The sequence below is a fragment of the Rhamphochromis longiceps genome, linkage group LG23, assembly GCF_057381845.1.
Source record: "Rhamphochromis longiceps isolate RC_006_pf linkage group LG23, R_longiceps_female_GT1.1, whole genome shotgun sequence".
NCBI lineage: Eukaryota > Metazoa > Chordata > Actinopteri > Cichliformes > Cichlidae > Rhamphochromis > Rhamphochromis longiceps.
This window is the reverse complement of record NC_140578.1, coordinates 5819029-5921648: the sequence shown is the minus strand read 5'-3', so window position 1 is coordinate 5921648 and position 102620 is coordinate 5819029. Positions and strand designations below refer to the sequence as shown.

The window sequence follows — 102620 nt, the reverse complement described above, 5'->3', positions numbered from 1 at the left end:
TTTTAAGACCAGCCCTCCCCGTGGCAACAAATGTGTTTTATTAGAAGGTGCTTAAAGTAGACAGTGTGCTCTATTTCTCCCCAGAAAGAAATACCAGGTGCGTTTACACAGAGGCTCTGTTATCTGGTGTGTTGTGATTCATTTATCCGATTATTCTCGTGTTTGATGATACCGCTGCACACCACTGGCAGAAAATATCATATTAATATTTAGTGAAAAAAAAGGGGGGGTCCCCTGCTGAACACAAACATTTGCAGAGTTAATCTGCTCCCTTTTTTAGCTCCATGTTTTTAAAATGGGGAGCAATGCCGCGCAAAAACTGTACAACAAGCCCGCGGGCGACAGAATGAACACACGACACTCAGTTTGAGCAATCTTCAAGTTTTTAATCTGTTTTCAAAGACCGCAATTTTATATCGTCCTTCCTTTAATAAGTAGAAAACTTTTATTTTTTTTAAGAATTAGTTGAAAGGCACAAATTTTACAATATATACATTTGGATCTAAATTATAAATATATAGAAAACAAAAGCACAACCCAGAATAAAAGTGCTGAACACAGTTTTGTTTTTACAGGAAAAATAGGCTTTGTTTAAAAATACATACAATCAGTAGCATGTTTTTTTTGTTTCATTTTGTGTTTTGTTAGCAATAAATTATTTGAAGGTGATAACATTTATATATATGCAACTGGTGGGAGAAACAAGAAAGATGGTTAAAGTATACACAGAGCAATCCACTGAAGAACAGAAATACATCAAGCGTGCGACGCTCAATCAAAACCAACAGGAGAACAGTAACTTGATTATGCCATTCTTAGTGCAAAATGATAAAAATGATTACAGGCCTAACTAAACGAATGAAGAATTTTCTTTCCTAAAAACTGCTGTCCATATCCCTCAAATGCATAAAGCTTTATTTCCGTGACTATAAAAACAAAATCAAAGGCAAAACGTTTGCAGACTGGTGTCTGGGAATGTGCCTGACGAATATTATTAAAAGTGAAACGAAGGATAGCTGCAGTATTATTCTGCACACAGAAAAAAAACAACGAATCAGTCATCCTAAACCCTAAACACAGAAGCAGGGAGGGGCGAAGGCTTGGACAGATTAATTGCACGTTTTAATATAACCCAGGTGTGAGTCGACGGGAGAACGGGTCAGCGTTAACATGGTTCGAAGAAAAAAACAAAACTGTCCACAGAAAAATAATGTTTCTTAAAAGAAACAGCCTTTGATCTTTGCCCTAAGAAGGCATAAATATTTAGAACCACTGACATTTTCACAAGGACAAACAACAAACCCATCACATTAAGTCTAAAACATAAATACAGCAAGAGTCACAGCACAGAGTTAAGAAAAAATAGCACAAATACTCATTAGTTTCATCATCCTTAAAAGGGGAACTGATATATTTCTGCTAACGCCCTGACGTTACGCCTCCTGTAGGTTTCTTCCTGAGATTGATAAATGTCTGATATCTTAGAGCCAGTAACTTTAGGGGTGCCTGTGGAATACTTTGGTATCTCTCTGCAAACTGAAGGCCTGACAAGAGAAAAAAAAGCTCTACGAGTGGGAGAAACAATTGCGTTTGAGAAAAGCAAAAGTAAAACGAGCAGAAATAAATCCAGACGCTGTACAGCAGTAGAACAGTGCAATGTTATTTGGTGGCAGGTAATAATAGAATTTGTTTTATAGCAATCTTGAAAATGAGTAACTTCCCTGACCAAACATGTCCTTAACTATTACAATAAGCAAGATAATGTATCTAAAATCTAAATATCCCTTAAATATAAATAACTTTTTTTTTTTAATAACAATGAATTTAAAATGTATTTAACTAAAATATTTCAAAGCATAATAGAAATAAAGACGATTCACACCATGCAAAGGTAACCAAAAAGCTTTGCCTGTTGAGCGTAAACAGTACTGAAGCGTTTGTTTCATAACGAACATATAACATGGTTTTTATTGCTTTTTGATCGCTTTAACTCCTCTGCGCATTTTGTCACAAACCAACTACAGTGCATCACACAAACATGGCCAGACCTCACAGGTTTTTAAATATGTACTATCATACACATGTACACGCATCTTTCAAAAGCTTTCTAGAGCCTCAAATGGAAACTGGATGTTTTATTTTTTAGTATAGGTTGAATTCATGTGAAAAACAGTGCTCAAGAGGAAACAATAAATTACTCTGATACTAGCAAAGAGACGGGGGCGCTTTCTTTTCAGAACAATAGAAATTCTTTGTGATCCTTTAGAATTAGAGACCGTGAACAGGTTCGGGTATCAGTGTTGGTCAAAAAATGACACATCCACACAGAAAGATAAAAAAAAAAAAATACACAAGATTTTCCTGAGGATTTCCAAAACAAAAATGGGCGTCAAGTGAAATTAAAAGGGGAGAAAGGGGTGTAGATAAACGTTTGTGGACAGCTACACAGACAATCACACAAGCACATGCAGGCTCAAAGGAGGCGCCTTCCTGAAACCCAACACCAGCATAGTGTAACACAAACGACGACTGCCTGACTCACCATGGGCCCCAAAAGTTTCATACAAATACACCGTATTAAATTAAAATCGAAACCAACGCTCAAGAGTACAAATCTATACATTAGGCTACATGGATTTTAAAGACTGCATTTAAAGACTTTTTCCAAAGGCACTGTTTGCAACAGCAGGCTGCTCATCCTCTCCCTTTTTTCCTCACACTAGTGTTCATACAAGCAGGGAGACAAACAGGAGGGAGTGCGTAGAAGGGAAAGGAAAAAAAAAAAAAGGAAATCTGAGGCATTTCATGGCTAATCAGCTAAACGATTTCATGCGTCTTCCAGTTCGACTACCTCGTGTTTCACTCAAACCAAAGCCTTGCATACAGCCGTGAATGTAGTAACAGTAAAGCAAAGTTTAAAGATGCGGTTTTAACTAGTGAAAGGCATTTAGAGCTTCCAGCAACTCACCAATCATACCTCGAGAAAAATCAGCAGCAGGAGGTTTATTAGAGATTTCCGCACCTCAACAGCTCGTATGTTCGATAAAATAAAGTTATCCCGTCCTCTTTTTCCCCCTCCTCCCCCCCACCCATCTCCTTTTATTTTTAAACAGCTGCCTTTTACCGTGGAGGACACACTTTGGTGCAGAAATCGAATATTGATCGAGCCCGTCGTTACCTCAACAGCCTAAAGCAAGTGAACGCTACACATGGATAAAGAGAAGGGTGAGCCCAACGCAGGACAGGCAGTGACTTGACTATAGGCCCTGAGGGGAGAGGGAGTAGGTCCAAGGTTGCGATCAAAGACAGCAGCAAACAAGACACCATCTGCTCTAAGAGACATAACAAAAACAAAACAACAAGAAAAAAACTAAAGATAAAGTCCAGATGAGCCCGATGAGCTCTCACTCTTGCGGCCTGTACTGAATGACAGATTTGCGGTCCGGTCCGGCCTGTAGCATGCTGTTCAAAGCCTCGCGGACGTCAAGAGCGCCGGAGCTGCAGTTGCCGTTGGGTAAGGGACCAGAGTCTGATGAAGCGAGGAGATAGGCTGGGGGGAAGTGAGAGGAAGAGCTGGAAAACAAAGAGTTGGGCGACGGGTTGGAGAAGAGAGAACCCATGTTGTTTGACACAGAAGACGTGGAGGACGTGGAGGAAGAGCAGGAGGAGGTAGAAGACGAAGGGCTGGCTTTCTGTGTGGCTATCTGAGGGGAAAGGGATATGTCAAAATAATCTAATAAGTCATGGTGGTTATTGGCCAGCAAGTTGTGGTTCTGCTGCTGCTGTTGCTGCTGCGAGGCCTGAAGAGGCTGCTGCAGCATGAGAGGCAGCTGTACTTGCGCAGCATGCTGGACGTTTGGTGCAGTCTGAGAGATGAGAGACTCTAGATTAAAATCCTCTGCAAACGCTGTAGAGTTGCTTGTCAGAGTGTCCAGATTGAGTCCGCCCTCTGTGGTGTCTGGAGAGGGAGATGGAGAGCTCATGGTAAGGTCTAAGATATCGTCGAAAGGACTTTTGGAAGACAAACTGGAAGGCTGCTTGGTCTGATGGAGTGAAGGAGGCAGGTTCTTCGTTTGTTGAAAAGTGTTCATGTAGGCGGGTGAGTAAAACGGTGAGAGATTGAGGCTAACTGAGCTGTTCAGAGAGCTCTGGTTGGTGTTGGAGAAGGAACTCGGATTGTTGGACCAGCTGTTATGGGTCCTTTGCTGGGTTTGGCTAGAATTTATCGGTAAGGCCAAGAGGGCTGAACTGAGGTGTGGTAAGGTGGGCTGGACTTGGGGGTGCATTCTGTGTTGGAGTGGGAATCTTGGGTCAAAAGGCTGAGTGAGGGACTGAGTATGCATGGTTTTGTGGTTGGTTAGATTTTCCACGAGCTGTCTGTGCCCCTGCAGGTACTCAAGCTTGCGCTTGCGCTCATTCTCAGCAGCCTGCTCTTTCTCTTTTCGCCTCTTCTTCACCTCGTCATCCATCTGCAGCAGCTCGTCCCGTACGCGAGGAACGCAGTTCTCTGGGATCTTGATACCTGAGAGAGATGACACAGTTATCAGTAAGATAAATCCTCAATCTTTTATCAGCTTTACAATAACAACTAGAGCAGGGCAATATGACCAAAAATATTTATCACGATATACATTTGAAAATTTGCGATAATGATATAACTGACAATATAACTGACTCTAGACAAAATACTTTGCATCTCCACAACTTTATTAGTGCAAAAAAAAAAAAAAACTATGTATTTTCACTTAAACAAGCAGCTGTTTTTATGTGCATTAAAGTTATATAAAAATTTTACAGTGCAAATTCCTCGCTGACAGTTTAACCAAAAGGCATTTCCAGTGGAAATTGGCCGACATATCCTCAGCATAACCATGTATAATATCCACAAAACTTAAAAAGAGGTTATACACACACAATACAGTAATATTATGTTGAAGCACAGTACGTATCACTCCACGAGGCTCCTGCCTATGATAGCCGTAATGCTCCAACAATCCATCAAGCGGTGCGGGTTCATAGCTTAGAAAAGTCGTACTAAAACATTTGACAGCGTTTCGAGCGCCGTGTAAACATAAAATCGTTTCGAGGTCAGGAAACACAACCAGAATTCATACATAAGACACACGGGATTATAAGGGGCTCTGTCGATTTTCAGAAAAATCAAAGGATTGATTTTAAGTGTGCCGTATTTTCCAAAAAACACGGTAATAACGACGGCCCGCTAGCATGCGCTACCAAAAATAGTGCTTTGTTGTGTATCTGACGGACGTAAGCTAAACCAGTTCCACACCACTGAAGTTGCAGCATTTTTACAAAACAATTCTGGTTCATCCGTTTCATTCAACGACCCGCTTTCGTCCCTCATTCTCCGTCGCCGCCATGCTTTTTCTGCCATGTGCGTATGAAAACAAAGGCACTGTGCATGTGCGTTTTACCCATAATCTATCGCGATATTTCATTTTCTTATCGTTGCCCAACATTATACCGTATTACCGTGAACGGTATGATATGGCCCAGCCCTAATAACAACAGGACATTAATTAATCTGTATTAATTCATGAGAATGATTGTCCATCTCTATGCATCAGTCCTGTGATTGACTGACGACTCTTATGCCCACTGTCACCTGGATGGTTGAGAAGTCAGATGGCTGGATATCACAGCACATGCATCACTAAGTATAGTAAATAAGACAGCATAAAGGTAATGTGTACTTTAATGTGCATTCATTGCTTCCACACTACTAAGCAGAAAGGCTGCAGCAGAGAGAGAACTACTGCATCTGCTAGTAGGCTGAGCTTGCCACGGTTGCAGAGCAGACTGCAGTCCAAGTCCATATGTGACATGACACAGGCAGCTGATTATAACGTCATGCTATTCATTTTCTTCAAATGAATGGCCAAATAAGAAAAATCAGACAGGAACAACTTAGAAACTAAAGATATATGTGCGGTGTAGAGAGACAATAATCACGAGTGTGTTTTCATGGATCTTGAGGTGAATTGCGACACGTCCTGTGTGGGTCAGCGTTAACGTAATGCGCACAGGAGCTCAGCGGAAACGAATAAGGAAAATATGGAACTTTTTCATTTCCTCAATTTTAGATAATGATGTGTCAGCACTTGGACAGCAGCACCACATCTTACCATCAAAACAACATCGGGGTCAATAAAATTCACATTTTAAATTCTGAGCTAGATGTTTAGGGATTAAAAGAACAGTGAAGAAGCTGTCCTCAAACTGCACTTCACTTCAGGCAGTCAGAGATACTAACCGACTTGTTTGTTATGCTGCTTTGTTTTAAGGCGGACAATCTGCAGGATGCTGCTGTTGGTGATGTCAGACACCACATCAGAGACGCGCTTCCACACTCGTAACAGAGCTCCACACAGCATGTGATACTGACGGAGGCGCATGCCCTGCAGACACTCCTGGCCTTCCTCAATTTTCTTACACTTCCCATTCCTGCAGAGAGAGCAAAGAAGAAATGGTGAAAACACATCATAAATCACTCTTTTAGTGTGACTGTATGGCAAGCTAAGGTACAAGATGTGAGATTTGGAGGTAATTTCTTCGTGGCTAGCTCTTGGGAATGGCATTTGATTTAAAAACCATTGACTGAATCCTAATAATTACCAGCCTGATAGGATTCATTAATCCTAAGGGACATTGTGGATTCCTGCTTACCAGTTAGCGTGACTGCATTTCTTGAAGGAGAAGGTGAACTGGTTCTCCCAGCAGTCCCTGGCTTCCTCAGGGGTCACCTAAAAAAAAGGAAGAAATGCAAAAGCCTAAAAGTCAGCCAGGTAGTCACTCATTACATATTTTTACCAATGCAGAAGTGAGATTTTCAAGTTCAAACCAAAGCACAAACTACACCCTTTTCTCATTTAAAACAATAATTGTGTCAAAGGGGAAAAACAAGTTATTTTCAATGGGCTTATGGTGAAAGGTCAATGATTAGCAGTTTTAAAGCAGGGAAGGGAAACAGCTATAGCCTTAATAAACAACAGAACTGTAAAGAAAATAAGAGCTCACTCTTTAAATTTACTATTAATATATAACATTAAAGGTTTTAAGTCTGTAAAATGTTGCCACACTTTGTCTTTGGAGAGCATTAAGCCTTATCTGGTCAGCACACCTAAATGTCCACAAGGTGGCAGCAGAGACCGAATATATATAAATATACACCCGGAGCAATGACAGAGGAACACTTGGTCCAGAAAATGTCCGACTTTGTGTTTTCCCAATGTTCCCCATTTTCAGAAATGAAAAAAGATGCATTTTAATGCCAAATTGAGGGGGAAAAAAATCAAAAGACTCAAATGTAACACAAAACCAATACAAAGACAGAACTAATAGACTGTGAAACTCTTACCTTTCTGTACTTTTGGTGCAGTTTTTCCAGACTCTCAGGGTGAGTCTGCTTGCCGATGTTGGGCTTATAGACCACAAAGTTCTTCCCTCTTCCTTGCTCAGCTAGCAGCACACATGGATAGTTACCTCGAAGCTGTGAACAGAGGCCACAGAGAGTGTTGTTTTTTTTTTTGCACTGTCAAAGAGACAAAGTTAGTTAAACTGTTTATCATAACGTGAACTCACCTTCATAGACAGGTAGAATCCCTCATCATGGCCGCTGAGGTTCAGTGATTTCTTGTAGGCCTCATCCCAGGGCATGCCCCTGTCCACACTGATCTGTAGGAGGAAAAAGATCAGAGTCTAAAGCATGTGCTGTGAAAGAGAGGGAGTCAAACTGCCCCACACCTACACACTGCTGGTATGACTTCAGAAACTATTAATATCTATAAATACATGAATACAACCACTTTAATGTATGTATGAAATACGCCCTTTATACTGGGTAAACTGGTTTTCTTGTGCAGGAGTCCTGAGTGGCTGCCAACTTTGAAACATCAACTGTAGGTTAGCCTGCAGCCAAAAGCTAAAAGCAGAGGATACCAGTAATTATCCTGTGCCACCTGCTAGTATCTACATAGGCTCCATAGCTCCAGGGCCAAACCTGCGTGATCACAGTCTTACCGCTGGCACTATGACATCAATCCAAGCTCTTAACTACAGAGGTAGTTGCTTGAGTTACCTGGGGGACTGCACGTTATGAGGAACTTATTTAATTGTACCCGTTCAAGTATTGTCAAAAAATCTAAATGAACTGACTCTCAGTGATATTTATAATGTACTCTGTGTTTGCAATTTAATAATATTATTTGAAAAATTGTAAGGTCTGGTGCTCTAACTTTGATATTAATACATACAATAAATTATCATTAAATTGCAAGAGCATCAAAAAGATAAGTAGCATAGCATAGCATTGCCATTGTGGGCAACACTACCTAACATAGGCCTAATATATATTACATAGCTAGGCCTTCTCCTGTGTAGTCATAGTTTACATGTTTTATATAGTTTGCTGTTACTTTGCAGATGCTGCAGGCACATCACTGTTTTGAATATGTTACTGATAATGCCATATCAAACAACACTTCTGCCTGGCCGTTCACAAATAAGCCACTGTACTGCTGTGGTTATCTGCAGGAAGTAAATACTTTTCTAATCCTGCTGTATGCAACTTCACTGTCATCGACACATTTAACATTGCATATGCTCTACTCCAAAGAAATGTATACTTGTAGACCTGAAATCAAGTTATGCAAGCCTACCTTATACAGAACAACCTGGCCATCCTGAGGATTTCCAGCCGTCAAGAAAGTTTCCTGTGTCTCCTCATAAATCTCATCGTTACCTGGGGCAAGGTCTGTCAGCGACAGAGTAGAAGAAAGTGATGAACATTTGCAGCTGCTGAATGAATTCATTGACATCCTTCTATTTTAGAATTACACTTGATCTCCATACCTAGGATTCCCATGTCATATTTGCCCTCCTTTTTATCCTTCTCTATGAGATAGTCAAAGTTGTCAGTGAAGTATTGGAAGAGATGGTTCTGTTTGTGGACCTCCAGACCCAGGATGCGATTTAGGAACTTTGTAATGCTGCAGTCTGAGAAAAACAAACAAGCAATTGACTTCAAATTTTGTTTATTCATCTCAAATACCAAATACAGAGAAAGAAATCTGTCCGTATACTCTACCTTTCTCATTGTTGTTTCCAATGCGGGGCTCCTTACATAAAATCCCAACATCAACCATTCCAGCTTTCATGTCTGGAAGTGAAAAACAAAAAACAGAACCGTTTTTCTACAGCTGCACTAAACTTTCATTTGCTGATGATATTCTCTGCTTACACTGAACCAAAATATGAACATACCTCTGAAGAACATGGAATCACCCCCTGGGTAGCCTTTGGGAGGGGGCACCTTGTTATCTATGAAGCCAACAATTGCTTTGGTAATTTTATCCAGAGCCTTGGTACCGTACTGCAAAAAAGAAGTAAGGTGAAATTAGTAAAGACAGATGATCTCATAAGGCTTTTTAAGCACTGCAGATTAAGTGTTTACATAAAATATGCTATAAAATGCTAAAAGCAAGACAAACTCCATACACCTCAAATTAAGAGCACAAAACATTTTAGATACAAAGGTTGGGTACAATTTTAAAAGCTTCTTAGGTTTGCATACCTTGTTCTCAAAGTTGTATCTGCTCAGGTCTCTGGTTTCTGTGGCTCTTCTGTCTCCATGGGTTAATGCACCCTGCACAGTGGATTACAAACAGTATTACTATCAAATCAATATACTATTATTACTATTACTAAAATATTACATTTACATCATCAGCAGTCACGCTAACAGAACCAGAGTCGGTGCTGCTGGTGTGAAACTGTCAGAGGAAGTTATGAAATCTGTCTTCACTGTTTAGTGCAATTCTACTGTGCAGAAATAATATTGGAAAATAATGCCTTGCAATTTCAATTTACTCTGGATTTGTAGTGTTTTAAGCCAGAAATGTCTGATTTCAAAGCTCAGCTGCTGTAGTAACTTGAAAAATTTGAAAACCCCCCCAAAAACAACAACTATAAAAATACCCAGTTGTTGCTTATCTGACATATCCATCAATTCAGTTAATATATAGTTAAAAGGTGATTCTACAATGCACCAGTGATGGGTGTGGAGCATATAACACGGAGGAAAAAAACCCAAACAAACCCCAAAAACACTGAAATAAGGACACACGCACACACACACTAGTGTAAATGCATGAGGATGCAGAGCCCGCTCTTGGCCCAAACGTGTCAAAGGAAACCCACGAGGTTCAGGTGTGAAAACAAACGTTTTCTATGTGCAATGTGCTGACATGATATTGTGGTTCAGTTAATCTTCAAACAACATTTTGCAAAGAGACCGAGTGTGCAGTGAGTCCAACGTGTGATGGAAGTAGGCAACAAAGTTAACAGAAAATTTAGACAAAGTCAACAGTGGATCAGTCTTAAAGCCAGCTGCTAGCTCTGCTCACACAGGCAAAAACCTTAAGATACCAAAACAAATGAATGTTTTAGCCAAATATGATTTGACTGCTGATCTGGAGTCAGACTGTTGCAAAGGTGTTCAGCTGTTCAGTTCGACTGAAATGTGTGCACTGGAGCTGTATCAAGTTCAAGCAGGCAGGCAGGCAGGCAGACCACGTGCCATATTCTTGATACAGATTTACCACACATAGCTGGCAAATGCAGGAATGACTTCCTGTAACCACCATCCCCTACACCCTCTCTGCCCTTTTCCCAAAAGAACTGTCATGCTGTGTCACTATGGAAATAAATGGCTGCTAGTGCAGAAATGCATCGATAATTACGGAAAATAGCTACACTTATAAATTATCCAGACAACCTCTTTTTGCTTTTTCTGCTTGTTCAGTTTTCCGTTACTGAGCTGGAGAAGGGAAAGACCCAGAATCTCTTGAGGTTTGTGGAGAAAAGTTGATATAACATCAAGGGAACCAACAATAAAGAAGACTATGGAGCGCTTTAAGACTAGGGAGTATCCCACACAACAGGAAGGACAGAGGGTGAGGGCAGGTTTAAGAAATGAACGGCGGAGTCACGAACAGCCCGGAGCACTCCGATCGATAAACACATAACTCAGATCGTCTCTGTTTACACTGAAACAGTTCTTCTCACACTCCATAAGACAACAACATATAAACAGCTATTTCCCCCTGAGAGACACTTCAAGATAATTGTGCAAAATAACAACAGCAAATGCAACACCAACCCACACACAACTGAAAGACTGTTCATATTTACCAGACTCTCTAGTCTCTTAGCCACAATGGAGGCAAAACGTCTCTCCCCAGCCAACTCTGAGATGAGAAAGATGTACTCAGGGGCTGTCACCTGATTGGATCGATGAGTCCGACCTGGAACGATGAGAATAAAATAGCAATAAGACATTTTTTGTACATGCAAAACATTTAAAGATATTAAGACTACTGTCTGACTGTTAAATCCTTCAATCTCAAATCTTTAACTTTACAGATAAGCGTTGTACTGCTAATGAACATCCTGTAAAACCTTTATACAGATAAATAAAACAAGCAAGATATGTTGCTATGTGTAGGAGAAATCAGGTATTGTACATTTTTGTGATGACGTTTGGTTTACAACAGCTCATTTTTATGTTACAGGCTGTGCCAATCTCAACTAACTATGAAACACCCATAAATGTAAATAAAATAACACACACACAAGTTATATGTTAGTACAGTACACTAGTGAGGTGCGATTAGAAACAATAAATTAGAAACTGAAAAGTATGAAGAGGACATTATTGGTGAGATGATAAGATCTCCAGTCATATGACTGAAATCTGATCTTGACACTCAGATCCTCCCACCTAAAAATGAAAACAAAAACTCTTTACACAAGATTGTTCTAAGGAAGTCCCTTCAACTTCCATAGAACCTCTTATGAGTAAATAAGCATGTCTGTGTTTGTACAGTATGTGTGTGTATATGTAAGTGTCAGACTAAGCTTCTCGGTATGAGAAACTTAGTCCGCCTGAAGAATCACTGAGGTGGTTTAAGCAGAAAATTGATGACCTTATTTAGTTTAGTGCTCTGCTTTGGCATTTACGTATATAAAAAAATCAAATACTGATCGGGTTTGTGGTGTTAATTACAAATAGATTCGCAGCTGTAACACCTTTAAAGGTCAAATGTTCAGCCCACACAAGTAGAGTAACTGAAAGAAACCACAGCTTCTATCTACCAACAAACCTTCAGCGAGACATTTGTCTCAATTTGAATATCGCAATATGAAAATAACACATAAAACACTTCTTCACATTTCTTCTCTTTCTTCTAAAGCTCTTTCAACCTTTCACCTCAATGCTGCTGCTTGTCACAGGGGTAAATTTAAAAGGAAGTAAGGAATAGAAAGCTGATGTAACTACGATGAAGAGGAAAATAAGTCCAGTGTGCCTTATAGCCTTTTAACTGGTTACATCACTCATCAACAGAAAAAAAAAAGACTTATGTCATTGACAAAGTTAACCACTGATGAAAAACTTTATTCAAGCCATTATGTGAAGTCTGACACAAACTTAACCAGACAGACTATATTGACAGGTCAAAAATTCAGTCTAAAAAAGGTTCCCGACATCCTTATGTAAGTTAATAACACAAAAAATGCCCTTTTCTTTTATTTCTAATCATGTACTCCTCTTTAACTTTTAAAGCCTCTTTGTTAGATTACATTTCCTGACTTACCGAACTGCTGAATAGCCCTGTCTGCGCTCCAAGGCAGCTCCAGGGTCATGTGAACCCTGCGTCTCTGGTTTTTCACTCTCTTGTCTGCCTGCAGGGAAATCCCAGAGCTCGCTGCTTCTGAGATGATGGCCACCAACTACAGGAAACAGGTTTTTGTTTATTGGTGGAGAAAGGTCTTATTGAACAATGTTTTTAAAGCATTTCACTGTTTGGTGAAATCTGATCTGAAGCCCTTCGAGTCATGAAAACAGTGATTCATTTTTTTGTACTGTAAAATATCTAACCTTCTCTCCACTCATGAAGCGATCTTTCTCCTTGAGATTAATGTGGTCAATCGTAAGCCCTTGCTCAGCTCGTGACTCATAACGCACGGTGCCGTCAGGCCGCCGCACCACACGACCCTTACGACCAGTCATCTGGAGAGAAAAGGGGTTAATATACATCAGCTGCACATGTCAAGGTGACAGGTGATGCTGCTGGTTAGCTTGTAGTTGAGGGTCATACCTCAGAGACTTTATCTGGTCCACCAAACTTGTCAATGAGCTCATCCAATGTGTTGAGAGGTAGTTCTTTTCCCAGTTCTGCTATTTTGTTGAGGAGGTCCTGCTTCATTTCCTCTATTCTGGCTGTAAATACAAATCAGAGGAAGATATTAACAATATATCCCTTGCTGGTTGAGTTATAAAAAATAGCAGGGTATGTGAGGCTACAGTGGCAGCTATCAAGTAGATGTGCATCTGTTTGAATGACAAGCACCTTCCAGTGTATCACTGTTACTGACAACACAAGCTGAAGGACAAAAAAAAGAAATGGTGCCTACCTGTCTGGTAGCTAGTCTGGTTCACAAAGATGACATCGTCATTATCTAGCAGGGAGTCTGGTGAAGAGTTGGAGTCTGTGTCTATGCCATCGGAGTCACTACTGCTGTCATCGGTGATGTTGATCACAACGTTGTTCTCTATACTGTGCTTGGGTACTTTGGGCTGGCGACCTCTGGGTTTCCCTGATTGTTCGTTAAACCGCATGAGATTGGAGTTAGCAAAAGCGACACAAAAGAGGCCAATAATAGACATAGGATTAAAAAATATGTCTTTAACTGAGAATAAATAGTACCAGCTGCTAGGCTAAATACACCAAATACACTTATAAATCACAACATGAGCAATTTTACTGCTACACAAACTATAGAAATGTCCACTGAACACTTGGTACATGAAATAATTGTAAAAGACAGCAATAGGGGTGAACATCCTACAGTGTTGTATTAAATCTTCATATTCACTTACGTTTTCTCTTGTTACTTGGAGCTTTTTCCCTGCTTTGCTTCTCTGAAGGGAAATGCTTTGTTACAAGAGACTGGAATACTCCCCTGGAGCAAAGAAGAGCAGAATAACAGACTTTAAAACTGACAGCAAAGCAACCACAACACATTAGGGCTGTTGCGGCAATTAGACATTACAAGTATTCCTGATCTGACCTAATTATGAGTGCCAGGTATTGATAGGCAGATGAAAACGTGAACTAATACACTCAGACTTTAAGGCATGTCTGCTGTGACAGACCTAAGGTCAACCAAGTTCAAGTCCTTATAACTTCCTTTTCTTCTTTTTCACAAATGAGTCATTGGTCAATTAGCAGCTAATAAAAGGTTGTCTGCTTTGACTGGTGAAGAATGTCACATGACCTGTATGACTATATGTAGTCATGACAAAGTCCTTCTTGAAACTTTCTTGTTATTTGACAGCTTGGTGTATCAAGAAAACGAAACAGAAGACACCTGTGACTATAGTTTTCAGCAAGCAGAAAATCACTCTTTCAAATAGTGTCAAAGTTATCACCTATGGCTCGGCATTCAGTTTTAAAAGAGCTGCAACTCAGATACAGGCAGTCTTTTTTTTTTTCATATGTAGCCATCACCACAGAAACACAGAAGCGAACAGACGAAATACTCTCTTACTCGGCTGCGGAAACAAATCTATCCAGATGCCCGTCATTTTCATCCAAGACTTCTCTGGTGCGCGATTCTCCAGTAGACTGGAGTCCAATAACGATGCACTGCAGTGGAGAACACACAAACGCACATCAATGACCCAGCCGTGTTACCTAAAGTAAACTTCTACTAGGACTCACTTCTGCTAATCACGATGGAAAATATTACAAAAATCCATGTGGAATTCCTGAACAACTAAAGCAAAATCAAACCAGCTTGTTCACAGAGAACTGAAACCCCCCACACAACTGACTAAACTATGTTTCAAATTAGCACTCTTACATATACAATCTATGCACTCAAAGTTCAACAGTGTGCTATGCTCACCTTTCCGGCCTCCAGCTCTTTCTGGGCCAGCTCCACCAAGGAGCGGACCTTGGCAGCGATACAGAGATATTTGAAGAATCGCTGGTGAGACGACCAGAACTGCCCCCAAAGAGACTTCCTGCTGACCATGCCCAGCTCATCAGCTGCCTGCATGAACGTTTTCAACGCCTCGGCCCACTAGAAACAGATTCCAGACGCGAATTCTCAGTTTAAATTTTTGTCAGTTTTCTCAAATAAGATAAGAACATATAAATACAGCAGACGCTGTCACTGAATTTCCTCACCAGTTTGGCAGCTTTATTATAGACCTCTTTGAAGTCACCGTCCAGCCCGATCTCTTCAATGCGGAAAGACACCCCAGAGAAGCTCAGCTGTCTGGCAATGTACATCCCACTCACTTTCATGTCCATGGCCACAATCTCCATGGCCCCGACACCTCTGTACACAAATAAATAATTCAACATAACTTAATCATTGGTAAACAGCCGTTCCCACAATCTGACTGTAAGGAATGTTCCAGTAATTTGAAGATACAGATCCACATGATTGAAAAACATAAAAACTTCAGAGTGAAATTCATCCCACAAACCTCTTCTCAATGGAATGCAGGAAGTCATCAAAGGTTCGGAAGGGTGTGCCCTCACCCCAAATTCCTAGTCGGCTCATATAAATCATGTTCTTTGGCTCAGAGGCACCTGGAACAGACATGACAGAAATCGATGATTTAAAGTCTACTATTGTATTTTTTCTCCTGCCCGAGAATGTTTATTTGTGTGTTAGCTTACCTGTGGCACTGGCATACACCACCCTGGCATGCGGCAGCTTGCTTTGCAGGTCAAGAACTGCTTTACCCATCTTTGTAGATGTGGCATTCTTGGCTTTGTGGCATTCATCAAAAATAATCTATATTGATGCAAAGTCAAGGACAAAAAATACCAAAAACCACTGCTGAATGTGTGGTTGTTAAAATTAAGTCAGAAAATCATGTGGAACAACATATCGAAGGACAGCTTATGTTAGATTGACAAAGAATATGGCATTAAAATTAAAGGATACAACTCCATCAAATTCTGGTTTGCACCAATCCAGGATCTGTTTGATCCTCGTCCGAAGCTGCCCTCCTGCTTGGCTTTCTCCAATCAGTGCAGAGTAAGTTGCAAACAAGACTCCTTCTGAGGTAGCTGTGTCACCGTACTTTATCTGTTAGAACAGAACAAATATTAAACAAGTCACAATAGTGCTTTGCTCTACTTCACCGATTGCGCTCATGCACACATAACAACTGTTCTAATTTTCTCAGTTTGACCCACAAATTCCACCTGAACTCACCTTGTTTAAAGCATGCACAGGAATAGTCGGTGCATCTATGTCTTTGAGATCTCTCTCTGCATCAAATTTCAGGTCATTGGATATGCTGAACCTGAGGGAAAAGACAGGGGAAATTAGCCGACTTTGACATACAGTAAATCTACTGTGCATAAACAGGATATATCATGCAGGTGGACAAAAATCCCAATCAGAAAATCGATCTATTTTTTAATCATAGCCCGCATTAGTCATGTCCTTTTTTCCCCTCAGAAGTGTTTTTCTTGACTCTAACCTTTTGAGGCCTCATGGAACAGGTGACAGGTGACTTAACATTCTCTAGTTTCATACAAATCCTACTTTGCATTGCTTTTCTAGAAGCTCACATTTACTGATAAAAGGAGATGTTTGGTCTTAATATTGGTAGAAACTGAATGTAGGAATCCAAATGAAAGTAATTTCTGTCTCCAGTTTAACCTTCTGCACTCCCTTATATAGTTTTGAAATTACACCGAGCTCACATTATAAATATTTTCCGTAGGCCGATTTCAAATGCCCTATGACTTTACCAAAACTGTTCATGTGATTTTGTAATGAAGAAGTCAAGAAAAGGTCACCAAATAACTCACGTAGTCTTTCCGTTTTCTGAAAATTGCTAAGAGTGCTTTAATTAAAACGGCAGACTATGCAGACAGGCCTCTTACTGGCCCATCTGTTGTAGCATGTTTATCACTCTTACCATAGTGCTTTTTTTCTTCCCTTAAGGTAGTTCTCCAGGATGATTCCTGCCACAGTGCGTCCCTTTCCGACCCCTGCCCCATCTCCGATCAGAAAGCCGGCCCTCTGCTTGTTCTGGAGGATCACCTCATGTTGCTGAGGGTGCATAAGGAACGAATGATGATCAATATGCCTCCAGAGTCATGCCATTAAAAGTGCTTCATGTATTGTGTGCTGGTATGTGTACCTGGCAGGCGTATATGATAGCCTCTAGCTGCAGAGCAGACAGCAGACCATTTTTAATAGTTGACTCGGGGATGGACAGAGTGTATGTGATGTCAGGAGGAGGGACACTGGATAGAGTGTTTGTTTCCACCACTATGTCAGGATGAGAAATTCCTATAGTGGCTGAAGAGAAGAGGAAAAAAACATGTTAACCATAAACTGAGTGTCATGTTGTATTAGGGGGAAAAAGGCAGACAAATTAATGGGTGAACTGATGTTGAAGTTCATTCAAGTGGCCTACATTTGGAAGGTTTGTACTCAGCGTATGTGTCTACATGTCCCAGTTCCTCTGCTTCTTCTTCCTCGGCCTCCTCTTCCTCTTCTGTTGCTGCCTGGGTTGTCTGAGGCTGGAAGCACCACAGAGACTTCAGTAATGTAATCACAACAGCAAGCGTTGCATTTGGGAATAATATTTTGTTGTTTCAGCTTAGGTGAAGACAAGTTAGGAGAGAGAAAACTGCTGAAATTTAGAAGTAGGTGAGCAGTTAGTATGACGATAATGCACACTGGAAAAGTTCCTTAAGAAGGAATATTAACCAGAAAATTAGCAAAATAACAAGTGAATAAAATGCATGAAGCCAATTAAAGGAGATTGAATTGAGAGATTTGAAAAATGTAGTCAAGCAGACAAAAGACAGAGAGAGTGGAAACGGAGAGGACCTCTTTTTGACAGTCAGCTGAATATTACAATGCCTCTTTTCCTGTCAAAGTAATCTCTGTTTTTTATGTAATGTACATTTGTGGCATGTACAATATGCCGCCATGCTTTTGTCACCTGTGGTAATACAGATGGTAGACAGGAGCATTACAATTTACCTTATGAAGTTTTGCTAAATTCAACGGGACCCCCAGATGAGAGCCATGTTAAGTTTTCAGTGTAAAACATCTAAAAGATGCACTCAAAAAAATGAATTGCCCTCCTAAACATGAAGCAGTAATTTTGAATAAAATGCAACTGAAATATGTAAAAATCTAATGTTTATTTATTCAAATAATGAATCAGTAAGGGAAATATGCTGGGTATTAACTAAACATATACGAATCAATTAAATTTAATTGGACCAGATTCCATTAAATTTAGTGTTTTACATTGAACTAATATAACACAATGGAATTACATGGAAATCAAATTACTTCAAGACAGGATTTTGGGCATATTTTTTGAGTGAACTGCTGCAGCTGCTGCAAATAAGACCTAAAACATAATCTATATTTTATATATGATTCCCATATATGATTACTGATGAGTAAGCTCAAGGAGTTTAACTTTAACATCAGACTGGAGAGGTTAACGTGACTACCTGGAATCCTCCTAAAGGTGGGGTGCTGATAATAGCAGATATATCCTCCAAACTTGCCAAGCCTTGAAACCTGCTGGTGCCATTCTGCTGTCAAAAAAACATAAAATAAAGAAATACAAACTCAAATAAAACACTGTGCCTAAGAAGGATTAAAGCAAAGAAAGTCGAGAGTAATCTGCCTGTGCATTTGTGTCTATATGCATGTGCACGAGAGCGATGGGGCACTCTCCTAAAGCTGCACTAAACAAAATGCATTTTATTTGACTGGCAGTGAAAAGCCAGCAATGACAACAACAACAATGAAAGGAAGATAAAGGCATGGGAAATATAGTCTGGGAAATATAATGAACGAAATGAGGGCAGAATGAAAAGGAAAAAAATAAAAAGGCTTTCAGAAAGCAGGGAAAATAAATGTACTCTGATCATATCAAAAAGATATCCACGGACCCATCTAATTCAAAGAGAGCTTAACAGGAATGAAACTGCAGGCTAGAGGAACAACTATTGAAAACAAAGTTGCTTTCCTCGGGACACTGATTTAGAGAGCATGAAAGTGCATGCATACTCCTAATTTGTCTACAACAGAGAAAACAGTTAAAAAATGTAATGACCAAAGAGAAATGTTTAACAACAACAAATTTTATCTAATGGATACAAACATAATTCCTGAATGAAAAGACGAGACACTGGTCATTGCAAACAGCAACAGCGTAAACCGTAAAATCAACTGGGAAAACCATTGTTCAACCTCGGCACCAAATGACTCTCCTGCTATATGTAATAAGAATTCAATATGAATAAAATAACTGTGTCATTTCCACCAGTGCTCAGAGGTTTAACGGCTTAAATATGTGAGATTAAATACCATCACATCGGTGCGTAGTTGAAGGTTTCACTGTACAATGAATTAAACGCAAAAAACTACACATTAACAAACGTACTGGTAGCTAGGTAGGTGGTAAAATGGTGTGCTAACAGCACAGAAAGATGATAATAATATTAGATAAGAAAGACAGTAGATATGCACCAAAAGATATGCTGCACAGTTACTATATGAGAGCTGTGTCTGCTGCTTAGAAGTTTTTAATTCACAGCTTATACTTCATAAGAATGGACTTGTGCACAGCCACAACATGAAAATCCCAACTTAGAGTGGAACACTAAATCAACATTATATTATGCTCCAAGTACTTTACACTACAAGCCACATTCACCCATTAAAACAGCGCTTTATCTATCTCACATCCACAGCCCCAGCTAATTTAGACTCACCAATTAACCTCACATGGATGTCTTTGGAATGTGGGAGGAAACTGGAGGTGACAGTGCTAACCACTTCACCGCCAGGCTGCAGACGCAGTCGTAAGGCAGGAAAGCACTAGTGTTTACGGGATACAATGGACAATATAACCCTTAGCTACTGTTTGTTATTCGATGCCAACTTCCCCCAGTGAAGACATACGTATGCTGAGGCAAACAAGTCTGTTGCATATCATATCTGTAAGAGGTAAAGGTGTGGTAACCAGTTTTTCTGGTAATGACATGTGAGCGAGTGCTTGTTACTGACCTCTAACTGGCTCTGTGCTGGTGTGGTGGTACTAGTGCTGACGTCCCAGATTGTGGGCACTGTGTCCAGGTTCTCTGCATTGATGAAGGACTGGGTATCAGCATACTCCGACAGTGAGTCAGTCGGAGAGGAGAACAGAGAGTTTGTGGAGATGTCATCAAGGCAGGGCAGGTCCTGCAGGCAAAGAAAAAACGGGACGAGGTGTTAAAGGTAAACTCTAAAACGGGACAAAATTTAGGGCAGAGAGTTCAGTAGATCTCTAAATAAAGAAACAATATTTATACCCACATCCAGACACGGTCCCTCACCATCAAGCTTTATGCAACATAAAGGGGGCGCAACAAAAGCTTTTTTTAAAAATGTAACAGACACGGCACCAATACCAAACAGCAAAAGAAAAAAGGTGTGGCCCAAACAAAATATAATTACACACAGATGTGAGAATGAGCACGTGAAGTAGAACGTGAGGGGAAGGCACAATAAGGCTGCTTGTGTGTATGTTTGTCATTTCAGCTATGGCTGCCTTCCAGTCGCGCCTCTATTCATATCGTTTCCAAACCATTAGCATGCCATGTTCCTTAACTAGCCCCTCACAGGCACCCCTAGGCCCCCTGAGACTTATAAACATGTATTTGGAGAGATAGGAATTGAATGACAACAAGAAACTCAACAGAGGAGAAATCTCTTTGTGACGTCCATAAATGAGTCGGTGTATAAATACACTCTGGGCAATGTATGGAGATTCCCACAACACACTGTTCCCCATACACCCACTAGGGGACCACGAGGCAACTGTGAATACTTCCCCAAAGAGACTAACGTGCTTATTTGGAAATTTGGGAAAATTTCAACATTTCTCCAAATGTTGATACCCCCCACCACCAATATTGTTATATGGCCACAGGTGATCTCTGTTAAAACACAATAAGCTCTAAGGACTGAAGATGGCTTTGTGGGAAGAACAATACTATGCTTACAGAACAAAAGTAAGAAAAAAAAGTCCATAATCATGCAGAATCATTAGCTGAGCTGCTGACTCAGTCCTAACAATCCGGTAGGACTGATTAATACTGAGAAGCTGCAGGAACTTCTGTCATGGCTGTCTGTTAGCCATTACTCACAGTTCAACAGAAAATGTTTCACAAGCATGAGAGGACTAGACGTAGAGCTCAAAGTGTTAACATGACAACATCACGTAGGAATGGTGAACAGGAAGGACTATAAACAGCAAACAGAGAAAAAGTGGCTCTGCCCCACATTTGCTTACATACATATTTGTGTATTTTGTCTTTGTGACATTAGAGAAACAAAGCAACTTATTAACCTATTATGTGGATGTTTGTGGATTGTAAAGTGCACTAAGCTTATCAGTGTTTACTGCTCACTTTATGCTCTTCAGCTCCCTCCCTGTTCCTTTCTCTTTCCTTTTCTCCTCATGTTTGTGTATGTGTGCGCTTCCTGAGGGCAAGATCAGGCATGAGCTCTGCAATCAGACTCTCCAAAGTTCTTCTAGCCTACGGACAGCTGACTGGAACAACTGGCTTTTGTATGGAGAAAGAGTTGTAGATAAGAGTGGGTGTCCTATACTACCACTCCCAAACACGCAACTTGGTCACTTTATATCACTTTTATATCACGTATCCGTTTACTAGTTTGTTTCTCTATTCTATCAACTATGTGACTTTCTACCTCATGCTATTCCATGTCCTAATTCCCTTCCCTGCTCCCTCCATTCTGTGCAATTCTGACTTGGGATAAATGAATAAACAACAAGGCTTGGAAAAAGGACACAGTGTCACCAGAGGCATCGTTCCACTGAGGCATAATTGCGGAAACACACGCATAAGCGCAGACACACGTATAAAAATTATTAAGTATTGCCTGTCTTTCTTACAACACACTTAACCACAAATTTGATAAAATGTTACAAGATGAGTTTAGATACAAATACAGACCTGATGAACAAACAACACAAAAGAAAACCCCCTAAATATAATCTAATCTGAGTTACACCTACAAGCTGTCATATTAGCTTTCCTCATAAAGCCGGTTAGGGTTATGAAACTCTCAAAACCTTAACGATTCTTATTTTGCACATCACCATGAATTCAATCAAGCTTGAAAAGAAAACAAGGGCTAATTTAATTTATTCTACAAAAATGGCTAATTTGTATGCCAGCTGTTTATTGCTTAGCGCCACATTATGATGAGACTTCTCGGTTTTCTGCATCTTGTAAAACCATGTAACATTATGTGCTTTGCTGTTGCAGTGTTGTTATATTAAGACAACCAAAATGATACAGAGGAATCACAGAAAACTGCGGCAGTCTGGTGGGTGCTAACCCAGACATGTCCAACCTCAGAACCATGCTAATCGAGTTGTTAAGCAGAGCGTAACAGAGGCAGCAGTGTTTGTCCCCCGGCAGGCCTATACCCAGGGCTACTCCATCTACTGCTCCTAACACTGGGCCCTGCCAAGCAGAGATAAGGCTTGAATTCCAACTGCTCTGATGGTAATCTGGCTCCTTCCACAGCTCACAGCCTTACAATCATATAACTGCTAATCCTGCCTCACACTTTCTCCTTTGCACTCTTTGTATCTGTTGCGCAATAAAACAAATATCTGTGTGTGTGTTTTTTTGTGGCCAAATTACACATTTTATCTTATTTTCATGGAATAGGTGGGAAAAAAACTGTGTTTGTACAACAGCGAAACATGTGAAAGTCCATGCACATGCTTTTTCACATCATCTGTCCACCATCCTGTTTTTTGCTTTTCACATGTTCCTCTTTCACTTCAGCTTCTTCTCTGCTGTGAATTGTGAAGCCAGTATTATATCCTCTCTTTACAGTAAAGTTGAAACCCTCAACACATGCAGTCATCCATTTGACCAAATGCCTGCAACAATGACTCCCAATTACCTTACTGCAAGAAGCTTTGTATGGAAGCTACCGGCACATATGAACACGAACACTGAACATCATGTATCCACAGCAGTAAATTGTACTTGAGTATCTGGATAATAACAGTTATCTGTCTGTTGATGATTAATGTAGGCACATGGCAGTGAAAAACAACCTCAAAGAGCCTTTCCAGCACACGAGATGCCTGCAGAGCAGTAGAAGTTGGTGTTTGTGGTTGAAGATGGTGGTTATCAGCTCTAAGAATCAGAACTGGAAAAATACACTTCTAAACATAACCGCCCACCAGCAGCTTAGCTTCTTTATTTCCCTAATCTGCTAAAGTTGATGCATTTATTGCATGACGAGTAACCTTAAACAGTTTCACACAATCTCCAGCCCTTACAAAAAAATCCCAGTGAGTCCATAATCGTAAGATGTGAAAACAAAATTTAGGCTAGAATAAATATTAGCCAACATATTACGGTAAGGAGAAGTATTTATCTGTCCTTCACACACACACACACACACACACACACACACACACACACACACACACACACACACACACACACACACACACACTGCAGTTGCCATGACAGAAGGAAGGAACAGCCGTTTCTAATATAATGACCACACTGTCAATAATTAGCCCTGATGATAAACTCATGCAGTGTCATACAGAGGACTCTAGCAGCCCTGTCTTTTACTTAGCTTTATAAGCACATCAGTTTACAAATATTTCTCTTCCTTTTAAATGAAAACGCCCTTTTGGAATACTAAGGATTATCAGACACAAACCCTTCTCAAACACATCATTAAAATAATATTTTAAAGGATGCTGCCAGTATTTCCAGTCATGACATCGTAAACCGTTTTTACACAAGGTGTCTATTTTTATTTGTTTATTTTCCTTTTTAGTTTTGAATGGTCAGTTCCTCTGTTTTGTTGTTGTTTTCATTACTAAGTCTAATGTTATCCAAGGACAGCCACATACCTCCCGTGACACACAGGGTGTTGTCAGCTGTCTCTTTTCACTGGTGTTTTCTTTGGCATGCGGGAAGTGCTGACAACAGTTGATATCCCGACAATAGTGCAATAAAAAGGAAAAATATTATTACCGATTTCAAGCTAGTAAAAGCAGTAATTTATTGAAAAAATTAATCATCTGCATTTAGTAATGTAATACTACCACAGCTTTACCCCGCTACCAAAACACAACCTTAACGTAAGAGCTACTGTATACTGTCCCAGGCCACGTCCTGCTAAACTCAATAACCTCTCAATACAAGGCCACGCTGAAGCCTCAGCCAGGCCAGGCCCAGGGCTTTCCCCTCCTACACACTGCCAGCTTGGCTAAATTTTCCAAGGCCAGGAAACAAGTCACCCTGGCCTCCCACTTACCCTACACACCCACACATGTACACAAACACACATGCACACCTCAAATAACCTCACGAACACAACCTACATTTCTGTCATCTCCTGCTTATTCACTATCCCAAGCTCTAAATGTCCATCCCCCTTGTTTCTCATCCCCGGCAACTTTGTCTCTCTGCCCCTTTGGGCATCTCTTCAATGTTTAGTTTTGTTTTCCAGCAAAAACTCAGCTGCAAGAAGATTGTCTGTGTAATCCAACACATGACTGATTGATATGGATGTAGCTCAAGCTCAACTGTCTCTGGATTAAGCACAGCCCCTTTTCAGCCCTGTCTTAATATCCTACAGAATGCTTTAAGATCATGAAAATACTGGTGTACCAATATTAGTAACAGTAGTAGTGGGAGGGTTAGACGTGTGAGAGTCACACCACACTCTGGAGACTGATAGTTGTAAAAGCTAATAAAATGCCAAGTTCTTGGTAATGTCAGTAGTGTAAAATGACTGTGTAAGCCAGCATGACCCTGTCAACAAGCCAAGTAGGTGTACTGAAATCTTATCTGTCAGATTGTGTGGTCTGTTTATGTGGATGCAGTGATGGGATAGAGTTTTCATATAATCCACAGCACCCCTATGATCAGCTGACTGGAACAACCCGAGACTGATCTCACTGGGGTCAGCTGTTGACCTTATCCATGCAGTCAACAGAACCTGACTGATGATGTTTGTGTGCCTTCTTAAGATGTGGGTCTGGGGCCAGTAACTGAAAAGCCACTACTGGTGTCTCTCATTCTCTGTGGATTATGTTATGCCAAACTGTCTGCATGTCAGACGGCCCTGACATATCTACCGGACTGTGACTTTAATAGCACGGCTGTAAGCTTTTCCTTTTCCTTGACCCCATACAGCTTAAGGCTGGTGCTGACCTTAAAAAAAAATCAAGTTCTTTGATTAACTTGCTGTTGAAAAAGGGCTTCTTTGATTTTTAGCATTAAATGAATTTGTGGACAGAAGGTTCTGTCTTTTGACATGCAGACATAAATCAGCTTAACCAGAAACAGAGCTTTGATCAAGGAGCCAATTTGTCAAAAAGCCACTTTATTTCTGTACACATGGAAAGTTTTACATCTGTTCTGGTCTATAAGACCCTTTAGTCACACAACCTCCCAACCAAAGAAAATATATTCAAACACTTTTAAATGTCAGCCACTGTCAACAAAATGCATTCAAGTTCAGCAGCTTCGCAGCTCACAAAGAGCTCTCCTCAGGATCCTCCCTAAGTGGAAGTCGACCTTTGACCACATTTCATTAATCAGTGCTAATAAAGAAAACCTAACCCAGTGGACTTTCTCTGACAGAACTTAGTACATTTTCTATTTTAGGGTGAAAAGTCTGATTAGTAATCAGCTATTTCTGTTCTATATTCCTTTTTAAAGGTTAAAGGTCAGAGCGATTGTTTCCTTGTTTAGCCAGCAGACAGTCTGGTCTAATCTGCACCAGACTAACCTATGCTAATCAAAGGGGTCTATTCAGTCCAAATACCTCCTGACAGGCAGGCCTTCATGTTGTGCAAAGTCTGACTCAAGAAAGCCAGCTTGTTACTTACAACCCTAGTGTTTTCATGTGTTCTGGAAAATAAAAGGATGCCGTGTCTAGTGTCCCCAGCTGGACGGTTCTTCTGCCTGTAGGGGAGCCTAAGGTTCACACGGAGCTGGGTACTAGAAACTAAAAGGGGTAAATTTTAGCAAAACCAGTTGATCTAAAAAACTAATTATTTTCCTAGCAATAAAATCAAGTAAAGGCAAAGTAGTTAAAGATAAGAATGAGAAGACAGGAAGTCATCTACAGAGGGTGAGCTGACACAAAGCAAATTGTAGTCAAAGAAAAAAAAAATAGGGAAAAGGGGGTGGGGTCAATAGTATTTACAGAGGCTACTCTTCTCAGTACATTTTCTAAACATCTTTCTACAATTCTTCTGTAGATTAAAGCCATCTAAGAGTCCACTAACTCTTTGTCTAAGACGGACTCTATAATGTTGAGATCAGGGATCTATGGGGGGCACAATATGCTGCAGGGACTCCTTATTATTCAGGTCACTGAAGACAGATCGTCATGATCGCGGCTACATGCTTGGGCTTGCTGTCATGCTGCAGCACGAATATGAGACCAGCGAGCTACATTGTTGATTGTAAGGGTTCATAGATAAGAAATGAAACGTTTGTACAACACTATGCAACTCAAAGCAAGACAAGATTCTGAACATGTTTGTGAGACAAAAAAAACAAAAACCGGTGAAAAAACGCACATTAAAGTGACTCACTCAGAATCACACTGTGTGTCTGTTTTTGTGTTCTATGTGGGCCTGCGTGCTCAGAGCTGAGAAAAGTGGATGTAAGGGGAGTGTTGACGCAAGATGACAGAAATTTCAACACAGCATACCACGAAGCACTTGCAACAGAGGTAAATCCTCTGATTTGAAACAGTCGCATTCAAAATAGAGAGGATTTAAAATTGTTTTAAAACTTGTTATAGGGGAATAATCTATACTAGATGCATATGGTAAGTTACTGCTTTAAAAGGTAAAATATTATTGGTATTATAAAGTATAGCCTAAGCTAATATTCAAAGCATAGTCTAGGAAAAGTTTTTCTCTTAAGAAGAAAGGAAGTCTGCAGATGTATGAAATCAAAAATGTACTTCAAATAACCTTCCTCTCATCTTGTACATGACACACACCCACACTTTGACACCTTTTGTCAGTTGAGTACCTTGTGCACAATGAGCCTGTAAGGTACGGACTTTGATTTTGTTCCCGATCAAGGAACACCTGCAACACTTTTTCTCCTGGCTATCCAACGAAATCAGAACTTTCTATAAAACAATATGTCCAATATGTCACTTTCACACTTAACACATCTGGTAAGGGACACAGAAACCCTTAGCAATTTTCATCCTACATGAAGCCAAAACAATTAAAAACTTATGGTGCTGTTGAAATGCCTGTATTTATTTAAAAGAAACTGACCCAGCACTTCTATATCAACCGTATTCTAACAATATTCCAGAGCATGTAAAAAGAGTATCTCAGCCATCGCCTAACCATCTCTGATTTACTTACTGTTAGTTCAGACAATAACAGCCAACAGACAAGATCAAGGGTAGACAGGTCCACAATGCCAAGAAACCGAATCCTTTCTATGATATAACAGTGCTGCTATAATACAATAACCTGATAATAAATCCTAAACTAGCCTCGTAATAAGCATGCCCCAGTGGGGCATTTTACAAAAAGTTAAAAGAGTTTCCAAATATGTTTGAAACAAGTTTCTCACATTAAGTTTAATAACATAGTATTTTATTCAAGTTTGTACCAGAGGACTTTTAATTATGCCTTGCTCTAACAGGCAAACGGTCCGGGAAATACAAAAGCTCTTGAATGGAACGAATGATCACAAAACAGTTATACATGTTCATTAGTCTATTCTATTTAATTGTGTTTCATAAAAAAAATACTATTACCGGTAACTTCATTTTGGCGACACAGTTTTAGGACTCTAAAAAATAATGTGCTGAGTTTTCTCATTTTAGTATTACTACGCTGACAGTCATGTTGTTCTAACGGCTGTCTTCCTTTCCGTATGCTGTCGTAGTTTTTCAATCTTGTATCCTGTGTCGTAGTAGAAACATTACTAGCCAGAAATAATTAGCTTGAATGTCCCCTGGTTAAGTTGTCTGTTCACCTAGCACCACTCTAAAATACTGCGATTACAACTGGCAGTGAAATGTGATATTTTTTTGATATAATGCTGCTTTCAATCAAACCCATTTATGCACTGCTACATACAAAAAGACAGCATGCATGTGAAGCGAGGCACCAACCTGCAGCCTAAGAAAACTGCACATCTTGCAACCAACCTTTGTCTTCTTTTATCAGTGACCCAGTACCCCCCTCCCCACACACACACACACACACACACACACACACACACACACACACACACACACACACACACACACACACACACACACACACACACACACACACACACACCCCGAAGCACTCACTTAATCTCACCATCATTGTTTATTCACTTCCCGTCAAGTACACGCCTGGGGTCACACTTGAGGTTGAACGTAATACCAGGAAACTGACAACATGTGCCCACCGAGAGGCTTCCCTGCACCTTAAATGACAGGTTCACAGTCTTGCAATGTAACAGTAATTAGTACCTTAAATAAGAAACAAGCTCTAGAACAAGAGGTTCTAGGTTTGGATAAACTTTTACTACAGATTTCTCCATGCGTTCAAGTTTGAATTTGATCAAACAGGTGGCCACACTTTAGTATGCTAAACTCTGACTCTCTAAATGGTCACTGTGTATTGGAGGGAAGGCCACAGCAAATAATGTGCAGATGTGCAGCTGACTTTTGTGTTAGAAAGATGATTAAATACTGTGTGCCTAAGATTTTTTCATGCACTGATAATATCCATGCATGATGTTTTTTTCTCTTTTTTAATATGATTAAAATGTGTAAATTCCTTGGAACTCATGACTGGACCCTTTTTCAATTTTTGCTGAAAGAAGAAATGCTGACATGGGATTAGCCAACTGACTTAATCAGAAATTCACTGGTAATGGGCTCAGCAAGCCTTTCCCCAAATCAAGTCATTAAATTTGCCACATTTTCACTGACACCGTGCAGTCTAATGAATCATAATTCAAAAAATAATGATGGTCTATTTACAATCCAGAACAACAATGGCCAAATTAAATAGTCATCGATAAAACCGGCAAGACTGCCATTTAGCCTGACAAGATATCAGGTTCTAGCACTTAGTGGTAGACAGCGTGGAGTGTGACACATAATAATTTGTCAGAGTTTGTGGCCGTGTGCAGCAGATGATTGGCTGGCAGACTGGTCTGTCGGCAAAAAATATTCATAAACTGATCTAAAAACTAACAGACCATCTTTCATAATCATTTACTCTAAGACAGTTAAATAGGGAAGCAAAAAGCTTAAAGATATAATGAACAAAGATGAGGTAACCTTCTTTCTTTCAATAGAATTAATCATATTCGTGCTCTACACCAATTTCAGTCTTGGTGTAGGGCATAATCAGAGACATATCTCAATCTTGTTCAGGAAACAAGCATTTGTAAGCGCTACTACAAACTAATTTAAGAAGTTTTTAAAATACATCTTAATATAGTACGAATTTGTCAGCTGTCAGAAGTGTCTCAATACAGTTACTTTACAAACAGATCAAATCCAAAGAAGGCCAAGCCCATATAAAAAACCCTATACTACAATAAAAGAAACAACATAGGCCTGTCTCCTTCAGCGCTGTTTTTAGAGGAAGCGTTTATAAAATTAATTCAAGGAAGTTGAAATTAAAAATACAACGATGGCTGGGTAATGAACTGTTATCAAGTTCCATGACAGGGACAATAAAAACTCTTCACAATAACAGCCTACAGTTAGTCACGAGGCTTTTCTATTCATAGTATTCAAGGGCTGATCGTGACATTAGAAAATAAAAACGGCGAGTGCTTAAATCAACACTCTTCATTCAACTTAAAATATATGACAACAAGATGCAAACAGTACCTTTGGTAGCGGTTTTCCCAGCTGAGCATAAAATTTAGTCCAGAACTGCATGAGAGACATGGATCCAACAGCTGCAGTTTGGGGGAGTAAAATATACACACACATACGCTCCTGCTTCACCTTGAATCCCTGAACTGGACAGTCTCTTCCATGTGTTGATCAAAGTGTTGGTAATCACTTTACAGCTGGTGCGCTCCCACCCAGCACAGGACTCTCACTAGCCCCTTCACAGTTCCTCTATGGTTCAGAGCACACATCTGCCTCTACCACAGATCTGCTGTGGGCAATGAGCTCACACCTACAACCTCTCACAAACAGAGATACAAGCAACTCTAAAACATACTTCCTGCTTCACCAGGACTGTCAGGTATTTGCATAAGGGGTTTAGTCATAGTGATTGTGGACTAGTTCCTCTGAGCTCAAAAAGGTGGTTGGAGAGCGAGTGAGAACAGAGGAGGAGGGGAGGGGAGAGGTGGGGAGAAGAGGGAGGGAGGAGGGGAGGAGCTTTCAGGAAATGATGCTTTTGTTGGTAAGTGACTAGAGTTACTGGCAGTAGGGCCCATTTTACTGTACATGGTGTAACTCAACCGCATTTGTAGTGTAAACAGTATTGCGCTCTGGACCTGGCCTCTCCTCACACCCTGCTGCTTACTGCTATGTTTAATGGGACTCGGCCACTATTTAATCATTATTATATTTAGAGGCCAAATCCCTGCCTGGCTTGCTGTCTTACTTCATACTCTTTTTTTGTGACTCTTTATCTAGAAAGATTCATTTTTAGGCCAGTCACTATTCTTTTAATAAATGCTGATTAATATAAGGTAAATATTAATACACACAAAAGCTAACAAAGGCAGATGCAACAAGTTGTCAAATAAGCTTTCTGGGAAGGGTGTGTCAGGTATGACAGGACACCTTTTTTCAGATATAACAGCACAGAATAGGATATAGTTTTCGATCAAGAGAGCTTCTTCTACAACCATTAAAGAGATTTTATGAAAAAAAGAAAAAACAGCCGAGATTGTTAAAAGTGCGTGTTTTCAATCTCACAGGGTCTTTCAAAGATTAGCCTATCTGCACACCTATTCATAAAAAGTTATTACTGCTTACTGGAACTATGGGTGTGATTGTAAAATGCAAACAACAAAAAAAAACAACAATATTCTGGGAATCTGACTGCTTATCAAAGGCAGCAACGTGCCAGTTTTTCTAAAACAAGAGCAATGTTAACTGTCCAACTGTCCATCATAAAGGAAAACATTGTGGTATTTAAAAAGAGAAATAATGTGATTTATGTGAAACACGGGGGGCCTATTTGTACACCCAGCTTCCAGGAATACATGATATCAAGCATGGAGAGGTACTGTAATGTCCATCTTCACTGAATTGAAGGGGAGTCAGGCTCTCAGAGACAGAGTGGCGCCTGTCCATGGTGTCATCATTGTATGACTGGGAATCCTCTGAATAATTTGTGTATGTATGTGAGTCTGGGTGTGTGCGTGTGTTTCGTTTCACATGGAAGGCCACTGGGGAGAAATTAATCATTGATGTACTTCTTTCGAACTCCTAAACACACCTTGCTGCTTCACAACCAAAAGAAGTACCACTTTATTTGAAAGGGAAGTACACCATCATAAACGTGGAATCTTTTCAAACGTTTATCACTGCTGTCATCAAGTGTCACTCAGTTAAAAATGTCATTTTTATGACAACTTGACATTAACTAATAGTTTGGGTTATATAACTACAGTTTCCAAATTGTACTCTTGCAGTCGGGATCAAGTACATAGTCATGAAACAGTTATATTACTGTTGTGGCAATATCAAGCCAATATCAAAGCCTTCTATGTATCACAGCTTAATGATGTAATGTTAACCCATAAAGCTAAACAGTTTACATACCCTATAAACATATCATGCTCATAAAAGGTTTACAAGAAGCTATGTCTTCTTGGTGAATGTGAAGTGCATCAACTTCGCATTTAAATGACTTATATGAACAAGTGCCGTTTAATAACATAATCCAAAAATATGTCGATAGTCACCTGTAAGTCTTATGCTGACCCTTTCAAATACACAAATGAATGCATTCCTGACTTTACATACAAAACATCAGGATATAGTCTTATTGTCATATGCGCACAGCTGCTTTCAGTGATCTACAAAAGCTAAGTGGCAATGTGAAGCTACGTGAAATGGGGCTAACTGAGACCACAAACAAGCAAAGCTGGTTTGATTTCCAAATCTGATTTTGATTCTAGCCCTCAATGACTTTGAATCATTTGAATCCTTTGTCACATTTGATGACCCTTATCAAACAGGACCAACAATTGTATTTTTCCATTCACTGTGATGATATCATCTCTAACTTGCAAGGTAGACACGGGTGCAAGTCAAAACCTGACTATTGCAATAATTATTTTTTGTTAAGAAATACTCAGTTCCTAAACAAATGAGAGTAGAAGTTAAACTATCCGAACCTAATATTAAGGCACACAGTCCTCACGGAAAACAGTGCACCTATTAACAACCCTTTAAATTAACACCTTTGACCTCCTCCTTCGGAAACTAGGCCAGTCAAATGACTGTGCTGGAGTGTCTTATAAGGAAGTAACCGAGAAATACCAACTGATTTATATCATGACAGGTTTGCCACAGAAAAAAAGAAAGTCAAGACAAACCAGATCGTCCTCTTACCGCACACCATATTCCAACCCCCCCCCCCCCCTCCAAGAAAAACAACAAAAACACCCTGAGAACTTTCAAATTCACCAAATTCACCAAATATTTTAAAACAAATGAAAATAATTCTATTAGCTGGGTATTTCTGTATGCATTGCAAACACTTTTTAATTTACAAAATGAGAGTCTTAAATGCAACAGAGAGGTTTAAACTACACCTGTGTGCAAAAATATGAGCTTAGTTATGATCTAGTTCATGGTCTGCAGAGTTGCACAGGTTAAAAAAAAGCATGCCTTTCAGGAACCAAGGGGCCTTAACATTTTTTCAGCTGGGTCTTAGACTAAACAGGATCTTTCTCTTTGCTTTTCTCTTTTCTTTGCCTGCCCATATAGATATTTTGATGTTATCACATTTCAACTACATATCTAGTGTGTTTATATCACCTTAGACAAAGACAATGATCTTTCTACAGGTAATTGCCAACAGCTGGCTAAAGACTTACTCACGTTTGGAATTTTGAGTGTGACTTATTTAGCAATAAGAAATTTTCAGTTCTACAAAAAGCAAAACTAAGAAGACTCAATGCAAATGCACACTTCCTAGAAATGTACTTGGCAGTATTATGAGTGTAAACGTGAGAGCAATTACACGGAGAGACAGAACAAGAGTATGTAGTAAGAGACTAAGACCAGGAGTGTGCCTAAATGTGCTCCAATGTGTGTACATGTGCACATACAGTAGGTATACTGTATATATAGAGGATATAGTATGTATGATAGTATGGTCTGCTTCTGACGTGATGTGCACTCCTTGAGGTTAGCCAGAGTGGTTAGTTTTGTCTTTATTGTCTTCCAGTAAATCTTGTTGTCATTGTGACTTTTGTCACATAGACTCACGTGTTTAAGGTCCACAGATTACAAAACTTGGGCTTGGTAGGTATGCATGTATCACTGTGACAAAGGGTATAGCTTTCTTTCAAAACGCGGTTGCGTTTTTGTCAAAGTAGCAGCTCTCTTTTTTTTCTAATTACAGTGAGCAGAGTCAGCAGAATGGAAATATGTTGCTAGTTTGAATCTACTAAAGAAAAATGGCATTAAAATTCTTGAGGTTAATAAAAACCAGTAAATACAAGTTAGCCTCAATATGGTTTTTCCACTGTTTATCACAGTTTTACTGTGTCCAAGCTGACTGTTTTGGTAATGCCTTAGTTTATAGCTTCTTGGTGGTACTATAACTCCCAGAAAAGGTATTTTATGCCAACTGTTATTTCTGGGGGAAGTTTCCAGCGAAAGACAGCACATATTGGCAAAGCTTCAGTTCATATAACGTGTAGGTAATTTTATTCAGCCATTGTTTAAATCTCTCACATTTAATATGTCCTAATTACTTATGATGTGCATTGTGTGCATTGGTTATGATGTTTCAACAACCTTATCCTGATCACAATACAGTGGCCACATGTCCATTTTATTTATTAGTAACTTCGAGAAAAGTCATATAAAAATAATATTAACGGGAATATAAACAGGAAGTCTACTGATTCTAACACAAATAATCAACTGTTTTCAGAATTACAGCAATCCAGAGTTACACTTCCTGGTCATATGCTGGTTAGCTGCATAAACAAACTGTAACATTGTGGGAAGACAGCAAACCAAAAGAGATTTTCCTAATGACCCTACAGCTGTAACTGAAACAAAGAAATTGCTGAGGTAAACACGGCAGTCACTTGACAAAACCAAACGATCCCATCAAAAACTCTGCCTAGTCAAATATGCCTAAATGTTTTCTGTATTGTCATGAATCAACAGTGGGGGGGAAAAAACAAGAAATTCTGCTTTCTGATTGTGGATGGACACAGGAAAAACATGGCAGGATCACCACGGAATGGGGGAATGAAATGGAGGATGAAGTGAGCTGAGTGTGAGTTGGCAGATTAGTCATGATGACCCCATGACTTACATTTTCTCCCCCATGCCTCACATGGCAGGGAGTGTCTAAAACCAGAAAGAAGAGCTGAGAAAGCACAATATAAGCACAAAAGATCTCGCTGCCGCAAACAGGCACAAGCAAGCATTTTAACATCACATATTTTTGACACCACGAAAACAAATCTCCACTACTTACTGCTTGTGAAAAGAGGTAATCTAAACTAAATCTCACAACAACTGTTTTCTAATTATGTACCTACAGATAATTAGACATCTGTGTCATACACTCAGGAGCCCTGTATGATTACTTTACAGAAGAAAGCTCAATCCAGACAGGCTAAAACATGCATTTGGAAAACTAGGGAAACCCCACATGAATCACACAATCCATGTAAGCACTACAATACACGCGCATGACACGTAACTTTCTTTTGTATAATATATGACATGTGTAGCTTTTGATTTTAAACCCCTCCCACCAGTCTTACAAACCAATAAAACCTTGCCTTTTTTTTTCTTTTTTTTTAAAGAGAGAATTATTAGACTCATTCAAACATCTGGAGCCAAACATGAAGTGAAACTCTTGCGTGTAGATTCTGTGTCTGCTTGTGCTTCATTTGAAACTGCTAGTAATGATGGACTACAAATGATGTGTCTGGAAACTGGATATCAACAACAAAAAACTCTGAATTATCCTTGCAGCTTTGTCATAACGTACCTATAATGTGCACGTTCATTAAATGTATTTAAGATCTTTTAGTTCTTCTGGTTGATGCAAAACATCTGAGCAAAAACTATATGAGAACTTGTTATTAGAATTTTTTTATTCTATGATTTCTTTATCATAGAATGTAAATGCATGCTTTTATCTACAGACAATACATTGTTCACTGGCCAGGCTATGCTGTCAATTTGCTACGGCAAGGAGCTGTTCCAGCATCTCTTCTGACTAAAGATAGATTTGTCCAATTAATTATAGTCATGTCCAGAAGTGTATTTCATGCACCAGGATTGAAAAACATTATTATTTTTTACAATCTGCATTTTCTACATTTTTATTAGAACTACTGTTTAAAGAGTTGCCTCGTAGGAACATAATGAGGAAATATGTTATAGAAAAAATGCATATGCAAAGCAAGGATCCCTTATCTTGAGCCACCACTGTGGCTGCTTTGGCTTTATGCTGGACTAAGGAAAGCCCGGACAGCTACGCCTTCTCTAGTTAGTGGCTCTCTTCTTTAAAACTCATCATCATAGCATATTGTGTTTTAATGTGGTTCCATAATGACACTCATAAACTCAAAATGGATTCAGATTAGAAATTCACTGGTCTGTGCAATTACAATGGCTCCTGTTCATACAATACTAGCTATAAAGTACTGGCTGAATGGACACAAAAGTACTTAGAAATAAAAAATGCAAATGATGCAAAGTAATGGGTATGGGTAGAAGTCTGTGTCTTCAATGCCCCTGTTTAAGTATTTCCCATTTTTGAATGAATGTCCAAGTTAAGCATAGTCTCACAGGCACTGAAATAATTCACAGTAGCTGAAAAAACTTCCAGGACTTTCTAAGATGCTTAATATTTGTAAAATGATTTGAAGCATGACTAAAACGCCGACTTCTAAAGGCATAAAACCATAGAAGAGAGGATCACACAATTATAGCTTCCTATTAATGACATGCCTTGACAGGAATTGGGCAGGTGCTGCTGCAGTCGTCTAGACAACATCAGGCTTTAATAAGGTTTCTCTACGGTAAATTAAGGCTCAACTTAATACACATGAAAGGCAAGATGAAAGGGGTGAGTGGGAGGTATTATCCTTCCCTATGATGAGCAAGTAAATGAGAGTGGTAGACAAAACAAATAAACGAAAAAACTCAAAACAAAACTGCAAGACAAATACATCTTTCTGTATTTATAAGACTATCTTCATCCCGATTCTTGAAGCCATTCCAATATCATCACAAATCCAGCAAATGAGGGAACATCTTTTGGAAAAAATGTCCACCCTTTCTTCAGTAGATTTCCAAAGACTTGTGAAATAAAAACTGTTCCGGTGAGACCATCTGTAGGTCAGCATGTACAAGTGCTAAATAAAAACCAACCTGGGTAAACTCTCCATTCCTAGAGAAGTTGAGGCCGGGAAAGTCCATGTCAGAGATTCCCGGGTATATATCCACTGGCATATCTGGAATGTTGGTGAAAGCTCTGCCGTTTAAGTGGTACTGCCTAGAAAGAAAGACAAAGTTTAGTCTGTTTAACTGTTACACATAGCTTTTTCAAATAATAACAAGGTTTATACTCATTCAGCTACAAACACCTTAAAGCTGCCAAAGTTCACAGGCTTTTATACCTGTACAGTAAGTAGCAGACATGTGAAGCTGACATTTAAGTAGTACACCAAAGTACTCCAAGACAAGCGTGCCGGGTGCTGTTTGTTATTTAGTATTGTCTAACTAAAAGTTAATGGTCTAAAGTTATAATACTGTGTTACAAAACTTTTTTTTTTAAATTCCACACACGCCTAACAGGTGAAGGCGGAACACTTTCAGTTTGTTCCCTTATGGCATTTTCAAGCTAGTTTTAAGCCCAATCTAGTCTCTTGTAACTCTTGAAATCTTTGTCTTAGTAAATAAATAATAACAAAAAACAGGCACCAGGGATTAAAAGAAACAAGCTAAACATGTATCTCGGGACAGACAGGCAGAGATAGACAAGATTAGAAAAACCCAGAGGGTAAGCGAGAGCTATCAACAGAAAGTCTAAGTACAGAGAATAAGAGCAGCTCCTACCCGTTTCAAAGATCCATTTCTCCCGAATAACAACCTTCACTTTGTCTACTGTGCTAATATCTGAAACTGTCCAATAGAACTCCTGCGATATTTTCAGTTTCTTCCTGAGTACAAGTCATCATAACGCAACAAGCTTACTCGTCTATGAGTAGTAAAAGCACAGTCAAAATGAAAGCAAAACTAAACCCTTGTAAAGGTGGAACTATAAAAGGACCATCCCATATTCGTCTCACCCAATCATGTTCCAGGGCTCAGAACTGAAGGATTGGAAACGTCCAAATCTATTCAAAGGATTAGATCAGCAGGCCTGATTGATTTAAGGTCAAAATACATCAAGGGGATGAAAGGGCAGTCCTAATCCAGTGTAAGGAAACCAAACTATGGAAACATGGTTCCTCTGATTTCAATCAGAATCAGAATCAAAATACTTTATTGATCCCTGGGGGAATTATTTTTTTGTTACAGTGCTCCATTATAAACAAACATTAACAAGACAGACAATACGCTAACTAAGAATAGTACAATATATACATATATATATATATATATATATATATATATATATATATATATATATATATATATATATATATATACATAAAGTCACTTATTAATAAATAGCTGAAAATTGTTCATTTATTAATGAACAACAAAATGACATGTTGCCAAATATTCAATATTTGAGATTGTACATGGTCACACATTCAGTATTTGCTGAGAATATGTTATCTTTATCTTGGTTATTGTTTTATATAACCAATTCTCTCACTTGGTTACTTATGCAGCCATCGATTTTTCGTTTGAATTTTTGCGGATGAAAGGGGCGTCTGGCTGATAAGTAGTAGGGGTGGGGGAAAAAATCGATACTGTGTAGTATCGTGATATTTTGTTCGCTAATAATGTATCGATACAGGGACAGCAGAAATCGATATTTTGTTACAAAAGGGTTTTTGTGCTCTGACTTCAGAGCATGTTGATCCTTTTTCTGAGAAAGAATCCTGACATTCCTTCACTGTCCAAATGTGTTTAACATTTTTTGGCAGCAATAAACATGACAGTTTACTTATTTTAATTTAAGACATGTTTTATTTTAATTAAGTTTAAAACTTTTTTATTTAATATAAAATTATATTTTGTTTTAATTTACTTTCAAATTCTTCAGTTGCTGAAGGGGCTGCATAGTTTTCATATTGCATAGTGCAGAATAGCTATAATTGTACCAGATGGTTGCATTCAGTTAAGTTGGACTAGACTGTAATACAAACCGTTCAGTTTGTCAACAACAAAACTGACTGAAATGAGAGAAAGACTGAGTGCGAGACTTTGATATTAGAGAAAATGAATATTGATAAAGTTTACCTTTATGTACAGAATCTGAATATCGCAAAATATTTTAAAAAATTGCAATAATATCGTATCGTGCGTTAAGTATTGTGATAATATCGTATCGTGGGATGTATGGTGATTCCCACCTCTAATAAGTAGGTTAACTTAAAAAAACAAAACAAGACAACAATGAGGTCTTTGTTAAACTTATTTTTCCTCAATCAAGTAGATGGGGAGTTAGTGTGAGAACAAGTAGTTTGCCTACACAATGGAAAAAGACAAGATTAATCATGGCGATAAATATAAATGAGAAAAAAAAGGTAAAGAACATGATTAGTTCTCAGAAAACACCACGAATAGTAACAACCATCCACACTGGAAATCCCCTTAGCAAACAGTGATATGAGTGTGATATTATTACAACAGAAGTCTTGGCAGGACAGCATAAGCTGCCTTCCAATAACACAAAGCCAGTGAGGGTCTCTCAGCTAAAGTAGCTGAATGACTTACTGTTTATCTCATCATGCATAGCCTGAAGCTGTGCATAGATAATAATATCTATAACTTTGCTTTTCCGCACACCTTGGTTTTCTGTTCTAGTGTGCAGTTATCTCAACTGTCTTTCAATTACTGCGATTTTACAAGTTTGCTAGAATTATGTTTATTATTAGGTTTTCAGATAAATTACTTCCTGGCATCCTGTGCCCCTTACTTATTGAGAAGTTCATAATTAGGGTCTTTAAAGGATCAGACCTGATGTGCATTTCAAACAATGACTGTACAAAAGTCTATAGTCATTTTCTACGCTCTTTACTTTAAACATTAGAATGTGTTTCAGCTTCAAAGTGGTTCACTATAGTGCTGACACCTTCAGGATTAAGGCATCATCCTTAAAGCAAACTCCTATGGAGGTGCGGAACTTGCAGTAACTTTGGAAATTAATCCTGAAATAAAAATAAATAAATAAATAAATATTTAAAGCTATGCTAACAGTGAATAAACACAGGAATTTAATGTACATTTAAGATTACCTGAAAGTGATTGTAGATAAAAGTAAGTTTGTCACATTTTGCCCAATTCAGGAGTAGCCATGAACTGTTTACTGTGAGCAAACATGAGCACTTTACAATGATGTTAAAGTGTTTTCGGCTTCTTCCATAGAAAAATCTGAGATCATTATCAACATCTACGGGATGCCCAAGATTACAAAGTAAACAAAGACATGCAACTGCTCTGATTCCTAGGAGTATCTCACGAAGTACAGCTTTAAAAAAAAAAAAAAAAAAGGATCCTACTCGGAAGCACATTTCTTTGAATCTGAGTATGCTATTTTTAATAACTGTAGTGTATTCTTTTTTTCTTATGTTATACAGTCTCTTATTTCTTGTTTTTTTTTATTGTATATTCTTTAATATAGTGTATACATGCTCCATCTGCTTGTCACTTTGCTGCTGGAACACGCAAATTTCTCCAACAAGGGACAATAAAGGACAATTCTAGTCTAATCTATATTTCTATTCTAAATTTATCTCCCGCAGTGAACTTTGGCTCATGGCAGTGGGAAACACTCCAGTGTGACTCTAGGTAGTACTGTGCTAAAGATGCTAAATAATGCAGAGAAGACAGGTAGCAGGTCAAAGCTAATTTTGGAGTAAATATCAAAAATCCTTTCACTACACGAATGAATCCATAAAACATGAAGAGGCTGTGGTGTTCTAACTGTACATTGCTGATATGTTGTGTAAAGCAGGAAAAGCAGCTGTGTGGGCAGACCTAACCATTATTCCTGCAATAAACTGTTAATTAAATCACTTGAAAATATTTAACTGAGCAGAAAATTAGTTTCTACTTATGTTTAAAAATCAAATGGAGTTTTTCATTCTAAAACTGGTTCTCAGTTTCCAGTTTTTCCCTTACAATGACTACCTGCTATGTGAGTATGTGTGTAGGGCACTTTAATCACATCTTTGTGAGGACACTGACTAAGATATATGCATTACTGAACCTCAAACCGCCAGGTTCTATCACCAAGAATAACAGTCAACTCTCACTCTAACCCTACCCTAAACCTACACCTTAACCTAAATTTAACTCTAAAACAAAGTAAAGAGTCTATTTAAAGTATTTAACGTCCTAAACAGGGCTTTGAAGATGCGTGAAAAACTGAGAGTTCAAACATTTACAAATGGTATTACTCAAATTATTTAAAAGCTGGACAAGTATGCACTATAAGTGTTATGTTGTTATGTTTTTTATTTTTCATCTTTGGTTTCCTGTGATAAATATATCAATCAGTCACTCATGCTGTTTGGATGGGCTGATCATGACGAAGTTGCAACCCACAATCTGCCTGTGGTACACACACACAAACATATGCACAGACACACTTAGGGAGTGTCTCTATTAAAAACAGAAAGTTTAAGATGGCCATATGACACATATTGAATTTGTAAATCATAACTATAATATCACCTGAATTACAGTCTCTCCGAAAAGACTCTCTACAGATTATTTAACTCGTACTGTATTTTATTTTATTTTTTTGCATAAGCTAACACATACCATGTAATCTCTATGCAGCAACTGCTGAAATATTTTTCAGTGTTTGGATCTTTTTAAATTGGATTTATGAATTAGATTTTTAGCCTTGATGATGTGCCATCTTCACATAACTAGAGAAGACAAATATTCAGCCAGTGCCAGATACAGTGATGTTGATACCAATATGACTAAAAATAACACAGCAGGATATAGGGTGGGGACAGACAAATAAGTTTCTTCATTGTCTGGGACATGCAGAGTTGTAAATATCAAAACCACAGTGCAACAAACTGTCAAGAGAAGATAATGTTTTTGCTAATGTTCATTTCATATTTCACAGCTTTACATGCAAATGCAAACCGCCACCTCCAAAATTTCAACCTGCTGTGACAAAAAACATGGTTCTTCTGAATAAAGATACCAGGGTAAGACTGCTGTCACTGTGTGTTAATAAAAAGGTAAATTTTAACAGGTCAGTGTTTTGCTCATATAACCTATGCTGTGAGTTTGTAGCTGGTTCCATTAGTAAATAAATTAATAGATTAAATTAAGAGACAGTGAAGTAGTTCTGTGAAATTGCAGCTGGACAGTAGATATAATCAATTTAAGTTGAGAGAATGACCTGTTGCCTTCTATTTGGTAAGCTATGAACTCACACACAACTCTTAATTTATCCTTTTCTTGTCTTTATAATTGAATTCTACATGTTTAGGCCAGATAATGATAAACTGAGAAATACAGCATTATTAGCGGGGTGATTCTTGCTATTCTATTGCAGCTAGTAGCTTATGCCTGTACCTCAATGTCTCTGCTGGCAACCAGCTTGAACAATATTACAGAACAGAGAATTGCTGAGCTGTTAACCTGCTTCAAGCAGGTGGAGAGCAAGCCCTATCAGGAAAACTCACTGCAATATTCTGCCTCATTTGCAAAGTACATGCTGTACTGCAACTTTCCACTAAGTTAAGTGAATAACGAATCGCCAAGATACAAAGTAGGTAATGGTGCAAGTGAGCGTATAACCTTTACAGTACCCCCTTTACCCCCCACACACACACACACACACAAAAATGCTTGTTTGAGCATGTGCCAAAACAGAGCCCTAAATCAAACACACTCCTATTGTTCTGGATTTTATTATATTCCCAATGGGTGAGAAAGTGCCTTGGTTTTTCTACAACCCAAAGCACACAGATTAATCACAGACAATTCACATATTCTCAAGTGCTCCACATTTCATATAAAACTCATCTCCAGAGCTACTATAATGAGATGTATGCTTTAGTAAGCTCTAATACTAAAATGAACTTCCTCCTGCTGTAACTGTCACTAGAATCTAGGTGATGTTTTTATTACTCTTTATAAGGATCATTTCTGCTGCGCAGGGGCAGAATCAGTCAGCCAGTCCATCAATCTGTGTAAACAGAGCACTGGTCCATTCACATTCTTCCCTCAATGGGGTCTTGTGAGCTATTCACTTCTCAGCTTGTGCCCAGTAGCAATGTGAGTGGACAGCTGAGGGCTTTCGACACCAATCAGTTTCATTCTGACTGTGGAGAGCAAGTCAATCATACTTAGCTGCAGCCTGCTCTGTAACCTGAGGATCCTTCAAAAGAAGTAACACACACAGGGTCGTGCCACACTGAACATCAAAAATTAGCAGGGTAATGTAGAGATGCAGAAACTGGAGGTTTAGTCCTCTGTCCTGTTTACTCATGCCACATTCAAACTTGGGAAACTCTTGTTGCCTTTGAAATGGTTGCTTTAAAGACAGAGAACCACGACTGTGACACGACTGCGACTGTTACCATCTTCAAAGTAACTTTGGTGTGGGAAGACAGCAATAACACGGCAATAATACAGAGCCAGCCTGCAGTCAGTTTGAGATTGAATGGGGTCAAGCTGGCAAATACATGCAGCAGTTTGTGAAATACAGCAATGAACTGAGATAAATTGGCAAAAAAAAATCGTCAATCTTTTGTAATCTTTTGCAATTCTGGCTCCATCTACAGAGAAACTACAGAAAGTATTTACATTAAGAGTCCAGTCAGAACCCAAGTAATCTGAAATGGAAATAAGGAAATTCCTCCGGAGACAGTGGAGAAGTGATATTGCTTAATGTAGGACAGTAAATTTAACTGTAAAAGAAGACAGGAACTCTACAACCTTGCATCAGAATACAACCAGGTAAGCCAAATTCCCTATTCCAAAGAGACACACACACATTGCACATCAGATGCACTGATCAGCGCAGGCTGAGTGCAATGTGTAGGCAATTAATGAATTCATCTTCATTAATGAATTCAATGGAAATTATTTTCAAACCATCCCAATTTGTTAAGAGTGACTGCATTCAATCTGAGTTGGACTACAATTGTTGCCTCCCACAAAGGGAATTGTGTAATTGTTTTGCAATTTAAAGTGGTCGCCCACAAGTTGAGGGTGAAGGCACACTCAAACACCGAGCAACCTCGAATGCTGCAACTACTTAAAACTGGTCACCAAATCTGAAAGAAAAATTAAATGTAATAACCAAGCAACCACTAACATTTCTTAGTTACTTTTTTCTTTGTCTATTTCTATTTTAGTGATACTGAGCCATTAAATAAACTAGGAGCAGGACTGAATAATTTTTGAAGTGCTGCAGAAGGAATGATTAACGTGAATTAAATCTCTTGATCAAAGACTTGGTTCTTCTAAAAACCAGTCAGCCACTTCACTCTAAAACAAAACTGAGAGTACACAAAGACTTCCTCAAATGAGGGGTCCTCAAAACACAGTACTGAAGAACTAGTTGAAATTCAATCAAACCAATCTTGCAATAAACCACAGACCCCTTGTGAATTTGATTGTATTGTACATTGTAAAACAGAGAGTGAGATAAGAGTGTTGTAAACGCAACTTGATGTCAGAAAATTCCACTTTGAGTGAACTTGAAAACCACAGACCCTGCTTTCAACGTCATCTGGCACTTGAACTTTCAAAGACGCACTGCACTGGCAGCAATAACAATAGAAAACACCACTTCTTTAACAAACACTTCTTCAGTTATCTTCAATATGACACAATCTTGGTGATGACTAAATTCATCTTTAAAATAACAAGTCACTATCCACTGAATCACCAAATAGATACTGTATACAAGCCCACTCAATTCTCAGATTTAATGCACATAGTTTTTAAGTTTGGACTGGTTAAAGCAAAAGCCTAATGACGATATCACTTTTAAGACCCTGATAGTTTTCATGATGCAAGAAAGAACCATAATGACTGCTCTAATATTTAGCATGTATCATAGAATTAAACAATTCTGCTGAAAAAAATGCTAACCCATACTGCACAGATACATAAACGGTACATATGACCTTTTATATCAGAGTGCTTATACAAAGTGCACCTGATCTTTAACAGATTAAAATGTCAAAATGTTCCTGAGTGCACAGCTGTGGCTAAATGCATGGAGTGCAGTTCGTGATAATGACTGTGGTTCTTTCTGCCAACAAAAACAAGACGTTACGCAGCCCTTTTCCAGTTTAACTTTATACATGCACAACTTAGGAGAAAACGTTCATTTAGCACTGAGAGATCCTGCAGTTAAGTCTGACACTGGGCCACTCACTACGGGAAATAAAAGAGATTTGATAAAGAAGACCTGCCCAGTGATCTGAGCTGGTCGTTGAGTGTTAGAATGAGTATGTGATCAGCTGTAAAAAACAAACATTCAATCAGTTTTGGGGGTTTCAAAAGTTATGTGCCCACTGAAAGAAACACTTTTACATGCATCTAAATGATAATTTCATGTTAGGTTGGACCAGTGTATCCATTTTCTTTCAATCCTAAAGGTTTATATTTATCAAATATATACAAATGTTTCCCTCAAGTTTACCCGATTAATAATAAATCGTATATAACTGAGTTTAACCTCCTAGGACCTGGCGTCCACATATGAGGACATCACATTTTGGGTCGTCTAGACCAAAATACTAAATTTTGCTCTACATTTTGCTCTACATAATATGCCCAAATATCAAAGAGAAATTAAAAATGCATGCTTAGGAGGTTAAGCACCATCATACACTTATCTAGCTATATTTGACCAATTCTAAAAATTCTTTCACAATTTTTGCTCTTTTTATATTTATATGTATTGCTGTAGGATACACATATAAATGTCATTCTGACTGACCACATTTAAATGTGTGGAAGTGATTGTGTGCTATGTGGATGTCACTGTCTCAGGGAAGTATGCATTGATCAAATACACCAACATGAGGAAAAATTTATAATAATTTAAGTCCCTAGACTGCTAGTGCATTTTGTCAGTTCATGTGTGAAACTTGGAAACCAGGAAACTGCCTGTTTTAAATGCTTAACATTGGGGGTGTAACAGCATTTGAAACTCAGGGTTTGGTCTGAACTTTGGTTTCAGACTGCATTCAGCACTCAGATGCTGCATTCTGTGCTTAGAGTGCTACTAACTGTCAAGTATATATCTTTTTTTTTCATTGAAAATGTAAATAAATCATTCAAATATCAAAAATGTTTCCATTAAAAAGAATAAAACATATTCATAATTAACTGAGATAAACTAGTAAACCCAAAAAGACAGCTAGAACATCAACAAAAGGTGCTGGGTAGACTTTGCTTGATATAAATAGTCTTCTGGCAATAACTGTTAGGCTCCCAGGGAACATTAAAAAAAAAGAGCATTTCATACCCAACCCAGCTTTCTGAACAGTTCAAGAGAAATACATGTGCTACTACACCCCTACTGAATATGGTAATTGTTATGGAGCATTCACTTTGAAGATACTGTAAACTGTGCTTGTAACTTACTGATTTCCAGACTGCATAGGGCAGTGTATGCTGTATCCACTCTGGTGAGAAGAGAGGGGCCAGGCAGTGGGGGTGGGAAATATTGAACTCTAAAAAGAAAGATTAAAAAAAGACTTATCACTTAAAGCAGCATTAGGACTTTAACACACAGGAAAGGCTCTCCTCTTGGTCCAAATTTAATATAAGTCAATACTATTACCAGCACTTTGCTATGTGTTATACTAAAAACAAAATACTTTGTTTAGATAAATCCCATCTTTACCCCACCAAGAAGTGAATGCTGCAGCTGATGGCAAAGAATGCCTGGGAATGATTTCAAAATGTTTCACTGTAGTTGCGCAATCCAATAATCGGTGATTTCAACAGCATTCAATAACATTCATCCTTAGTGTAATCTAGAGAGGTGGAAAGTTTCAGTTTCACGTATGGTGGGGGTTTTTTTTGCTTGTTTTTTAAAGAAATTCTCAGGACTAGCAATCATAATCCCATTACAGCAGAAAAGGGTGGAAGCCTGCTTTCATCACTTTTTAGTGGAATCATTTACTTTTCTGTTCACAATACACCATTAGAAAATGTGATTGTTTGATTATGTATTTAAGCACAATCTTTTAGATCTGTTAAGATGATCCAGACCAAAATTCAAGTGATTATCCAACTACATTTGCAGCAAAATGCCACACATTTCCAAATGTGTGGCATTTTGTGACACATGCTCTTTTATTTATCTATTTTGCCTTTTTGAAAAATATTAAAGAAGTGAAACATAAAAGAAGAAAAACTATGGAGGTTATGCAAATAGGCCTATATATAAAAATGCAAACACACCTCCATGCTAGTGGGGGTTACAGAGAACAAGCTGTTGTCCAGCTGAGGGCCTTCTGGATGCAGGTAGTTCTCCCCGTCCATGGCCATCGCTGAGGTGAGGGTTGGCATCAGACCACAGCTTCACTCATGACCACCAGCCGACTTAAACTATGGACTTTCCGACCACCACTCAGGTGCTGGCTGTGTGTGAAATAGGGCTTTTAACAAGGGCAAATGCAGTCCATGACCTGAAAAAAAGAGTAGGAATGGATGAGACATATAGGAAATGAAGAGGACAGCAACAGGAAAAAAGCTGTCAAGCAGTTTCGCTGCAAATATGGTAATTATAAAATCAAGGAAGATGGTGTAAAGATAAATAAGCCATGAAAATCAGCAGAAACTGTGGGCTTAATGGCTTACTTAAAGTCAGATTCAGCAATAAAAAAGCTCAAAATCTCAAATTGAAGTATTTGGCCCATGTGCAACTGCAGTGATGGATACACAGAGAAAAGGCTCTTAGACTAGCCTATAATGCAAACCCCATTTTATATAATCTGACAGTTATACATGTTTTGTAATTTTAGTTTTGTTCTTTTTATTCAACAAACGGCATCCATAAAACCATGTCTGTCATGGTCCTGGGTCGTTGACCCAGCGTTTTGCGTTTTTTCTGATCTGTATTAGTTTAGGGTTAACCTGAAGTTTGGTGTATTGTCAGCCCTACCTGTGTCTGTCCTTGGTGCTCTGTTCATGTCCCCGTGTTGTGTTGTACATCAGTCTGTTTCCTGTTTTATTTTGAAGGCTCGTGTTCTGGATTTCCTGTTCTGTTCTGAAGGTCTGTGTCTGTTATTGTGTTCAGCTTGTCTCCTCCGGTCCCCGGGTGTATTAGGTTCAGCTGTTCTTCCCTCCTGTGTGTGATTACCTGATTACCTTGTGTGTGTATATTTAGTGGGTGTCGGTCTGTGTTCGTTGTCGGCTCGTCTGCGTTCATCCATGTATCACTGCGTTAATCTACATTCATCTGCGGTCTATGGTGTTCCTGTCTCTGCGTCTCTCTGCCCCGCACCCCTTTGTATGGTCCCAGGTTTGTCACTTAGTTTCTCCCAGTTTAGGTTTCCGTTTGTAATTACTCGTGCTTCATTGCCTGTTTTTGCCACTACCACCCTGTAAATAAAACGTCACTCGTATCATCAGTTTGCTGCATTTTGGGTCCTCCTTTTCCTCCACACCACACGGCTCCCTCCGCCAGCCGTGACAATGTCATAAAAAAATATGTTTTAGAAAGACTATGTCTGGCATAGCCATATAAACAGAGTCCAGTTTATGAGAAAAAATAGAGAAATTCAAATATGTCATAAAGCACTAAAATGATTTACAAAATATGATAAAATGGTAATATGAAGATAAATTAAAAAGCAATTGGCCTTACATTTTAGGGCTGCTACATTTGTCAGAACACAAACTGAATTCAAATCTTATTCATAATTAGAGATGGACCGATCCGATATTACGTATCGGTATCGGTCCGATACTGACCTAAATTACTGGATCGGATATCGGAGAAAAATAAAAAATGTAATCCGATCCATTAAATATCACGAAAGCACCTCACAAAACTTGCAACACGCCGTAACTCACCTCAGAACGTTAGCACGTCGGAGCAGTATGCATCACGTGATAGAGCGGCTGTGGCATGCGGGACCTGTCGGTGGTCTGGATAGCATTTGGAGCTTCGCTAGCAACCCGGCATTTCATCTCCGACAAAGTTATCCCGAGAGAAGTAAAGCAAGTGTGTAAGTCCATCTCTGAATGTTTGTAAAGCATTCCTGCGTTAAGCTTAACAAACGATATATGGAGCGACTGCCTCTTCTTGCTGCTACTTCAATCATGAAACTGCTTAACGATCAGCTGATCGGCTTTTCTGTCGCTAGTCCGTGTCTCTAGTTTGCTTTTGGCCCACTTTGCACCAGAAAGAGGAAACCAGCGGCTGAACAACAGCAGCACGTTTAAGCTTGATCAGCTGTTGTTAGAATGTATTTAATATTACTTTCTACTCGAGGATCTTTTTCTACGTAGCTGACGGCTGTAACTGTGCAGGGGCGGATCTAGCAAAGTTTAGCCAGGGGGGCTGATAGGGCATTAACAGGGAAAAGGGGGCACAAAGACATACTTTTCTTTCTTATTCTCATTTAAAATGTCTAGCTTTTAATAAATAATTATCTGACACCCAAAGTTTTAATTTGATGTAAAATGAATAGAAGTCAATTACTGTATATAGTAACTATTAAGTCTAATATATATACCCTAGTAAGCTATAGTACTTTTTCCTTTGGGAAGGTACCATCTGTGCAGTCTGCAATTTTGTTGAAGAAAGATGTTGAATCTATTTAATATTTCTTGAAAAATAATTGATTTCTGTGCATTTTTTTTCACACTGCATCAAATTAAGGTTGATTACGTCGATTAAGCATCATGAGGTGGCGCGTGAGGGGTGGTTCCCTATTTTTTATTTATTTATTTTTGTTGTTGCTGGAAGTTGGAACCCTATTAGTTAGGTTGCTTAATATTTATGCTAAGTACTCTTTAAAATACCAGAATAGGGAGGATGGTGTAGGTTTAAGTTTATTAGATTGATCAGTATTGCTGAACTATGAAATATTTTTTTTTGCATACAGGTATAACAGAATAGCTTTAGTGTAGTTGTTGTTTTAAACTTGAGTATGAACTTATACAAAATGCAGCAAGATATTTAAAAAACAGTTTTGTTGATTAAAAAACACTATATCGGATTCATATCGGTATCGGCAGATATCCAAATTTATGATATCGGTATCGGTATCGGACATAAAAAAGTGGTATCGTGCCATCTCTATTCATAATGCAGAGTTTGAGCAGATATTTATTGATGGACAGTCCTCATTAGCTGGTTGTCATCCAACATCACTGAAGATTCCACATTCATTACAGAACCAATTAAAATCATGGCCAGAGGTCCACAGCAGTGTGCACTGCGCTGGATAAACCTATAATGAGCACAAGCTAAATAACAAACATAACATAATAGTATTTAATACAGACATGGTGGTCCAAAAATAAATAAAAGAAAATCAATTATAATAAATTATGTTTAAACCAGTTGTGTTTATTGGTTTGATTTATTATTGTATAACAAATGTTCAGAATTAACAGAAAATGGCACAGCTTTCTGCCGCTGAGTGTCACTCTCTGCTGGACGAGGACCACTGCTTACACATTCAGTAACCCCCAAAGCCAAATTCCAGCCAGTAAAACCACCAATAGTGTGTACTCACAAGACCTTTCATGTCGTAAAATATGTGTATCTTACAACTCAACTCGTAGATATGCAGACAGATTCCTAAAATGCTGTAAAGCCTATACCTTAACATTGTCAATCTTAAACACACAGAGCTACAAAAATATACAAAGGGAAAACCTGAATGGAAAAGCATTTGAGCGATTGCAAAACTGAATGCAGCACAATAATTGCTTTGGCTCAATTAGCTAAATTATTTAATATCAAGTATAATATCTCTGTATATTTTAGAGAACCTCTTTTCTCTTATATGGGATCTAAATCCATAAACTGCGATTTCCAACTAGATCACATAAACAATATATAAAACTAAAGTCAGTTTTTTGCTACTTAAAGTCCACAAGCCTAACAAATCTCTAATGAATCTCACCAGATGGGATCCAATGTTTTAGCACTTTACAAAGCATGTCTGTGTTACATTAGAAACACTACTACTCAAACTGCTACCCTCCTTCCCCTTGTCCTTCCTTCATTCCCTCCTCCAGTTTGCCCCCAATCTGGAACACAGACCAGACATGTTCACTGGGGACAAAGCTGAGGTAATAAATCCTAATAGAGTTCATGAGGGTCTAAATAAGGAGGACTTTGTGTGTCCGAGTGTGTGCAAGTCAGTGTATGAGACAGAGGCCTGGCCCAAGATAGTCACCACTAGCAGAGCCAATACACACAAAGGGAGGCCATTTTCCACTTCAGGCTGCCTGTGTGATACTGTCTGGATAAAGGTGAAACAAATGAGGGGGAAGCCCAATGCAAAGAACCAACTGGCAAATTTCCTAGGCAAGAGGTCTGAAGCAAAAGGAAATTAGATATTTTTTGAATATGTATGGCCGGATTTCACCCTAGAAAGTGCAGCTCAAAGCAGGGAGACAAAAGCAAGGCAAGGGAGTCAGAGACTGTGTACTGGGAGCCTTGTGAGGACATGCTGGTGTTGCATAAATCTACTTAGTGTAGCAACGTAAGGACAGTGCTTTGCAAATGCATGCCAAAAGTGTCATCACAGCTCCTAGTGCACGCCACGCTTTGGTTTTGCTTGCACTTGTTGTGCACCATTCAATTTCCTAACCAATTCGGCATCACTAACTCAGCTGTAACATTATGGCTCCATCATGTCTGGCCAATGCCCAATACTGAAGTATTTATTTCTTTATTTTTGTTCTTATTTTATCCCCTTTTGTTGCAGGGAAACAAAGAAATCTTTATTATAAAAACACAGTTTTAAGCTCTTTCAGCCCTTCATTACCCTACTTTTAGCCATCAAAAAAATGGATGTAACACAACACATAAACATCGCCTGCTTACAATGATGTCATTTTAATTGCTGATAGTATCAGTTAACATGGCCGATACCAACGTTCTGCTGAAACATGCGGGCCTTATGGTACTGCACAGGAGTCCATTTGCATAGGTTTTTGGCTAGCAGATAAAGAGACTAACACAGATGATATAGAAACACAAGAGTCCTTAAAAAAGCCAAGCCCATATATCCCAAGGGTGAAGATATGATGCATTAAATCCAGTACTGATGGGATATAAAGTTTTTCTAAACACAAGTAAAACAACAGCAGCGTTCTCCACAAAGAACCAAAGTTCAAAAAAGCACACACGAGAAGCAGTTTTTATTGCTTTTAACCATTAGATGTCAGACAATGTAGCACTTAGAATTCTGCTGTTTTGAAATGATGTCCATGAAACTACAGTTACAACATTTATGTAATTCCTTACTAACATCATAGTATAGTAGATGTTTGTTAGCTAGCCCACTGATCTAAGTCAAGAATTGTCATAGCTAGAACCACTCAGTCTTCCTCATTAGCCTTAGCAGACAGGAGCTCCATCGTTCCATAGCCTCTTCATCTTCAAATACTAGCCTAAGTCCACCAATGCATTTTCTCATTGATTTAAAAGGCAGAATTGCTTCCCATAATGCCCTGTCTCTTGTCCCCCCTACCACCTAAACCCACGTCACCCACTAGTACCATGCCAGTTATTGTCTCTTAGCAACAGAAAATGTCCCTCGTTCCCCCTTCTCCCTCCAGAGAGCTCCGGAGGATAATCGATACTGATCATTGTAACTGTGGTCCCAGATCTGCCCTTCCTGTAAGGTCTCTCATTACCGGAAAACAGAAAACCCCCCTACTACTCCTAACTCCTGCAGAGAGGAAGAGTGGTGTGATGAAGAGGGCTATCTGCAGAAGGAAGAGGGCTGGCAGTAGTGGGCAGTGAGAAGAAAACAAAAAATGTCCACTGTAATGCAAGGGGCACAAGGAGTTTCCTCAACATACACAATTCATGCAGTTCTTTTTTTTTAAGGTACAGGGTGCTACAAAAAAGGAAAAAAAAAAGGTTAATGTCCTACAAAAAATGTAACAGAGCAAGTGAAAGCAAGCACTCTGCAGTGTAATCTCTTAAATCTGTTAATTAAGTCAGAGGTTACTGCTGGTTTTTGTGCAGCCCTCTCCCATGTGAGTCTCCTAGTCCATCTCTCTCCCTCTTCCTGGGTGGTCTGATGCAAGAGCTCACTAAAAACAAATTAGGCCACTTCATCTGCAGTATTTGCAAAATCCTTAAAACCTGAAACAAATCCACACACTATTAACTTAAGAGGCTACAAACTAGGACGATGTGATTTTTCTTTAAATATAATTTTGGCTTCTAATAATTGTGAAAACAAGATATCTTATATACGATTATTGTTTAACCATAAATTTGCATTTTGCTTTATGTAATAAATGTAGTTACCATTTTTTCTTTACAGTTGTGCACTTTGGCAATTCCCTAAAAGTCCAACTCACTCACCGTTTCACCCAAGATAATTCAAAAAGAGCCTTTAATCAACAAGATATAGATAAAGGAAGTAAAAGTCATAACAACATTTCCGAAGGAGAACCTGCAGGGGCACTCTATCTTCTTGGTGGGTCCTGTGCAGCTTTCCTGAGACATGTGTGCCTGCTGCTGCTTGGCCATTTAAAAAGTTTAGCAAAAGCATGATTTTTCTTAGTTATCTTGTTACTCATAACTGTTATCACAGAATTGACAGAAAAACTCATAGGCATGATTTTTTGCCATAAGCAAACAGCCCTTTCACAAATGTGGACATTTAGTAACATGACATTTTTAGAAACAATATTTCCAAGACATGATATGTGCCTGCCTGTTTGCACCACCACCCTGTTACACAATCCACTATCAGCTTGCAAGTACCAATAATGAGAGTGAAAAGGGAGTCTGGCATATACTGAACTAGCTGACTGACTGCTGGTGGCCTTGTGGCTGCCAGAGCACATGGAGATCATCCAGGGAAGTGTGACTTCCTTAAGCTGGTAAATCACGATTAACACTCACGAGGAGAAGCACCACCCTGCCTAGCGCGTGTGTGCCACCTCACTTGACAAATGAAAACTCACATGTGGAGTGTTGATACTGACAATCAGAATTTCACAAACAGTGATTTTTTTCTCTTCCTGACTCATAATGAAATCATGCTCTATGCTTTACATGAAGTAACTCTGTAGACATTATCTTAATACATTTTAGGTCTAGTAATATATAAATGTCTTCCTTTATGAAAGCAAGATATCTCAGATGCGCCATATCCTGTTTTCAAGACCAAGACCAGTGCAAAAAGTAAATAAATGATATCCCATGTTATGCAGTTTACCCACTATAGTTAATCCCCCGTCTTGTAGCATTAATATGCATTCCTTTACTTCAAATCATACTAATATCATCTTTTCTTTTCAGTAGGGTTACGGGAAGTATTCAGAAGTTTAGCTGTGCTTCATTCATTAACCACATTTGCATAATCAGCTCCTTGCGGCTCACAAGGTGTCAAAACCTCATTATGTCAACCAATTTTTTCAGCGCCTTTGTACGTGCTATATATTTATTAGATTTTTTGTTAAGTGCTCTATGCACTCAGTAAGGTGCATAAAAGTACTAGATGAACCAGTCTGGAGGAGACACAGCTGATGCTATTGTGCAGCTGAACCTCTGAGGTCACTGCAGTACCAGTGTGGAGAAATCTATGAGTGGAAATGCCAGGAAAAAGGAATTAAAGTTATTTCACATGAGTCTGTTTTTCCCAAAGTTACCATGGACATTACATGAGACAATAAGCACCTTGGCAAATACTTGTGAAAGTCCCCTACTTTTCCCATCTAGTACCACATCACAGTTGTCATGTGGTGTCCCTATATGCCCTAGGGACTTATAGGGACATTACACAGTCCCTAGGACATAGGGACAGGTTTCCTTGGGTTTTTAGCATATCCTGTAGTCATTTTGCATCTCTTTATAGCCCTTTAATGTTTCTTGCAGCAGTGCTTTTTAGGTGAAGCCCAGGGGCTCATTTGACTAAACGGTAGGTCTGTAAAAAATGGATTCATGAAAAAAAAAAAACGTAACTGCACATTTATTGCAGGTACTGTAGAAATATGTAGACAGCCCTCTGTTGGCATCTGTCACTCTGTATACTGTTGTAGTATGTCTCTGTCTTTACTACTAACAAGCTGGATAACAACAAACATTCAATTCAATGTACACCACTTACTCATGACCCATCTGAGTCCATCAGCATCACCAGTAATCAGGTTAGAAATGATTAGGGCCCAGCTACACTACACCAAAGCAGCAAGGGGGCTGTTGGCTGGTTATGATTGGCTTGACTGGCTGGATTCATTAGTTGCTGTGATGAAATATTCATAAAAGGAACAAGTTACTTCCCAGGGAAACGCTGGATGCCATCATTCAAAACAGCCTACATTATTAATCAGCACCTTTTTCAACACAAAGGGTCCATACTTGACACGGTGTGCACATGCACAGACATGACGCAAGCCCTTAAGCACATACATGGAAGGACACAGACATTAGCTACCTATCTTTCCCGGTTCCCACTGCCAGAAAGGAAATTCCATTCAGCATTGCCGTAAAGGGACTGTTAACAGCCCAGTAACTGAGTAGGACACTGGATAGAGAATAATGATCGAATAACGGTGTAACTGAATCAGCTGTCTTATCAAAGTCGGGAAATGGAAACAAATTTGGTTTTAGGAGTCTGTTGTTACTGCATTTCTCTTGTACAAATATTTATCAAAGAGCCTCTACGGACTGGGACAGCACACAGGAACACCTTTCATAAAACAAATGGGCATTTATTTGAATGGTCTGCTCTAAATGAAAGGCTGGGTTCACAGATTTCGCTGCTTGCAAGTGAATACCAATTAATCCTAATTACATCTTCATCAACCAACTCCAAATGGTTATTCAGCACCATTTTGCCGGGATGATGAATATCTTTGTGGCCACAAACACAAGCTGAATGAGACATTAAAGTAATTTATCCTTAAAGCGAGAACTTAATCGAGCTCTTGTGGGTGAGAGGATGGCTTTGTTGTGGTAAATAAGAACAAGGAGCGATAACGGAGAACAGGAAGAGTACGGAGAGAAAAAAGGTGAGGGCAAAAACAATTTGGATAATAATAAGAGCAAAAGAGCAAAAAAGGAGTAAAACAATGCTTTACAGTTGCCTGATGGCACTCATTTAGGAGCAAATCCCTCTACTTCTACCACCAGCTCACCAGAAATAGATCAAAGGCTGACTTGATCAAAGAGAACGATCCACTTAGCTGCCTCTTTGCCCCGTTTTCCTCTGTCATCTAATTTCCTCAGAATAGAGGGATGATAGCGTATGCTAGTGTTGCACAGTTTTTTTGCCTTGACTACTCTGGTTAAACTTTTTAGGTGAATAGACAACAGCTTATTTTACTCCCCCACAAAAAATATTAAACCAATTTTTTTTTTTTTTAAAAAGCTCAGCTCCTTGTGATATTTCTTAAGGATTTTTACTCACACCTATATAAGCAAAGCCAGTGAACTTTTTCATCATGTATGTGTCTTGGCTGATTTAAAATATTGTTCCTTGCGCCATTTTAAAGTCATTTATGATATATACTGCTGTATGAATATTAAAATGCAGTTAACGTTGCATTCTAATGTGAAAATAACATATTATGATTACTGCACTATGCCTAACTCCTTTCTTTCGACCAATGCCCAGTTGTTTTCTTTTTTCCACTACAGTTCCTCCTGCTGTGTGGCAACCCAGTATATGGTGTATATATCTCCATGTCCCAGTTTCCCTTACGTCCATTCCTCTTTCCACCTCCATCCTGTGCATGGAAGCCAGTAGCGTTAGCTATTGCCTCTCACCCAGTCTGAACTCCAAAGAGATTTTGCTGCCAATTGGAGGCAGCTGGCTCAATGCGTCTGAATCTCCACCCCCATAACCACCCCTCTCAGCCATGGTTATTCAGAGAGTCAGTCATAACACCCAACAAAAGCTAGCAGATGCATGGTTCACAAGCAAACAACACAGCACAGGCAAACGAAATAGTCTGGACTGTGAACTGTGCCCTAACACGGTTCAAGTCCAGACAGTACTCTCTGCTCCACTAAAACTGACCTCAGTTATCTGGCAGGCATGAAAATATTGCACCATTTGCACAGCTCACAGGAGTGTATCTTTGGCTGTCTATGTCACTTTGCAAACTTCAGTTCATCCTTTTTATTTCACATAGGAGCTGGCTCACTGACTAGGCTGCCTTTATACTCTAGAACAACACTACTTGAAACCAACAAGCCATGCTGAAAATAAATCAGACAGGCAAAGCATGTTCAAAAAATTATATCATTGTGATCAGAAGACCAAATTACTGTAAACTGAAAATAATTACAAAGAACAAGTGCCTACTGTATGATATGACAAGTCCCAGATGAGTCAGTCAGAATTAAAGTTGCAATTTGGTGGCCCCATCACAGAATAAGCTCTTTATTTAATTACTACAGATTATTTTGATGAACAGCTTGTCAAAGAGCATACACTGTTATGAGATTTACAGAAAAATTATACGAGGAACATGAAACACCTTATAACACATTGTGCTCAGGTGTTCCAGATACCAGCAGAGACTGCACACAGCGGCTTTGATCTGCTGTGTAAACGTAAGATGACAGTAAGGTGAAAAAGCAACAATATATATCTAAATTTAAAGTGTCACCATGCATTACACTATTCTGAAGTAGGGCTGCTCAATTAATCGAATTTTAATCACGATTACGATCTGGGCTTTCAACGATTATTAAAAATGACTGAGCCGATTATTAGCCCCTCCCTCATTTATCCGCGACACCTTAAAGGCCGGTCCGTGAAAATATTGTCGGGCATAAACCGGTCCGTGGCGCAAAAAAGGTTGGAGACCGCTGATTAAGAGGACCCGAGGGAAGCTCGGAAAGCTAAGCAGAAGTTATTTGGAGAGGAGAGTGACTGCTGTTGGTTGAAAAGAGAGGTAAAAAAAAAAAAAAAAAAAACTTCAGTGGTGTTGCACACTATTTTATATTATTTTTTAAAGTCATTGTTAACCCTTTAAATCCGGTCAGAGCAGCATGCTCCGTTTTGTGTAACTATTTTTAAATCCCTGTAGAACCTGAACCATGTAAGCTAGCGCAATAATTTGTTTTGCATATGAAACCGGAGGAGTTGTACTTACATCTGATGCCATCAGCTTGTCCTCGGTCACGGTTTCCTTCCACATAAAGCTTTGCAAAAATTGCATAAAAAGCGCTTGCAGGAACAAAAACATAATATTCCAGAAACACGCTTTGCCGATCCGATCAGCTGTTCGTAACACTTCCCACAGTCAGCGCGAACTGTCGCATGTCCGCCATTTCCTGGCCGAAACCGGAAGTGACGTCATTTTCGCGGAAATGTAGTTTTTTACTTGTAGGCCTTAAAAACCTCTACTGGTCATGTTTGACTTTTCTGAATAGTTTCTGGGATGTTTGCACTGCTGGAAATAGTTTATTTTGATGCACATGCTGTTTTCTTTGCAAATTTGCATCATAGGATTGGGGTTTTTTTTGTTTTTCCTGCAGTATATAAAAATTGGTGTATCTCCAAAATAAAACTATGAAGACACTCAAAATAAATTTCCTGTTGTTGTAAACTATTTTTTGCAACTTTTTTGTATTTAAAGTTTTGAGGGATAAACCTCTTAAATTTCTCCAAGTAGAAATATATGTTAAAAAAAACAAAACAAAAACGATATAAATTTTTTTTGTAGTTTATTGCACTTTTTTGCAATTAATGTAGTTACTATGGACTTAATGCATACATATTATTAAAATATGGGCTATAACAGTTATTTAGCAACTTGAAATGCTCCCACAAATGGCACTACAACATGTAAAAAAATAATATAAGCTCTGGCGGACTTGGTTCTATAGTAGGTCTTAAAGGGTTAAATAAATATCGTCAAATAATCGCGATCTCAATTTCAGTGAAAATAATCGTGATTATCATTTTTGCCATAATCGAGCAGCCCTATTCTGAAGTAGAATAAAATGGTAAAGTAATCCCATCCAGAAACCCTATGTGTCATACTTTATAATGTTAGGTAAAGACCCTACAATACTATAGAGGGAACCCAAACAATCAGCACTCAGCGACAGTGGAAAAGAAGAACTCCCTTATAATAGGAACAGATCTTCAGCAGACCAAGACTCCAGGAATTGCAGTCATCTACTGAAACTGGCTGGGTAATGAGAAAAGAGAAGAGAAAAAACAAAAGCACAGACAGACCGAGGACAAAATGCAAACTAAAACAATAGAGAAAACATGCATAGCCAAATATGACTAAAACTGATGAAAAGTGCTGTGTGGAACTCATTTAAATAATGAATATGAGGCCCAGTACAAATTCTGTCAGAAAAGGCTAACATGTCAATGATGTTTTGGGTGGGGGATCTTTGAAGAAAAGTTGAATAAACAAAAAACTGCCATCTTTATCACAATGCTCAATAAAAGAAAAATTTCAAAAACTTGTATTATGTCATTACTTAGACAATATTCAAATGCAGTTCCGGTAAAGTACTGCAATGTGTTACTTTAGTAAGTGGTAATGTTTACCATAATCCATTCTTTTTATAACTCCAAATCCATTCGGTCTTTTCACAAATTCCATCTCCACCATTGCCACTGCTTCATAAAATGTCACAGATATGTTAAAAACAAGGAAAACTCTAACTTGCCTCACTTAAAAACAAAACAAAACAAAAAAACAAAGCCACGCATTCACATACACATAAATCAAACTGGATGATGTCAAGTGACATTAACTGGGCCATTTTTTAAGGACAAGGGTAATTAAGTTACTGCCAACAGTACAAATACACTTACTGCAGGATGAGGCAGGTTAAGATTTGGTTCAGGGTTTACATGAAACTGAAGTGGCTGAGCTATGCATCAGAGTAAGCTGACCCGCACAGACTGACAAGTCTTTCTTTTCCCCCCCTTCATTGTTAGACCCATTATATATTCTTGGAAATTCAGTGTCACTCTACTACGGAAGGACAAATATTTACTCACACTGACAACTTTGGGAAACCTTAGACGTTGGGATCAAACATATTTGTAAAATGACTAAAGAAGCTAACCTTTAAGCACAAAGGCACCAAACACTTGTTCGAAATGTGAGCTCTTGCATTAAATTCTTTTAAGGTTTGAAATGCTACTGTGTCTGTAGTCTGGTTTACTAGCTGGTAACCTTGAATGTTTGGAACAACTTTGCAGTAATGAGGGGCAGGAAGAGAAACAGCATCATAAAGTTGCATGACAAAGCCTGTTATTTCCATTCTTATGGGACAGAAAAAACTAGTATACAACACATAACTGAAGACTTCGCTGATACTATTACATGTCTAGAAACTTTATGGTGGATTATAGTAATTAATCACTGCTGTTGGCATAAACTTCAAAGTATCTATGGCTACTGGTAACGTTAATACACAGGTTTCAAACTTCCCATAACACTAAACTTAACGTCAGACAAGTTACCTAAAAGGAAAGCCTCTGCAGGTAAAAAAGTTTCACTTCACCTTCAATTTCAACTTCTCTTAACGTTCAACCGCAATGCAGCATGTTGTCAACGAATGGTCCACTAAGTATATTCAGCAATCTTTGACTGATGATTTGAGTCCTCGACTTTCAGGATGCATCCCTGACATACAATACCGGTTACTATTATTATTATTATTATTATTTATTCCCACAATCATTCTCTGCAACAGATCCAAAAAGCCAGTATCAGTTGACCTCTAAATACTTGCAAAGAAGCATTAATGTGTAATTTCAATAAAAACTTTATCTTAAATTCACTTGAAACTACTATACTTACAATTAAAAGGTCTAAACTCTATGGCTCTGTTACCAAGACATGAACTAATCCTAGTTTTACACGACTGAACACGTTTTTTAATCTAGGACTAGGTTCAATACATGTCAGGGAAACACAGTAGGGTGCTCGTTTAACAAGGGTCAACAGCAGACATAAAAACACATTATTTTAAATTGTTCATTAAAAAAAAATTTACACCTCAAATCTCCTTTCACGCATTTAAAAAAATTTCACAAACTAGGTTGTATGTTGGCATATAATTAACCACTCTTCTTATTCTTCCCTAGTTACCATGTGGAGCTAGATATGGATCTAGTCTGATAACTGAAACACTGACACGCACTGTACTCGGTTATCAATCTATGTGGAGACTAACATTTCTCTTATATCTAATTCCTGGATGAGTCCCAGTTTGAAATCATTGTCTGAGTTTCTTAGAAGTATTCTGACACACTTTTTCCACAGAAAATCATAAAGTAAAGCAACGAGGCATGCCAGAGTGTGGTATGCTCTCCTGCATTTCAGTCATGTCTCACGAACCTCTGATGTGGCTTGGGAGAGATCCACATGGGCTCCAGGTCTGGAAAGGGGACAGGGGATACTCAGACAGCCTATCATAAAAGGCTGTTTCATAATACAGTGTAAGAGGTGAGCCCCATTGCCACATATTCATAACAACTCCTACTTGTGCTTTCACTCTCCTATCACCAAACATTTATATTTTTTTTAGTACACGAACTATTACCTAATGAAGCCCAGATTCCAGGAAAGCAGGAACTGAATCAAACGAATTACCTAGGGCCGATACCCCTCCTCCACTTCACATTTTTACTCTCACTCTAATCAACCCAAAGGCAATAAATGAGATTTATCACTGGCACCAATTGGAGAAAGGGGGAACAAGCTAGCAAAGACAAGGGCTGAAGGAGAATGGAGGCCAAATCACAAACAGTGGGGGGCATGAGCCATTGCTTAGTAGTGCATCACAGCTGTTTGGCCTCCCCAAACCAATAAGACCAGGAGTAACTAATTTCCCAATTTCATCTCAAGTCAGAAAGTATTTTAAAACCATAATCTACATGAAAATAACCCTGCAAATATTTCTCATCATGTAAACGTAAAGTAAATTCTGAAAACTTTTACCCGAGTCATAGGTAAGTTTTTCTAAAAGCAGAAACCATAGGCAATTAGTGAAAAACATCCCTTACTGCTCTCCCCTAAAAAATTTTCCTGACATCAGAAGGTCTACTTTCAATTCAGTTTTTGTCATTCAATGAGCACTTCATTTACAAACCAGACAATAAGCAGACTGTTATGTCTTCAGATAAATTACAATATACAGTTTTTGCACAATCACTACACTTTACAAGTTACTTTTTAAAGTGTAAAATCTTCACATGTAAAGCTTTTGTATTTTATGATTTAAACAGCGTGTCTTGATCTACATTCAAAATACTCTTTCCAACAACTTTCCAACGTCATCCGGTGGATGTTACTGGACCTTTTAGCAACCCTTGTACTGCATGTGTAATACTCTTGCGTTAAACAAAGCCTGAACATACATTACTATTTAAAAATAGTAAAAATTTCAGAGGACATGTCTTAACACTTTTAAAGCATATGCAACTTGCTAATCCTGCTATGTGAAACACCCACATATTCTCTGTGTGTCATCTTTGTAGTTCCTGCAGGCTCTAAACATGGTGCCAACAGATCTAGTGTGCAGTGACCCTCAGAGTCCCTGCAGGGCAGACAGCCATCAATTGTCTGGCACAGAGGAAAATTAGAAAAGGGGAGCTGTTCAGCATAAACACACACAGAAGTAGAAGTGGAGCTCAACCACTGTTATTGCTCATGCAAACCTTTTTTTTATACACGCACTTAAAATACAGCCTGGTATGCATGGTTACCAAAAGTAGCTATTATTACATGAGTGATTAACTGGTACTTTATTTGTTTTAACCAAACCAACAAAACTTCCCTTAAATTCAAAGCCACTTTTCTCTATGTATGGGTATCTGTAAAAGCATTATATTCTAGTGTAGTACTTAAGTTGCTGGGTAGGTGATATAATAAGTAAAAAAAAAAAAAAAACCCTTAAACCAACATTTAAGTTCAGGAGAGTGGGGGGGATTTGGCTGCAAGAGGGATTTTACAACAAACAACACCAAGTCAATTGACCTCATCACAGGGGTTTAGATATTTTTGACTAAAACTGTGACAAAAGCCTAGCATGTTGTTCATTTCGCAGCCACCAAATACTATCCATCAACAAAAGGAGAATGACATAATTAGAAAAATAGCCAGGCACCATGGCAACCTACTGTGTCAAGGCTTGCATAGGGCTCGACTAGCCTTTGCTGCAGGCGAGAAACACAGTGGAAACCAAATAGCGAAAATTGCAGGAAAGAACTGGAGGGGACAGCTATGTGGGAGCCATTTTCATTTCCTTATGAGTCAAATCCAAACGCTCCAATGTGTTTGGTTTCAGCCACATCAATCTGATTTTTTTCTGTATTAAACATATAGCTTAAATTCGTGGAAGACATGACCAGTGGCGTGTTTAATCCGGACCCTTCTACTATAATAAGTTAAAGCACCCTGGCACAGAATACTCGCATACTTTAGCCACCTCTTTGACAAACACAACATTCCTAACAGTGGTACATACACGTCATAATCATATAATGAAAAAGAAGTGTGCGGAAACATGTATTACACGCACAAAGTTTATTGTTACCAAGTACGCTTACAACTTTCAGCCTTTCTTCTGTCTCATTTGTTAATTAATACATTAGATGCACAAACTGGGGCAACATCTCCCCAAGGTCTCCGAGAACAACAGTACTTTTCAACTAACTTGACTTGCTTTGAGATTATACTAAATGGCGTTGTTCCCTCTCCTGTAATTCAGCTAAAGTTAGTGTGTACGCCTACGCGATGAAAGTAAGCAGCATTTTTTAAATAAGCTGAAAATACAGCTTGTGTTGATAAAAGTGGACGCACTGGTTTCAAACAGCACAAAGGAAAACAGCCAAAGCTCTGCGTACAGTATCACTGCCACTACTGTTAGCTTAGTGAACGACAAACGACATATCTATTACGGAGTAACAAACAAACCAACACTGGCTTCTGAATATTTCTAATTAATATGCTTCGTTTTCTTACCGAAAAATCGCGTACGACTGCTGGTCAAGAAAACAACGATTAGGCAAAGTATACCTGGTTTTACTTCACTAAAATCAACCATACTTTGTATAGCTCATTGTGCTAGCTCTGGTAGCATAGCTCATAGCCTTTTTCCGACTTTGGGTATGCTCGTTTTACACTAACATGCCTGGCACTTGTATGTTATTGGAGAGAGAATACACTCTAGTTTAGTACATAAAATATCAGTTTGTCCAGATTTGTGTTAAAATAGTTTTTGTAGCAACTGCTACCTGTTTCTCTTTAAATGATAAAGATAGCATGGAAATTTTTATTGACCCAAATTACTTGCTGGTTGGCTAATATTAAAGCGATAGCGTGTAACTCCGTAACACGCTAGCTAAGATAGCCACCGGACTTTCTCGAACACAGCATAACGAAGTAATTAACATCGCTATGTGTGTTTTATTTGCTCCTAACTTCCATGGGTTTCATGACATTACATGTATATCGATAACGTCCCATTCGTTTAATCCAGTCCAGGCGCCGAAGAGCCGGCGTAGCCCGTCGTAAAAAACGTGCGCGCCTAGGAGAGGCTGCCCTGAACGCATCTTGTTATAAGGCTACTGCCGATGTGTCGCTCGCATTTTCCCAATATAATCGAAGTACACTTACCGTTGACGTGTTTCCTATTCTCAAACCAAACCCCGAGCTCACGGCCTGATTTTGATCGAAGACTCGCGTCAAAGTAACAGAAATAGGGAATTTTATCCAACTTATTCTTCGTAGTTGTTTTCTCCACTTCCTGATTGAGACGCTGCCATTTTGAACAGCGAAAAAATATTTCCGCCGTTGTCGTCACACACAAGAGCCGCTCGTTCAGATCCCTCGAGGACTCTGCTTGTTGATCGAGAACAGAAAACAGAAGAGCACAGAAATAGTTAAGTGTTTGGCCCACCTGAGACAATGCGTCAAGTTAGACAAAATATATAAAGCGGTGACAAATGAGCGCTCAGCAGTTATAGCTAAGTTAATAAATAGCTGGCCAAGAAATAAATACTAATACCCTAATAATAACAAGCAGCTCAGTCAAAGGTATGCAGATGCTGAAATTCAGATCGACTATCTGATAAATAAAAAAAATATTTCATAGTTTTAAAAACAAGTGTAAGTCTACAATAAACCAATATAAATAAAAATAAATAAATAATACCGACAAACACAGTTTTCACTGGTTTAAACAATATGTAACTTAATGTAAGTGTGCATTAGGTTATAAAAGTTTAGAGGTTAAACCTCGTAGTGCTACATCACCCCAACAGACCACTTTGCGCTCAGGCTGCAGTTTTAGGCCTTTTATTCTGTTGAACCAGCTCCCTTTTTGGGGACAGACACCTTCTCTGTTTTTAAGATTTGACTTAAAACTTTTCCTTTTGATATAGCTTATAGTTAGGACTGGATCAGGTACCCAAACTCCTCCTTAGTGGTGCAAGAGGCCCGGGTTGCTGGAGGCGTCCCATGATGCACTGAGGGTTTCTTTTTCACTTACTTCTTTTCACTTTCTGTGGTTGTACCCACTCTGCATTTAATCATTAGTCATTATTAATCTCTGTCTCTGGTCCATCATTGTGCTTTTTGTCACGTCTACCCCATCTCACTCCCAACCGATCAATGGCCGAGGGCTAACCCTCCTTCAGCCTGGATCTTTAAGAGGATTTTTCCGTTAAAAGGGAGTTTTTCCTTTCCACTGTTGCCAAGTGCTTCCTCATTGGGGCATGTGTGATTGCTGGGGTTTTCTCTATGTTACTGTATTGTCTTTACCACACAGTATAAAGAGCCTTCAGGTGACTGGTGTGATTTGGTGCTATATAAATAAAACTGAATTCTTAAAGTATGTCACTTTAAACGGTCTTGTTAGGCGCTATGTGCATTTGTTTTGTTTCAGCTACAGTTTTAAGAACTAGGTTTAACCAGATTCTTTATTTTCATATATTAATTAATTAACCTATTTTACAGTTTTTCCCTTCCATGGACCAACATTCTGTGCACAATCCCTACTGCTACTCTTGCAGGTTCAAGTATTACTCCTGAAACTGCTGATAATCATAAATGTAAGAAAAGTATGATTTATTGCTATGTTTTTATGCAGTTGTTTTTTGATATCCATATGCTTATATGTAGGGTGTATATGTCTCTGTTTTTTCCTTCTTTTTGTGAGGTTATTGATCCAGCCGTTGAGTTTCTACAAACATGCTCTAATTTTGCATCTTTGTCATGAAATAACCTTCAGCGCACATTAAAGTTGAATGTTTTTATCTCCGTGGGAGAGTTCAGAGCTCTCATAAAGACTCCTGTAACTAGAGAGTGTAACCGCTATTTATAAGCCGGACCTTGTATTTGTGTTATTTTGACTCTGACTTATTTTATTTTGTTTGATGTGTTTTGATGTTACATTTGATTTTTAACAGTTGGTCTCAAGGGACCTCCTGATTAAATAAAGGTGTAATAAATAAAATGAACAAGAAAAAGCACTCCAAAAGGAAAAAACCTCTTCCACAGCAGCCAGCTCACTGGACAGTATTCACTTTTAGGGAAATAGTATTATATTTTTATAGCCATTTTTTATATATTATATTCATTATATTAATTCATTTTGTTTTCTTTGTTTATTTTAAAAGTACTTTAATAGGCCTGCAGTGAAAAAAGTTTTTTTTTTTTTTTAACTGTAGTAAAAACTGCAAAAAACAGTGCAAAGTGCAGGTTTATGTGCAGGTGTATAGCATTAATTTCATTGTTTAGTAAAATTAGTTAAAATTTTAAGTAATAATCTTTTTAATGAACAAAAGGTTTTGATCAGAAATTTATTTTGTTTCCTAAAAAACAAAAAAAATGTATTCAGCAACATCGCACATCTATTCAAATTGTTATGTATTTTAACAGTTATAACCTCTTTCTGTAAATTAACAGATTCATAATAAAATCAATAAACTGTACTCGAAATTATCCCATGCCAACCCATTCTTTTCAGTCTGAAAACCTATTGTCATTTTTCAGTAACATTTCGAGCGTTTAAGAAATGGGTACTTCATCATGCTCAGAATAATGCACTTCAGCAATGTGTGTGATGTGGGCAAATGTGTGTATTGTGTTGACAATACACACAACACTTATAAGAAACATATAAGGTTATAAGGTTTTTTGTCAATTTTGGACCAATAAATTATTAGGTTGACCATGCAAATTTTAATGAACTGTTAATACAACTGTACACAGCTATAAAGTTTTAGCTGAATTAATTTAAAGCTTTTAAAGCTGTCTTCTTAACAGAGAATGACAGAACGGATGCACACAGATACTACCAAAAACTTAAACTCCTTGGCGCAGGTAAAAAGGATAAATCAGGAATGCCTTGAAGGAATTTCTTGAAATTTAGCACAAACTTTTGTTTGTAATGTAACACTGCCTGATTAGATTTTGGTATGCAAAGGTAAAAGTGTATGTACTGCCTAAGACAACTGGAAAAGTTCAGGCTGTCACAGGTACTCTTGCTCAGGTTCTACCTCACCATTCATCACAACAGCTTTCACCACTTTATTGTTTGGCTCCTGAGCTTTGCTGTAAGTGTAGAAATACAGTAAACTGGGTGATGGGCAGTATAAATACTTGGTTGCCAGTTACTCCATTTAACAGATGTAAACTCTTCCCGGAAAAAGAGGGCAAGGGAAAGGTCATCAGAAAGTTGGAGCTCTGACAACACCTTCATCCTTTTTCTCCCCCAGGACATAACCATCATAGAGCACAATATTTAAACAGTTTCCATGTGTTGTTAAAACATTTATGCAATATCATCTAGGCTAAATACCTGCAGTCCAGCCACTTTTATTCTCTTTGTTTCACTTAGACTCTAGGGTAAATTATTCTGTTTAGTTTATTTTGTCATAGTGTGAATATATTTTGCTTTTAACTCATCTCTTTGTTGCTCTTTTGTTTTTAACTATGAAATAAGGTCTAGGCAAATGCAGCTGAAAGATCAGCGTCAGCATCACTTCACATAACACGCTTTTAGCCTTTAGTCATGCACTGACTACTCATGCATTGTCATTCGTATATGTTTGTGTTCTATCAGAATCACCTTTATTAATCTAGCATAACCTTTAAATAACCTTTTTATTACAATCAAACAAAGGTATCACTTCATATGAGCCTGGACAGACATGGACATAAATTCCAACCTGACTGGCTGGCAGTGGCATATCAACCATGATGTCACACCACTTTCATTTCAGCAGATCTATCAGACTACTTCCCCACGGACAGTTATTCTATAAAAGCATGTTTCATTTAAGATGTGAAATGGAGTACATGCTCTTCTTCCTCCTGCAGGTCACTCTTTCATTTTGGTATCAGTCTGTCCATCCTGTGATATTGAACAACGGAGCTGGAAGAGATCCAGTTGTTTCCAGCAAACACACATTGCCACAGCCTTCCTGGTAAAACTGCCTTCCTCTTATTCCCAACAATAGAGGTTGGTGGGAAGCAAAGGGCGATGTGTATGCGTGTGTGTGTACATTTGTTTGTATTCAAATTCACTCTTCTTTTCTTTTCTTTTCTTTTCTTTTCTTTTCTTTTCTTTTCTTTTCTTTTGGAAAGATACTGGCAGGGTGGTGCTCTTTTCTTTCTGTCAAGTATTCTTGTTCTCTCTTGTGTTAGCGAGGTGGTGGTTGATGATACAGTATGTGAAAGCAAAATAAAACCTTCATGATGCATTCTAGTTCTTTACAGTACTTTGGCTCATCTCTGAAGGTGTTTCCACTTAAGACAGTTACTCATTCCTCAGCTGATTCACTGTCCAGTAACAATAACTGCAAAGTCTCAGTTTCTGCCATAATACTCTGAGCAAATGCTGACTGATGTGTGCATCATTAATAAAAATCTGCTCTACGTCAAAGTTCAAAATGAACTGTAGTTTCTCAGAGTTTATTTGCACACAAACATAGCAGGATTTTATTTTATTTTTTTTAGCGTTTGGCTCACCCTAGTGGAATTTTTCTGACAATGCTTTCTTTGACGTGAGCTGGATTATAAAGTTCGAGACCTCAAAAGCCCAAGCCGTTGTGCAAAAACACATAAAACCAGGCCACGGCACACAGGCATAGTGAGGATTTGGCTCTGTTGAGAAATTCTGATAATTAGTAGAAAAAGAACTGCGGAAACATTTCCTGTCTACAGTCTTGACTGTATGTCACAGATTAACGGTCTGCAGCAATCCTTCTTTTGACAGGACTATAGGAATGCTACGGCTCCTTTCTTCCTTTCTTTCTTTCTTTCTTTCTTTCTTTGAAAATTTGCAACTCGTTGAAAGCAAATGATTTACTTAAATAGAGCTCGGTGTATGCAGTCCTGTTTCAGCAGAAACGTGAATGTCACTCCCTATCAAATCAAATGCGCAGAAGATACAAACCTTACAATTAGGGTCTATTTTCTTGTGGGACGTTTGCGCAAGTTCTCAAATGCTATTTGATGTGCAGACATTTTCATAACTTTAGAGTGTAAAGGGTTCATTAATTGAAATCAAATTTTGATTTAGCTTTTGTTCAAGTCAAGTCAATTCAATTCAATTCAATTCAATTTTATTTATATAGCACCAAATCACAACAACTGTCGCCTCAAGGCGCTTTATATCGTATCAGTTCAACACTGTTGTATTGTATGTCTGAGTATAGAGAAGGCATATTTCATATAACTAAGCATTAAATGCCTCACATAATCAGTATACGTAAGCTGAAAACGTTGCATGGCCTAATATGGAATGTAGGCCTATTATCTAATACGACTTATGTAAATCTCTGACAAAACCAAATTGCCCAACTTTCCCCCCAAAAGCTTCTTTGTTACCACTCATTCTTTCCCCAGTAAATGCCATGTCTGCCTCGGGCCAGCAGTAATTTGATTAATTCACTAAACGTAGCCAGACGGTAAGACTCTGCTCTCCTTCTTTTTCATTTATTTCACTGTTAAGGTTTCATTTTAAATGATACTTTGTGGAACTCATTCATCTAATTTTGCTTAATACCATTTAATTTCAGTTTTCAAGTTAATAATGTGCTGATGTTATTAATATTGGCTCAGTCGACTATTTAAATTTGTTTTTATTGCTGGATGAGAATGCTATTCACTTATAATTGCATTATATTTTCATCCTTAGTGTGAATCCTGCAGGGAGGGCGCTGAACAGCTATTGAAGAGATGGAGATTTTTGTCTTTCTATTCTCATTTTCCGCCCTTGGCATCCTCTATGCCATGAACACCATCTCTGAGCTTCAAGAGTAAGTTATTAAATGTACTGATTTCTTATCACCTTAATACATACAGTCTTTCCCATGAAATCATTGTAACACGTTATATATTATTCACTCACAACACATGCATTTTTTTAAACTATGAGAATAATTGTTAATATACAGTAATGTTAGAAATCCTTCCAGTATCACTGGGTGACAGCTGGTATACTTTTCTACCACTAGAGGACTCTGTAAGCTTAAAACTCAAACTGCATTAGTACTGGTGACTGAGATATACAGTATGTATAACAAGCTGAGGAATCCTTGACCATATTCAACCCCGTACATTCTATGACATCAGTTTAAAGAGTGTATATGCTAGTTGTGCAAACTCTTTAAAGCTAACATTTCTTGAAGGGAAAGGAGAAACTAAAAGGGAGCAAATAGAAGGCAGAGTTTGTGGGCATAATGATATGACTGATATGATGATGGGGTAATTGCTTTTCTAAGCTCTAAGGAATCACGTTCTCATTCAAGGCGTATCTCTTGTGCCTGTTTATTAGGATACTGTCTTTATAAGATTGTCAGCAGCTGATGGATAAACATTATAATGCTTTAGCCTGAATAAACAAAGATGGTGATAATATGCATGTTTTAGTCTTCCCTCACCCACAAAGCATTTCAGCAGAATTTTTTATTCTTCCTATGTGAATATGTCTCCACACAGACATTTATTTATTTATTTGCCCATGTGGACACTGACAGTCAATATGGACTGCACAGAAGAGTTTGATAAATTACTCTTGACATACAATATGCCTTGTGCTCTTCCACTCCACAAACAAACGGTATTGTGTGCATAAATCTTCCTGTACTGTTGAATTGGAGGGGTAGCTAGGGAGCATGCCTTTGCTCTCATAGCATTTGTTTTCCTTCTGTGAGCACACACTGTGAGTTTTGTGAGGATGCAATGTTGTTTACTAGGAGATACCTTGAGCACATTAATCTTTTCCAGTGTAAGGCGGAGGTACCTTTGACCAGTAAACATGGAGGGCAATGCTGAACTAACATGGCCTTAGCTTGCTGCATCCCACACCTCTGCCTATGATTGATTAAAGTTTGTAAAGATGTGCTTTTAGCTACTACACCAAGAGAGATGGGATATAGCAGATGAATACTGACTGTGGGAAAGTACGTACGTACGTATATATATATATATATATATGTATATATGTGTATATATATATATATATATATATATATATATATATATATATATATATATATATATCAAAGATAGCTTGCTATCTAAAAGCATCAGCAGTGAGATTGTGTTAAAAAAATGGATATTTTCTTATGACACATTGACATTTCTCTGTTTCCACAGGCCTTATGTGATTCTGGAGATTGGTGTTGCTGTGCTGGTGATTGTGTTTCTGTTCTACTTCCTCATCACTCGTGGAAACGCACCTAAAGACTTCTTATTCTTTGGTAATCAACGCAAATATGTGCATTTCTCAACTTACTTGCGTTGCATTTCCAAATACACTATGGAATTTTAATGACTGCTATGCATTGTTCCAACTCCCACAAAAGGATTTACAGAAGCGTGAAAACATGAATTGTATTCAGTGTGATTTCACCTGATATGTTGAAAGCAGCTTAGACTGATTAGGCTCAGAGCAACGTTTTACCAGGCTTTTCTAAAGCGTGACTGACCCAAACGCTCCCTGCAGACTGACAACCCTCACAGCTCTTGCACTTACTTAACCTTTCAGCTATTCTTTTAAAACTGAGTTTTTGATTGCTTCTTAAGAAAAAAGGTCACAGCTATTTCGTAATACAGGACACGGTCGTTGCTCCTGTATAGTAGAATCTGGATTGCCCTACTGACTCAGTCTGAATAATTTGAGGACCTTTGTAGTCACTTTGGTCATATAACAATAGCCCAGGGTTCCCCCCTCAAATTGATCCCTGCAGCAGATGCTAGGGGCTAGGCTATTTGGGTGGAAATTTTAAACTATTGGCTGTGGGTGCTCAAGGCAGTGCTGGTATTGTCTATAAGAGCCAAAACATTAAATGAAAAGAAGTGGCAGGCTTTTCTCATTGCTAGAGGGCCACAATCTCTCTGCTATATCACCTCTTAGATCTCAGAGATAATCCTAGTGGAGCTCCTCAGGATTACATGAGGGAGACAATATGTGAAACAGTGGTTTCTGTATAAAAACACAGATTCTGCAGTGGCCAGGTGGTAGATCATTGTAATGGCTTTCACAGGTGTTCTCTTTTAATTGACTTAAACTGCAGACGTGTATTTTTTTCTATATATCAATGATTATACCCACTTTATCCTGTACAGGGGGCTGTAACCTGCACATATTAGTACTGGGCAACATGAAAGTTTGTAACTGTGATCCAGATAGTCAGCCAACTTACAATGAAACAATAAAATAAAGTAGAAAACCAACAAAAAACCCAATAAACTTGAGGCTGTTCATAGATGTATGAGAACCTGGAGAATAACCACACAAACACAGAGAAAATTTGGAAAATCCACACAGAAAGGCTCTAGTTGATCAGCAGACTCAAACCCACAAGCTTCTTGCTGTTGTGCAAAAGTACTAACACTTGCAACAGTGCACAATGCATAAATGGAAGTAGCAATCTAATCAGCAGTACAGTATGCACAAACAGCAGTTTGCAATGTGTAGAAGTTGGCTGTTGTATTTTATAATAACTGCTATGCTGTGCTGTAGAATAGCAATCATTTATTCTGTCACAATAACTCTACCAGATGGTCTACCAAAAGTCATGCTGCTGCTCAGTGGCATTCACAATCACATCATTTCCAAGCCAATTAGATCACGCCTAAGATAAAATCTGGACATCTGGAAAGGGAGTTGCTGGTCAATTGTTTTATAATGAAACATACTGTATGCAAATGATACTGAATAGCACATTGCATTCTGTTATTTTAATGCTGCAATATGGGTCTAAAGCAACACTTCAGACTTTGTAATTTCTCAAAGAGAGCTTGAATAGAATGTAAACTGTAGTATTAATAATAGTTCATAACAACAGTGTTATTGTTACAGTTTATATTAATAGTAAGCCCTCCATGCCAATAATGTGTATGTGTGGCTTCATTCTTAAATATTATTTGCTAGACGAGACCTTTCAGTTCTCCTGGGTCCTTAACCTAAGGACAGAAGTCTGTTCACCATGGACTCGATTTAAGCATGCACAGTCTACCTCGTTGCTCAAGACTTAATTTTCTCCCCAAGCTGTTCCATTAATCAATCACCTGCCATTTGAAGGAAAACCTTTTAAACAAAAAAACAATGAAAAAGGCTCAGAAAATCTAGAAAGATTTGATGTCATGTTCTAATATACTTTAATTTATAGAGGAATTCAGGTGTCAGAATATGCAAAAAGAGTAACTTTTAATATTATAGTGCCTTCAAAGCGAGCAAAGCTGCTTAACCTTCCGAGTTTTTCAAGGTTCTAAAGATATTGTACACTACCAATTATCACCTACACACAGGCACAGAGCTGAAATTATAGGGCTTCTGGTATGAAGCAAACAGGTTAGCCTTTTAAATATCCATTAAATCATTTTTTCCCCCACAGTTTTTGCTGAGTTTTCTTTCACATGTATCATTGACCTGACAAGTGCTCTGGAATATGATGGCATTATTTCTGGCTTTATGGAGTTTTACCAGAAGACGGTAGGTTTTATTCTTATTCTTATTATTCTTATTTATTAACATTTAAAATTCTGAAATTCTAAAAAAAAACCAAAACCCAACAAACACCGATCAAAGCACAAATAACCATGTTAAGCAAACATGATAATAATGCTGTGAGGCATGTGTACAACTTCTGTGTTTCAGGGAGAGCCCTATCTTGGAACGTCGTATGGCATCATGATGTGTTACTGGGATGGAATAGCACACTTTATCATGTACCTGATGATGATCAGCAGAATAACAGACAGGTGGGTGATGCTAAAATCACATCACATAATGTCTGCATTAAATGACAATAGAGAGATCTACAGGGTAGGGTCCCTTTCAAAATGCGAAAACACACACAGGATGGTATGAAAACTGTCTGTGTATACAGTCTAAAAGCAGTAGGAATGCATTTCAGTGCAAAGATAAACTTTTCTTTTACAGCATATGTCAAGCTTCAGGCTTATCTTTTTCCTGTATTTGAGCTTTTCTAAAGAAATAGTAACTGAGCAAATGATGTGTTTCACTTTAGAAATTCATGGGTGGATTTATCACATAAATCCCAGACAACGGCTCGAGAAAAAAAAGATTAAAAAAAAAGAAAACAAAAAAAGAAAGCCTCCTCTTGAGTGAGTTAGTCATAAAGTGCAGCCAGTGAGTTCAAGAGTTCAGGGGGAGCACAGCCTTGGGGATGGCGCTATCATGGATATTAAATCCTCTTTTAAACAATATCAGCCTTTTGTCACTTTAGAAAGTGAGCTAGGCATTGTGTTATCTGTAGGATGGATATGAGAAGTTCTCAAATATCATTTATTTAAACTTACCCAGCCTTGAAATTTAACATATAACTTTCCATCTCATTTGATCTCTTTGGTCTTTTTTTCTGTATTTTTCTGTTTCTCTCACAGGAAAGCCTACCGCACTCTGGGCCTGTTCTGGGCTGGCTCTTTGTGTGCCAACATGAGTGTGTTTATTGTCGGGATAGTGGCAGGTGAGCCGCATCTTCAATCTGCTTTCTGTCTGTCCCACGATGACAAGCTTTAATCAGGCAAACATCTGCCCTGCCTTGTACCATCAGTGTCACAGTTCAGCCTGCCAACTAAACACACATGCCCCGTGTCTCGCCTGCCATCACAACCTCACAGAACAAAGCAGCAAACAGACTTAAAGCATCTGTTGTTGGCATTTCAAACTGCATACATAAGCGTCAGAAGCCCAGACTTGTTTGGAGGCAACGTGATGTTCGCTCTGTTATGTTAGCATCGATACGCTGCACATCTCTCTTTTGCCTCGAGTATCACAATTGAGGTTTTAATAGAAAGCTTAATTGCTCATTTACATTAAGATGTTTACAGGCGGTGTTTGTATAGTTAAGTGCATGCTGACAATAAGTGTCTATCTTTCTCTTTGTGGCAGGTAAATATGGGTCAGAGATCCATCCAGCCTTCTGGCTCAATTTTCTCTTTCTTTTGATGCCTGTTTTGGGAGCAATCGTTCTATTCACTCGGGCAAAAGATAGACCGCTTATTGGTGGATACAATGTAAGTACAGAACATGAATAATTAGACATTTATATGATTGTGGAGGGCTTTAGAGGTGCATTGTTGCTCAGGTGAATGTGATCCAAACAATGAAAAATCTGTGCGACTATTAGTGTAGTTAGAGTGGTGTGCTTGCTGAATCTGTTAGTTTTTTAAAAACAACAATTAAATCTCAGATTCTTGCTTTTTCTATCATATTATGTAGTATTTTGTTCCAGTTGAGTCTTAAAGGGCCTCAGTTCTGCAGATTTCCAGTTCCATGCCAATTTATCTCACCGGCACCGTTCCTTTAACTCAGCTTTCTGCTTCCATGCTATCCTCACAGTCAGAGTTGATAAAAAACATAGATGAAGCTCAACATTTAGACACCTGAGCCATGATTGTTTGATTGCACATTTATTTATGCCAGGGGGAAGCTGTATTTGAGCTATAACTTGTTGTGGTCTTCATTTCAATTCAAGTTAGGCTGACTTAATTTAAAGCACCTGCAATCAATACTTTTCATAGTGAAGGAGAAGGAGGTGAATATATTTGTTTTGAGTCCTCTTCACATATCGACAAATTCTTAACATTCCACAGGCCCAGCATGCTCAGAGCCTGAAGCTGATCTGGCGTCCTTTGGACATCATTCTGCTGTTTCTCCTGATAGCTGCCATGGCCTTCACCATCCTGAGAGGCTTGGTTAGTATGTCATATATAAAATTTTAAAGAGATTTTAATGAAGGACTACAACTGTAGTTTTAAAAGAAAGTGAAAAAAGACAACAACTGATAAGAAGCATCATCTTATTAGAAAAGCTGGAGTTAAAATAATAGTATTTTTATAAGACATATAATATGTAGGTTATGAAGTGCTTGTCAGGTCACATCTAGTCATATGATCTTTCACCCTGGATTCAGTGTATCTCGTTTCTTTATTGGTCTTTTCTGTGACTGACTTAAAATAGCTCAGTAATCATACTCCTTAAGCCTGGCAATACAGCAACTACCTATGTAAATCCACATTAATTGACACTGATCACATTTCCTCCTTCACATAACCAAGAGTCCAGTTTATTTTATGCTAAAAGCTCTAAAAAAGCAGGCATATTAACATTTATAGAAGTCGACCAGCTCTTGTTATTACTGCGATGTCGATACTTCCAGGTCACTTCACTCAGTTGGGAAACTTTCTAAACAAAATTGACTGTTTGAATGCAGGCTGACTCCTGGGATATTCCCCATTTTATATTTTTTTGGACACTCCTGCTCAAGGTGCAGTCAAACAACTCTGACAGCTTTTTCACTCCTGGAAGACAGACAGACTTAAAAAGAGGGTAGACAAGAGAGTGGGAGATTTAGAGAGGGTGTGACACAGTGCAGGCAGAAACTCACGAACCCCTCAGTATACAGTGAATAAACATGTTTTCCAAAATGTCAAACAATTCCTTTAACCATGCTCAGTGTGTTATTCTGTTTAGTCACATTGACAAATCTTCTCTGGATGTTCATTTTGCTATTTTGACAAGGGAAGAGAATCGTTCAGATCTACGCATTGGTATTTTATGCTGTTCTCTTAAACTGAACTACACTGTAAGGTTTTTCTGTTGTTATGTTGTTTGCTCTCTGTAGGTGGCTCTGGACTCTCCACTTGAAGCCTGTTCCATATACCTGAAGCAGTATGAACCTTACCTGAAGGATCCTGTGGGCTACCCTAGAGTTATGGTGGGTGTTTTATTTTCTCACCACACTCAGCCTTTCTGCCTGCCGTTGCTGGAACACCTGAAAGCTCTTCTCCAGTCTATTTTAAATAACAAGCCACATAATGGACCTCTGCTTTCATGGATCTCACTATGAGCGTGCTGGAAGCTTGCCCTTATCTCCCCCACTCTTTCAACTCGCAGCTGATTACAAGGCCCTTTTTCATCATTACAGCAATAACGAGCGTGGGTTGAGAGGCCAGCGGATCTTTGTGTCTGTCTTTCATTTGGTTAAGATGGATAACACATTATTACTTTGACGGGCATTGGTCTGCTGTCTTTTTATTTTCTTCCTCTGACCCTGTGTAGCCGTGGGTTTTGTTGTGCTTTGTTTGGCATACATGGCTCTGTCAATAGGTTATCCAAAGACCTTGTCTGGACTGCAGTCCAGGCACAATTGAGAGTCAATGATCAGACAGATGAACCGCATGCTGAGAACTTGATAAGGTAATCCCTGCCCAAAGCCTCCCATCAGCATCTCGCTGGGCGGGAGGAAGATGCGTGTGCAGCATGTGGAAGTGCGTCTTGTTTAGCAATGTTTGCAGATCTGCGTTTGTGTGTGACTGCCAAGGCTTCATGGGCATGTGCAAAGAAATCAAATGAAGTTTGGCTTACCGGGCAATCCTGCTCAGTTTCTGAACTAACCGACCTCTTCATTTATTGATGATGATGAATGATATGCAACAGATTACTGTGGCTGCACTAAGAAGGCATTTCAACAAAAGACTGAAGGGCATATATGATTGGCTTTCAGGCCCCGAGCTCAACTCATTAGAATTCATCTGGACCTAAGACCGAGAATGAAAGGAAACCGTTCACTGGTATAATTTGAGGCTTTTATAAAGTGGGAAACAGGCTTTCATGCACCAAATATTTTAAGTTGAAGGTCAAGACTCTCTCTGTAACGACCCTTGTGTGGAAATGGTAATTTGTGCTGAGGGTGCAAATTTGTGTTAGAGAGCATGCATAGCTGAGAAGCAGCAAAACACTGCAGTGCTAAAGTTAATGATTTTAGTATTTTCTTTTGATTATTTTTGTCTCTTCATTTTAATTATTGAATTAATTGTACATTCATCCAATGTATGCAGTTCAACTGTGGGATAAAAGGTTAAATTAACCCCCAGGATATAACTGGAAGGGACAAAGCGGAGTATTTTAATTGTGATACCTGCCAATACTAATTCTCTTAGGTTTTATTTCGATTAGTGCTACTTTTCTGCAGCACATTAAAGGGCGCTCTGTGTTTGCATTTTGAGGCTTAAGCAGCCCTCTTCTGTATTCACTGTGAGTAGCTGAAGTGCGATGTGGGCCAGTGGAGACTGAGGATGTACTGTATTAATTGTCTGCTGGACTGTTGGTCAGGGCTCAACAACAACACTGACTGACAGTGATGGAAGAATCTTTCAGCTCTGTTGGGCACGTCCAACCATATCCTGAGCAATATATCCTGGAATATACAAGATATTATAGACAGAGACTACCTACTGTGAGAAAGATACATTTTTAGTATTGTGAGATATGATATGAAATCATATTATTAGACTAATGGTGCAAGCTTTTTTTTTTTTAACCCTAGATGCTGCACCTGTTCTTTTATGCACTACCCTTGCTGGGTGCTTTTGTTTATGGTCTCCTCAAGCCTGGGTGCACATGGATGCCGGACTGGACCATCTTTCTTGCCGGAGCTATGATCCAGGTAACGCCACCAGAGGACAGACTGTAAATAAAGAAAATTACTATGAATACATAGTTTAAGCTACAGGTCTTTGAATACTGATGCAAGATTCACTGACAGTTTTCTGCATTGGAAGCTGCTGCGATAATTGCTGCCTTTGACCTATTACAGTTTTCCATCTGCCGTTTATGTTAAATAAGAAGCGGTCCAACACATGTCAGGGCAATTAACTCCATCTAGTGAGCTTTCATCTTTCTAAAAATGACCTGGACAAAATTTATCCTTTGAAGCATATTCTCTGTAACAAACAAGCTGGTGGTGCTTTCTCTCCATATTGCTCTGACAGAAAAATTGGAGCCATGAGAAGAGAAACTACTTGATTAAAGCCTTTTTGCACACTCTCTGTCTTCTAAGCCAACTTCTAGTTAGACATAAAGATGACATTTTCAGATGTCGTTTATCTTTTTTGTTAGTTGCTTTATCTTGTGTATTTTAATAGACTAATAACAGTGGAAAAATTTGTTTATAATTTTTGGAAAGAAATACTGAGGCATCAAGTTATCTGTCATCAGTGTGCAGAGAGAGTAAGAGACGAGTAAAAGCTGATATGTAAAGTAATGTCCTCCTATATGCAAACAGTTTGACCTCTTTCTTTCTCTTTCTCCTTTCAGTGCCAATGGTCCCACATCGGGGGATTCCTCCACCCTCGCACCACAGCGCCGTATCGCATTCCAAGTGATGCTTTCTGGTTGGTGCTGGCAGCTAACTTGGTCTATGCAGCCACTCCCGTCCTTGTGGCCCTGCGGGTCTACAGCAACCCCTATTTCTTCCTAAAAATTGCTCCCTTCCCTGGGCAAACGGGTTTACCAATCAGCGAAGAGAAAGACACCAAGTATAAACTGAAATGATCATTTTTAATCTTCTCTGACCTTTGGAGGTAATTACTTATCTGATGATTCATGAAGAACTGTTTTCTTTGAAAGACCATGTTTCAAAATGCCAAAATACAACTTATTTTGCTGAATGTCTGTGGATTTATTGGTTATTTCTTTGCTTTCAGCATCTTTTTCTCATATTGTATGCATAAACAGTAAAACCACAAATTGGTCAATGTCAATACCATCATCTATACATAACCATGGCAGCAGAAAGCTTGTATAGGAAAAGCAGGGGTATTTGGAGCCACTTGGATGTATACTGAGACAACTCATCAGCTCACTTTTTTGGAGTGCCATAATAGGGGTTAACCCTTTTAGTTTATAGTAAAATATTTAAGTAAGTAACAGGTTGAATTTAATTAAGATAATGTGCCCACATGATGAAATGCAGACTTGGTGATTTCAAGACTATTCTTCTTGTGTTGACAAATATTGCATAGAGTAAAATAAAGTGGAGAGTAGAGCAAAACATCAATGTTTTGTCAGCTACTGAACGTGATGTGGCAGCTGGTGCATAGAAAGGTATCAAATGAGCCATCAGCTGATTTGAACTGTCACTGAGATCAGCCTGTGGGCTGAGCCTAACTACAACAGCTTGAACTAAAGCTTTATTCAGTTTGCTGAATTACACAAAATTAAGTACAGATATTCATGGCCTCAAAAGGATGAAAATAATCGGCAATGACAATCATTCGAGTTTTTCTCAAAAAAATAAAAAAAATAAAAGCCAGTTCATTAAAAATGTACAGGGTCCACAAGATCAGTGCACTACATCAGCCCAGCTTCTATGGACTTCTGCGCCCTCTATTCACTTATATTTGGCTGGTTCTTTGAAAATTAGCTTTTGTAGAAAACTAATTTGATTTGTAATTCAGTTCAATTCAATTTATTTATACAGTGCCAAAATCACAGCAACAGTCACCTCAAGGCATTTTATATTGTAAGGTAGACAATACTACGATAACAAATACAGAGAAAAACCCAACAATCATATGACCTCCTATGAGCAAGCTCTTTGGCAACAGTGGGAAGGAAAAACTCCCTTTTAACTGGAAGAACCCTCCAGCAGAACCAGGCTCAGGGAGGGGCTGGTTGGTGTGAGAGTAAGTCTGACTCAATGCAGAGATTCAATATCATATTACATCTTTTTACATAGATTTAATTTGACAGATTCACTGTCTACTCTGCACAGAATAACCGACATACCTCTTTCTTTACTGGCAGAGTACCTTTCGAAGGTTTGCCGATGTGTTGCAATTTCAAGCACAGTTTCACTCCAAGCACTGTGTGGGTAGTTTTAAAGTTACAATTGGGAGATGAAGAATTAAATATTTGCTGCACCTGATGATTTTACTCATCGTTCTGGATGGCATTTTTGCCATTAAAATAAAATGACACGCTATGACCTGTAAAAGATACAGATATGCAGCAGGACAACGCTAGAAGAAAAACAGCCGACTCTTCAGAGAGGTGCAGAGCTGAGGCGTTGGACTGAGTCATAACACAGTCCAATCTTAACAAACAGAAAACATGTAAATAAAAAAGACTTACATTTCCTGAACATACCATATTCCCTCACAAATACAAACCCTTAAATGTGCTTAAGATATCAGAGAAGAGAGAAGTTTCAAAACTTGTATAAGAATAATATTTGATAGTATTTTTCAAGTTCCAAGTATTCCATATGGTACTTCTCTTTACATGTAGGGGCTGCTAAGAACTAATTTTTGATATTTTAATTTTTCACAGATGCTAAAATACAAATAAATACAGGGTACAAACAAGGAGAGCAGTGATACCTATTTGTGTGGACTGAATCCAAATAAAGCTATTATGGTGAAAAGAACACCAGTAATTTAACTCATGTTTTGCAGTTTGGCTCTTTTATGAGATCAACTGATGATCTGATCAACTTTATACATGTTTCAAAGTACGGAAAAACTTTTTATTATATTTTCGCACAAAAGTGAGATGTCACACTGAGCTAACTGACATCTTGCAGTATGCTATATAACTGAGACTCTATATGCTCACCTTTTCCCACCCAGCATCACTGGAGCCAGGGCAGATCATTACTCAGGGACTGAGTGGCAAGGATGTGCCGACAGCTGTTGTCACTCAGTCACTCTGGTGAATATACACAACTAGTTTTAAAAAGACATTCGTTCCCTCAGAATAGCAGGAACACGAGACACGCCTCTACTGTTCTGCATTCTGTCTGATCCTCGGTGCCCAAATTGCCAGCTTTTCATTCCATATCTGTTTATGTTCCTTGATCCCCTTTGTTTCCTTTCTGCTGATTGATGCTGCTGTGTGTTGGAAGTGTGTGGGCGGCTCAGTAAATAGTCTACTCTCATCATTGTCTTTTACAAAGACATCAAATGAATGACTTATGATTTGTGTTGTTTTTGTTTAGGGGAAACAAACACACTTCAGTGACCACCGGGCTCACTGGAGGAGGTTTGCTGACATTTAATTAGAAGAAAGACCATTGTTGAGATCCCTGCCAGTGTTATAACTGTGGGTTCTCAGAATGAGAGGCTTAAGAATAATTATCGCTTCAGCATGTAATGGAATTCACAAAACTATCTGCCAAATATTTTCAATAACTCGATGCTTTGAATGCAGTTCAGTCACATGAGCACAACGAACAGTGTTTCTTGACAGAGATGAAGGAGTTATTTATGTGGCTAGATAAAGCTTTTTGAAACAGCAGTGTAACCTTTCTTTCCATCCCCACCCCATCAATAACTGTAGCCCACTCACAAGTAATTATCCCTCGTACTTTGCTAAGCAATAGGCCAGCAGATAGGGAGAGAGGCAAACTCATTTAATTCGCTCTCGCTCAGCAGCTTTTTTACATGCTGAAGTGTGACATCGTTCCTGCTTGCACATTCGGTGCATTCTGTGTGTATGACACAGGCTTTAAATCAAATGCGGATACTCCAAACAGCTCTCTAATCCCATGATGGGCGTCACAGGGGATCTTTGCTGCAGATGTCTGCTCGGCTGTGCAGGAGGCCCAGGAGAGGTGTGGAGCAGTGAAAAATACAACTAAGCAATCCACACTGCAGGGGTGGAAGGACTTCCAGTGAGGTATCGTGATAAAATATAAATATAAATGTATAAGATTTCATGAATGCATGGCACAACTTAAGTTAAATAACCAATTAATGCATGGCTTATGATAAAAGGAAAGTTTCACAGTTTACATAGAGCTACACAAATATTACCATGCTGAGTCAAAACACATCAAGTACATGATCAGCATGTGTTTCCCTAATCTGAACATGGTCCACTTGTTATTTGGTCCATGCATTTAATATGAACACAAACAAATAGGCTCTATTTGTTCTCATGACTCAAGCTCTCTGACTATTTATGAGACAGTGGTTGGTAACATGCTGCATACATGAAAAGGCATCAGTTAACTAACATATGCTTTGACTATGAACTTGAATTTTAACTTAGCGATATCTGCCATAGCCATCCCTGCCATACTAGATGCAAAGAAAACAGGTGACTCCTAACTTTGATAGTACTGATTTTCTTGAAATTGGTTTCAGAAAGTAGGTTTTAAATCCACAAAATCTAAGTCACTGAATCAATGCTGATGGACATTTTTGGCCAATGGTTGTTCAATTTCATTAGAGAAAATTACCTCCCCTCTAGGTAACAGTTAATCTTAGACAAAACCCTTAGTGTTTTAACAGTATCAGAAAAAGAATGCCTGGAGTGTGTTTTCCAGATTTTAATAGATTTGTAGGAGGATCATTTTTCTCTTCTCTGCTCTGAGGTCCCCGAAAACGAATAACTTGCTTGCAAAAACCTTGTTAAAATTCCATGGATACAGGGCAGAGAATATTTTGTTCATTTGAGGATAATACATCATTGAAGAGCGGGTTAAAAAAATGCATCAAACAGCCTGTTAATGCTTTTGGTAACAGCCAGCTGTTGGCTCATGGCCTGAAAGCAAGCTGTCAGTGTTAATGCTGTCAACCTTCAATTTTCCCCATAAATCATTATTTAGTTGTTTGTGTACAAATTTCCCCTTTCCTTAATTTATTTATTTATTTTTGCATCTTATACTGATGCGGTTTTGATATTTCAGAGAGTGGGTGGGCACAAGTCACGCTTAAAAAAGACTTGAAAAATCCCTGATTCCAATAAGGCGATGTCATTTTGGAAGAAAAGAGACAAATTTATAACAAAACTCTGAACTTAAGAATTGATGTATTTTTGGTGGTTTGACTGTGATGAGAAGCTACATCATAGAGTAGAATCCCAGATGAAGGCAGGAGACATTGACTGGACCCCCTAGAGTCAAGACACGGGAGATGGTGGTTGAGCATAGTAAGCAGAAAGCTGAAGACTTTGGATGAGATCCCTAGGAAAACTTGGATGGGGTGGACATGAGAAGGGGGAAGGCTTACTCGGCAGACGGTCTAAAAGGGACAGTCACCGATTACAATCAATATAAAGAATTAGCTTACAGAGACACGGAATTGGACTTAATTGGTGATACTGAAATTTTGAATTTGACAGAGGATATGTGGAGAGAATATGAGACAACAGAGCTTCCTATGACAGACTTATGCATGTTCTTAACCAATTTATCCCACTGGATGAACAGAAAATTCATGCAAGTCTGAGGGACAAAACTTCTTCTTTGCACCTCAGTCTGATAACCTTCACATCAATAAAAATTCAGTCAATGGACAGCAAAGGCAAAAACTTTGCTTTCAAGTGAAGTTTTATACCATCATCTGATCCGTTGCAATTTTGTCTTTAGATCATGCACAGTAATTTTAGAGAGGCCTAAAGCTTTTACCTGTGGGCCCGGTCTTTGAGCCCACACAATCTTTCATTTGCACTATAATCAACTATCTCTGTAAAAGTTTTTAAACTAATGATGCCAAGCTCCACCTTCAAATAGTTGGAGCCATATTTGAATTATATTTAATTATATTTCATGATATGCTCTGAATTCTGTAAGAACAATTCACATTCCTTGTGTAATGGTATGTCATTCATGTTAATTACTGGCCCTTCAATGCAACAAGAGAAAACCCAACAACTTGAGCTCAAAGTGCACTCTTTATTACCTTTCTCTTACTCAGCCATAAAGTTATCCAAGTGAATTTGATTTGTCTTGAATACAACAATCAATCTTAATTCTCAGTCAGCATTTCATGCAAACAGTTTCTATTATTGATATTGATCTTGAAAAGAAACATTGGTTTGCCTGAAAGTAAATAAGCTTTCACCACATTAACTGAATCAATGTGACAGTCAAATAAGTGACACTCTAATTGGCTTTATAATGCAGAGAAGACGTATCCACGCACAGTGCACAATCAAATATGTGCTGCGTCATCGGAGGACTGCGGGAACGACCCACAAACACTGGTGGTTCCCCTGCAGAGTGAGAGAACAGCAATGGGACTGGAAACAGAGAGAAAGGTGGGGGGTGGGGGGTGCAAGAGAGAGGTGAGTGCTGCTGCAGATCAGCGTTTAGCCTTGCTGAGGAGTTAAACGCTTCACAGCATCACATCGTCATCATCCAGGCATTAATCCTGTTGTGATAGCCATGGTAAGTTCATACACTTCTATGCTCGGATAGTATGGCTCTGCTCGGCAGTTCTGTGTGCTACGTTACCGTGCAGCTGCAGGGATGATCATTGGACTAACCTTGAGAGAAATGATGCAGCAGGGCTGTTTATAGTGTGCAATGTGCATGTAAAATAGCTGCTGCTTTAGTTACTCTGCTTCACTGAGGCCTGAATTCATGTTCAGAATTTATGTGGTGCACCAGAGCTGTTTCATAGGAAGTGATTATTCACAGGTGACGCTGACATTGCAGACCTCTAGCAGTGCATGCAGTGGCAGCATTTGCCTTGACACCTTTAAGATGACTATTATAATGATTTTATTCCATACACAATGAAGTGAAACTCTGACCTCTGCATATGCAGAGTGGTTTGCATTGCACCATCCCCTCGACCAATCATGGATATATTGATGCAGCAGAAACACTGGTGTCACATGCTGGCTCTGTCCATGCATTACACACTCTCCTGTGCAACAATAGCATTCAGGGAGAATTGTGTTTATTTATTTATTTTTAGCAAAGTTACCCTTTTGTGGTACCTGCCAGAGAACAGGTAATAACAGTCCTTATGTCTAATGTGTATGATAACAACAACAAATACCACATTTATGTTTTTCTTCAGTAGCTGCCATGATTTTTGTGTTGTTCCTGTGTGTAGTCTTTTGTTTACTAGCTGGCTGCCTCTGATCCAGGACTTTTCACTGAAAAAAAAATCTTTAAAATACTTCCAGTTCTTAATTGAGACACATGGCAGTGCAGATAAAAAATAGCAAACAAGCTATAAGTTTAAACTATGCTGTGAGAACTATGCTTCTCTTTTGTGCTGTGACTGTGAGCTAAAAAATTGATTAATATAATTGATTGTCTGTTTTCAGCCATTTGGTTACCAGCTTCAGTGCAGAGCATTTAAACAGGCAATATATGCATTTTCTGGTTGAGTTTTATTATTGCTGGAAAGTGCTAGGAAATGTTGATTTTATCCTACTTGTTTAGGATGTATCAAAGTTGACACTGTCAAGCTCAACTACTACAAGGCACTGCCAGCAAGTTCTACTAAGTTGTTTCCGATTGCGCTGGTTGTCATGTATGAGCTGTCCTTTCTTGCAGTTCTCAAAGGAGCTCCAGCCTCTGATCTTTGTGGCATTTATCCTGACTTCTGCTCTCTCGGTATCTTCCTCGCCTGCTGGCATAGAGAAAGGAAGGAGGAAAGTGGTGCATGTTCTTGGTAAGACCAGTTAACACTTTCATTTGTATGAACAATTACACTTCTCCAAGGTGAGGAGATCTTGATTTGCATTTATCTGCTCAATAACATGAATGATATGTAGAGTTTCTTCAGGATTTTTTTTTTTTTTTTTACTAAGATAGTAATAAAAAGTTGGTGGAAAAGTTACTGGAAAAATCTGAACAGCTTTATTAACCTCAGCTGGGTTATCTTAGAGTCCAAGCAAAATAGACTTCTTTAACTTTTTATGGGCTTTGGGATCCGGAGCTCTCCACTAACTCTCCAAACTCAGTGCACCTGTATTCACATTAATATATAATATATTCCACATCCCACAGTATTTTGTGCAGAATTTCTTGGCAATTGCAATTTTATTCATTCATTTCCGTGACATTGGGCTGTGCAGACAAAACCGCCTTGGCCATTTTGTAACAATGATAATCTTCACAAGCAAAGCTTTCACTTTTGTTCATTATCAGAACTGTGAGCACCCAATTAAACACTGCCCACCTGAGGACCGAGATAAACGTTTGTCTTGTCAGAAAAATAGAGAATGTCAAAGATTAAACTATTGACTGCAGTACTTCTGGTTGTCTATATTACCTTCAGAGTAAAAGCTAAAAAGATCTATTTTCTCTTGAAATAAAACAGTTTAAAATAATTGAATTCTTGCTGTTGTTCAACATAACGTTTATAATTTTATTTATTCATGTAGTTTATGTGTTACAGACATGCTGGTACTTTGTGAATTTATCAGCTTCTAGATACAAATAGGTACAGGTTCGTGAAGCACACTCACTCTCAGTTCATGACAGCAGTCATGGGGTGAAAGTGAGGGTACACCCTGAAAAGGTTGCTGTCTGTTGCAGTGCTAACACAGAGAGGTGGACAATCATTCAGGCTCACACTGATACCTACGGGCAAAATAAAATGACAAATTAAGCTAACAAGCATGTCCTTGGATTGTGGGAGGAAGCCAGAGTACCTGAGGAGAAGCCCCTAAGAGAGATCCACACAGAAAGACCACTGGTGACCTTTCTTGCTGTGAGGTGAGGGTGCTAACCACTGTGTTGCCCTAAAACACTTTGATACTCTCGTTTTCACTAAGTGTGGCACTGTGGATTATGGCCAGACATCTCCACTTTGGTCTTGTCTGTTCAAAGGACATTGTTCTTGCAGTCTGTTCACATGCAGCCCTGCAAACCTAAGCCATGATGCAATGCTCTTTTTAGAGAAAAGTGGCTTTCCCCTTGCAAACCTTCCAAATAGGCTGTAACTGTTCAGTTCGCCCTTTCACAAATTTTACATTTGACATGCAAACTGAAGCCTGCAGAGTTTGAGATGTATCTTTTGTTTTGCACATTCTGACTTTGGGGTGAATTTGCTGGGATGTCCACTCCTGGGAAGATTGGCATCTGGCTTGATTGTTTTCTACTTCTGAATAATCTTTGTCACTGCAGAATGATGGACTTCAAATTGCTTGGCAATGGCCTTATTATTCTTCCCCGACTGATAGGTGGTAACAATTGTTTCTCTGTCTTCCGTTCTTGGCATTTCGTTAACACACACCTGAATGTTCCAGACCAGCAAGCTGCCAAGATTTGATTTTATAGAGATGCTCAAACGTTTTGATGACCATTTAATCAAGTGCATTTTATTAGCAGCGCCTGGTTGTGACTTTCCCACTCAGTTCCCATGGAAGCAGTAACGGTGAATAGTTTTTCACACATTGCTTTTGCATTTAAACAAACAAATAAATGATTAATGACTATTTTTAAATGCAATATGCCACATTTTGTTGTTCATCTGAGGTTTTATTTACATAATCTTTAGGCCTGTTAAGGACAAAATGTTTCTTTTTTTCTGTCCTGACATGCAAAATCCTAAAACTGAAATATGATGTACTTTATGTTTCATCAATTCCTATTCCTTTTAGGTTGTTTCTAGACTGGACATTTTAAAACATGATGGAAAACTTAAGTCAGTCGGGTACTGGCTCACTTGAGTCACACACTTGCTTTCTACTCTTTTTCTACACTGTGTTTAGACTAGAAGATGAATGAAATAGTTAATGTTGAAATCCTCTGTAGGCCTAAAATCTGATCATCTCCAGAGGAGTGGTTTATTTGAAGAATTTCAGTCAGGCTTTTTCAGTTCATCACAGCACAGAAACAGCATTAGTGAAGTTTACAAATGATCTTCTTATGGAATCTGACAGTGGACTCATCTCTGTGCTTTTCCTGTTAGACCTCAGTGCAGGTATCACTCACCACATCATTGACCATAATGTTTTACAGGTATTAGAGGTTACGTGTTAAAGGTGTAATTATGTACTTCCACAGGATTCGATACTGGAACCAATTCTATTTTCATTAAACATGCTTCCCTTAGAAAGTATCATTCAAAGGCATAACATACATTTTCATTGTTATGCAGATGATACTCAGCTTTATCGATCAATGAAGCCATACTACACAAAGCAAATCATTGAACTACAAAAATGTCCTAAATATTTAAAGATCTGGGTGACCTGTTTCCTGCTTCTGAATTCAGATGAAACCTAGGTTATGAACTCATCCCCAAAAAACCTAGAAACATGGTGTCTAACTAGATGCTTGCTCTGGATGGCATTACCTTGGTCTGCTGTAGCACTGTCAGTAACCATGGAGTTGTTTCTGACCAGGATGTGTAGGACTACTTTTGCGTTTGCACAATGTCTTTCTTTAAGATTAAAAACTTTTCTCAGGGTGATGCTGAAACTAGTTCATGAATTTATTTATTTCTAGGCTGTACTTTTGTAATTTACTATTATCAGGCTGTCCTAAAAAAATCCTTGAAAGGCCTTCAGTTTAGCCAAAATATTGCAGTGAGAGTACTGACAGGACTAGAAAGAGATAGCATATTTCTTCCATATTAGCCTCTTCATTGGCTCTCTGTTAAATCCTTCTCCTCACATACAGGGTGTTGAATGATCAATAATCATCTTATCTTAAAGACCTCACGGCACCATATCACTCCATCAGAGCACTTTGCTCTCAGATTGCGGGTTTTCTTGTGATTCCTCTGTAATTAGAAGCAGAATGGGAGGCAGAGCCTTCAACTTTCTGTGGAACCAGCTCCCAATTTGGATTCAGGAGATAGACACCCTCACCACTTTTTATAGAGTAGGCCTAATACTTTCCATTTTGATAAAACAAATAGTTAAGGCTGCATCAGGTGACCCTGATTCCTCCCTTAGTTATGGTGCTGCTGGGGGCTTCCCATGATGCACTGTTTTTTCCTCACTCACCTCTTTTCACTCTGTGTATGTTTATAAAACACTGTGCATTTAATCATTTGTCATTATTAATTTCTGGCTCTCTTCCACAGTATTGCCTGTACTGTCTCCTTTCCCTCATCCCCAACAGGTTGAAGCAGATTTCAACAGATGAAAAGCCATGCTTCCATGGCTGGTTCTGCCTATTCTTCCTGTTAAAAGCGAGTTTTTCCTTCCCACTGTTACCAAGTGCTTACTAATAGTGGGTCATCTGACTGCTGTGGTTTTCTCTGTATTATTGTAGGCTCTTTACCTTACAATACAAAGCGCCTTGAGGCAAGTGTTGTGATTTGCCACTATTTAAATAAAACTGACTTGAATGAAAGTCCACATTAAATTATGATTTAGAAGCATAAAGCAGCCAAACAATGTTAATTTAAGAAAAGGTGAAGTGAAGATGAAACAGCAGGAGGGTTAAAACATTTGCAGATCCCCAGAGTAAACAGTGTGACCCTTTTTAAAAGTGACTGATGAACCCCTTGGATCTGAAAACACTATCACTGCTGGAAATTTTTAAAACCTAATGAAAATGTTAACTTTGTGTTATTTGGCTTAACATAAGTATGTCACAACATAACCTCCAACGCTGAGAAATAATGCGCTCAAAGTTTTGATTAAACATCACTTGATGCTTTTATTTGTGATGGTGATAAACAACTTTGCAGAGACCAGTAAGTAGTGACAGGACTAATTGCTGGCTGGCATGGATAATTGTAGGTGCCTTTATCTGGTCACAACATAGCAGAAAACCTTTTGCAGCTGCTCATTAAACATTTTAAATGTTTACCCCACACATGTTGTGAGTCTTTGGTTGCCTAGGTGCGTGTGCACACAGAGCGTCTGAACAAATGTCTGCCAAAAATGCTAAACAGGTCTTGTTATTGTCCATTTGGAGGAAGAGGACTGTGGTTACCATTAGTCTTGGGTAATTTTGGTGAATCGCTCTCTGCAGAAGTGGAGGTTAAAATTGTAGAGTGAGTAATGTCATGATAGAGCAGACAGGAAGATGAGTGTGCTGCTTGCTGGACCCTTCGATAGGAAAAAAACGTTCTCCTCTGTTGATATGCTCAATTACCGGAGCAGTAATGTGATGGCACAAGTAAACAGCACACGCTTTATTAGCTGATGCTGATTCAATTTTTGCAGGCATCTTAGAGAGATAAGCCTCACAAATAGATTCAGAGACTGAATTTCATGATTACAGTTACAAGTATGGGTCGCATATTTCCCAAAATAGACTTCTGTTTAGTAATAAGAAAAAGAAATATTAGCCACAAACCTGCATATAAAAGAATATATTACTAAAAATCTTCCATCAGTAGCAGTGAAATAAACTGAGCCAATTTTCCCTCCTTCTTCTTTCCTTTCAGAGGACGACACTGGAGCCGTGATTGTGCAGACTGCCCCTGGTAAAGTGGTGACACATCGGGGTGGCTCCATCACTTTGCCCTGCAGATTCCATCATGAGCCGGAGAACGTCGATCCTGCTCGCATCAGGATTAAATGGACCAAAGTGACGGACACGCTGCAGTTCGAGGACGTCTTTGTAGCACTGGGAAAGTAAATTCTGCATCGTTATTCTCAGTTGATTCATCTTGCACTTTTGTTTTAACTAATTATGATTTCATGTTTTTTTTTTTCCAAATTTGCTTTAGTTTCGCTAATTTTATTGATAAGATGCACTGACATAATAAACTCTGTCACACACAGTTTATCATCCAAGTATTTTCTCAGGTTGGAGCATTTTTCAATCATTTTGCTAACAGCAGCTGTTTTGAGGACAATGAGTGTCTTTCAAATCTCTCCAGGCAGCAGCGTGTGTTTGGATCGTATCGTGGCCGTGTGTTTCTGGAGCAAGCAGGACCAGGCGACGCATCGGTGATCATCCAAAATGTCACGCTGGAGGACTATGGACGCTACGAGTGTGAGGTCACTAACGACATGGAAGACGATACAGGATTTGTCAACCTTGACTTAGAAGGTCAGGCTCTGGGCCATTTGTAGGAAATTTTGTTGAAATGTTCAGTTTATTTGAGTTCACCGCATTGCACACTGTTATACTGTGAGACCTAAATGGCATCTTATATGTATGTACTCTTTTTAAAGTCATTTTAAATGACTTTTTAGTTTGCTTTGTTGAATTTGAAGATGAAGATTTTTGTTCTGTTATATAATGATATTATTATTAAATACTGTTATTTAAAGGTATACTTATCTTATTGAATTTATGATTTCAAATTTGTTTTTGTCTTATTAAGTTAACTGTCATACTGCATTTTAATTGATTGATCTATACATTTTACTTATTACTTGTTACTCTTCTTTACAGCATTGCTTCAGCTCATTGTTTATGCAGAGTCATCTCAAGGTGCTGCCCCAGCATTTTGGACTTGAATTTAACACTAGAGACTTTCTCCTGGAGACCCTTCCAAACAACCCATTTAGCATACTAACAGAGGCCTGTAGAGTCTGAGATGTAGCTCCTTGTTTCTTCTTCTTCTTCTTCTTCTTTCTTTTAGGGTCTGACCTTGTGGTAAATCTTCTAGGATTTCCAATCCTGGGAAGATCAGCAACTGTCTTGAATGTTTTCCAGTTGTGAATAATCTTTCTCACTGTACAATCATGGACTTTAAATTGCTTAGAAATGTCGTTATTATCCTTTCAAGACTGATGGACAGTAACAATCGCTTCTGTTCCCAGTGTGTTAACACACATCTGAATGCACCAGTACAGCAAACTGCCAACACTATTTTTATAGAGTTCCTCACGCTTTCTCACGATCCGTTAATCAAGTGCACCTGGCTGCAACTTTGGCTTTTAATTCCCATGGAAGCATAAAGGGTGCACCTTGTGTTTTCCAAGACAGCACATATCTCTTCACTTTCTCTCTTCATTATTCATTTTTTTTTTACCTGACTCTATATGTCTGTGGTGTTTAATTTAATTTTAATTGCTGCGACAAAGGAATTTGTTAACTTTGGAATAACTAAATACCTAAAATAAATCTTATAATTTTAATGTCTGTATGAAATTCAGAAAAACTAAAGACATTTACAGCTTCCTACTTTGATTCTGTCGCCTGTAGGAGTGGTCTTTCCCTACTATCCCCGTGAGGGGCGCTACAAGCTCAACTACTACCAGGCTGAGGATGCTTGCAAAAAGCAGGATGCCATTCTAGCTTCTCATTCTCAACTGCACAAGGTGACTACACATACTTTAATTGAATTAAACATGGACGGTATGTCATACTGAGAAGGTATTGCTAGTTAGGATGCATAGAGATAACACCATCCATAGTACATTAGTCTACAGGTACTTTTTTAGTTATTACAATATGCTTACTTACTGATGTCATTAACTTTTTAGAGCAGTAGTAAGTCTGGAATTAAGAATATGGAGATCAGGAATTTTACTGCAGGTCAGTCCTCCAACTCTTAGAGGCTTTATGGAGTAAAGTCAAGTGCAATGGAGTTATGTCACAAGAGATAAACTGAATTTGTTCCCCTCTTTATAATTTCTTTAATCCTTTAGATCGACCCACTGACCTACATTATCTTCTTCTGCAGGCATGGCTGGAGGGACTAGACTGGTGTAATGCTGGATGGCTGGAGGACGGCTCAGTTCAGTACCCTATCTCTCATCCCAGGGACGAGTGCGGACGTAAGGACACCCCAGCTGGTGTTCGAAACTACGGCTATAGGCACAAAGAACATGAGCGTTATGATGCTTTCTGCTTCACTTCCAAGCTCAACGGTGAGAGATGGAGATACATGACATACATGACAATACAACAAATAAGAAGTGCTATCAAGTATCTGTGACATGATATTAAGAAAGAACAAAAGCTTTCAAGTGCTACTTTGTCATGCTGCTACTTTTAAAAATAGGATGTTTCATGAGTGGTAGACCAGGGGGAAATGAGATCTCTGATCTCTCCCTGTGATCTTTGAGGCCTTAGGCCATTGGTTTTAAATCAGGGTATGTTGATTCAGCCCTGCTAGGGCCACAGTGTCCTCTGGGTAGAAAGCCTTGCCTTTCATCTCCCTGTTCTTTGATTTACATCACATTCCCACAGAGAGTCTGCACATGCTACCTTCATGTTCACAAGCCTAAACAAAAAAAAAAAAAAAAGAAAAGTAAAAGAGTTTTACTGGAGGAAAGGTATGTGTAGTCAAAAGTTATTCCAGAAAGACACCTTGGCTCAGAGTACACAGTATATAAAAAGCCCACGTTGATTATTATAAGAATAAACTGCTATACTCAGATTTGCAACTGGCAAAATATTTCTTGTTGGGGGAATAGGCAGACAGAAAGACTAGAAGTTAAATGTACCTGCCAAGGAATAGTACAACCTTCTAGAGTTTATGCTGGTATGTAGCCCCTAAAGAGTCATAGATACTGAGCTTCACATTTAACTCTTAGTGAGAAGAAGTTCGGCTTGTTGAACTGTTCAACTGCTGTGGTTTGAGTCTGCATCCGTGTTTAAGAAGTTTTAAAAACAGTTAAAAATGATTTTATTGAATCACAAACTGTTTTAAAATAACCAGTGCCTTTCCTTAGTGAGAAAAAGGTGGTTTGACAGAAACCTTAAACAATTGCTCATGGCTTCCCTTGTGTGTTAATTACTGTGGACAGTCTGTTGTGGGCAGGAGGTTTGAGCAGCGGTTGTGACCGATGCTGTGTCTCGGTCCAGCTGAAATGCATTTACTGAAAGTCCACTGGGGAAATATGAGACAATATTCTGCCTCTCTAATAGCCACCAGTCACATAAACAAGCATAAAATCATTAACTGAGCCAACTGCAAAGCTTTGCTCGCTGAGATGATTTTCATAAACCGTTGGCTTTAGAAACCAGCAGACGTTTATTCTTGGTTAGATTGTTTATTCTGTGCTGCTTTCTTAGGTGAAGGTACTTGTGATTCAGCTCAGTTCAAACTAGTTAGCTTATCAGGATACCGATATACTTTAATATACTGCCAGGCGAAAAGTCTCCTCAGAGGTATGAAGAAAGCAAAAATTGAAGCATTTTAAGAGTAATTTTAGACTTCTGCCTGCTGATACAGTATTGCCTTTCGATTTTTTGAGCAGCAGCCCAGACGGTTGTTGGAATGACTTGATATTCTGAACACAATCAGGCAGAGAGGCCAGGAAAACTGTGAATATCTACCCTCAGGGCTTAGCTTGTCTCTGGGGCTTCCTTCTCTCATTCGCTTCTCTTCTGCCCCCCTGAACAATGCACTGACTCTGTTTTCCTTCACCTTTTAACATGTTCTTACAACAAACAACTTTCCTTCGCCTCTCTCTTTTTTTCCGCCTTAGGCAAAGTGTATTTCCTCAAGCGCTTCAAGAAGGTGAACTATGCGGAGGCGATTAAGGCGTGCATTCGAGACGGTTCAGTGGCGGCCAAAGTGGGTCAGCTTTATGCAGCGTGGAAGTTTCAACTCCTGGACCGCTGTGAAGCAGGCTGGCTTGAGGATGGCAGCATTCGGTACCCCATAGTCAACCCCCGTTCTCGCTGTGGAGGATCCCAGCCAGGAGTCCGAAACCTTGGCTTCCCTGATAAAAAATTCCGCCTCTACGGAGTCTACTGTTTTCGTGAAAACAAGGATGAAGCAGTGGGTGGAACTGGGAAGACAAAAAGCACTATAGTGAGTTTGACAAAGAGGAAGAGCAGCAACAGCATCCCCGTGAACGCCACAAAGGTGATTTAAAGTAGGAAGACTGAGAGCAGGAGGGGGATGCAATTTCAGATTTGACTGTCGCCTAGCAGCCAGATTTCATTCATCACATTTAAAAAAAAGCAAAAAACACTCAGAGACAAGATGCACTCATTTGCAGAATTGCCAGAGAGAATAACAAGGCTGTGTAAAATTAAGGATGACATCTTTATAAGGGTGGTTTTCCTTTCGTTTTGAGTCATTCAGCTATCACGAGTGACTGTTAGCACATCTGTACCCGGAAAACTGCAAGAATTAATAGCGGCTTGATCATCACTCAGATCAGAGAGTCTAACATAAATGATCTTGTTTACATGTGTGAGTGAATCATGCTTTGGACCCCGCTGTGATCCTGATGCCAGGGTGAAAATATTCATTACTGAGAGAGAAATGGGATGAGCTGCATGGCAGGCAGAAAAAAAAATATCCAAGATTCACAGTTTTTATTGTACCTGCCTATATCTGATTGGTTGCTTGGTGAGCAACCCTCTGCACAATGTCATTAAGACCTCACAATCGCATCCTCAGAGCTGAAGAACAAGTAGTAAATGCTGAACTAGAATAATTGCACTTTAAACACATAGTCCTTTATTAAGGCAGCACCTTAACGAAAACCTAAGCAAGCATGTATTGTTTGGCTGCGAGTAGATCACAGGGCTGAATTAACATGAACACAAGCTACAGTAATTGCTGTTGACTGCACAGAGCCACCGATTGCACTGTCATTGCTAAATGCAGTGATCTTTATAACTGAGGATGTTTGCAACTACTGAATGAATGGATATTCAAGAAGAAAATAAAAGTTTTGGTTTGAACTTGTGTCGGTGCACTTCTTTCCCTCAATGATGAAATCTTTCTGAATTTGGGTGAAAACTGAAATGAAATACTTTCAGACAGAAGCAATGCAGTAAACACTGTACATCTAGACTGCTTAGTTGAGTAGTGTGTAATACTCAGCAGGGCAGTAGTATCTTAAAATTTCACAGGTTGTGCATTCACCAGAAAGGAAGATGTCAAAATTTGAACATGGTTGTCGAACTCGCTGCTGTATTTTGCTTTTATATTTACAGCTTCTTGCCGTTTTAGCCACACATTAAAAACTTCTACTAAAGTGAGGGTGATAGTTACCATGCATGAATACCAGACAATAGCAAAACAGACAACAATGCTGATCCCTGAAAAAAGTCTGTTGCTGTTAACTAGCTACAGTACCTAGAATTGGCACTAAAATCGACATTACATGCAGTCATACCTGCCAGTGTACCACACTCTTTACAACTCAAAATAACAGACCCAGGGATAAGTATGGAACAAAGTATTTTAAAACAAAACAAACCTGATAGTGGTGTTGGAAGAAAAAGCAGAGGAGCAAAGTTCATACCATTAAATTTCCACCCAACTTCTTAGTTTTCAGTCTCACGTGAGACTTAAGATTTTTACTTTTGTGTTCATAATCAATTTTGTGGGTGTCACACTAATGTTTTTTGTGCTTTTGTCTTCCTCGCACGTTTGATTGTTTGCCAGTGACAGAAGCTGCTGAGCAGCGAACACAGCTCTGAGCGGAAACATGTTGGCACTGCACCAACACAGCAGAACAAACCATGTCATCGTCATAGCAACAGGCAGCTTGTAATTAAGTCAAGTTCATGGCAAGTCCAGCACCATGAAATAAATGCTGTCCGTGACAAACAATCACCTCTGTTTGCTACATGTTGACGTCTTTGTGCCGTTTTTTTTCCTTTGAGATGACGTCAATCATCAAAGGTGAAGATTCTAATGATTTGCTGAGCACTTTACCCAGTCCCATTAGTTTGTTCTACTTTGTGACATTAGGCAGAGCCACTAAATTAATGAGCAAAGTCCTACTTGATTAACTGTGGCATTTATAATTTATGAAGGATTGCGTATTCTGCACATCAGTAATGAAGTAATTCAGCTGTTTTTTTTATTGTGCTCGGGATTGTGACGGTAAGCCATTTGATATTTACAGTGGATGGCATTTAAACAGCATCTCGATTATGTAAGAGTGAGGTCACTGTAAATAAGAGGCGATATTTTAGATTCTGACTGCCAACTCTGAAATGAAATGTGCACACTATGCTTTTGTGAACATAATAGCAGTAACTGTAGCCACCAATCAAACCAATTTTGTGACACCAGCACAAACTACAGACACAACAGGCCAGGCAGGCGAAAGACAAAATGGCAAAGCTTTTTTAGAATCCCTTTATTTAAAATGAAAGACTGAACAGAAGTGAGCTTTGAAAGGAAACCAGAAAAAAAACCCTACTCAAATTTTTGAACCGGTTTGCTCAGAGTATGACCGTCGTACTGCTTTCATTTCATAAGGTCCTTTCACCGCCTTTTCTTTTGAGCATGAAATGAAATTAGGTGACCCTGTAACAACAGAACTGCCACACATTGAATACAGAGGAACGATCTGGTGCTGGCTCTCATTTATCAGCCTGTGACAGAAGTCAGGCCCTCCGAACAGCTCTGAGATGGAAGCAGAAGGGTGGGGTCAAGTGACAGAAAAGAAACACGAGAAACAAAATGAAACAATATAGCTGACGTACACTGATATTACTGACACATGCACCTCACGGGTGTTTACTTGTAAGCCTGATTACACTTTTCCCTGCACAGATGTATTCTTCCACCTCAGACGTTTTAGACCTTTACCATTTCTTTAGGCCATTACATCAGATGTTCCCTTTCACTAGTGATACAGGGGCAACAAAGCACCATAAACAATAACTCGTTTACATTTGAGTGGACAGGCACGCTAAATACCTCAGCCCTGAAGTGCAGCCATAGTTAATATTCTTAATTACATCTCTGTTTGCTCTGTGTAAATATACACTTGCTAACTACTTCATTCTCTCCACCTGTTCAGGTGCTCGTTTACATACACATCTAATCAACTACTCACATGGCAGGAGTGTAATGCATTTAAGCATGTAGATATGAAGCATAAAGTTGATTCAAGTGACTTTAAATGTATAATGCATGGTGGTGCGGTTGTTAGCACTGTTGCCTTGCAGCAAGAAGGTGCTGACTTTGACTTCACAATCTGGCCGGGGCCTTTCTGTGTGTGTGTTTGAATGTCCTCCTCGTGTTTGTGTGAGATCTCTCTGGCTTCTTTCCACAGTTCAAAGACGTGCAATTAGCGTGGTTAGGTTAACTGCTGATTCTAAATTCCCCATAGGTGGTGTGAATATGAGTATAAACAGTCTCTTCGTGTTAGCCTTGCGACAGACTAGCAATCTGTCCGGGGTGTACCCTGCCTCTCACCCTCTGATTATGATAGCTCCAGCCCCCCTCCCTCCGCGCAACTCGATTAACCAGAAGAGCATCGCTTTACGAAAAACACGTCAAACTGTGACACAGATGGGTTACAACAGTCATGCCGAGTGTAATTCCTGTCATCTAAGAATTAAGGCTACACTTTACTTGGGCTCACCGAAATTGGACCCCAAAGATTGGAAAATTGATGAGTCTTGATTATTGTTGCAACATTGATATTGGAGTGTCAGAATTTGGCATAAACAGCATGAAAGCATAGCTCCAGCTGGCCTTGTATCAACAACTCAAGCTGCTGTTGGTTGTGTAACAGTATGTGTGATATTTTCTTGGCACACTTTGGACCCCTTAGTATTAATTAAGCATCAGTTAAACAGCAGAGCCTACCTGAGTATTTCTTATGACCATGTCCATCCATTTATGCCCAGAGTGTAGCCTTCTTCTGATGGCTGCTTCCGACAGGATAATATGCCATTCCACAAAACTCAGATCATCTCAAACTGTTTTTTTGAACTGTACTCAAATGGCCTCCACAGTCACCAGATCTCCATCCATTAGAGCACCTTTGTGATGTGGTGGAGATTTGCAATGATGGGTGTGCAGCTGACAAATCTGCAGCAACTGTGCAATGCTATAGTGACAACATGGAGCAAAATCCCTGAGGAAAGAGGGTTTCCAATATGTTAAATGTGTCCGGTGAGTGCATAAAATGTAAAAATGGTAATAAAAAAAGATGACCTGTATCTTTTTCTAATCGCATTTCTTACACATCATGAGGTAAATGAATGATATGACAGATTTTATAAGGATTTCATAAGCACATTTTAGATACTTACAATGATATTTCATACAGGCTACAGTATATAAACAATAATAATAATAATGATAAGACTTTATTACCAAGTCTGGATTTTATTAAAAGACATATAGGGTAATAAGAAAAGCTTGTCACATTGAGATTAATTGCTCATCTTGTCCACTGATATCTCTTTTTCCAGCTGCAGAGATGATCCATTGTAACTCCTTCCTTTATTAAAGCTTTCTGTGACTGAAGTTAAATTCATTATTCATAAACCTAAAGACCGGCAGTGCAGCAGTTCTTAAACTGAAGACACAACTGACACAAATTGAATTATTTTAAACATTACAATAAATTAACACTGATGATCCAATATAGCTCATAATCTTTATTTATAGAGCTTTTTAAAATATAAATGTTCATGCTGGGCAACAGCTTGATAAGAAGCAGAATTTATCACAGCAGCATGATGTTCATAGCTCACCTGTGGGTTACATATCAGCAGGTTGTGGCATGAAATAGAAATCCAATTACATTAATAGTTTGTTTTCCAGAATCATCTGCTGCGGTGTCACTTTCAACTGTAGGAAGGTATTATCACCTTTCCTCTCATAAAGAAGGGCAATAAAAGAAGCACTGAAGCTTTTTTTCGTTACTTTCATACAGTGAGAATTTCATTGTCTCGCATTATCACTGCTGCACAGATATTGAGTCAGTTGATTCTGAATGAAGCGACCTGGTAGTAAAATTGACTATTTGACAGAAATGTCAGTGAGTCACAAACACTAAATGTTACAGGGTAAATACCATATTGTACTGAGGGATTGATTTCACCTGCGCTGAGGACGTTGGTGACCCTACCTTTTTTCACACTTGACTTTCCACATGATTGAAAGGTGTATTAATGGTGGCTGCAGTGTTCTTATTGGAGGTCCTGGGTTTGTGCATGTTGGTGCTGTATTGACTCAGAGTTTTATGGTTTGAGAAAATAACTAACACCTAACTTATAATAAAATCAGTTGGTTCATACTTCAGCACACTTTAATCACTAGTGGCCACTTTGGTATGGGGTTCATTACAACTGAAGAAGGACCTTAACAAAGACTTGTACAGCTCCTGAAGTTTTTGAGGTGAACAAACTGGAAATGTAGGACTTTTTCTGGGTTTTGTGTGTTATCTATTTTATTATGGCAGCATCAATCTGAACCAAAGCCAAGTGTTTCAATTTAAGTCTTCATCTGTGAGATCAGACCTGCTGGCTTACAAGCTGCTTTATAACAGACCCAATGCACTCCATAGATCAGTTACATCGCAGTTGATCAGGCTCATCTATATCTATGTCACTTACCTGTATATAAACTACCTGTCCCCACTATTTTCCTCTCAAATTAGCACCATCTTGTGGTGTGCTTCATTGGCACACTGTGATGGACTCATCTAAAGAATTTTTGGTATCCATCCCGTTTAAACATGAAAGTATAAGTTCATCAGTACAAACTCAGGTCATAACAAAATATTGGACACTACCTTTACAGGGTGTTTCAAAAAGAATCACAAAGTGCTTTAAAGGGGTAATAACTGGAACACACAATGTGCTGTTAGAAAGAGATTTGTGTATTTCATGTGGTGTAATAACAGTAAAAAACAGTTGGAATGTAAAAATATGGGATGAGTATGACTATCATACGGACATATGCTATGTGTCCAGAGGGAAACACATTTATTTAATTAAATTCATTTTTATTTATACAGCGCCAAATCACAACAACAGTTGCCTCAAAGTGCTTTATATTGTAAGGTAAAGTCTACAATAATACATACAGAGAAAAATCCAACAATCATATGACCCCCTATGAGCAAGCACTTTGGCGACAGTGGGAAGGAAAAACTCCCTTTTAACAGGAAGAAACCTCTGGCAGAACCAGGCTCAGGGATGGGCGGGGCCATCTGCTGGAGAGAGCCAGAGATTAATAACACGTACTAACCCTTTAACACTTGTGCAAACTGTAGGTTTTTAGTGTAAAACTATATATTTATGTTTTGTTTTTGTTTTTTTTACATCAAGTTTCTATGTGAATTATTGAAAAAAGCCTTTTGATAAACTCTCTAACCTTTATACTCCCTCCTTGCTTATGGTCACATTTTTCAACCTAGCTTCCTCTTCAACAAGATATTTTGTGGAAAATTATCACACATTATCTACTATCTACAGAGCTCCACCATGACATGGGTGAAAATAATAATATTCCATGGCTGCAAGTTCATAAGATGTGGGAAAGTGATAACTAAATTAGGATCCTAGACCACATATAAAATCTGATGTTTACTGACCACACAGGACAGGCTTCATAAAGCTTTTATTACACAAAGGATAAATAGAAGATTTAATCAACTTTTATTTAACACTGGCAGGAGTTTTAATGAGATCTTTGAGTAGTTATCATGTTGTGAGATTATTCTAACATACAGTTATTGAAGTCTTTACATGAGGCTTCAGCTTGACACAGACTTTAAGCTATGCAGTGCAATCCTGAGGAACTTCAACACAGAAACTGTGTTATTTTGGCAGGTCAGGGCTGTGAAAGAGTATACCTAAAAAAACCCTCCACACAGCCTACAGGTGCCAGATGTTAGAATTGAACAGATGAGAAAAAGATCTGAAAGTACAAAGCAAAGGAAAATAAACTCAAGAGAGAAACCAGCGGTAATGACATCACAACAACTGAACAGCAATGCAGCAATGCAGCAATGAGACTGAGACAGGGATCCAAAATAAGATCACTCAAGAATCCAACTCTCAAAACAACCCACCTTAGCGATCATGTCAAAAAGTTGTCACGATAAAGAAAAAATTAAGAACCACAATAACCATTAAAAATCAGCAGACAGATATGCATATAAGCAGATGTTCATGGATGTACTAGAGACAGTGTTAGTCATGTTACTGATGGCATGCAGAAAAATCAGTTTAAGTTACAACCCAAATTCCCAAGCTGTAAAAAGAATGCAGTGTTTAATTCTCAATAAGACATAAAACATATTAAATGTTTAAAAT

General features: G+C 38.7%; 3 protein-coding genes across 9 annotated transcripts; 2 read left to right on the top strand and 1 right to left on the bottom strand.

The window, feature by feature from the left end:
- Positions 1-365: 365 nt before the first annotated feature.
- Positions 366-64552, bottom strand: sbno2b (strawberry notch homolog 2b). Of its 7 annotated transcripts, none has more exons than XM_085398565.1 (32): positions 64363-64552; positions 46996-47222; positions 46171-46259; positions 36781-36904; positions 20167-20340; positions 18600-18686; positions 17540-17645; positions 17261-17421; positions 17036-17169; positions 16321-16411; positions 16048-16191; positions 15777-15894; positions 15581-15686; positions 15276-15429; positions 14992-15168; positions 14632-14729; positions 13961-14043; positions 13495-13677; positions 13179-13300; positions 12959-13090; positions 12675-12810; positions 11212-11324; positions 9593-9664; positions 9283-9391; positions 9107-9178; positions 8872-9015; positions 8679-8773; positions 7603-7695; positions 7379-7510; positions 6688-6764; positions 6275-6465; positions 366-4522 (listed from the first exon to the last, which is right to left on the bottom strand). In XM_085398565.1, exons 2-32 carry the CDS (start codon positions 47101-47103, stop codon positions 3405-3407), a joined length of 4743 nt encoding a protein of 1580 aa, XP_085254691.1. In that variant the 5' UTR covers positions 47104-47222; positions 64363-64552; the 3' UTR covers positions 366-3404. The 7 variants fall into 7 exon arrangements, with proteins under 7 accessions (XP_085254691.1, XP_085254695.1, XP_085254692.1 ...); XM_085398569.1 differs by having other exon boundaries at positions 18600-18683; positions 64363-64551; XM_085398566.1 differs by lacking the exon at positions 64363-64552 and adding an exon at positions 63709-64329.
- A 5351-nt stretch (positions 64553-69903) lies between these two features.
- Positions 69904-79607, top strand: tm6sf2b (transmembrane 6 superfamily member 2b). The gene is made up of 10 exons (XM_085398902.1): positions 69904-70013; positions 71356-71459; positions 73599-73696; positions 73862-73965; positions 74611-74693; positions 75119-75243; positions 75823-75924; positions 76854-76946; positions 78558-78677; positions 79328-79607. The coding sequence occupies exons 1-10, from the start codon at positions 69934-69936 to the stop codon at positions 79562-79564; spliced, it is 1146 nt and encodes a 381-aa protein (XP_085255028.1). The 5' UTR covers positions 69904-69933; the 3' UTR covers positions 79565-79607.
- A 5426-nt stretch (positions 79608-85033) lies between these two features.
- hapln4 (hyaluronan and proteoglycan link protein 4) lies at positions 85034-95521 on the top strand. The gene is made up of 7 exons (XM_085398114.1): positions 85034-85084; positions 86313-86430; positions 91117-91306; positions 91555-91727; positions 92832-92947; positions 93313-93499; positions 95066-95521. Exons 1-7 carry the CDS (start codon positions 85034-85036, stop codon positions 95455-95457), a joined length of 1227 nt encoding a protein of 408 aa, XP_085254240.1. The 3' UTR covers positions 95458-95521.
- The last annotated feature ends 7099 nt before the right edge of the window (positions 95522-102620 follow it).

Bases quoted from the DNA above. Each gene is read 5' to 3' on its own strand.
- sbno2b (XM_085398565.1), bottom strand. From the start codon at position 47,103: ATGCCAACCCTCACCTCAGCGATGGCCATGGACGGGGAGAACTACCTG. The intron at 16,412-17,035 runs GTAAGAGTGATA...CTTTTCCCTCAG, and splicing joins GGAAGAAAAAAAGCACTATG to GTTCAGCATATCCAATGACC. The intron at 9,016-9,106 runs GTAGAGTATACG...TGTTTTTCTCAG, and splicing joins TGGAAACAACAATGAGAAAG to ACTGCAGCATTACAAAGTTC.
- tm6sf2b (XM_085398902.1), top strand. From the start codon at position 69,934: ATGGAGATTTTTGTCTTTCTATTCTCATTTTCCGCCCTTGGCATCCTC. The intron at 70,014-71,355 runs GTAAGTTATTAA...CTGTTTCCACAG, and splicing joins ACCATCTCTGAGCTTCAAGA to GCCTTATGTGATTCTGGAGA. The intron at 71,460-73,598 runs GTAATCAACGCA...TTTCCCCCACAG, and splicing joins TAAAGACTTCTTATTCTTTG to TTTTTGCTGAGTTTTCTTTC.
- hapln4 (XM_085398114.1), top strand. From the start codon at position 85,034: ATGGGACTGGAAACAGAGAGAAAGGTGGGGGGTGGGGGGTGCAAGAGA. The intron at 91,728-92,831 runs GTCAGGCTCTGG...TGTCGCCTGTAG, and splicing joins TGTCAACCTTGACTTAGAAG to GAGTGGTCTTTCCCTACTAT. The intron at 92,948-93,312 runs GTGACTACACAT...CTTCTTCTGCAG, and splicing joins CTCATTCTCAACTGCACAAG to GCATGGCTGGAGGGACTAGA.